Source organism: Gracilinanus agilis, chromosome 2 (assembly GCF_016433145.1).
Source record: "Gracilinanus agilis isolate LMUSP501 chromosome 2, AgileGrace, whole genome shotgun sequence".
In the NCBI taxonomy this organism is placed as follows: domain Eukaryota; kingdom Metazoa; phylum Chordata; class Mammalia; order Didelphimorphia; family Didelphidae; genus Gracilinanus; species Gracilinanus agilis.
Genome location: NC_058131.1, coordinates 519,855,147 through 519,999,325, shown reverse-complemented (window position 1 = coordinate 519,999,325; position 144,179 = coordinate 519,855,147). Strand labels below are relative to the sequence as shown.

General features: G+C 34.4%; 1 protein-coding gene and 1 pseudogene across 2 annotated transcripts; one reads left to right on the top strand and one right to left on the bottom strand.

The window, feature by feature from the left end:
- Window positions 1-47,712: 47,712 nt before the first annotated feature.
- ARHGAP5 (Rho GTPase activating protein 5) lies at window positions 47,713-133,775 on the bottom strand. Of its 2 annotated transcripts, none has more exons than XM_044665063.1 (6): window positions 129,898-133,775; window positions 81,472-81,619; window positions 63,345-63,422; window positions 60,052-60,183; window positions 51,749-51,854; window positions 47,713-49,645 (listed from the first exon to the last, which is right to left on the bottom strand). In XM_044665063.1, exons 1-6 carry the CDS (start codon window positions 133,618-133,620, stop codon window positions 49,315-49,317), a joined length of 4,518 nt encoding a protein of 1,505 aa, XP_044520998.1. In that variant the 5' UTR covers window positions 133,621-133,775; the 3' UTR covers window positions 47,713-49,314. The 2 variants fall into 2 exon arrangements, with proteins under 2 accessions (XP_044520998.1, XP_044520999.1); XM_044665064.1 differs by having other exon boundaries at window positions 81,472-81,616.
- Window positions 95,573-95,674, top strand: LOC123238565 (annotated as a pseudogene).
- Window positions 133,776-144,179: the final 10,404 nt, after the last annotated feature.

Here is a 144,179-nt window from a genome sequence, read left to right as displayed (position 1 = left end):
AATGGATCCCCACAGAGTACACATTGAGGCTGTGATTTCATCTGCTTTCAATTTCATAAAAGTAACTGCAGTGGGATCATGCCCATAAGAATAATAAAATACAGTAATTGCTTTAAAAAAAAGACATCAAATACCAGAAGCAAAAAAAGCAGTGCATACATTACAACTCAGCAGGCAATGCTGACAGTGAGTCAATGAAAATGATATGTAGGAGAGGGTGATCAAGATTAAGCAGCTTTTGGTCAAATCCTTCTAAATTTCAAACCTAGTGCTCCAGCTCACATTTGTTGCATAAACCAAAACCAAAAAAATAAAGTCTCAAATTCAGGAAGACCTGTATCTATGTGACCAAAGTTAGAATCTCTCAGGGCCCCCAGAAAACCCTCTAAAACTATGAAATTACTGACAATTTGTTCATCTGTATGAGTGGATAGAGTTTCCACTTGGAAAGTTCTCTAAATTGTCAAAATCACTTGCTCAGACTGTACAAAAAAGAGAAGATTGAAAATACACTATCTGGAGCCCTCAGTGAAATTTCTTTCCTAAACAAGCACAATTCTTTCCCAAAATTACAGGTGACATTGACAATAACATGCCCTCTTTCAGTAGTGTTATTTAGTAATATTGTTCATGATCAACTCTTTGTAACCCCATTTGGGATTTTCTTGGCAAAGATACTGAAGTGTTTTGCCATTTCCTTCTCTGGTTTATTTTACAGAAAAGGAAACCGAGACAAACAGGATTAAGTCATTTGCCTTGAGTCACACAGCTAGTAAGGGTCTGAGGCTGGATTTGAAGTCATGTCTTCACAGCTTAAGACCAGGCACTCTGTCTACTGTACCTCCTGGAAGTCTTCCTCTTGCAGTTCTTTTACCATTAAAAAGGTTCCTTTACATTTGACAGGAATCTTACATTTTGTGCATCTGCATAAGGCACTCCTCTTGTCTGCAATGTTTTCTCTTCTCATCTGCCTACTAGAATTCCTAGTGTCCTTCAAAGTACATCTGAGGTATAAATCTTCCATGAAACGTCTTTCTTGTTCCATTTAGTTATCTGCACACTTTCTACCTTGAAATTTCAGTATATATACTAACTTGTAGATGCTATTAACCACCACCACCACTCTCCCAAGTAGAATGTAAATTCCTGAAGGGGAAGAATTTCTTTTGTCTTTGTAACCCCAGTCACTACTACAATTTGTGATACAAGATACACTTAACAAAAATATTTGTCAAACTGAATCAAATTGAAAGAATATCCCTCCTCACTCTCCCCTCACCCCAACCCCCTAGTCAGGTCCAAGGAATACTAGAATTTCACTTGGCTAATGAAAAGTTGTAAGGAATTTCCTCACTTCATATGGAGGAACATGGATTTGGAGCTAGAAGGGATTTTACAAATGAGGAAACTGAGCTAGAGAGGTTAAGAGATTTGCCCATGGTTACATGAATAGTGCCTGAAATTTTAACCAGGAAATGATACGGAGCCATTTTCCTGAGAAATAGCATCATTTATTAATGGAGGCATGCAGTCCATTTACAAAGGATGGGTCTTTAGTCTTTCTCTCCCACAAAAGACCCGCAGTAAGGTCTGACTCTTGCTTTTTACATGGTGGTGTATCCTCTTTCAGTTGGGTCCCTTGGACCTCCTCTGGCTGACCCCATTGGTGGATATCTTGAAAGAGGAGGTGGACTTAGAGACTTTATCTTCTCCTTCATTGCTTCATCACAAAAGAGGTGGGTCTTTACCAAATTAGGGAAACAATGACTCACCCTGCTTTCAAATGCCCAAGACCAAGAGTTCTTGACTGCAGATTAGGTCTTTGAACAAAAGACAAAAGATCCTGGACCAGTTAGCAGTCTTAATGACTGGACTATTTCAGCCTGACCTTGGAAGGCCAAGGGGCTTGGGGAAAATAAACAATTTTCCATATAAATATTATTAATAAATAAGACAATTCAATTCAATTCAATGTTTGTTTTCCTGGAAAATTATTAAAGCCATTAGGAAAGGCCTGGAAAGTGTTTTGCTCTGCTCCTAGCCAGCAGGTAAGAGGGAGCAAAAGGAATCCAGTGCTATCTGTTGAACTCCATAACCCCCAAAGACTCTCATAGTGCCACAGTAGAAATTCTGGAGGTATTTGAACCCAGGTCCTCTGACTTGAGAACCAGGGTACTTTACAACACACTTTGCTATCATTCATGTTCAGGCAAAAGCTTTGGAATGTATGTGAGGGAGAGCACTTTTTTCTTGTGTTCATGGGTCTATATAAATATCTAGATGTCTCCGCTTGCCACAGAAAGGTAAGAATAGATCCTTCTATCATCTCCTTTTTTCACCTTTCCCAAGGGAGATGATTTCTTCCAGGAAGGTAATAAGAGTTTAGGGCTAGGCTAGTTACTTTGCTCTCCTCAGAGAGAAGAGGTACTGAGCTAGAATTATATTTATCTTCCCCCTTATGTATTGTTACTCAAGGGGAAATAATTTTTAGCTTCCGGTTACATGGCAAATCACAATTCCTTAATAGGAAAAGAAGAGCCCCAAGCATCTTTCCCATCAAATGCCAATATCACATCTTGCAAATACCCTCCAAAATTATCTAAGATAATTGAAAGCCAAATCAGTGAAAGTATATGTAGGAGAATATAATAGCAGTAGTAGTAAGAGTAACTAATATTTATATAGTGCTTACACTGTGCCAGCCAATGTAGACCCACACCATGCATATACATACACAAACATATTCATTTAGTCATATTGGCAGACCCCGACACCTGTTTTGCTTCCCTCTGCATGGTAATTAACATCTTTCTGTGTGTACATATATACACGTATATGTGTATGTATACATGTATCTCCATATGGAAAGAGATCTACATACATACACAGGTATCCCTTCCACACTGTGGGGATTAGGGATAGGGATTAGGGTCCTGCAATCTAGAAAACCTGTGTAAAAATTTTTGATCCTTCTGAGATGTCACAGGAAAGAATGATGTAAATATGCTTGGCATCCCCAAACCAGCATGTAGAACCGTAAATCTTTTACTACAAATTTAATTTTAAGAAAAACAATTGAGTAGCTCTTTATTTATGTTATTAAATAGTAAAATACATACTGTACAATATTATCCATGATAGGATATACGTTTTATGCATTGATGAGTTACTAAACTTTTCAAGCTCTACATGCCTAGCCTATGTGTTGTCATCTGCTGGTTTTCATATTCTTTTTACAAACTTTAACTTTTTATTTATTTTAAATGTAAAAAGAAATTGTGGATATTTTTGGTATTAAATTATAAAATATATTGATATTATATAATTTGTATATATATTTTGTGCATTTCTAAGTTTCTAAACTTTTCCTCCATTATCTGTTGTTCTTTGTGTGTCATCTGTGGCTTCTGCAAAAACAAAAATTCCCATTTAATGTCTTATTCTAATCCACAATATATCGAAACTGCAATGGGAAAAGTCATGATGTGGAAGGAATACCAGTGTGCCTGTATATAAACACATATGTACATACACACATATCTATACACATGTGTGTGCATGTTTGTGTGTATGTACAAATACCAGGCACTACATGAAGTAAATGAATTCTCCCACTGAGATTGAAGTAATTCGGTTAAGCTCAACTGGCAGAGTCTCAGAACTCACCTCAAGAGAAATTCCACAAAGTATCTAATATAGCAAGTTGGGGAAAGGAATATGAGAAAGAGGGCCAGTTCCTATAAGTGACTACTTCTTCCCAAAGTTGTTCTTTCCCTTCCATGACTTGAAGAGAGTGTAAAATGGAGCATATTCTCTCTTGAAGCTGGAAGCCAGGAGAGCCCAGATACCATTTCTCTCTGTACTCACCAACGGTGCCCTTCGGAAATGTGGAGCTCTGAGTAATAGATCTGTCTCATTGACAGAGTCTCATACCAATGGACTTTAAGGCTGAGATTACATTCATACTTAAGTTTCAGACTTTACAGATCTGGAGCACAGAAAACAACCCCAGGAAGCCTGGTTTAGTGAAAAGAGCATTGGATTTTAGAGTTAGAAGAGCAGAGTTTGAAACCCAGTTCTAACATTTACTACCTATATGACCCTCAGAAAATGTTAGCCTATATATATATATATATATATATATATATATATATATATATATATATATATATATATTCCTAATTCTGACTATACTAAACAATTCAACAGGAGAAAAATAGCCTCACAATGCTCTGTGATACATCTTTTTGTTTTTTCATAATTTGGAGACCTTTGCTTTAAAAATTATCTTTCTGGTCCCCTCTGGATTTGATATCTATTTTTGGCCTCCTATTGCAGAATGCTTTCATTTTGAACTAGCAAATGTTTTTTCATGATTCAGCTAAAAACAGTACAATCATTCAGTCTTATTTTAAGATCTGAGAATTTAGATGAGATTTCCTTCCATTGGGTCAGGATGAACTTGAGAAGTCAAAACAGCAATTCAGAGACTAGCTCGGTGAAGCTGTCAGTCATTTGTGCTTTGACAATTGAACTACTATTTGTAGACCTGGAAGATTTAGGATGCTGATATTCAAACTGAGATATACAGTCTGTAAATACTCCAGCTCCTGAAGTCCAAAGAACTTAAAAAGCAGGTGCTTTAGAAGGTGTGCTGAACTTGGGAGTTATGGGGCCTGAGTTGGAACTCTGACTCTGTTTTTTATGGTTTATATGGTTTTGGGCAAATCACTTAATTTCTTTAGGAACCAGTTTACTCATTTGTAAAAAAAAGAAAAGAAAAAAAGAAAAAAAAACATTGGACTAGAAAACCCTTAAGGTCTTTTTTACAACTGATGCTCTATTGTTGTTCAGTCATTTTAGTCATGTCTAACTCTTTGTCATTTCATTTGGGGTTTTCTTTGAAAAGGTCCTGGAAGGAACTTACGAGAAAGAATGCTATCCACATCCAGAGACAGAACTGTGGAAACAAATGCATTAGAAAAATATATGATCAATCATGTAATGTGATAGGGATATGATTAGGGTTTTGATGTTAAAGGATCACTCTACTGCAAATATGAATAACATGGAGATAGGTTTTGAACAATGATACATGTATAACCCAGTGGAACTGGTTGTTGGCTTCAGGAAGGGGGAGGAAAGAGCAAGGGTTGGGAGGAGGATCATGAATCAGGAACCATGGGAAAAATATTCTAAATAAAAAAAGGAAAAAAAGAAAGAAAGAAAAGATTGGAGTGGCATGCCATTTCCTTCTCCAGCTCATTTTACAGATGAGGAAACAGAGTTAAGTGACTTGCCCAGCATCACACAACTACTTAGTATTAGAATGGAAGAGAGGAAGGTGAGTGGAAAAAAGATACAGGATGCAATGAAAAGGCATCTTGGATGGAATATAAAGAAGAGGGTTCCAAAGGAATGTGGGAACAGGACAAAGAGAGGACTGGTTGGCTGTTTCTTTCAGGGTTAACTGACTGAGAGTTAAATGCCTGCCTGGACTGGCTGGACTTATCTCTCTCTGTTCCTACCTTTTGGTTCCTGATCTGAATTTAATATACAGTTGTATTCCTGAAAAGAAAGCGAGCCTTAACCAAGACTGTCATCTGTCTGTATTCAAGGAGACTTACAGCCTTTTGCCTGTAGGGCCTTGGGTGACTCTGACTTTCAGTCATCCTCCTAATTCAGCAATCTGAACTATATATTGCCTTTACCAAAGACTGTTTTGGAATGGCCATAGTCAGGATAGCTAGTCAGGGTTTTTTGGGGTACAGAGAGGTTAGGGTGTTATTTAGCCACAAGTCACAGAAGACAGATCCATGTAGATCTTTTAGTTGGTGGGAGGAGTAATTAGAGATTTTAGAGTTGGGGATTGCCTTGGCCCCTTCCTGATTCTTTTCCTTGTTTACGTATTATATTAAACCTTTTTGTTAATTTACTACACAAGTCAGATTGTGTTATTGAGATATCCAGGTCTGAATGCAGCTATATTGGCCTATCAAACTTGGACTTTACAACTTAGCGGCTTTTTAAGGTAGCAAACCCACTTCTTTCATTAGGATCTGAGGCTGGATTTGAACTCGGGAAGATGTGTTTTCTTGACTCTAAGGCTAGTACTCTATCTACTGTGTCACCTAGCTGCTCCAAATGCTAGGAATTTGTAAATTGTGCAGGAATAGGTAAAAGTCCAAGTAAATGGAGGCCCCAGGAAACAGAGGTTCTACTATTTCCAACCCCAACTTGCACTAACAAATCAGATCTCTGGAGCATGGGTGCAATATCCCCAGGAATTTAGATTTAGCCCTGAGGAAATAGGAGCTATCTTTCTAAGACTATAGCTCATGTGCCACCATTAGTTATGCTTTTCCCCATGATTATCATTTAATAGCAATTAGTTTAATTTGACCAGCTTTAGAAAGGAGTGTTTGAGGTTATGCAGTGTGAATAACTGGTACAAAACCACCCTCTTTTCCCTCCCCACCAAAAAAAAGTCTGGGATGCACTCTACTACCAATTCATGAAGTTTTCCATAGCTTGGTGTAGTTTTTCTACTGGGTTCTTCATAAAGCCTTAAATATGCTTTCCTCATCTTGCTAGTTTGCCTCCTAATGCAGACTTTGCCATCAGCTGAAGGTATTCTAGGGATGCTACTAGGAAGCTATTGGGAAGATCAGAAACTTGAAATCACTCTAACCCTTCAAAGCTCATGAGGTCCTCCTCTGACCAAGGCTGTGGGGGAGAAGGAAGAGGAGGATGTGGGTGAAGTAGGTGAACGTACTCTCTTCCTTCTCCCCCAAGATGGTTCCTTCTTAGGAATTTAGCTGGAATACAATTTTTTTGGTTCAATGATCACTTGAATTTCCAAATCCAACTGGTTTTCTGACTTTATATAGCCTCTCCACCCTGCCCCCACCAAGTGTAATCAAGTCTCTCAGGTAGCCTAGACTACCTGTCACACTTAAGGATGTGTTCAGCCTTTGTTAAGACAGACCTAGTGAACAATCAAGATATAATCTCACTTGATATATGTAGCAGAGTTAAGTCAGAGTAGGATGATTTCAACCCCACACTTATAGAAATAAGCAAAAATTAGTCAGGAAGGGCTACTCCCTTCTGTATAGTCTCCTTCGTGAAATTTGTTTAAATGAACTGAGAGTCTAAAATAGGTTCTAAGACTTTTTTTTGTATCATGGATCTCTTTGACAGTCTAGTAAAAGCCTATAGACCCTTTCTCAAAATAAAAGATTTAAATGCACAAACAAAATATGTATAAAACCAGTTATTTAATATATTCAAAAATGTGATATGAAGGCTATCATTTAGCCTAAAGACGTATGGAGTGGTCTTTGATGAGGAATCATGAATACCATGTTGTGTATCAATTTATTTTAATTTTTTTATAGTTACAAGTATTAAAATCCTAATTTGCAAAGATGTTGTTGCAATGAAATTAAAGCATCCATAGGTCTTATTACAAGAAAATAGGCTTCTCTGATATAAGCTAACAAAGAATTCTCCAAGATTTGAATTAAACTCCAAGTATAGTGTTTTTTTGGCTGAAATCAATGAGTTAATTTTGGTTGGTTCAACATCTTTGTTAGCTTATATCAGAAAAACCAGTAAACTTCTATATGCTAGGGAAGTACATTTAATTCTGCTCCCATTTCTTGATTTTAAAAATAATAACATGATGATTCACAGTCCAAGTTCTGATGAAGTTGGTGGCTTTTATAACTGCTATTTTGACAAAATTTCTTTCAGGATTCTTGGAAGACTATTCGTTGACAATGTATATCTGCATAAAAAGCAATGAGTAACAACATGAAGAGTTTCTTTTTTCACTAAACCATAGGAACTCCATCTGTGCCAAGATTATAAAGTTTTTCTTTACAAAGTTTTATTGAACAAATAAATTTTTTAACATTTCCAAAATATTGACATCCTCTGTACTTTCCAAAAGGGACACACACATGGACTCCCTGTTCTTCTTTGATACCATATACATTCATATAGGGATCAAAAACAAAGAGTTGACTTTGAAAGATGTCTGTAGGCTTATCGGCTTCCTGTGAAAGGGAAATGTCTAGGCTGTCAATTCCTCAATGTCATGCTTTAAAATATTAAAAGAAATATCACCTATTCTAGAATGTATTGTCATTTGAAAATGGAACCACTTCCAGTTTTTTCCTCTGTTCCTATCTATAAACCTTCTTAACTATTTAATTACACATGGCTTTACTAAAGTTTCTTCAATAATGTGGTGCTTCTTTTGTCTAGCTATTCAGAAAGCAACTTTATAACATGCTTTAGGTAAAAGATTTTTGTCAAATAAAAAGTCCAAGTATCCAGAGTGTTCCAGCTTTTTCAAACTGACCTTTCTTCACTTAAAAAGATCCTATATCTTAATAATGAAGTGGAGGAACTCCATGTGAACTGGAATGACCTCCAGGAACTGGTGCAGAGCTAAAAGAGCAGAAGCAGGAAGACATTGTATGCAAAGACTGATAGACTGCAACACCATTGAATGTAATGGACTTCTTACTAGCAGCAATGCAATGGTGCAGGACAATTCTGAGGGACTTCTGAGAAAGAATGCTATCCACATCCAGAGAAAGAACTGTGGGAGTAGAAACACAGAAGAAAAATAACTGCTTGAACGCATGGGTCAATTGGGATATGATTGGGGATGTTGACTTTAAATGATCACCCCAATGCAAATAGTAATAATATGGAAATGGGTCTCGATCAATGATACATGTAAAAAATCAGTGGAATTGCTTGTTAGTTATGGGAGAGGGGGTGAGAGAAGAAGGAAAGAATATGAATCATATAACCATGAAAAAAACATTCTAAATTAATTAATTAAATGAATAAATAAATACATAAAAGAGATCCCATATCTTGAGATTCTATTCAGGATGAATAGGAAACAGGTGGTCTTTCAGTTTTGCTGGCTTGCTATTTGTTTCCAGATTATTTTTGTGCAAAAATCACTGGGTTTTGTGACCCATCATTTCATTGATGTAAGAGAAACCCTGTAATACATAGCCTTCATTGTACTTACTTTTCTGTGACATTTCAATTTCAATTGGGTCTGTAAAAATAATACAAAGCAAAAAGGAAATGTCTGATAAATTTGTCTTTGAAACTCAGTATTTTATATTTTTTGATGAATTCTCAAAGAAATAAGTAATTTATGTGTTAAGTAAAGTATAAGGTACACAAGAAATTTGTACAACAAGTAAAATAAAGCAGGTTTTAACAATTTATTCAAAGTTTTAACACTTTTAAATGACTTTTAATTCTCCTTTAAAGGCATTTGATTGTTACAGTAGCTTAGAACATTGTTCTTCCTGGAATCTAGCTAATGTTGCAGAGTCTTGTGGTTCTCTGTACCTTACTAAAAATAAAAGTTTTCATTTATGATGTAGCTTGAAATTTTTTTGTGATGTTACTTTTTTAGATGTATGGTATTTTCACAGACTAATTTATATACAAACCTCACTTGTACAACATCCTGTATGTGCATGCCTTTGCTTCATAACACTGAATATGTATAAAAAGGGGAATATAAAGGGAAAAAACAAATATATGAAAGAACCTCTCTGTTCACAGAATTTTCAGAACTGTGCACTACCCACATCACCAAGCAATTTGTTAGCAATAATATGTTACTATTAATAACACTCCCACGGTTATCTTGACCATGAGATGTATTTAAACTTACTTGGTTTATACTTTTAACACACAAGCCTCTGTTTCAAAAAGCTATGCTAGCTTAACAGAGAACCAAGAATTTTCATTTGGACTGCTGACTTTTGCAAAACTTAAGAAAAAATAAAAACAACTCACCTCCTATCACACACTGATCAACAAACAATTATTAGAAACACTGGATAGCAAAATAGATGTCTGGGTCCACCAATGTAAGAATGCACATCATTTGGTGTCTGAATTATTAAAAGGTACTAGCTGCATAAAATAAGTGTCTCTGAATAGGAAAGCTGTAATCATGTACAATCCAACAGCAGGTCTGACTACAATATTTTGGAAGTAATGATGAATACAAATATCCTTTTGAGATAACCACAAGTAAATGTGATATGAAAATATCTCTGATTTCTATTGCTAACAAAGTCAAGCTACTGCTAATATTACGGTGGCATATGGTCTACGTTAATAACTAAAGAAGGAGACAGCTGGGTAGCTCAGTGGGTTGAGAGCCAGACCTAGAGAAGGAAACTCCTAGGTTCAAACCTGGCCTCAGACACTTCCCAGCTGTGTGACCCTGGGCAAGTCATTTAACCCCCATTGCCTAGCCTTTACTGCTCTTTTGCCTTGGAACCAAATACACAGTATTGATTCCAAGATGGAAAGTAAGGGTTTCTAAAAAACTAACAAACAAAAAAAATAACTAAAGAAATCCTTAAATTCAGTTAAAGATTTGTGAAAATAAAGATGTATTTTTTTTCCTATCCAAGGCTTCAAAGACGTACTAAGTTCTATCCATCAGCCCTTGGATTAAGAACCTCTAATATAACACACTCCATATTTGTGAGCAACTATTGGCTTCCCTGGACTCCTTGGCTTTACCATCTTTCCTCAGCTACGATAAATTTATATATTTAGAAATTATTTCTACAGAAAACAGCAATACAGAAAAGGAATTGCTTCCTGTCCTATTACATTTGAAAAGATTAAAGTTAATATACAATAACTATTATATTTTATAAAGTTCATTAATAATAACTAAAGTAAAAAAGCTAGCTAACCCGGCCCCAGTTGTGAGAAAAGAGAGAAGAAAGAGAGGGAGGAGTTACAAAACTACATAAGCAATAACATGAAGATGCAAATTTGGGAGTGTAGGGAAAGGGATGCTGAGAGATGAAAGGAATTCTGGGGAACATAGTTCAAACGGTACAAAATTAGAAAATTAGATATAAACAAGCATACAGAAGTTTTTAGGTTAAAAATTCTGCAAAAGCAAAATTGGCATAATTGTAAAGACTTTTGCAGGAAGCCATGTTGGTCAAGCATGAGTGCCAGTTACCTGGTTGGAACACAGAATGCAGTGAGGGCATTTTGAGCTGGCATAAGACCAGTCAGTTGAGATTGGACTATAAAAGCAAGAGAAATCAGTGTATCACTCTCTCAATCTAGGGAGGTTGGTGGGAGAAGGGTCATCTCAGAATTGTCTCATTAAGTGCCTAAGCTAGGATTAAGTGCCTAAGCTACCGTTAGGGAATTCTGTGTTTACGGGCATCCTACATTATTATTGCCGACATCTATTAATCAACACCAAATACCAGCATAAAGTCAAATGGAAGATCAACTATAAAACTACCTCTTAGTGGAATGAAGAAATCTTCAAGCTTTGAGGCTAGGACGTGGGCCTAGCCAGGCATTGGCCAAAGAGGCTTCAAAATACCACCTTGACCACCATCTCCCTTTAGATCCAATGGAGAAAACCAAGGACTCTGAACCCAAGAGCTTTTATAATAATGATACTTCCAGTGAAGTGCCCACAACCATCATCCTGAGAAGTATCCTTTTTAGAAATGCAGCCTGGTAACTATTCCTGCAGACGCTACAGACAACTCTATTGAAGATCTAGCAAAAAAAGGTTCTTGTCACCGAAGTTCTTGGCCCTGTCAAATGACTGACCATCAGAAACTGTTGACAATACAGACATGCTTTTTTTTTTATTATTATTATGCTTTGCTTTGTTGCACTTTGTAGATATTTCAGTTGATTTTCTCAGATTCTTTAAGTATATCACATCATATCATCTGTAAAGAATGATAGTTTAATTTCCTCCTTGCCAACTTTGATCCCTTTGATTTGTTTTTCTTCTCTAATTGCTACAGCTAGCACTTCTAGTACAATATTATATAGTAGTGTTGATAATAGGCATCCTTGCTTCACTCCTGATCTTATTGGGAAGGCTTCTAACTTATCCCCATTGCAGATACTTGCTGATAGTTTTAAATAAATACTGCTTATTATTGTGAGGAAAGGTTCTTTTATTCCCATACTTTCTAGTGTTCTCAGTAGGAATGGGTGTTGTATTTTGTCAAAGGCTTTTTCTGTATCTATTGAGATAATCATTTGATTTCTATTACTCTGGTTGTTGATGTGGTCAATTATGTAGATTGTTTTCCTAATATTGAATCAGCCTTGTATTCCGGGTATAAATTCCACCTTATCATAGTGAATAATCCTTGTGATAACTTGCTGTAGTCTTTTTGCTAGTATTTTATTTAAGATTTTTGCATCTATGTTCATAAAGGAGATTGAGCCATAGTTTTCTTTCTCTATTTTTTGTCCAACCCTTTCTCTTTGAGAGCACCAGAAATTCTAAAATATGCTTAGTCTGAAATCCTAAGTCAAAATATAGTCATTATTAAAGATATCCAACATTTTAATAGTGCTTTTTCTTTTTAAAATGTTTAAAATCTATGCTCTCTCACTGGAAACTAATAACTCTGTGAAGTAAATTGGACAATTCTTATTATTACCTTAATAATAATGTTATTATTATTTAAATTAACATTTAAAAGTTGAGGGTGAAAAACACAAGGAATTTGAGTAATATTAATAAAACAACCAATAAGAAGCAGAGTTTGAACCTAGGTCTCAACTCTATGCAAATACATGCTTCCTCCTTAAGAATTTTCAAACTACAATTTGTGTTCTGTCCTCTGCAAATACCACTTTCCTAGTTTCCTAGTTTCCTTTTTTGGTTTGGTTTGGTTTTGTATGGAGGTGTGACTTCATCATGAGCTATACACAGATATACAACCCATAGAAAAATGAATTAATGTCATACTTGTGCTATGTAGATTAGTGAGTTAATCTACTATACATACAAACTAATATTTGGACCCCCATCCAATAATATACACACATTCCTTATACACATGGCCACATATTAAGTATAAAGTCATTAAACATATACCAGCCCATCCAGGTGGATACATATACATAGAATCCTAAGTCTTAGTTTACTTATTGTGTCTGGACACATATTAGCACAGTGCTTGGCACAAAGTAAGCATTTAATAAATGTTTATTGCCTGACGAAATGTAAGTGACAGTGTATATATGGTACTGTTCATTTATAATATGTGTATGCACATGCATATATATGTTTATGGTGGGCATATTTATGTATATGTACATTATTTATGGATATGAGGTGGAATGTCAAGTTAAGGAAACAGCTAGTAGATCATTGTGACTGGAATCCAAAGATCCTGATGGGGATTCTTATCTGGAAAGACAGGTGAAAGCCAGCCTTTAGAGATCCCAAGTTTCTCAGTAAATTAGGACATGAGATCCTTAACTGAGAACAGAATAGGGAAGAGGAGAAAGAAGGCTTGGAGGTAAAGGGAGTGAAGTGGTTTTAATTCCCTATTTAGACCACTCATCAATCTATATATCCAACTCCAGTATTCAAATCAGATGACTCTAAGATTTCTCAAACTCGAAATGTCCCAAACAGATTTCATTTTCTTTTTCTGAGATATGGAATATGGCTCTTCTTGTGGAAATTTAGTAACTTTAATGAGGAGACTGGTGGCTCAATTTCTGTTTTCCCCACTTGTTTAAGAACATCAAGGCAGTTCTCCCTGATTATGTCTTAAAATAATACTAATAATATCTGGACTCTCTTTTTATCATGGCTTTTAGATGGTTCAATGATTGTTAGGTTATCTTTCCTGGGTTTATTTTCCAGGGCAGTTGTTTTCTCAAGTGGGATATTTCAGATATTCTTGTATTTTTTCATATTTTTGAATTTGTTTTTATTGTTTACTATTATCTTTTTTATGGAACTATTAGCTTCCATTTGTCCAATTCTAATTTTTAGGGATCCATTTTCCTACTTGAGATTTTGTATTTCCTTTTATAAGGAGCTTTTGTTGGCTTGAGGTTCATAATTTCCTTTTTGAAAAAAAAGAAATTAATAATATAGTTTGCTTTTTCATGACCTACTTTTCCCAGTATTTCCTTCTTTCATCTCCTCTCATACAGAACCAGGTCAGCAAAACTTTTCATCATATCTAAAAAAAAAGTCTGACTATATGTGTAGTATCACATCTACAGCCTCCCAAAGTTTGCAAAGAAGGGTTCTTTCTCATACCTCATCTTTGGGGTCAAATGTAATCAGTTTAACTTCATGGCATTGTTTCAATTGTTTAATTACCATTCCTTCTGCTCACATTATTGTAACTTATTGTGTGTTGTTTTCCTGATTCTGCTTATTTGACTTTGCTTCAGATTATATACATTTTTCCACATACTTCCCTGTATTCATCATATTCATCATTTTTTATAGGACAATAAGAAATTCCATCATATTTATGTCCACAACTGATGGACTCTACTTTATTTCCAGGTCTTTTCAACTGCAAAAAGTGCCTTGGTAAATATTTTTACATATATTAGCCCTTTCATTTTTGTTAATTATCTCCTTAGGGTATATGCCTGGCACTGAAAACTCTAGATCAAAGGGCATATGTACAATATAGTCACTTTCTTTGTATAATTCAAAATTGTAATTCACATCTCCATCAGCAATGAATTAGTGAGTTGACCTTCCTCAAACCCCTCTAAATAGAGACCATTTCCTTGGCTAATCAAATATTCTTTCCTTAAAAAAAATTTATTTTTCATATTTTAACATTCAATCTTTTAATTTTTGAGTTCCAAATTCTCATCCTACTTCAAGTCCCTTCTTCAATCTATTAAGAAGGCAAACAGTATGATATAAATTATACATGTGAGGTTATGCAAAATATATTTTCATATTAGCTGGATTGCAAAAAGAAAGCAAGGAAAAAAGGAAGTGGAAAAAAGTATACTTTAGACTATACAGTCTATTCCTCTCTGGAGGTGGAAAGCCTTTTTCATAATGAGTTCCTTGGAATTGTCTTAGATCATTATATTGATTAGAGTAGCTAAGCTTCACAGTTGTCCAATAATACATATTTCAATAAAACTTACATTCTAAATGAAATGGATGAATATTTATAAAAATATAAATTGCCAAAATTAACAATAGAGGAAATGGACTTTTTAAATAACCATACTTAGAAAAATAAATTGAACCGACAATCAGTTCCCTTACAAAAAATTCCCTGGATCAGATGGATTTACGAACAAATTCTAACACATATTTAAAGAATAATTATTCTAATACCATATTAATTATTTTTTAAACTAGGTAAAAGAGTACTACTAAATTCCTTCTATGCCACAAATACATTGTTGATAACTAAAACAAAGAAAGCAAAAACAGAGAAAGAAAATTATAGAACAGTTTCCTTATTAAATATTGAATCAAAAATTTAAATAAAATACTAAGAGATTATAGTAATAAATCACAAAGATCATACACTGTGAATGGGCTAGAGATATACCTGAAATGGAGGGCTGGTTGAATATTAGGAAACTTAAGAGGCATAATTGATCATATCAATAACAAAAACAAAAATCATTTGATTACAACAGACGCAAAGCTTTTGACAAAATATAACACCCATTTCCATTAAGAATACTAGAAAGTATAGGAACAAATGGAACTTTTGTTAAAATTATAAATAGTATCTATCTAAAACCAAGTATTATCTGTAATAGAGATAAGCCAGAAGTCTCCCCAATAAGATCAGGGGTATAGGAAAGATGCACATGATTGTGATTTTTATTCATTACTATACTAAAAATGCTAGTTATAGCAATAAGGCAAGAAAAAGAAATTGGAGAAATAAAAATAGTCAATGAAGAAACAAAACGATCACACTTTGAACATTATATAATGGTATATATGGAGAACTCTAGAAAATTAACTGGAAACTAGTTGAAATAATTTTAGCAAAGCCATAGATTATAAAATAAATCCAACTAAATCATCAACATTTCTATATATTACCAAGAAAATCCAGTGAGATGAGAGAGAAAATCCATTTAAATAAATGCAAATATTATAAATATTTGGAATCTACCTGCCAAGACACACAGGAACTATATAAAACAATTAAAAAACATACAGGGGCAATTAGATGGCTCAGTGGTTTGGGACCCAGACCTGGAGATTAGAGGTCCTGGGTTCAGATTTGTCCTAAGATACTTCCTAGCTGTTTGACTCCAGGCAAATCACTTAACCCCAAATGCTTGACCATTACTGCTCTTCTACCTTGGAAGTGATACTGTTAATTCTAAAACAGAAGGTAAGGGTTTAAAAAAAACTTTTCATACAAATAAAGACATATCTAAACAAGAGAAATAATAATTGCTCATGGTTAGACAAAGCCAATAAAAAAATTTTACCTAAATTGATTTACATATCCAGTGCTTTACAAATTAAACTGCCAAAGAGTGATTTTATAGAGCTAGAAAATAACAAAATTTATCTGGAAGAACAAAAGGTCAAGAATATCAAGGGAATCAATAGAGGAAAAAAAACAGTGAAAAAAGGGAGCCTAGCATTATCAGATTTCAAGCTATATTACAAAGTCATAATTATTAAAACAATCTGGTACTAGCTAAGAAATGGTGTGGTTGATGAATGGAATAGATTAGGTACACAATATGCAGAAGCAAATAGTCATAGTAATCTATAAACCCAAACTCCAATAAATTCCAAATCCAATAAATCCTCAAACTCCAACTTTTAGAGGTAAGAAATCACTATTTAACAAAATTTCTAAGAAGATTAGAAAGTAGTCTGCCAGCAAAGTAGACACATCTCAAACAGCATACCAAGATATGGTCAAAATGGGTACATGATTTAGACATAAAGGATAATAACATAAGCAAATTAAGGGAACATAGAAAATTTTACCTGTTAGATCTATAGATGAAGGAAAAGTTTGTGACCAAAGACAGAGGATTATGGGAAGAAAAGTGGATAACTTAGATTGTATGAAATTAAAAATATTTTGACCAAGTAAAACCAATTAAGCCAAAATTGTAAAAATCTGAGGAAAATTTTTGTAGTAAATTTTTCTGACAAAGGATTAATTTTTCAAACATACAGGGAAGGGAGTCAAATCTATAAAAGAATAAGAAACATTTCCTAATTCATAAGTTATCAAAGGATATGAATACAAAGTTTTCAGAAGAAAAAATCAAAGCTATCAAAAGTCACATGAAAAATACACTAAATCACTGAGTAAAGAAATGCAAATTAAAGCAAGTTTAAGTACTACCACACACCTATCAAATTGACTGACAGGACAGAAGAGGAAAATGACAAATGCTGGAAGGGATGTGGAAAAATAGGTCCATTAATACACTCTTGGTGAAGTTTTGAACTGGGCCAACCATTTTCTGAAACAATTTAAAACAATGCCCAAAAGTTTATAAAACTATGTCTACCCTTTGATCTGGAAATAACACTACTGGATCTATGTACCAAAGAGAGCACACTAACAAGGCTCTTTATGTACAAAAATATTTAGAGCAGTTCTGGTGGAGGTAAAAAATGGAAATTAAAAGGATTTCCATCAATTGTGGAATGATGGAGCAAGTTATATAATTGAGCAAGTATATAATGATAATGGAATACTATTTTACTATAAGAAATGGCAAGGGAAGATAAAAAACTAGGAAAACATATGAAATAATGCAACTTAAAGTATGTACAACTTGAACATTTTACATAGTAAAAGCAATACTATAATGATAACCAAGTGTAAAAGATATAGATATTCTTATCCATACAGCGAACCAAGACAATTTCAAAGAATTCATGATGAAAATGCTATTTAAAGAACTGGTGACCTCTGAGTACAGACTGAAGCATATTTTTTTTTCACTTTATTTTTTTCCTTTCTTTTCGAAAAACACCTAATAAGGAAATATTTTTTACATGGCTTCACATGTGTTATGGATATCATATTGCTTGCCTTCTCAATTGGTGGGAGAGGGGCTGGAGGAAAAAGAATTTGGAACTCAGAAGTTTTTCAAAACCGTATTTTTAAAAACCCAATTTAAAAAAATTGAGCTTCTTTTTCCACATTTGGGCAAACAATGAATGCATATGGATCCTTCCTATGGTCAGTGTTCTTCCAATTATCTTGTATTTAAGGTATGACTGTAGCACCTGGGACAGCCACCCACATATTGGGACCCAGAGAAAGTTAGTTAATCTATATTCCATTCATTCTGCGAGTCAACATCAGACACCATAACTCGCAAATCTCCAACAATGTGTTTACTTTTGCCATATAACCGGAAACACATTAAGCCCACAATAAACTTCATAAATAATAACAAAAGGAGATCTTGCCATATATACATGGAATATATGCTCCCACAAGTTCCCACATTACCAGTTAGGGAAAGCATATACACACAAAGCAAACACACATGGAATATATATGGTCAAAAAGAAAATGAATCCATGAGGACAAAAATGCCAAATGTACAAGACACCTAAATAGCAAGTAAAAGATCAGGAATTTTTGTGACTATGGCACACATATAATGTAGATTTTGTATGTAAGTAGGACAACTCACATTTCTGACTTTGCAGAGCTATCAGCATTCATCTCCATTCTCTATTGCTTTATTTCTCTGCTTGGTATTTCTGCTGATGTCAACAAGCTGCCTTCTTTTACTGTATTCTGTTCTCTGCTACTAGGATGCAGTTGTGAGAAAGCCTCTCCTTGACAAAGAAAGCCTTGAAGTTTTTAGTGTATTATTGGTTCTATGAGTCACTATACCTAGTCAAGCAGCCGATAAAAGTCAGGAAGTGATCCTCAAATTGATTGTCTATGCTTTTTTTAATTAAAAAAATTTTTTTAATGAAAATCATTTATTTAATTAATTTAGAACATGATTCATATTCTTTCCCTCCCCACCCCCTGGAGCCAACAAGCAATTCTACTGGGTTTTACATGTATCATTGTTCAAAACCTATTTCCCTATTATTACTATTTGCAGTAGAGTGATCATTTAAAGACAACATCCCCAATCATATCCCCTTTGAATCATGTGATCAGTCCTGTGTTTCTACTCCCACAGTTCTTTCTCTGGATGTGGATAGCATTCTTTCTCATAAGTCCCTCAGAAATGTCCTGGATCATTGCATTGCTGCTAATAGAGATAACTGTCTATACTTTTGATGGCTCCTATTGTCCAGTGATAATTCAAAGTCCATTGCCCCAAGCAAATTCTTGATTTAAGAGATTCCTTATAACTTTAGTTAAAGACCTAATTGTAGACCTACAAAACTTATTTCAGGGACTCCTCCTCCCTAGCCCTTCCAGTTCTCCATAGGAACCTTATGGAGACTAAAACTATAAATTCCATTTCACTCCCAAGATCTTCGATGGAAATACCATTGAATTTACAGAGGTGAGAGAGAGAGAGAGAGAGGAAGAGACAGACAATAGAAACAGAGAGAGAGAACAAGTACAATAACTATATCATATTCCTCATAATGAGTTTTGGGGAATGAAAGAGGAAATAAGCCTCTTGGGGTATTTAACACATGCCCAAACAGTAGTTGATCTTCCCTTCCTCCCCCTCAAATCCGTCTAGGAATTCTAAAATTTTTACAAAATGTTATTGAATTTACAAAATTCCATGAATGTGACCAAAATGCTCAATTCCAAAGGAATCTTGCTTCTATTATTTCTAATACTTTGAGGAAGGGGCCAGTTCTTTTGGAAGAACTTTCGATACCACAGAACTTTGTTTTTAATCCTGGAGATAAGGCACCAATGGAGTTTTAATGGAGTGCAAGGGTGATATGTCTGACCTGTTCTTTAAATCAGTCTGGCAACTGGGTGGAAGATAAATTGGAGTGGGGAAAGATAAAGCAAGGAAATGAATGAGGATGCAATAGACTAGATGAAAACTAATAAGGGCCTGAGCTAAGGTGGTAAAGAGAAGAAACGGTTGGATATGAGACATATAATGAAGATAGAAGTGAAAAGATTAAATAATTGTCTAGATGTGGTAAGAGAGATGAGCGAAGGTTAGGTGATGAGGAAAAGACAAAGCCTGAACCTAAGAAACTGAGGGAATGTTATAGAATTACCTTCTGTAGAAAAATGAAAGTCTATTAGAGGAATAAATAAGTTTTGGGAGAAAGTTAATGAATTTTCTTTTAGATACACTGAGTTTAAAGATGCCTATAGGGTGTTCAATTTGACATGACTAATAGACTGAGGGTGAGGTGAAACCAAGGATGAGAAGAGAACCCACACCTGGATATATAAATCTGGAAGTTATCTGCAAAGAGATAATAAATAAGCTCATAGGAGCTGAGTCATGAAAAGAGTAGGTTAGTGTCTTGGGGGTACATCCATAGTTTGGGTCATGATAAAGATGATGAGTCAATAAAGGAGATATAAGAGAGAAGAGAAAGGTAAGAGAAGTATTGAGAGAGTTGTGTCATGAAAACTCAGAGGGGATAGACAAAGTAGACAACAGTGGCAAGAGATCAAAAGGATGAGTCCTAAGAAAAGATTGTCAGTTAGCAATCAAGAGATCACCAGTAACCTTAGGAGAGCAGATTCAGCTTAGTATTGAAATGAGAAACCAGACTGCAAAAGATGCAAAAAGAGGAAGTGGAAGCATTGAGAGTAGAAGTCTTTCTAGTAATTTGGCCAAAAAAGAAGGAAAAGTACAGGGCAATAGATATAGGAAATATTAGAGTGTAAGGGAAGTTTTTTTGTTTTGTTCTTCAGGATGTAGAACACTTGGGCATGTTTGAAATTAGTAGAGAAATAACTAGTAAATAGGGAGAGATTGAAGATGGAAGTGGAATGATGGAAATTACAATCTCCTGGAGAAGACGAGAGAGGATGAGATCAAGGAAACATGTACATGAATTAGCTCTGGAAAGGAGAATGGCTACTTTATTATCAGAGACCTGAGAAATGAAGGAGAGTCATCAAAGGGGTTTTAGATGAAGAGAAGGTAGGAAGAAGGAGTTCACAGCAAGTAGTTATTATAGTCTTGTTGAAGGGAACAATGAAATGTGGAAAATTTGAGAGAAAAGAAAAGTTTTGAAATCACTTCAATGGAGATTAAGAAAGGAAATCAATTAGGGAGGAATAAAAACAATGCCTTGATACTGTAAAGGCTTAGATCAGGATGGAAAACATAAATTTGCAGATAGTACCAGATAGTACAGTTGTGAGATTTCCTCTGGCTTTCTACAGCAGCACAATTCTCCTATAGCAGCCTGGAGAGGGATAAGCAAATCACCAGTAAAGCTATCAATTTTAAAATTAAAACCTTCACTTAAATAAAGGCTGTAATTCATAGTTTTGATTGATATGAATTATTATGGAACCAGGTGGTTTCAAGTCAATGAACAAGGGACCATCTAGATTCTAGGTTGTCATTCCTTTCTCTATAAAACAAATAATACTGCTTTCAATGACATTTACTATAAGCAGCTTCCAATATATGTTTTTCCTGTGAATCTATGACTCTCTCCATGGCTTCAGATTACTCTACCTGAAAGGGAAGAGTCTGTTAACAAAATAAAATGAATTTCTGATTCAAGAGGGAGGCATTCATTATTCTCAATATAATAATATGATGCTGACACTTTTAAAATGTGCCTTTGTCATTAGAATACATGAACTAGCACAGTCATGAACGTTAGTAGAAGTCCAAACTGTAAAGACTTAGTGATGACAGAAGTAGGCTGGAACAGAAAAGATGAGTGCAGGGAAAGGTAAAATTTTAAAACAAAAATTGTGGCAACTGAGAGATTTTATTTTTGCATACAAACTGTGTAAAGGGAATCCCCTCCCCCTCTGGGGTTATGGACTTATTTCCTACATCCCATTTGCTGGCCTGCAGTGTGTGCCTGGACCTTATGTGAACACATGGGTGATGCATGCAAGAGGATAAAGAAAGGGGGTTTGGGGGCATGTAGACTCTCGATTCCCTAGACGGTGGTGTGGGAGGCTGGCTGAGAGTCATGCGGGTGAAGTCATGTGGTTACAGAATTTAGATTAGAAAATAGGCTTTAAACCTCTACCTGTTTTCTTTACTTCAAATGATAATTAATAAACTCTATAGAAACTAAAAACCTGGAGTTTGTAATTTAATTATAATAAAACTGAATGCATGACAAAATTCCAGAGATTCAGGAATGAAAACATTTATAAACTTATTCTTTGTGACCTCAGTTTCCACACATTTAACAAAGATATAAATAGTATAAAATGATAGAAAAAGAGAAAACTCCAGAGCTAGAATCATCTGGATTAAGATCTTACCTTTGACCCATTGACTATGTAAACCAGTAAAAGTCATTTAACTTCTCAGTGTCCATAGAAAACTCTCTAAAGCTGCAAGTTACAGAACTCTTACTGTTTTTCTTTAGCAAAGGGTTATTGGGTGCTTCTTACACCCATAAAATCACAGGCCTAGACAAAATAGAAATAAAAAAAACCCCAGGGAAAACAGAGGAAAACCATAAAAAATAATTTAAGTTTTAATCACTGGTAAACTGACTTAATACTAAATGGGATCCAAAAGCATTTTCATTAACTTTCCTCCTCCTTCTAAACATTTCTTTTAAAAAATTGAAGTTTAGAAGCAGAGCCAAGATGGCAGAAGAGAGGAAGCGCTGGAGGCTCTCTCAACATTCTCCTCCACAACTTTAAAATAACATGTCAAATCAAATTCTAGAGTGGCATAGCCAAGAAAAGATAAAAAGAAACATTTTCCTAGACAAAGACAAGTTAGGAGATCAGAAGGAAAGGTCTGTGACACCAAGGTAGGAATGGGCTTGGAATCCCCATGGATGAAACACCAGCTGTGGACCATAGAGGAGGGGGCAGCAGCAGAAGCTTTGGGAACTTTCAAACCAGATATGATAAGGAGATCAGGAAACTGATCACAAAGAGATTACAAGAAATCTCCGGGCTAGCACTGAGTACAGGACAGGGTGTTGTTTAGCTGTTCCATTGCCTATACACATTTCAAGGACACAATTCCAGGGTGGAGACTAGTGCTTACTGTACCAATCTCAGAGGAGCAGTATTGCTTCTAGTCACAAGGGAGGGCTGATCACATCTCCTCTCGGATCACACCACCTTGGAAGCACTGAAAATTTTCAAAATGCCAGAACTAGTCTGAAAACAATAGCACAAAGAAGCCTGAAGCTTGGGGAAATACCTTTACCCAGCCACACATTGGGAAGAGAGCCCAACTTTAACATAATGTTCAAAGTCAAGAAATATGGTAATGAGCAAAAAACAACAAAAAAAGAACCTAATAAAAATCTACTAAGGTGTCAGACATGATCAAGACACAAATCCAGAAGAAGATACCAATGCCAAAACAACTACAAGTAGAGCCATCCCATCCCACCAAAAAGAAGAATGTGAATTAGACCCAATCCCAAAAAGAATTCCTGGAAGATATAAAGAAATTAAAAGTCAAATAAGAGTGATAGAGGAAAAACTGGGGAAAGAAATGAGAGTGATGCAAGAAAATTATGAAAAGACAATAACTTGGCAAAAGAGAGACAAAATAAAACTGAAGAAAATAGTACTTAAAAAAAGAGTTGGCCAGATGGAAAAAGAGATATAAAATTTCATTGGAGAAAATACTCTCTTTAAAAGCAAAATTAGATAAATGGAAAAAAGAGATACAAATACTTAAAAATTAGAATTGAGCAAGTGTAAGCTCATGACTTTAGGTGACTTCCAGAAACCATGAAACAAAATCAAAAGAATGAAATAGAAGAAAATGTGAAGTACCTCATTGGAAAAAAAAAACTAACTGACCTGGAAAATAGAGAAAAGAGAGATAATTTAAGAATTATTTGACTACCTAGATGATAGAAAAAAGAGCCTAAATATCATATTTCAAGAAATTAAAGAGGAAAATGCCTCAATATCCTAAAAACAGAGAATAAAATATAAATTAAAAAATATGCCAAGATCATCTCCTTAAAGAGATACCCAAATATAAACTTCCAGGAAAATTATAACCAAATTCCTGAGTTCCTAGGTCAAAAAGAAAATATTTCAAGCATCCAGAAATAAACCAGGAAAATCATATTTAGCAACTACCATGTTGAGGAGTATAGATCAGCATCTCAGATCATACACTCAGATGAGCTCAAAATGGGTACATGATTTTGATATGAAGGATGATATCAGAAGCAAATTAGGATAGCATAAAACAATTTTACCTGTTGGATATATAGAAGGGAAGAGTTTGTGAGTAAACAAGAGATAGAGAGGATCATTGGAAATGAAATGGACAATTTTGATAATGTGAAATTTTAAAATTTTTGGACAAAAAAAACCCCCAATTCAGCTAAAATTAGAAGGCAGGAAATGAGAATGGGGAGAATTTTCCAGCAATTTTCTTTGATAAAGGCATCTTCTCAATTATATAGGGAACTGAGTAAAATTCATAAAAATAAGAGCCATTTCCCAATTAATAGTCAAAGGATATGAATAACCTCAGAAGAAGAAATCAAGTCTAACAAAAGTCATATAATAATGACATCATTATTGAATTGGTGATGTTTTTCATTTGGGGTTCTCTTGGCAAAGATACTGGAGTGGTTTGCCATTTCCTTCTCCAACTCACATTACAGAAGATGAAACCGAAGCAAACAATGCTAAGTAATTTGCCAAGAATAACAAGGTTAGTAAAAATTTGAGGCTGGATTTGAACTTGGGTCTTCCTGAATCCAGGTCTAGTGCTCTGTCCACTGTGCCATCTTCAAAAATATAAATGAAAACAACTCTGACGTTCCATCTCAGATCTATCAGATTGGGATTAAAAAGGAAAATGTTAAATGTTGGAGGGGATGTAGAAAAATGCATACATTATTACACTTTTGGTGGAGCTGTGAACTTGCTCAACATTCTCAAGAACAATTTGGAACTCTGCCCAAAGAGCTATAAAACTGTGCATACTCTTTAACCCAGCAATAACACTAGTGAGTCTATATCCCAAAGAGATGAAAGAAAAGGGCAAAGGACCTATATGTATAAAAATATTTAGAGCAGCTCTTTTTGTGGAAGTAAAGAAATGGAAATTGGGGAGATGCCCATCAATTGAGGAATGGTGAAACAAGTCGTGGTATATGTTTGTGATGGAATACTATTGTGTATAAGAAATGGCATGGGGGATGGTTTCTGAAAAACTTGGCAAGACATGTGAATTTATGCAAAATGAAACAAGCAGAACCAGAAAATTGTACATAGTAACAGTAATATTATAATGATAACAAATATAAAGACTTGACTACTTTGATCAATGCAATGATCCAAGACAATTCCGAAGGACTTATGATGAAAGGCGCTATCTACCTCCAGAGAGAGACCCCATCAATTCTGAGTACAGATTGACACATACCTTTTCCATTTCATGTTTCTTGCTTTTTATTGTTGTTGTAAAGTAGCTAATATGGAAGTGTTTTGCATGAAAAAGGATGCCTTTTTTCATATCTATCAATATCACAACTATATCTTGCTATATTCAAAAACACCTCTCCAATTAAGCTTTCAAAGAAAGACCATTAAGCAAAAACACTCAACAAAGTAAACAAACCTGAAAACTTCAATATTTTGCACCCATAGTGTCCTGACCAGAGCATGGAGGAGTGGGGTTATTTCATACTTTGTTCTTTGGAACTAAGATTAATCATTGTCATGAAGAGGAAGTTGCTAGCACAATATCCAGAAGTTAGAAAGCACCAAGTTCAAAACTGACCTCAGAAACTTATTAGCAGTGTGACCCTGAGCAAGTCCCTCTTTTGCCTCAGTTTCCTCCTCTTCAAAATTTTGATAATAATATCATGTACCTCCCAAGGTTGTTGGAAGCTTAAAATTATACAATAATTGTAATTAATGTTTTATGATCTTTTCCCCTAAGGGCACTTAATTCTGCTATTCATCCCATTTTATCTGCTGATTAATGGCAATACTGGCCCATAGTACCATCATGGACAAAGAGTTGTTAAACTTTCACTGTATTTCCTTGCTTGAATTATGATATAAAGTGAGTTAATCATTTTTAAACTGTCAGAAACATTATCAACAAATGAGCATAACAGAATATATTTATATTATGTAACACTTATAGAGCAAAAATAAAGAGAAAATGGTTATTAGAGACCTAGAAATTTCATGTGGAGATAAAGTGTGATGAATAAGTGTGGTGATAAATCTTGGTAAAGATTTAATTATTACAAGTGAGAGAGATTGTCACAGAATGAAATTTTAAAAGTGGGTTTGAATGGAGAGTGTTACAGGATAACTAGATGGAATGACTACAATGACCTATAAATCTCAGGTCAGCTTCTATATTTGAAAGAATTATGGATCTCAAACTTGAAGGTTGGCTTCATTTCCCTTTTAGGATCTTCAGCAGGTAGGAGGATGGCTTTCTCTAATGTTCTTGACTCAAGCCCTCATTCCCATATTAACCATCAGGATACATCTCAGTTCCATTTAACCAATTAATGTCAATTAGTCCTTATTAAAAAGATTCTTAGTACAAAGATATAGAAGGAACAGAAGTACAAATATTTCCTTTCTCCTATCACCTAGGAGAACATTATCCTTTATACTACCTTAGCCACCGGAGACAGCTAGATCAAATTTAAGTTTCTACATAGACTTCACCCTACCAAGTTAAGTTCCAAACGCACCTTGGCCAATGGCCAGACAAGTCCATTTCCTCTGCTACTGTTAAGAAGATTGCTTGGGACTTTATTCTTCATCATCTTGTTTTTGCCAAATCCCAGCATGGATGCTAGTTCTCAGATTTCTGGTGCTTTATTCTCCTGACCTGTTGAAGCTCAGTTATAGATTTCTCTAATGCTTCTTCACCTGAAAGCAGAAAGAGAGCATACAAAAGAGACAGAAGCCACTGTAGAGCCATGTGTTCTCAGCTTCATGCCACATATATATAAGAGGGCTTGAGGACTCTTCTCTACCAAATGACCCACTGAAGCTTGTCTTCCTTTTTTTTGAACACCAGCCAAGAAGACCCAGACCCGGGCACTCACTTTATATCTTTGTAAATCTTGAATGCTCCCCATTCCAGCTTTAGAGAAAATCAATAAGGCTCCTCTTTATCACAGAACCAGTGATATAAAAATCCATATAGGGATTACATGAGATGAATATCCTCATCAGTCCACATTACAATTAATAAGAGGTTTTAGGGGCCTTTGGACACATGAAATTAAAACATATAATTGTCTAAATGTTTTTGTTGAAAAATATATTGAAACAGATTAAGAGAAAATACATTAAAAGATAAGAAAATTAGAAAGGATAATAAGTGATGAACAGGAGTCAAATGCAAAAACTCTTGAAAAAGAAGAGTTGGTTGAGTTTCATTCAGAAAGAAATAATAAGGGCCAGGGAAGAAGAGATATTATCAAAAAGATAAAAAAAACAATTGGAAAAGAAAGAAAAGACTATCACTATTTCCTGAGAAAGTTCAAAAACTATAAGAGGCAATATCAAAGGTGATAAGATTATAGATTTAGAACTGGAAGGGAAGGGACAACAGTCAACCAGGCCAACCTTCTCATTTTACATAGAAGGAAACTTCTAGAGGCTAGAAGTTAAGTGATTTATCCATGGTCAAACTGATAGAAAATGGCAATAGTAAGTGGCAGAGGCAGGATTTGAAGCCAAGTCTCCCTGAGACCATCTTCAGCAAGCTATCGACTAACAGTACTATACTGTCTCTCTGAGGCAAGTATTTATCCCTGTAATGGAAGATGTCCGGCAGGCTCCAAATGGAAGAGAGATTCCTTATAAATGGTGAGGTCTCCCAGATGATTCTTATAGATAACACATTAATTATATCAACCCTGTATTAATACAAATACTCCTAAATAAAATTCATTGCCTAGTCCTTATTACTCTTCTGCCTTAGAACCAATTGGTTCTAAGACAGAAAGTAAGAGTTTAAAAATAGTTCTTTTACTGATATCACTTCTACAACACCTTAGTGCATCCTTCCTCCTCCCCCTCCCAGAAATCTATTCCTTAAAAAAGTTTTTTTTTAAAAAAATACAAAGAAAAAAGGTCAATAAAATGAATCAACACATTGGAAAAATCTGACACTATTTGTAATGTTCTGGATCTGTGGACCTTGATCCTAGCAAAAGAATGAGTATATTCTCATCTCTCCTTAGGGGTAATACTTGTTCATTATATATAGTTTTCCTGGATCTGCTTACTTTACATTATTTAAGTCTTTCCATTCTTCACTTTAATCATTGTTTGATATTTCTTACAACATAGTAATAGTCAGTTACCTTCACAGAGCAGAATTGTAGTCATTTTCCAAATGGTAAGCATCTTTGTTTCTAATTTTTTGCTATTGCAAAAAATGTTGCTTTAATTTGATATGTATGCAGCCTTTCTTTTTTCAATGACTTTTTGGGATGTATGCCTAGCAGTGTAATCTCTGGGTCAAAGGCTATGGACATATTACTTTATTCCCATAATTCAAAATTGCTTTTAAGAATGTTTGTTCCAAATCATACCTCTACCAACAATAGATTATAACTACCTTTCTACAACCCTTCCAAAGTGACCATTCCCATTTTCAGGAGGTCATTTTTGACAATTTTTTGAGACTGAAGCAAAATCTGTCATAGTGGTTTTCATTTCTCTTATTATTGAGAGCATAGCACATTTTTTTCCATATGGTTAACAGTGTATAATTCTTTTGATAGCTGTTTGCTCATATCTTTTAACCTCTTCTATTTGGGGGAATGGCTTTTGGTCTTTATTTTGCCTTTTGTAATTGCCTCAAAACCTTGTTTAGTTAAGAATTCATCTTTTACTGAGAACTGGGAAAAGTATACGATATGACTCTTTTCTAATTTTTCCACAATATTATTAAAGACCTCCATCTTCTCCTGGAAATAAAGGCCTACTTTAAAAAAAATTATGTGCTTCTGGTAATGCTAAATAAATACCCATAATGGAATCCTAAAATCTGTGAAAAATTGTCCAAAAAATGTGCATCAGGTGTGAGATAAAGACAAATAGATGTTATCAGTAGGATATGTGCTCTTCAAAGACAAGGACTGTCTTTCATGTCATATTTCCATCTTCAACATTCTAATATGTACCTTGTTTCTCTAGAAGCATATTGAATTAAGATATATTACAAGTAGGTGGGATTGTCATGTAGCAAAGGTAGTATATAACAGTCTCTGTGCTCCATTGTTACCCACCTGACATCAAGAGAGCTAAAGGAAATATGCTAACTGGACAATGTATAGAAATACAATTATTTAGGGAAAGACATGGATTTGAATTTTATTAATAGGCTGTGATCTATATCCACTGGTGGGAAGTATTCAAATCTATGAGATCACAGATTCATTGAAGAATCAGTTAAATGTTCCTGGAAGGCTACTAAGTAAATTGCATGTTTAAAAGAAATCACAAACTACTGCAGAGGATGTGGGAACCTATATTTCAAATTTCAAAAATGCACTTAATTCCTTTCCTCCCCAATACACACACACACAAACTACCTAATATAGCATCACCTACCTGTTCTTTTTCACACTTAATTTCTACATCTAATTAGAAGAGTTACCTAATAGGAATGGTTAAAAATGTGCCTTTGTAAGCATACATTTTTTCTCCAAAAGAGTATTACTTTTCAATTTCTTTTGAGGTAGGGAGTTCTTTAGTGACTTTGCTTCTTTAATTCTCTGAATAGTTTCTTACCGAGTTCTAAAATTAGACCTATAATAAGATCTTAATATATATGCATATGTCTATGCATATATATATATATATTTGTACCACCTTCTTTACTAATGTATAGAATAGCCCATTGTAAATTTCAAACTTTTTTATTATAATCCATATTAAGGAAGCTTTCTGGAATGCTGCTGACTGTTGGAAATGGAAAAAGCACTTGCTTATGAATAAAAATAACTGATTTCTCCCCTAAACTCTATTACTCTTTAGATGTGCAACCTTGGAAAATATATGTATCCTTTTTTGAGCTCCATCTGACAATTAGGCATATTAATATATTCTACCTCTGAGTGACTATAAATTTAAATAATGGGTATAAAATTATAAAATGCCATATAAATCTAAGGAATTATTATTACTTTTAAATGTAAAGAAAAAAACATAAATCTTTGAAGATAACAAAAACACAATGGAGTCAAGGTATTTTCTTGCTCAATTGGGACGTTGACAATGTAAATAAGGTAGCTATCAATATTGACCAAACTTTCAGAAATGTCAATTTAAGGATTATTTTAAGAAAAAAAATCTTAATGAAGGTGAGGGTTACTCCCTAGGATAGCTCTAGTACATATATCTTATTCAAATTTTGGAATAGATGCTTCAGAAGATCTAAAAATCCTACTCGAAACATATCAATTTCCAAGAAATTCTTCTGCAGGAGATGCAGCTAAGCCACTGAAATCTAGAACACAATCAGTTCAAAGAAAAACCAAAAACAATCTAGAATTATTGATAAAGCCTCACTGGTAAGCAATTCATGCTTTGAGTGACTTAACTAGTTTATAATTTCTCATTTCCATCACTATGTGCAGGTAAGGGAGTATAATTCAGGCTGAAAGTTTCTACCAAGACATCATATATGGACACAGAGCAATGTATGGTCCACTATCTCAGAACAACCCCACATTTAGAAAGGCTTTTCATGAGTAGAAAAAGAACTGGTCAATAGGTGATTATTTTCTCAGCCACAGTAGCACAAACGCATGGTAAAAAGTGTACTTTATATCAGAATAAGGGGCACTCACAAAGGTAAAATTATTGAAGTAGTGGAGCACAGTTTTACTTAGAATGAATTGGTTAGTCTACAAGGAATCATCTGGAAATACCCCAGGATCATACATATACACATACAGAGGGTTCTGAAGTTCAGAGAAGCACAGTGATTTCCCCATAGGCCCAAAGCAACAGAGCTAGAATTTTAACTCAGGTCCAGTGATTCTCAAGTCAATTCTTTTCCCACTATGCCATATTGCCTATTGTTTTATTTTGTAAAGAAACATGTATTTTGCAGGAAGAAAGCCCAGGATGACATAAGGGTTTTTGCAAGATAAAAACTTCTTTAGGGGAGTTAAGATTTGTGAAAATCATGATTATGGAAAGGCTACAATACTTCCGCTTTATTTCTTTTCAATGTTTCACTCTATTCTTCAATCATATTCATATTTCTTCTTAATGTTAAGGTTTAGCAGAATATTATACCCTGGCAATAAAACAAGCTCATTTTTGTCATGGCTAAAACATCTACTGAATCAAAGAAAGTTTGAAATGAACTATAAATGGATCAAATAATCACCAAGGATCTTCAGTAGCAGTTTTACCAGACAGTCCCCTCAATAATTATTCAACTTGAGCCTCCCTTTAATGGGAAGGATATTCCAGAGTTCAGACTCATAATAAGGGCAGGAAAATAGATACTAAAGAAATGACCAATCATAGGAAAACTCCTAATATGAGGAAGATATACTATTGGATAAGAAAATTCCAAAACATATTTCAAAAGAAAACAATTCTGTGATAATCTCAGAAAATACAGAATAGCCACAAAGATTATGAAAATGGAAAGCTTACTAAAAGAGCCAAAGGAAGAGAGAAATTTAATAAATGGCCTAAAACATAGGCTGGGAAAGCAGTGTATATCAAGGGGGGGAAATGGAGCAAGAACTAAAAATAGTATTGTTACAAGAATATTAAAAGTCAAAACAAAAACAACCAGAAGATATGAAGGAAACAGGCATTAAAAACAAACAAACAAAAAAAAAACCTTACCTTCTGTCTTAGATGATAAGTAGTGATTCTAAGGCAGAACAGTAAGGGCTAGGCAGTTGGGGTTAAGTGACTTGCCCAGGGTCACACAGCTAATTAGTTTCTTAAGTCTGATTTAAATACAGGTACTTCCAACTCCAGTTCTGGTGCTCTGTCCATTGGGTTATCTAGGTCCCCCAAAATAGGCATTTATAAAGTACCTATTACGTACCAGGTACTATGCTTAATATTCTACAACTATTTTTTCATTTGGTCTTCATAATTTCTTTACAGCTGAAGAAATTGTGGTACACAGCAGTTAAGTGACTTCCTCAGCAGGTTTACTTAGCTAGTAATTGCCATAAGGTCATATTGGAACTCGGTTCTTCTAGACTCCAAGCCTGGGTTTCTACCCATTGAGCCACCTACTTGACTAGTAATCTACTATCAAAAAACAACAGATCTGGTAAATAGGATAAAGAGAGGAAAACTAAGAATTACTATGCTTCTAGAAGAGCATAAGATAGGAAAATCTGAATATATTATTTTAAGAAATGTTTATGTAAAATTTTGTTAAAGTATTAGAATCAGGGTACAAAGTATAGGTTGCTGGATCTTTCAGGTGGCAGTTATAGAGAACAGTAATAATATCCCCCAGAAATGAGATGGCCATAATCAAATTTTAAAAAAAGATCTCAAGTGGTTAAGAAATCATGTACCGTAGACTCCCAATAAGAACCATATAGGACTATTCACTAACTACAGGAAAGAAAGGACTATAGAAATAATAAAGAAACAAAGGAAAGTTATTTACGGCCAAAAATTTACCTAGTTTATAAAACTGATCTCAATCTTGAAGGAAGCAAAAAGAACTTTTAACAAAGATTATTTACTAGAATTCCTGTTGAGGGAAAAAAAAAAAGCTGATCAGAGACTTCAAAGGGAAATGCAATAGACAAAAGAAACTTAAGGCAAACACATTTGAAGAACCTAAAGAGTCTGATAATCAAATAACTCCCTCTAGGAAGTTGGGATAAGAGACTGCCATCTATTCAAATCTGACTATAAAGAAGGAACACAGAGAAGTTATAACTTTAAATATGAGGGAAGGGTATGTTTGTTTTTAGGAAGAAAATGTTCCAAGAAAAGATGGGGCTGAACTATTTATCATAGTTGGAGTATGAGAAGAAAAGATCTTTCCAGCTTAGTGAAGAGTGTGGGAAGTCTGAATCTCAAAAATGTGTCTTTATTTGGGCTGGGCAAGGAAAGTGAAATTAGTAGATTTACAGTAAGTTGGGGACTGGACTAGAGCAGCAGAAGGCATTGATAAGAGGGGAGAGTCTGGGATGAAAGAACTTCATGGGACGAGGGATGGACAAAAGAAACATTTTAACAGTATTTGATGAAAGGAAAACAAATTTAACAATCATAACTGAATATGAAAAATTTACCCATACACTAAAACCATGGAAGATGGATTTGGAAGCAAGATCCAATGATTTTGTATTTGAAAAAATATATACCTAATAAATAAATATACATAAAGTGAGACCCAGGAGAATTTATTATTCCTCCCAAGAATTCACAAAAACAGAAGCAGTAATCCTACTCTCAGGCAAGAAAACAATTAAAAGTTCATGGAGATAAGTAGAAAACCTATTTTATGTTTAAAGATACTATAGATGATTAAACATCATTATAGAATATATGTATCTACACTAAGTGACATAACAAAGTACTTAAAGGAAAAGTTAAATGAATTATAGGAACATCTAAATAAAAAGCAAATATTTATGGGAAAATTCAATGAGTCTTTAGACAAACTGAACAACAATTTTTGAAAAACCAGAAAGGTAGAAATCGGAGCAGAATTTTAGAAAAAAAGACATAATAGACTTTTGGTGATTAATGAATGGGAATTTCAAAGAGAACACCTATTTTTTTTAGCAATGTGGTGAAAATTATTGATCACCAGAAACACCAATAAAAGAAACAATCTCCAAGCCAAAAAGAAATAGATTTATTGAGACAGGGCAAGTCTCACAATAAAGCTGGATTCTGGTCAAGACCAAAGACCCAGAGCTTTAGGAGATGGTCTCTTTTATGCCCAGAAGGCTTGTCACAACTTATACACTCAAGAGCAAGCATGCCTATGCTTGAGCAGCAAGGATTCTTACTAGTCAGCAAGAATAATATATAAAAAATAGAAGTGATGTCCAAGATACAAGGGTGGGGTGACTTGATACTAAATTCAAGGCTACCCTCCATTAGGAAATCATTAGACATCAGTCATGTGATTAATGCTAAAAAGAAAAAATCAATCATGTGATTAATGCTCGGAGAAAAAGTTTACAAGTTTAAGGCCATATTCACTGAATAAAATACTACTAAAATCTTATGGGATATAATAATATTAACTTATGTTAACATTGATTAACTATACTAGAATCACAAGTTTGATTAAGTCTAGACTAATAAAAATAATCATAAAATGGGGTAGGGTATTTCTTACTCACAGCAAAGCACAGTAACTTAAAAAAATCTCCATCTTATGGTATAAATAAATCCTAATTAAGTGCACAGATATATCAGTTATGGACCTAATTGCAATAAAAATGTAATCAATAAGGAAAATTTGAACTAAAGACAAACTTAAATGGAGACTAAATACCTTAATCTTAAAAGTAAATGTAAGTGGAGACTTCCGGTTAAGATGGCGGCAGAGTAAGGAGCAGCTGCTCGATCTCTCCTGACTGAAGCACACAGGACTCCTCAAGGGGAAATAAAAACGAGTCCAGAAGAACAAAGGAACCCCACAACAGGGCGCAGCATTGAAGGTATGCAGAATCGGGGCATTTCCATGCTATAAAGGGGTGAAACAGCTCTCACTAAAACGCGAGAGGAAGAAGCCCCTCCCCCACTCCCCCACCCCCCACACCTCGCAGAACGCCAATGTACAAGTGGGAAAACAGGACTGAGGCAACCAGATAATCACTGGCAGCCCCGGAGTCTGTACCTGTGTGCTGCAAGATGAGGGACCCCAGGTGGCTGGGGGCGGGCAAGGACTTTCCCTGAGCATCCACGTGGGTGAAGGCACTGCCTCCGGCCAGGACGAAGGCCTCTAAAACACAGCCTTTCCCAAGCACTGAAGGCATCGCCTCAGGTGCGAATAAAGATCTCCAGCCCACAGACTTTCACTACCTTCTGGGGGGGTGAAGGCAGTGCCCTAAGAGCATCAGCCCAGGCAAAGGCAGTGCCCTAGGCTTGAATAAAGATCTCCAGCCCAGGCTTGGACCTCCAGTGAGGACCCAGTGCAGACCAGAGCTCGGCTGTGGAAGCAGCCCCAAAGACTGCTGAAGGAACCTCGGGCAGAGGGGCAGACCGGGAACTACCAGGAGGCCTGACCCGGAGGACAAGGAGACCGGAGCCCGGAGCTTGTAAGGCTCAGGCAGACCCTGAGTGCAAAGACAAAGCTGAAAAGGGGCGGGGCTAACAATGGCCAGCAATAAGGAAGTCCAGAAGAAAAAGACCATCAAGAGAAACTCTGGAACACTAGACAACTTCTACACAGAGAAAATCCAGACAACAGAGGAGGGAAAACAAAAATCCACACCTCCCCAAAAAGATGAAAGCTGGTCACAAGCTATGGAAGAGTTTAAAAATGAAATGCTGAGGAAGATGGAAGAAATCTGGCAAGAAAATAACAGTTTAAAAGGCAGAATTTCACAATTGGAAAGTGAGACAAGACAACTGAAGACCAAAAATGACCATATTGAAAAGGAAAACCAAAAAATTATAGCCGAAAACCAAAACATTAAAGCCGAAAACCAAAACATTAGAGCCGAAAACCAAAACATTAAAGCCCAAAACCAAAACATTAAAGCCGAAAACCAGTCCTTAAAGGCTAGAATCGAACATTTAGAAACCAATGATCTCTCAAGACAACAAGAACAAATAAAACAAAGTCAAAAGACTGATAAAATAGAAGGAAACATGAAATATCTCAATGAGAGAGTGACAGACCAAGAAAATCGGTCTAGAAAAGACAACTTGAGAATCATTGGTATTCTAGAAAAGGCAGAAATTAATAGAAACTTGGACTCCATACTTAAAGAAATTATTCAGCAAAATTGCCCTGAAGTTCTACAACAAGAGGGCAATATAGACATTGAAAGGATCCATAGAACACCCTCTACACTGGACCCAGAAAAGTCAACACCCAGAAATATAATAGCGAAATTGAAGAGCTTTCAAGTTAAAGAAAAAATCTTACAAGAAGCCAGAAAGAGACAATTCAAATATCAAGGAGCACCAATAAGTATCACACAGGATCTGGCAGCCTCCACACTAAAAGACCAAAAGGCTTGGAATACAATATTCAGAAAGGCAAGAGAGCTGGGCCTTCAGCCACGAATCAACTACCCAGCGAAACTAACCATATACTTTCAGGGGAAAGTATGGGCATTCAACAAAATTGAAGAATTCCAAGGTTTTGCACAAAAGAGACCGGGACTAAATGGAAAGTCTGACACTCAACCACAAATATCAAGAGAAAGATGAAAAGGTAAATAAGAAACAGAGGGAAAAGAAAGAAAACTCATAGTCTTTTAAGCTTGACTCTTTAAGGGCATAAATAAAATCTAATTATCTGTATTACTAGGTGGAGAAATGCTATGTATAATTCTCTGTAGTGAACTCTATACACTATTATAATATTCACTATTATAGCAATCAGAAGAATAATTCATAGGGAGAGGACAGGATACTAAATGGTCTAAGAAGACATGGGGGGTGGGAAAGAGGGGAGGAATAGTAGGGGACACCAAGAAAAATCCGAGTAAATAAGAAAAATAAGATATTCTATTACACACAAAGAGGGCGTGGGAAGGGGAGGGGATGAACAATATCATAAGAAGGAGAGGAAGAGAGCATAATCAAACCTTACTCTCAGTGTAATCAACCCGGAGAAAGAAGAGTAGCCTTATTATCCATCTGGATAAAAAACTCTAACCCTACTGAGAAAGTCAGAAGGGATAAACCAAAGGGAGCAGGGGAGTGGGGAGACCAAAAAAGGGAGGGGAGAAGAAGGGGGAGGGAATTCATTTGGTCTTTAAAAAAAACAAAAAGAGGGGAACAACAAGGGAGGGGGAAGAAAGGGAAGTCAATCAAGGGAGGGGATAAGGGATACTGGCTCAAAGCAAACCACTGGTGTAAAATAGTGTAATAAGAAGGAGTGGGTCTAGGGGAGGATACAAAAATGTCAGTGAATACACAACTAACAATTGTAACTCTGAATGTGAACGGGATGAACTCACTCATAAAACGGAAGCAAATAGCTGAGTGGATCAGAAACCAAAATCCTACCATAGGTTGTCTACAAGAAACACATATGAGGCGGGTAGACACACACAAGTTCAAGGTTAAGGGTATGAGCAAAATCTTTTGGGCATCAAATGAGAAAAAGAAGGCAGGAGTGGCTATCATGATCTCTGACAAAGCCAAAGTAAAAATAGATATGATTAAAAAAGACAGGGAAGGTCATTACATCCTGATTAAAGGCAGTATAAACAATGAGGAAATAACACTGCTCAATATATATGCACCAAGTGGTATAGCATCCAAATTCATAAAGGAGAAATTGACAGAGCTCAAGAAGGAAATAGATAGTAAAACCATAATAGTGGGAGATCTAAATATTCCTCTTTCAGATCTAGATAAATCAAACCAAAAAATAAATAAGAAAGAGGTAAGAGAGATGAATGAAGTCCTAGAAAAATTAGATTTAATTGATATGTGGAGAAAAATAAATAGGGACAAAAAGGAATACACCTTCTTTTCAGCTGCACATGGTACATTTACAAAGATTGACCATGTAATAGGGCATAGAATCATGGCAAACAAATGCAAAAGAGCAGATATAATAAATGTAACCTTCTCAGATCATAATGCGATAAAAATAATAATCAGTAAGGGCACCTGGACAGGTGAGTCAAAAACCAATTGGAAATTAAACAATATGATTCTCCAAAACCAAACTGTCAAAGAAGAAATCATAGAAACAATCAACAATTTCATTGAAGAGAATGACAATGATGAGACATCCTACCAAACTTTGTGGGATACAGCCAAGGCAGTACTCAGGGGGAAATTTATATCCTTGAGTGCATATATTAACAAATTAAGGAGGGCAGAGATTAATGAATTGGGCATGCAACTCAAAAAATTAGAAAGCGAACAAATAAAAAACCCTCAGATGAAAACTAAATTAGAAATACTAAAAATTAAGGGAGAAATTAGTAAAATTGAAAGTAAAAGAACTATTGAATTAATAAATAAGACTAGAAGCTGGTATTTTGAAAAAACAGATAAAATAGACAAAGTACTAGTCAATCTAATAAGAAAAAGGAAAGAAGAAAGCCAAATTGACAGTATTAGAGATGAAAAGGGAGACCTCACCTATAATGAAGGGGAAATTAAGGCAATCATTAAGAACTATTTCGCCCAATTATATGGCAACAAATATAATAATTTAGGAGATATGGATGAATATTTACAAAAATATAAATTGCCTAGATTAACAGCAGAAGAAATAGAATACCTAAATAATCCCATATCAGAAATTGAAATTGAACAAGCCATTAAAGAACTCCCTAAGAAAAAATCACCAGGACCTGATGGATTCACAAGTGAATTCTATCAGACATTCAAAGAGCAACTAATCCCAATACTATACAAATTATTTGATATGATAAGCAAAGAAGGAGTCCTACCAAATTCCTTTTATGACACAAATATGGTACTGATTCCAAAGCCAGGTAGACCAAAAACAGAGAAAGAAAACTATAGACCAATCTCCCTAATGAACATAGATGCAAAAATCTTAAATAGAATATTAGCAAAGAGACTCCAGCAAGTAATTAAGAAGGTCATCCACCATGATCAGGTGGGATTTATACCAGGAATGCAAGGTTGGTTCAACATTAGGAAAACCATCCACATAATTGACCATATCAACAGTCTAACAAACAAAAACCACATGATTATCTCAATAGATGCTGAAAAAGCCTTTAACAAAATACAGCATCCATTCCTATTGAAAACACTGAAAAGTATAGGAATAGAAGGACCTTTCCTAAAAATAATAAACAATATATACCTAAAACCATCAACAAGCATTATATGCAATGGGGATAAATTAGAAGCCTTCCCAATAAGATCAGGAGTGAAACAAGGATGCCCATTATCACCTCTATTTTTCAACATAGTACTAGAAACACTAGCAATAGCAATTAGAGAAGAAAAAGAAATTGAAGGTATCAAAATAGGCAATGAGGAGACTAAGCTATCACTCTTTGCAGATGATATGATGGTATACTTAAAAAATCCTAGAGAATCAACTAAGAGGCTGGTAGGAATAATCAACAACTTTAGCAAAGTTGCAGGATACAAAATAAATGCACATAAATCATCAGCATTTCTATACATTTCCAACACATTAGAACAGCAAGAGGTAGAAAGAGAAACACCATTTAAAATCACCCTAGACAATATAAAATACTTGGGAATCAATCTAACAAAATAAACACAGCTATTATATGAAAACAACTACAAAACACTTTCCAAACAAATAAAACTGGACCTCAACAATTGGAAAGCCATTAACTGTTCATGGGTAGGACGAGCTAACATAATAAAAATGAACATCCTACCCAAATTAATTTACCTATTTAGTGCCATACCTATCAAATTACCAAAAAACTTCTTTACTTAAAGACCTAGAGTTTGGTAAATGATTGTTTTCTCAATCAGAATATCTGGAAATATTGGTTTCTGGTCAGAAGCTTGGGTGGGTTATGATGTCCTGAGTTTCTTCAGTTGGTAGCTGTCCACCTGCTTCATGACCAGGATCTAAGAGTAGATACTCTCAGTATTCATTCTGTGGCCTGAAATCTAACAACTCAGAAAATGAACCATTTGCAATTTGTTAGGAAAACATTAAAGTTTTATAGACGAGGAGAAGAAATTGAACATGAATTATATGGAAAGGATTTGTGGGATATTATTTCTTAGAACTAAGGTGCTAAAAGTCTCAGAACAGATCCCAGAAGATAAGGGTTGATTTCTTCATATCTGTTGGAAGTTCTGCTTAATTTCTGGGGAAACGGAAATGTCTTGTGTTTGAGATTCCTTGAAGTCTGGCATTATGCTAAACTTTATGGCCAGCAGATGCTTTTGAGGACCATGATTACCCCTGCCTACACTTGTAATAATGTCTTTTCCCCTAAGTATCATAAATTTGAAGTTGATTTAGAGCAGGAGTTCTTGACCTTACATCTAAAGATCTCCAAAGCATCCATAGATGGGGGAATTTTTTCTATTTATTTTTACTAATTTCTAATTGAAATTTAGCATTTCTTTCGATTATGAATGTAGGAAATGAACTACAGTAGTATTCAGAGTATCTATGATTTTGGCACCATGGAAATCACAAATCTTTTCATATTACATTGCAGTTGTTACAGGTGTCTTTAAATACCATTTTGCTCATCACTACACTGAAATAACTGTAGTTATTAGACTTGCTTCCAGATACAGCACAACATATTTTTAAAAGTAGTATTTTGATAATGATCTCAATATAATACAATATATTTTAATCTTAGGTATTTTATGCATTTAAAACATTACTCATAGGGTCCATAAGTTTTTTTAAAAAAATATTGCCAAATAGATGGATTTTTAAAAATAAAATGTTAACTTCTGATTTAGAATGGTTTTTTTTAGGTCAAGAATATAACTTAAAATTAAATGACTTTCACAAAGCAAAAAAAAAAAAAAGTAAATGTAAGTGGATCAAAGAACAATTTTTTAAAAAAAATTGTCAGGCAATAAACATGTATTAAGTGCTTCCTATGCTAATGTGCCCATACACAATAAACTAAGAGTTAGGATTCTATGTATATGTATCCACCTGGTTGAGTTGGTATGTTTAATAATTTTATAATTAATATGTGGCCATGTGTATAAGCAATGCGCATATTATTGGATGGGGTTCCAAATATTAGTGTGGATGTATAGTAGGGTAACTCACTTATGCACATAGCACAATTATGACATGAATGCATTTTTCTATGAGTTGCATATCTGTGTATAGTTCACTATGCAGTCATACCTACTGTACTCCATACAAGCCAATTCACCAATAAAGCCAGAAATGAGAAAACAAAACAAAAGCAAAAAAGGAAACTATGATTAACTAGGAAAGTGGTATTTGCAGAGGACAGAACACAAATTGTAATTTGAGAGTTCTTGAGGAAGTATGTATTGGCAAAGAGTTGAGACCTAGGTTCAAACTCTGCTTCTCATTGGTTGTTTTATTAATATTATTTAAATTCCTTGTGTTTTTCATCCTTCGCTTTTAAATGGTGTAATAATAATTGCCCAATTTAGTCCACAGGGTTATTAGTTTCCAGTGAGAGAACATAGATTTTAAACATTTTAAAAAGAAAAGGCACTATTAAAATGTTGGGTGTCTTTAATAGTGACTATATTTTTACTTAAGATTACAGAGTAAGTATATTTTAGAATTTCTGGTGCTATCAAAGAAAAGGGATTGGACAAAAAATAGAGAAAGAAAACTATAGGCCAATCCCTTTATGAACAGAGATGCAAAAATCTTAAATAAAATACTAGCAAAAAGACTATAGCAAATTATCACAGGGATTGAATATTAGGAAAACCATTTGCATAATTGACCACATCAACAACCAAAGTAATAGAAATCAAATGATTATCTCAATAGATGCAGAAAAAGCCTTTGACAAAATACAACACCCATTCCTATTGAAAACACTAGAAAGCATAGAAATAAAAGGACCTTTCCTCAAAATAATAAGAAGTATTAATTTAAAACTATCAGCAAGGTGGAGTTGTGAATTAATCTAACCATTCTGGATGGCAATTTGAAACTATGGTCAAAGGGCTTTAAAAGACTGTCAGCCTTTTGGTTCAGCCATACCGCTGCTGGGTTTATACCTCAAAGAGAACATAAGGAAAAAGACTTCTAAAAAAATTTATAGCTGCGCTCTTTGTGGTGGGAAAAAAAATTGGAAAATGAGGAGATGCCCTTCGATTAGGGAATGGCTGAACAAATTGTGGTATCTGTTGGTGATGGAATACTATTGTGCTAAAAGGAATAATAAACTGGAGGAATTCCATGTGAACTGGAACGACCTCCAGGAACTGATGCTGAGTGAAAGGAACAGAACCAGGACTGATACATTGTGGCACAATTGAATGTAATGGACTTCTCTACTAGCAGCAATGCAATGATCCAGGACAATGATTAGGGACCTATGAGAAAGACCACTATCCACACCCAGAGAAAGAACTGTAGGAGCAGAAACACAGAAGAAAACAAATGCCTGATCACATGGGTCGATGGGGACATGACTGGGGATGTAGACTCTTAAGAGATCACCCTAAATGCAAATATTAATGATATGGAAATAGGTCTTGATCAATGACATACATAAAACTCAGTGGAATTCCTCACTGGCTATGTGATGGATGGAGAGGAATGGAAAGAACACGAATCATGTAACCATGAAAAAATATTATAAATCAATTAAATAAAAATTGTCAATTAAAAAATAAATGACATTACATACAAATATAAAATATATTAATATAAACAATATTATTCAATTGTATTATGTAATATATTATTAAATATTTAAAATAAATCAATTAAAACACAATAAAACAAAAACATAAAAATATATTACACAAATTTCCAGGATGTCATAATGGGAAGATTTCACTCAAAGAAAACATTTCTAGGACTAGATGAATTTACAAGTAAATCTACATAAAAATCTACCTATTTATAGATTAATTCCTATGCAAGACTTCGTACAAAACATCCTTTATGTTGTATTACTAAAAAGCACAAGGGGAAAAAGGTGTTTCCTTAATATGATTTTTAAAACAATTATCTGTAAAGAAGAAACAAATAAAATTTTTGTGTGATTGGTATAAAGCAGATAATCCAAGGACTGAAAAAGCTTATTAGTTCTGGGACATGGGTTCACATATTGCTTCTGAAACTATCTGAATTCTGAACTGTGGAATGTATTTGTTTGACTTTGGGCAAATCACTTAATCTCATTTATTTCTTCATCTGTAAAATAAGGGTGGGATGGAATATTATGCTAAACACTATTATATATTATACTCCACTCTCTATATATTAATATTATGTATAATATGTTGAAGATTTCCCCCAACTCTAGATCTGTCCCAATTGTATTAAATGGTCTTTCAACATGTCTTTTAGATCCAAAATTTATGAATCTTAAATTTTTCAGCATTACACCAGAAGTGAGATGGCTTCATAGGAGAATCTGCCACTCCCAAACCCTTTCAAAATGTGTTGACATCTAAATTCTTAGGCAAATTTTAGTCACTGAATTTCTAATCTCTGCCTTTACAGTGACAGAATGACTAGAAGTGCTAGCCCAGGTTACTGGCCAAAACAAATTATACCTATCTAAGCAAAGAGCCATCTAATGCCACTATCATGACACCCTGGAAGAAATCTTCATTTAATTAACTCATGCATCATCTCTAAAAGATGACTGCTGTTGTATTCTTTTATTTATTGAACATCTATTATATGGGGGTTACAAAAAATACCACTCTTAAAGGGCTTATAATTGAATTTACTATAAAAGAGAAATGAGAAACCAAAGTCAAGGAATATTCATTCATTGATAAGAGTTCAACAGGATTAAATCTGCCTCTCACCAGTCATTACTACTAGTTGCAAAGTTTGAATGATTATAGGACATCTTAACTTGGCATACTTATTTAAGTGGATATCATCCTTTGACAAAGAGATAAAAGTTGAGGGGAAGAATGGAAAAAACAATTATCTTATTACTGTTTACATTTACTATGTGCTAAGCATTGGATTAAAGACAACTAGAGAGGTGGTTGAATTAAAGATACAGGCATATTTGTAGGGAGCAGGGAAAGAACAAGTAGATAGGGAGAGATGGAGAAATCAAGAGTGAAGATAATCTGCTGGAGAATATAGATGTTAACACATAGAAGTTTTGTCATTGAAAGGAAAAGCCCATCTCTATCTTAGACAGAAGTGAAGACGTGAGATGTGAGATGAGGGAAGAGGAAGCCTTTGGCACATTTTGGGGGTGGAGTGATTAAGGGTTGAGGTCCTGAGTTAGAAAGGTAGGAGCTTAAGACTTAAGGAGGGTTAAAAAGATTTCAGACAGCAACTGGTATGAGGCTAGCAAATCAATTAGGAAGATATAAAAATATTGTTTGGGTAAAGAGAGCCAAAGGTAACATTGGGAGAATATGCTTGAGGCAAGGTCCAAAAGCTGAACCCTTAACAAGCTGCAGAGGCTTGCTAGGGCAGAAAAGCCAGTGTTTTTATATCATTTTAAAGTTTACAAAGCATTTTACATAGTCTCATCTGTTCACCAGCCAGTCATTAAGAGGGTAATGGGAAGGAGGGAAAGAATTTACCTCAACTCATCATCTAACAGTTACTTTCAGTTGTTCTTGTCAACCAAGTCAGTTCCCTCTAAACTCAATACCTGGGACAAAGTCTGAGCCATTTCATCCCAGTTACAACTCTACGAACACATGACAGAGAAAGCAGACAAGGACTTGTTCTTTAAATTCTCATGAGGCTTTTGTAGAAAAGGGAGCAGAATCAATAATGGAGGATGTAAATTCTTATACTCCAAGTAATGATAAAGTTTATATAAAAGTGCTAGCATAAAAGATCAGCTTGAGGAAGAAGAAACACTCATGGTTTTGGATCCCCATTGACTGAAGATCTTCCTGCAGAAGAGTGAATGATCCCTTGTTGGGAACAGGGTAGAAAGGATTCTTGCTTCATGGTGGGCTAGACTAGATAGCCTCTAAGGTCACTTCGAAATCTTTGATCTTCTCATCAGTAAAAAACAGATCTTGATGAGGACCAAAATGATCTATTCTTAATTCTTGGCTTGTCCTTCATAATGTCTTGACTAGCCACATCTCTGCCAGATAAGAATAAAATCATCAATTTGTCTTTTTAATACCTTTCACAGCTACATATACTCTGAAGACTAACAAATAACTTGACAATAGTAGTGATATTGACAATAGTTGGGTGAATGGCGACCAGGTTAGTATTTTCTCTTATCAAGTTCAGCAAGTCCATTTTTTAAGGCTGTGACAGTATTTTAAACAAAATCCCCATATAGCCTTGTCATTAATAAAATCACACAGAATTTTTTATTTGGGAACTGAAACAGTTTTGTCCAATCCTGACCCCAACCCTCCCAGGGATTGATAGGAATAAGGTCTATCAACAGTTGAAGCTATTAAGGTGAAGGCCGAGATTATAGAGATACTGTGATTAAAGGATAGTTATGAAGCTAATGTAAGGTAAGAGGGCGGGCCTCCTTCCTTAAGTGATAATGTGTGAAAAGTAAACTTAGAACTGTTGTGAATTTAATTAGCTTTAAAAATGTTTTCTTTTGTAGAGGTCCCCCTAAAATAAGGATGAAGTGAAGTATTTGATGCATTTCTCATAGTTAAGTTTTTAAAAATCTAGCATAGCCCCCCAAATTACAATAAAAGTAAATAGAAAATATTGTACAAAACTTAATGTTTTCCACCAAGCTCTCCTTCCACCCCAAACCCAATTCACAAAAAAAAATTAAGACTTAAGATTTACAATTCAGAGAAAGAACGAGAAAAAAAAAAACAAAAAACAAAAAAAACCCCTGAAGACTACATGTTCTAGTCTCAAAATAGGCTTGAGCTGTACTGAGATATTCTTGTGAGCCATTAAAAGTCACGTCAAATCAAAGAAATCTTCTATCCAGTGATCACCTAGGCTTCAGAGGTCATTGTTTTAATATCTTGTTTCTAATAAATGGTCTTCAACCCAACTTTTAATTAACCAGACAATGGAAGAAGCAGCTGACCTCCACTGGTTACATACTATCAATGCTATTAACTTTCACTTTTCTATAAATAGACAAGATTCAGTTAAAAAATATCCTGAGTAGAATTTTTACTTGAGAAATAGAAGTTAATTCTTAAGCAACAAAATGGTGAAGAGCCACTAGAACTAAAAATTATACACAGAAAGCATCGTAATGTTTTATTCATAGCATTCTTTATACAGAATAAGCTTCACTGATATTTAATTCACTGCAGCATCCTGTTGGTGGTGAAGCACAAGATTACATTAATTAAAAACAAAGAAACAAAGCGCTTTTGACTTTTAAAAATTATATATATATATATATTTATATCCAGTTGACAAATAGCATCACAATTATTACTGTATAAAAAAACTAAAATCACTATGGAAGCTAAGGCCTAGGTTCTTTTTTCCAATTGTTTCCTTTTGTTTATAGTTTAGAGATATTAGAAATTATATTCCAGTACCTCAAAAAGAAAAGAAAGTCCACATTATTTACATACAGGATGGAAAATAAAAGTTGCTTTTCACCTAAATCAGACTGCTGTCATCTACAGTATTTACATTATAAATGTTCAAAAGTACTAAGAAATACCATTTAAAACCAAAATCCACTGTACCTGGACTTTAATTTTTAAAGGAATTTTATTTCTAAAAAAGAAATTAATTTATAAATTATATTAAAGGCATATAATTTGATTCCCAAATGGATAGATCTACTGAATGCATAAATCAAGAGTAGCAATATGCCTTTATTACATCTCTAATCTAGACAGGGCTCTTTAAGCCCAACAGTTTAACAATTAGATATAAGAAGCATAAATGAAAATAATGGCAATTCATATATCACTTAATTTATTAGTTAGGATTTCTTAAAATGTTATTGTTAAAAGCCCATTGTGCCACTCCTTCCCCACAATTTGGATACTGATAAAATCTATAAGATTGTTTAGTTCCTTCTTTTAATTTTCTAAAGTCTCATACACATGTAATCATATGCCCCTTGCCTTCCAGATGTTTTATAGGAAAGCAAATATTTAAAATACTTTTTCAATATTTAAAACATAAAACTAAGCTCTGGACAAAAACAATTCAAATAATTCAGTCAGGTATTATTTTAAATAATTAGTTTCCAACTAATGTTAGATAGAGAAACCTGCTAACTGGGTCAACTGTAGGAGTATTCAGACAGACTCGCTGTGTTATGTCTATGATATAAAGAAAAGAAAAAAATATCAATTTTGAGAAGTTGTATTATGTAGTTAATGTGGAAAATGGTAAATGCTGGTTGTAACATAACAAAAATGGTACTGTGTACAGATGAAATTTAAATGATCAGAATTGACTATATATACTAGTTTAGCAAAAAACAGAAATATTGTAAATGTAAAGTGAGATTCACATCACAGTAAGAAAGTTATACCAGACTGAATATGAAGATAATGGAGAGTTGAAAATTTTTCCTTTCAGCCTACTTCCAAAAGAAATAGTCAGGCTTTTTTCCTGTACATAGTTTGATGCTTTGTCTATACCATATATAGTAGAAAAATAAATTCTTTAGCAACCTAGAAACAGTTTATAAAACTCTTAAAGTTTAATTTTCTTTGCTAGACATGCCAATGTTAAACTGACAGCTATAAATTAAAGCTATAGACAACAGGTTTAAGTAATATAGAACAAGTTAAGAATACTACATTTACCGGACAGTTTTTTAAAATTATTGTACTTTCTCAATTCCTGTGTGCTTTGCAATAGGAATAATAGGGCTTTTGTTTTCTTAGAAAAGATAACTTGCAAGAATATAACACATAAGATAATTTATAATATACATGTACTTCAACAGCAGCCTGGTTCACGTCAACATCTTGATCCAGAATGATTAATCCAAGTTAAAATTAGAAGTACAATACCTAGGACATAACAGTTGGGAAAGGCAATTTTTATTTTAGGAAAAGGGAGCAAATCAAACTCATAAGAATCTTAAATCTCAAAATCATCTATTTACTATAATACATAGGACGATCTTAAAATCTCATTATGAGTGAAGATTACAACAATGACCAAATAATTTTTCCTTAACCACAAAAAAACGTACCCTAGCAGCTGAAAAATCAAAATTTCCCCTTCCAGACAAAAATGGCATAGTTTGTTCATAGAACTCTTGAGAAAAGCCCAACAAAAAAGTTTATAGCCGCCTAATTCAGAAATTTTAACCATAATTTATCGCTTTGTAAGTTGCATTATCACTAATAAAATGTTTAAAATGAAAAAAAGCAGCAATGTTTTACAGCAAAACTGGTACCAACATCAAAGAAAAAAGTATAAAAATGGTGCAAAAGTAATTTTGAAATTTTAGTACATCATACCACAGAAAAGAATAAGAATACAAGTTTGTAATTTTATATATACACTCCAAAGAGGCAGTCAGTACCCAAAGTATTTATTGCTATATTAGCAATGAATTTTGTATATATTTAAAGGGCCACATAAAAATAGATTTTAAAGAACAGATTAAATTCATGTCCTAGATTAAAACATTGTTTGGTTTAAAGAATTTTACTACAACAAAATTTTTATGCATATGTATGAAAAGTTATATAACCTTATATGAAAATGGCATGGGGTATTTTCTACACACTAAATGTATTCCCCAAGAGGGAAAAAATTAAAATATCTAAAATATATTAGATTAAGTTTATAAGACCATCAATGATCTTTTGAACATGCATTTGTTTACAGAATTAATAGTATACAAAATGTTTATCTCATTAATGGAACATAAGGAAATAAGTAGATGACATCAGGTTTTTTTTTGCACAACATTCGAAATTCACTTTTGCCACAAGTATGTCCTTGGTATTGTGCTACAAAAAATGAGAACTAAATTTAATCTACCCCTCATCAAATTGTCCACAGGTTTACTCAGAGGATTGAAGGGGCAGGAGTGTAATATATTTTCAACAGTGCATTTTTTTCATTCTTTCCAACATCATACCAAGTATGGTGTAAGTAGCTTGATGTGATAAAATAACTATAGCTGGGCTTTTAGTATCTACACAGAATGTTTGAATGTAAATCAAGTTGCCCAAATAACAACAACAACAAAAAAAAAAACAGCCATAAAGCAGGCTGAAAAGCACTGAATGTTTCATAAATGTGAGTTTTTAAATCATTTAATTTCTATAGAAAAATTTTATTCACAATATATTGAGGCAGAAATTGCCAAAGGAATGATATAGTGATTGCAATAAGATTACATGCAGCAGCAGTAGCTTTGTACTTTATAGTTATTTTTGCTTAAAAAAATTAAACCTCTCCAGTCATGCTTATCACATAGTCTTGATCTGCAGTGGGAATGAACAAGAAATATGATACAGTTCTAAGAGAAAGATGTTCCCTCAGTCTGAACATGAATTATTTGTCAGAAATATGAAATACACACTATTGTACCCTGAAACATGCATGTCTAGCGTTGCTATTTTTTTTTTTTTGTCCAATGCCAGGCTGCCTGTAATCATCTTCTACTTATATAATACCAAGAGGATCTGCTTGTAACTGTGGTTGTATTAGCTGAGGTTGCAATGGTGGTGGTAACTGAAGTGGCACCATTGGCTCCACCAAATGTCCAGTATTTGAAAGTGGTGGCTGAGGCGCCACAGAGTTAGCAGTTTCTACAACTTCTCCATTGTAAAAGAAAAACTGACACTGTTGAATGAAAGTTTCTACAACAGACTGATGGATTTTAGTGGTGGACAGAAACTCTCGATTTTCAAAATCAGGTCTCATCAAAGTTGGCCAGAAACAGATGGATAAGTTGTCTGCTGTCATGAGGTTGATTTTATTTTGCTGACTAACCCTGTAAAAAAAAAGAAAAACATATATGCATTTACATATGAATAAAAAACCAAGAATTTATACCAAGAAATAACCTTAGAAATAATATAATCCCATTAGAACCCAAGCTGCAAATTTAAAGCAACTCCTCTCTGAGGCTCCTTTCTAATAAAGAGTGCCAGCAAACAACCAATTCCTATTTCTTTTTAAACCCTTAAACCTTTAAACCCTACAATGGAGAAACACATCATAGAATAAATATTAAGTATTGGTTCCAAGCAGAAGAGACATAAGGACTAGGCAAGTGGTATTAAGTGACTTGCCCAGGGTCACACAGGAATTATCCGATACAGATTTAAAGCCAGGAACTTGATTCCAGGCCTGGCTCTTGATTCACAGAGTCACCTAGTTGCCCCAATACCTATGTTTTCTATGGGGGTTTTTTGTATCTCAAGAACAGTGCCTGGCCAAAAACAAACAAAAAACCTTAATTTTTTCAAAAAAGAAGTTCCCAGGATAGGTTTCCTTTGTTCAGTGTTGTTCCTTGAAAAAAATAATTTATAAATGGAAGCAGTTTTTAAATTTTACTTTTATCAGAAGAATAACCTCAAAGTAAAGAGACAAATTGTAACTTAGGTTGCTTCTTACACTGACACTGAAGAATATCAGAATTAAAGATCAAAATCTTTTGAGTATTTTGAGTTCCCAATCATTAATACAACTAATATCTTAGTTGTTATGTACAACTAGTGAGCATTCTTCCCATAATAATTCTTTATATGTTATCAACTTGCAGTTAAGATGATAATATATAATTTTGGCATTTTTATGTCCTCTCCCCAACTCCAACATCAAAGCTCCGTTCACTACACATTCATTCATTTTCTCTCTCTCTCTTATATGTGCTTGTATGTGTGTGCGTATATATATATATATATATATACGCACACACACACACATATATAATCACAGGATCTTAAAATTATCTTAGTGTTTATTTAACTCAGCCTCCTAATTATATGGATGAAGGTTACAAGACTCAAAATTTAAGTACCTTGGTCCAAGGTCATACAACTAATTAGTTTCAGAAGTAGGTCTAGAACTCAAGCTTCTTAACTTTTAGTTTCTCATAAACTTAATCAATCTTTCAGTTTTATCTGCAATTTATGAAATTCTGTCTCTCAGTACAGCACCAAAGAAACATTGTGTTTAAATATATTTGATTTTCAATTATTTATATTAAAGGAGGTAAGCCACAATATTAATACTAAATCAAAAGAAGTCAATACTTTTTCTCCTCATAAAGCTACTTTTCAAATCATGGCTTTCTTAGGCTGAAATTACAATACTACATCTCCCACATGTATTCCAACAGATCTTTTGAGAACTGATTCAAAAATGTCTTGGGTAACAAAAAGAAATAAGAACAACACAAAAAACAACTTGCTAAGAAAAATCCACTAATGCAGGGGTCTGCAACCTTTTTGGCCACGAGAGCCATAAACGCCAGAAATAATCCACTGGGGGCAGCTCGTAGCACAGTGGATTGAGAGCCGTACAGTGCTCACAGTGCACGCTCCTGTAACAGCGCCTGAAAAAAAAATTACTTTATGGCTCCCGCAGAAAGAGCCATATCTGGCCCTCAAAAGAGCCAGATATGGCTCGAGAGTCATACGTTGCTGACCCCTGCACTAATGGAATCTATGATTCAACATGGAAAAAAAAGTATACTTGTGTCTACTTTTTAAAAAGACAAAAGTAGAGGCAGTATAGAGCAAAGAAAGAACATGAGGGCACTAGGTTCTAACAGTAATAAATATTACAGGGCAAATTACAAACTCTCTGGTTAGTCTGCTTATCTGTAAATGAAGGATTTTCTCTAAGCTTCTTTCCAGTTCTAAAATTCTATGATCTGATAAAACAGTGATAAACATAACCTGAAATCAAGCAGTACTAGAATTTGTTACTTTATAATTAAAAACAAGGTAAAACTTTACCTATTTTGTAGTACATGCCACCTTAAATTAACTTTTGTATCTATTTATCATTATGGCCACTAATATTCCAATAATATTATATGCATTATATGTAGCATTAAAATTACCGAGATACACAAATAATATACCTGTTTAGATGTGTTATTACATATCTGAATACATCATAGTTAACAGGATGGAATTTCTTCAAAATCTCTTTCAATGCATTAAGTCGTTCTGTCTTATCCAGGATTTCTGTAAAAATAAAGTAATTGTATTTTGGGAGAAAAAAATGTAAAATATGTCTCTTAAAGGCCTTGACAATACTAATATAACTACTGTAAAATTCAGCTAATTTAGTGGTTACATTATGTAATTATTACATAATGTTGTGTCTATTCTAATACAGAGACAAAAGGTAATGAAATGATTTTAAAATAAAGAAAATTAAGTCCCATACAACATCCTAAAAAAATAATTATAACAGAATCTACTGGGTACCAGTAACAATTTTCAATATTCCTATTTTAAAAGGAAAGCAAAGTTACCACTAAAGTTCAAAACACTTCTCCAGGACAAACTGGACATTGTCATCATTATCTCAAACACCTGGATATTACTGTCAAAAGTGTCAAGCTATGAACAGATATGTTATAAAACTATATATAATAATTTATCTAATTTGTTCATAGTCAAATTATTACTGATGTTTTAAGGGTTAAAATAAACCCCAAAAATATTGTTATTTTAATGGATCCATGATCTCATAAGTAGATATTCCTTTCATTGGTGGAAGCTGCAATATACTCACACTTTATCCTGTGTGATTCTTGTCCATGTTACCTCAATAAGTGATTAAGATCATGGAAGTGTTCCTTACATTTTAGTTGTTAGTACTCTCATTGATGTCTCCCTCCTAAAATGATCTTATATTTATTTATCTAATTTCAGCCTGAACCCTTTCCCCAGCCTGAAAGAAGAATGTAACCTTCTTGAGGGTAGGGACTGTTCTTCACTTTTGTTTCTGTATCCCCAGAGACCTACAAGTAAGTAGACACTTAACACATTCATTGAAATGAATTGAAGGCAATGAGCCAGAAGCCTTTTAGGTCTTTTAAGATTTCATGGAAACCAATACAATGCTCAGGCCTATCCATTTATTTTTATATTCTAGCCCTAAGTAAATGACTGGCCAAACTCATTTTCCAGGTGGAAAATTTTCCAGGTTATTTAACATGTTTCTTATAACCCCCCTTTTTAAAGCCTTATATATGTTGTAGTCTATTTACACCTGTGTACCTCTTCGATGCCCTTGTTATTATTCAATTGTGCCCACCTCTTCACAATTGTGCCCACCTATGGAACCAGGTATTCTAATCACTGTACCCCTAAGATGCTCCTGCATTGTCCTTAGGGTAACTTAAAATTTTGAATCTTCTGAGAATATAGTGTTTCATGCAGCCTGACAGTATTCTATGGAAAATACTGGTGTTTAAAAACACAAACTTCTGTAGCAGTGAGAGTTGTGAAACCAAAATCTCCCCAAAACAATAATCATCAAATGTACTCTTCTATTTAATTCTGTGCCTTCTTACAGTTTACCATTCAAGATCTATGCAGCCTCAGATGAGGAGTGAGACTTCCTTTAACTGAAAGCCTTCTATCTCCTGCTTTGAGTGTCCCCTGAAGGAAGAGGTAATAAAGGCCAATTCAACTTCCCTATTCCTCCACCCCTTTCATACACTACACATCCTAGTAAATGTGATCCAAATCTAATCCCTATCCTCTTACCTCTTGATTTCTTATTCCTAACACTTTTAACTCTCCTATACGTAAGCCCCAACCAAACTAGAATGCTTGTTTGATGGTCAACAAATTTCCCTTCATCTTAAACATTTTATTCTCCCACTCTTTTCACCTTCTAACATGAGAAGGAAGGACACAGTTGCAGAGATCCCAGCCCCATCCAACTTTCGAGCCTGTGAAACCTTCCCTGTCCACCTCCCTGGGGCTCCTCCTTTGCTTTCTAGATACAAACCTCCCCTAGAGGACCCACTCTGAGTCTCAGGGAGGGTCTCCCCTGCTGCACCATGACCCACCCTTCCAGTAGACCATCAAGGCCTGCCTGCAATAACCCCCACCCCCATCAGAGAGTTTTAGCAAATGCACACATGCTGGTTTGCTGAAGGGAAGGAAATTCCAAGACTCCATCCCATCCAAGACTTGGGGGGAGGCAAGAGGCCCCCTGGCTATGCTGCCCTCACCTAGAAGACTTCAGGTCAGGCTGAATGCAGCTAGAACAGAATCATTGGTAAAGCAATTCTTGCAAGCCCAGACTTGACCTGAACCCATATCAGGATTAGTTGCCTCAAAGGATGATTATATTTTTTTAAAAAGGGAAGCTCGTCTTATTCTAGAACCCTGTTTAAGCTGCCTATCCTCCTCCCAATCAAATGGTGGCAGGACTTATTGGTCCAAGAATCTCTTCCACCTGGCTACTCTTAAAGAGAGCTGCCTGAGGGAGTCAACAACATTCTGAAAAGTAGACCTTTCTCCATACAGTATCCATTGGGGGGGGGGGGGAGGAAGAAGAAGAGCACTTGGTTGAGGGGCATAGCACATGGTCTCTAAAAGACTTGCCATCACAGTTCTATATAATTCCAGGTCAGAGCTCCCATTTATCTTTAACATGTTCAGTATCTGGCTCACAAATTTTCTTTCCTCCATAATTCATTCATACCAACCACTCAGTTCCTCAACCTTCACTTTTCATAATCTATTCTTCCCACTCCACCTCCAGACACACTCAAAAACAGCCATAGCCTTACTCTTACCATCATCCAACAAATGTACCATTCTCCATTTTTAAGACCAAAATCCCCCTTTGTTCCCTTGGTCATCCCTACTCTATCATTTATCTCCAGTCTCTCCATATCTATTGGTTTTTTTCTTACTGACTACAGAAACGTCCATGTCTCATCCCCCCAAAAAGACCAAAAAAAACCCCTCTCGCTTGATCTTTCTATCCCCACAAAGTATTGTATTTTGTCTCCTCTACCTTTTGTGGGTAAACTCTTTGAAAAGGGAATCCACAAGTGCCTCCACTTTTTCTCCTCTCATTCTCTTCTTAACCCCCAATCTGTCTTCTGACTTTATGATTCCATTGAAATCGCTCTCTCGAAAGTTAGCACTAATCTTTTAAGTACCAAATCCAAAGGCTTCTTCTCAATCCTCATTTTTCTTGACCTAGCTACAGTTTTTGACACAGTTAATCACCTTGTTCTTAATATTCATTTGTTCTGGGTTTTCAGGACACCAATGGGTTCCCCCCTCCTACTTCACTATTGTTTCCCAGTATCTTCTGCTAAATCTTTATCCTTCTAATGGGATGTATATTACATACAATTGTTCTGAACCCTTTTCTTTTCTCCATCTATACTACTTCACTCCATAATTTCATTAAATACTATGATTTAACTATCATTTCTAGAATTATGACTCTCTAATCTACCTAACCTCTCTGGTGACCTCTAAATTCACATCTCCAAATGCCTTTCGGACACCTTCAACTGAATGACCAGTAGATAGCTCAAACTGAACATGTTGAAAATGGAACTCATTTCCTTTCCTCTTAAATCTGCCCTATATTCAATTTCCCAATTAGTATCAAGAGTACCACCTCTATCCAGTCCACTAGGTTTGCAAATTCATGTTTCAATATCTTCCACTCCATATCTAATCTAGTGTCAAGGTCTTTCTTTTATTTTTGCAACATAGCTCAAATATGTCTCCTTTTCTCTCATTACTCTTACCACCTCCCTGATATAGACCTTCATCATCTCACTCCTGAATTACTCCAATATCCTAAAGGCAAATCTGCCGGTCTCAAGTCTCTTCCCAATTCCAATACATTCTCCACTCAGCCACCAAAGTGATTTTCTTAATGTGCAAGTGCAATCCATCACCTTCCTACTCAGTAAACTCTGGTGGCTCATCTCTTGGATCAAAAATGCAAAATTCTGTTCGGCTTCCAAAACCCTTCATAATCTAGATCTTCTTGCCCTCATTTTTCCAGGCTTCTTAAACTTTGCTCCGTGCCATGTTTATTTCTTAAACTGAACAAGACTTGCTGAACCTTTTCTCTGTTATTCCATTAATAAAACATTTCATCTCTTAGCTCAGGGCATTTTCTTTGGCTGTCTCAAAGGCCTGGAATGCTCTCTCTACTCATTTATGCCTCTTGGCTTCTCTGGCTTCCTTTTAAGCCCCAACTAAAATTCCATTGTCTATAGGAAACCTTCCTTAACCCTCTTAATCTGAGTACCTTCCTTCTTCTAAATTTAACTATTATATATAACTCGTTTCTACATATTATTTGCTTGTTTTCTTCCTCCATTAGACCATGTGTTCCATGAAGGCAGGAACTATCCTTTGCTTTTTGTACCATCAGTAGTTAGCACACTCCCTAGTATATAGTAGATTCTTAATAAATGTCTTTTGACTAACAAATTAACTTAATAAAGAGCTATTCTACAGGCATTTCATAATACTGGAAATATGTATTCTTCATCTAGTTGCTTTTTTCTGAATGAACTACTAGCCTTTTTTAAAGGCTATAGATATCACTGAAGAGAATCTCTGAGCTTCAGATCCCCAAAAAATTAGTATAATGCCATCTTCAGAAAGGTGCATTTTTTCTTGTAGTTCTATACTTTATATATACCCAGCAAAGGTGAGTGTGTGTGTGAGTGTGTGAGTGTGTGTGTGTGTGTGTGTGTGTGTGTGTATTCTTTCCTAAAAGCCTATGTCTTTTGGAATGTCATATTCTTTTATTTTTTTTGTTCTTTTATAGCAGAGGCTGTTGAATATGTGTGACCCTGGATTATGGCTCCTTAATACTTGGATTTTTTCACTGTGGCTATTAATAGCATTGTTAATTTTGACCTGGGAGCACTGGATAGTGGCTATAATGTTTCTTGGAGTATTCATCTTGAAGTCTTTTATAGTTAAGGGATTGACGGATCCTTTCTATTTCCATTTTGCTCTTGCTTCTAAGATCTAGGGAATTTTTCTTTAAGATTTCTTAAAATATTTCTAGCCTTTTTGACTACGGTGTTCAGGAAGGGCAATGGTATTTAAATTTTCTCCCTTTAATCTCTTGACTGTTCACTTGTGTTTACTTTTTAATTTTTATTTTCAATCCTTTATTTGAACTTCAAAGTTTCTATGCAGCTTTGGACTTTTCATCAGGAATGTTTCAAGTCCTTTATTATATGCAAGTTTATTTATACCTTTGTAGGACTATACCATTTTTGCTGGGTAAGTTATCCTTGGTTATAAGCCTAAACCTATCTTTTGCCTTCTGTAATGTATTCCAAGCTCTTTGTTTCTTACAATACTGGCTGTTAAATCTTGTGTGACCTTGACTGTAGTTCTGCTTTCTTAGTACTTATAAATTTTTTTCCCCTTAACACTGTTAGTATTTTTTCTTTGACCTAGATGCTTTGCATTTTGGTTATGATGTTTCTAAGTATTTTTGTTTGGGCATTTTTCTGGAGGTATACAGTAGATTATTTCTGTTTTTACTTTGCCTTTTGGTTTTAATAGATATTGGGAACTTTCTTTGATGATTTCTTAAAATATGCCATCTAAAGTTCTTTTCTGGTTGTAGCTTGCAGGTATTCCATTGATTCTTAGCTCCTCAATCCATTCTTATATTTTAAATTTTTTTAATGTTAAATTAATGCTTTACTATTTATTTTAGTTTCATGGTATATAATTTATGCTTGGTTTATTCTAATTTTATTACTTGGATAAAATTTTGTACCTCTGATGCTATTAGATCTCCTTCCAAGTCTTTCTTCTCTCATTTGGTTCTTTTCTTTTTCATTTCTCTCCTCTAATTCTCACACTTTATAGTATTTTATTTATTCATTTTTATAATAAATAATATTTATAACATTGATTATTTATTCATTTGTAGTAATATTATTTTATTATTATTATTTTTTAAATCTTCCTTCATTTCTTCATGGAATTCTAAAATCTGGTCAAGCTGTCTTTTTCTTTGCTTGTAGGCATTTGGGAATTATTCTCCTTATCTGGGGTTGCATTTCGGACCTCCCTGTCAACTATAATATGTCAATCTTTTTTTGTTTATTCATTTTTGCAAGCCTCACTTGCCAGATTGGTAATCTGTGTTAGAACCAAACTCTGCACACTTGTGGCAAGACTTTCAAGGCTTTGTATAATCCTAGTTTTTGCTACATTTTCTAGGTACTATATGCTAAGTTTAAGAATTATAGGTGTTTTTGGAGAGATGGAACTCCAAATTTTATGCATGCTCTGTAAGATCTAATCAAATACATGGTCTGATCACTGTACTCCTACACTATTCACCTTCTAGAGCCAGATTTAGGTCTAAGCATCAAAGGCAGACTATAAGTAGAACTCTACTAGATGATATCTAGTACAACCTCTTCCTGGTTTTGAGGCTAAGCTCACTTTTTGGTCCTGCTCTGGGATCATTATCATAATGCTATAATGCTATTCTGAGTCTGATGCTAAAACCATAACCTGCTATCTGGGTGAAGTGGACAGTATTGTAGTCCTCTTCTTAGTTATGAGTCTATAATCCTCTCTCCAGAGCCAGCTCAATAGCACAAAGGCCTTATTCTTAGTCCAAAATCTGGGTCTGAGATCTTAATCTAACCCTTTTCCACAGTTTCAAGTCAAGTCCTACTTGCCGATGGGTTGAATTTGTGATCTTAAGCTGGAAAAATGACTCACTGTGGTTTTTTTCTCTGACTTTATCATCATTATTCAGAATGCCATTCATTACATCTTCTTGGAATAGCTATAGGGGACCTGGGCTGTATTGTAATTGTCCTACTCTGCTACATCTTGGCTGTTCTGCAAAAAATTATTCTTTTCCCCAGAAATCAGTCAAGAAAAGTTATGAGATCCCAACAATTTTCATGAGACATTTTGTTCACTGACACCAGTATTTAAAACACTGATAAAGTAAATTAAATACACCAGTATTTAAAACACTGATAAAGTAAATTAAAAGTTTATTAAAAAGAGGAAAGAAGATAATAAAAGTATATTTTAGAAGTAAGGTTCATTAGGTATTAACACTATATGCCTAAAATACATATATTTTCATGTTCCAGATATATCATTACTACTAAACTTAATTAAACATCTACAGTATCAGATGAAGTTTAATAATGTTCTAGCTATCAATTGATCCCACAAATCAAACAGATTTCAACAGTGTCTTTGATGATTAGGGATTATATCATGAAAATAGTCTTTAATATTCAGCTTTGAAAATGTTACAAAATCAAGTATTTCTGAATATAGAATAAGTCCTTTCACAATTAAGAAAACTGTTTTGTTTTTCACTAACCAGTTGGTCACACAATCCACTAAAACTATAAAGCTTTGTTGCCACACATACCTACCTAAGTATGTATCTATGTGTATATTTTTGCTGACCAATTTCATTAGCTATATTATTTATACAATGACAGAACTCAGTGTCTTCCTGATATAGAAGGAAAAAATGAATATCAATATATGATGGCTAAATGATATCTGATATGTTTTCAGTTAAAACACTGATAAAGTAAATTAAAAGTTTATTAAGAAGAGGAAAGGAGGTAATAAAAGTATATTTTAGAAGTAAGGCTCATTAGGTATTAACACTATATGCCTAAAATACATATATTTTCATGTTACAGATATATCATTACTACTAAACTTAATTAAATATCTACAGTATTAGATGAAGTTTAATAATGTTCTAGTTATCAATTGATCCCACAAATCAAACAGATTTCAACAGAAGAAATCAAGTAGGATTAAAATGTTTTCTAACACATATAAGTTTAATGATTCTCAGAGCTTCATCATTATCATATGCTTTACATAAAAATTATCTGAATTATTGGAATCATTGGAAGTAGCTCTCCAGATGCAAACTGTCTAGAAAACAGAGACAAAAATATTTATAATGTTTCCATTTAGAAAGTCGAATCAAGTCAAAATATCACTATCACTTAAAACTTTCATATGCAGACACTTCTTCCTTTACATAAGTTTGACTTTATGTAAAGAATTCTGAAAGAATCCACCTCCTCCCTCAAAATATGTTAATTTTACTATACAGTACCTATGTTCTTTCTTTCTCCTACTGCTCAGCATTCCATGGCCATCACTTCTATTAAAAAAAGAAAAAGTCCTAAAAGGAACCTCCCCTAAAAAAGATCCTTCCAAGTGAAAGCAGAATGGAGGCCTGGAGAGATCACCATCACCACCACCACTACTAATGATAGGGGTTAGCTTGAGAGCTCCAGTGTGAGAGAGGAGACCTATGCCCTGGCTCCTGTATCTACTAATTGGTTATCTAAAATAATTCACAAAAGGTACAAAGTTTATTACTTACTTGATGCTTCTAATAACTCTGGATGAAGAGAATATGGAATTAAAGGATCTGGTAAGTCAGCAAAGAAAGCTTTAAGAGCTCCAGCAACAGCATTTACTGTCACATCCATTGACACTAGATTAATATTATGATCTACAAAAGAAAAATGAAATTACAATTTAACAACTTTAAGTACTATGAAAAGAAAATGCTTTTGAAAATTTGTTTTAAAAACTACTCAAATAGGCATAAGCTATCAATAAACATTCAAGTATGCCCCCCACTTCAAGCTGAGTCTTGCTTGTCACTTATCTCTTTAAAAACTTTTCTTAAATTAAAAAAACCCAACCTTTTTGTCATTTATCCTATAATTCCTACTGAATAGGTGTTAAAAAGATCTATATGAATGACAGTTACAACTGAAATTTTTATAACATACATCAGTACTTTTCTTCTGCATTAATGAAATGATTGCCAGACAGCCTATCAACAAATATGACAAAAATGTATGTACTTATTTCTGTACTCTTATCATTCATTTGTTAGTAAAGAATATTTGGATAGAGAAAGGATTTAAGGGGGAAAAAAGCATAAGCTACCAAAATGCTAAATATTTCTACAAGTGTGTTCAGATTTTATATGAAATTTATATTTTATTATATAATTACATAATTTTATATTCCATTCATACATTTAAATTGAAGTGATTAAAAACTAAATTAAATTAATCAAAACCTCAAAACCATTCTCAGTGGACTGAAACAAGGCATAGAGATTGGGTTGGCTTGGGGATGGGAGGGTAAGGAGTATTCTGGGTTCAAATCTGACCTCAGACACTTCCTACCTGTGGGATCCCAGGCAAGTCACTGAATAACTGAAAAATGCTAGTAAAGTTACAATTCAATATACCTGAGAAATCATTAACATAAAGATATTTAAGTATTTAACAAACAAGTTCTAAAGGATCAAAAGATGCTGGTTACAAAACCTGTCCTCTTGGTTAACCTAAATAGAAACTAACATATGGACACTAACTTTGATATCTATTTTAAAGTCATTTAAAAAAAAAAAAAAAGAATGAACTTTGCTAATGGATAATAACTTCTCTAGTTTTAACACGAAAAAAGGATTGTCTTTCTAATTTCTTATGAATTAATGAAATGATAGGCAGCATGTTGTAATGACTTTGAAGTCAGAAGAACTAATTTCAAGTCCTGTATCTAACCCATTATTAGCCACTGTAAATCCCAAGAAGTCACTTAACCTCTTGGTGCTCCAGGCACTTTTAAATTGCAAACAAGGTAAAGGTATGAATTTGGTAGAAGAAATTCCTCACAGAACTTTTGAGTACTAATGAAATCACAAGTTTGCTGTTCTTTCTCTCCATAACTACCCCTACTACTCACTCCACCTCCACCAACAAAGAATTAATAAAATAAATGTGAAAAGTCTGATATTCGGTTTTCCTGGGTTTTTTTTTAAAGACCTACATCATATATAAATTAACATCTTTTGTTTATAACAAATCACTACTAACCAATACATTCCCATGTTGTTTGTTTTAGCACTACATTTTAATCAACTGATTGAAGTCCTTGTTCTAATTTCCTACATTGCAATCTGAAATATCTAATTTCTAAATTCATTCTTGTAACCTCAGAGTAAAAAATGTTTCCCTAATATAGTGAACCTATCCATTTTATCTCTGAATCATAAAACTTAAAAATTGGAAGCACTCTTAGAGAACAGTCTAGAACAAGAATAATTGTAACAATGGACCCAACAACAATTATACAGCCTTTAATTATAAAATCTAACATTTACACAGCAGTTTAAATAGATAATCTCATTTAAAACTGATGACAATCCTTTAAGGTAAGACCCAGAGTGAGGGAAATATTCTCCACCAAAATATTCAATGTTTTTATGGCTCTAATTATTAGGACATTTCCCCTTACATTAAAACTAAATTTGTCTTTGTATCTTCTAACCATTTATTGCTCCTGCTTCTGTTCTACATAACCATACAACAAATAAAAGTCTATTCCAGTTTACACACACACGGTACCTTCAAATTCTTACGGTTGCCCTCCACTAAATGTACTCCAGCTTATTGAAGACCTTTTAAATTCTGTTACCCAGAACTAAACATAAGACTTAGGAATAGGCTGACTAAGGAAGAATAATCCCCAACCTAGTTCTAGATGCTATGGTATTTCCCAAGAAAGACTAAAACGACACTTTTAATAGCCATATTGCATTGTTCACAAATAATACATAATCTTAGAACTAGAATTGGAAGGAACTTGAGGAAACTAAGGTTTGAAGGCTTTCCCAAAAGAATTTTGACTTTTCCAAGAATTGGATTTCAAACACAGGTTCTTTTGATTCCTAATTCAGCACTTCTTCTATCATACCACATTACCATACTGAATTAGCAGTGCTTCTGCAGACAAAATGCTACCTCTTCAGGCTCTTCTCCATTTTGTACTTGTGAAGCTGACCTAACCTTAAACCTATTAAATCTACTCTTCAGTGATCACTAATCTGTGAAGCTGTTTTTGGATCCTGATTTCTGTCATCCAATGTGTTAGCCAGCTATCTTAGTATTCGATTATTTGACAATTTCATAGGTAAGGCAAGATCTTTATCCAAATTATCCATCTCAAAGATAGCTATAAAATAAATTTGTCTGATAGTATTAGGATCTTTAATTTCTAGTCATAATTCACTCTTTGTATATATGTGTAGAGGCATCTGAGGCTGCAGACTTGATTTCTGTGTCCTTCCCTGGGTTTTGTCCCTCCTGATCCAATGGATACTCTATATAACAGTTAGCCTGATGGATATAAGTAGGCAGTTTTTCCTTCCCTTCCTTTTCAGTTTCTTTATTAGACTTAGTTAGCTATTATTATATTTTTAATGCTGTAGAGAAAAAAAATTCTTTTAAGTCCTGATTAGGCATATTCCATTTCTGGCCAAGAGTTTACTATTCTATTACTTTAAAACTAAAGAAGCCCTCCTTTTCTCTTTCCTTATTTCTTGGTTAGAAACCAAATGTATTTATATGGACCTAAAGTATCTATATTTCCCCCCTGGAAAATAATCTTTACTTGACTCATCTGCATTTTCTAACTATCTTATTGCCTCCATCCTCTTAATTCTTAATTAAATTCCATAGTCTTTTTTTTTTTAGACCTCACCGTTTAATCTCTTGGCTTACTGGACTGAACAATTAACTTACACAAACCATTAAATACTTATAACCAAAAGAACACAATTACATTTTATTATATATAGTAGTTTATCATTACCTTGATCAAACTGCTTTTGAATGTTGTCTTGATCAGTTTTGTTCCCACTAACACGATAGAGACCTTCAGTACAAAGTCCTTGGACAAAAACAAACAAACAAAAAATTTAGGATAATCACATTTAAATATATATAAGTTTATCTAAATAAAAGCAGCATTAAAGATTTTGAAGCTGTGGCAAACTATACAAAATATTTTTACATGAAAGTTGCTAAATCAATAACTTGAATTTTAATTAGGATGCATATAGATTTAGTATTTGTCAAGAGTAAAATGAAATTTTAAAATCTGAAATTTACTTAGAAAAATTTAACTGTATTTGGTATTGGGCAAAACTCAACTAGACTACAAATTCAACAAAGGCAGGGATATTTTCTTAAACTTTTTTATTTCTTGCTGTACTTGGGTTACTAATTTTTGTACTGTATACTCTTAATAATTTTATGGTTAAAGTGAATTCATAATTCTAACATCTTTTAAAAGCTTTTATTTCAAACAATTCTACTGATCATTAAACATAAGTGTCATAGAACTTAGTTTAATGATGCTGGAGCTAATTTTCAGAAGCAATCTTATTTTAAATGTGGAAGAAAAAATGAAAAACTGCTACTGGCATCTCTCCCAGAGTATAAGTTCTGAAAAATTTCCCTTACATTATTTTTCTCAGGTTTTCTCACTAACTGTGTCCTGTCTGCAGGTATAGTCTACTTTATGGAATAAATGTGTTCTTGAAAAGCAGACTAAGTAAGTAAATATTTGTGAAATGAATCACTTCCTTATGATTCCCATTATGCAAATGGAGAGTCCTTAAGATTTAATTATACTTACATATAGAATTAAATAAATTGGTTAAATCATTTTATTGAAACTTTACCTTCCATTTTAGGATCAATACTATGAATTAATTCCAGGGCAGAAGAGTGGTAATGGCTAGGAAATGGGGTCAAGTGACTTGCCCAGGATCACACAACTAGGACATGCCTGAGGTCATATTAGAACCCAGGAACTCCCATCCCTACTGATTTTGAATTCACTAAACCACCTACCTGCCTCTGACTAAATCATTTATAAGGAAAATGGTAATTTCATGACAAAACCCAGCATAAGTTAATATATTTTCTGAAGGACACTGCACTGGGTTGAAAAAAACTGATTTTAATTTTTAAAAAAGTTTTAAAATTTAAAGACTCCTCCACCCACATACCAAACTTTATGTAGAAAAGAAGTTTCTTCATTTATATACAGGAGAATAATATGAAACTTTTTTAATCTGCCAATCCTCTTAGGGAAAGATACAAAACCTAAGACATGAAAATGTTGATTAGCGTTTTTTTTCTTAAACTTTTCTGAATTGCAAGGAGTTCTAACACTGACCCTTTTACTTCCATATCCTGAAGCCATAGAACTTAGTAAGCATCAAAAAGTGTGATATGGCTGAAAAACAAACATCAAAGTCAACCTCTGACTTAGGTTTAATAGAAATCTAAAGTGATAATCCTGTAGAACTCTGCACTGCTAAAACCATAGTAGAAGTTACCCTAGTATTTCATGGAACATTATTAATTAGAATGTATTCAAATGTACCTATGTATATATGTATGGATATAAGTATCCAAACCAAAATGAATTTCAGAGTGAACCAGTATGATGAGAGAACTAAAAAACAAATCAAGAGAATGTGAAAGGACTATAAGCGTTAAGCTTTCAGGGCTTTTAATGAATCCTACTTTTATTAAAAAAACAAAAATAAAAAAACATGATCTTTCCATTATCTTTGTGTATCATATCTCCAATCCGCAGGGTTATGTAGAACTCATATACCATTCCAATGTTGTCTCTCCTGTTTTATTCATTTTTTACTCCCTACTTTCCATTTCTATGATGTTAAAGTTTCAAAACTTATATTTCAGAGCTTCAACTGGCTTTAAAAGTCTACATTATCTGTTCTTGTGTTATTTTTGTCTTGCTGAATCTTCCTTGTAAGACTGAAATTAAATTTCAATTCACAACTATTCAAAACATTTTTTTTTAGTACCAGAGAACTGGAAAAATAGATTCCATCAATAAAAGAACAGCTAAACAAATGGTATCATACATGAAACTAATGGAATGTTACTATGCTGTAATTCTGTATAATTATCATTTTTTAATAGAAAGAGGCATGGGGAAAAAATAAGCAGGAAAACAATACATATAATGACTAAAACAATGTAAATGGAAAGAACAAAATACATCTCCTCTTATTTCTTTGCATAAATGTTAGTATTTTACTTTTTGAATATTGCATATTATCAGAACCTACTGATTTCATAGATTGTTCATGTTTTCTTTTTTCTTGTTTTAGCAATATTAGTTTGCATGACAGGATGTTAAGAATAATATCCAAATTTTCTCTTTGATTTATTGTATGGCATTCTTTTCCTTCTGTCCTATGAAGTTTTGTATCAGGCCTTTAATCATGTCACACAAATGGGGATATAGTATGGAGATGTCTGGCTGGGTTTCTATTGCAGGTAAAAGACTCTGAGGAAAACAATTAAACCTGAGTCTATAGGTAAGTACTTTCTGCTCTACTTGGTTTTATACTACTTTATTCCTCCCCTCTGGTACTTGCAATGGCTACAGTTGCCTGATTTTTTTACCCAATGAATGATGTGAGAATTAAGATTAGGTTTCTATCAAAAGAGAAAAGCAAAGAAAACTATATCAAGTCAAATCCTGAAAGGTATTCCTGTCGTTCTGGATGTAGGACAGACAGTATGGATGGGAAAGTGTATTCATCATGATGTCTATTTTTTTTTTCAAGAGACTTACTCTTGTTAGGAAGTTTTCTTGACCCACAATTTTAGTTCTTTATTATATTTCTTGTTTTGAGGTGGTAGAGCAAGATGTTATGCTAACAAATGACCTCTCTGATATTTTGTTACGAATTCCCAATTCTTTTATTTTAAAAAGTAAAACAAAGGCTCAGATGGGTTGAATGAGATGCCCTTGTACAATGCAAGGTTTTAGTGCAGTGTCTGGAGATTAAAATCTAACCTTTAACATACGCAAAATAGTACTACAGATCATAAACCAGAAGCAGTATGAAACGTATTTCCTTCTAAATATTCTAAAGCAGAATTACTGAAGCAATTGATTGGAAAGAATCAAACACAATAAATTTGAGCAGTAGGAACAATCCATCATTCAAGAAATACAGTATCAGAAAAGAAGATTCATTCCATAAGATACTTTGTCAGGCACTTGATTATCAATAGCAAAGGGATGAATTCCCAAGGGGTCAGATTAAAGGAGCTAACAGTAAGAAAATACTAAATAAATGATGCAAGGTAATAATGCATTTGGCTCAGATAAAAAAAAATGATGGAACCAAAATAAAAAAACCTAGAGCTGGCAAGGTGTCATGATGCACATTCCAACCTTTTCTATTCAGTTTCTTCTACTTTCCAAGGCTTGGTCTTACTAAGCTTTGACAGTAATCACAAACCAAATAATACTTCCTTGGTCTCCTTTTCACCTTTTCCCTCCCAGTAACAAATGCCATAGTCTCTGAAAAACAAAAATTGCATACTGTGGAAAGAAAAAAATAGAAAATATACCTGGTATAGCTAAATGACCCAAAGAAAGTAATTTGGGTAGCTCATTTATATTAGATTCATGGAGACTTGGAAAAGTACTAAGATGAGATGGCATGAACAGCTTGCGTTGAGAAATAATAGCAGAACCATAACTGATGAGATTATTAATTTATCACAGCATTTAAACTTAAACCCTATATCTAAGAGTCTTGAGGCAGAAAGACTAGAAAGAGAAAAATAAAATTATGTCTGAGTCATGTGTTTCTCTGAAGGATAAAGTTGGGGAAGGGAGAATGATTTAAAAAAAGAAAAAGATTTCTGCAAAGGCTCTAGCTCCTTTAAGAAGGTAAATATAAAAAGTAACAGCACTTGGGAATAGCTTCTAGCAGCTACAGTCCCAGAGATCATGGATTACACCTGCTGAATACCCTTGTCCTCTATCTGTTGAAATTCCTTCAAAAGGATACAAAAGCCTTCATTCTATATTTGAGAAAAAAGGTCTTACATGAAATAATGATATTATGTAACTCAACTAGCATCAGTAAATTAACACTAAGCAATCAGGAAACCTTTTGATTATTTAGTTGTATTAGACTTTTCATGACTCCATTTCGGGTTTTCTTGGCAGAAGTAGTAGACTGGTTTGGCATTTCCTTCTCCACAGAAAACATTAACAACTGATATTAAATACTTTCCTAGTTTAATGAAGAAGGAATGGTGAAGTATACAATAGATTGATTAATCTGAAGCAGAAATAAATTGACAGAAGATGAAAAGAGAGACTAGGGATGAAATAAATATATTTTAAATGCTTCACAATTTTGCCTAGGGTCAGTTCCTTTACCTTCAATTGAGTAGAAGCAAACAGAAGCTATAGTTAGAATAGATTAGGATATTTTCTGTGGTTTAGCTCTGTTTTCCCTGATGTTTATGTGTGTAAAAATATTATACTTATATATATCTATACACACACATACATACATATATATATTACACACGCATTATGTAAATGTCATTCAGCCATCTTTCAGTTGTTATTCAGTTATATTCAACTCTTTGTAACCCTATTTGGGGTTTTCTTGGAAAAGACACTGGAGTGATTTGCCATTTCCTCTCTTAGTTCATTTTATAGTTGAGGAAACTGAGGCAAATAGGATTTAGTATCTTGCCCAGGATCACACAGTGTCTGAGGCCAGATTTTAAACTCAGAAAGAGGAGTCATTCTGATTCCAAGCCTGGCACTCTATTCATTGTGCCACCTAGCTGCCCTATATTATATATATATATATATACATATACATGCATGATATATATTATACATATGTATTAAATTTTAACATTATATAATTATTTTAACTAATTTATATAGACTTTTAAGATATTATAAAGGTACTTCATTTGTATAGGACTCCTCAAATCAGAAACCTTGCTCTACCAACACAAACTGGTGTGTTATTTAAATAAGTTCTGGGGTTCCATTTAGAGGTATTTGGGCCTCATTTGAGCCTTAAGATATGTAGATATATGACAAACTTCCTGTGAATGTTTAGGGGACTTTGGAAACTACATTTCCCATGATTCCTCTTGTAAAATGGAGGCAGACAGGAAGTGTGATGACATAAGAGAATGATATAAAAATTCCTGGGGATCATTGGACTTGCTCTTTTTCATATGAGGCAGCCAGGTGGGCAGAAGCTAAATGGCGGGCGGTTTGAAATAGCTCTCAGCCAGGCGTGCGGTCTTATATATTTTACCAACATGGCCATGGTAATTAAAATATTACTTTTCCTCTTAATATCAGCGTTTATCATTTTTAATTGTTACACTGGTGACTGCTCTGCAAACTAGTCTCACAGCACTACTTGAAGCACTGAGAAGTTAAATGGTTTTTTCAGGGTCACAAAGTCAGAAGGTGTTACAGGTAGGGCTTGAACATAAGAAAACTTGACTCTGAACTCAAGTTTTTTAGCTACCACACCACATTTTGTTAAAATTAAATTTTTGTTGAAGGGAAGCAGATGAGATAAAATATATCTTTGTTAAACAAATTAGACATTGCTATGCAACTAATTTGAAAAGTAAAAAAAATACTATTTAAAAACCCATAGTATGCACTTTTAAAAGGCATAACAGTGTTAAAGATAAATTAAACACGCAAATAAAAGAAACTGCTAGAAAAACATGAAATTGAAAAGATTCATTCATTAAATTACATAAAGTCTATTTCCCCTAATGAATCTATATAAAATATCTCTAGATAAATGTTTGATGGCTCTGAAACTTAAGAAAGCAAATCATTGAGGTTTGTTCCACTGGCTAAATATACCTCCTTTTATACATACACTGCTGTACTAGTTCAAAAAATTGGGAGACAAATTTACAGAGGCTAACACAATAACAGCATTCCACTTAGAATTTGGGGGCTAACTTATTTTACCAATTCTTTAGAACTGATTCTTCATTTTATCCAATATTTCCCCACTCCAAAGTATATTAAAGCTATTACCTTCCCAAATCTTTCCTCCTTTATCTTTCCTACTGACTATAGAGACCAGTAATTTCCCACAGCTACTTTTTCCTCATTTGTCAGCCTATTAAGAGGCAGAGATGAAGAAATAGAGCATTTAAGACATGGAACGATATTTTAGTTTTGTTCACTGAAGGTTTTTTATCTTTTCTTCAATTACATGTAAAAAGTTTCCAATACTTAAAAAAAAATGAGTCTCAAATTCTCTCCCTCCCTCCTTCCTAACACTCTTCACTAAAATGGTAAGTAATCTCATATAAATTTTAAATATGAAATCATATAAAATATTAATGGTGGAAGCAAACGAAAAATTAATAAAGTGAAAAAAGTTTGTTTTGATCTGAATTCAAACTCCATCAGTTCTATCTGTGGAAGCAAATGGCATTTTTCATTGTATTGCTGAGAACTGCTATTGAGACTTGTTCATTGTACAGTATTCCTGTCACCAAGCACGTTCATGTAAGTATCTCCAGGTTTTTCTGAGCTCCTCCTACTTGTCATTTCTTATGGCACAATAGTATTCAATTAAAAACTCTGATCTTTTCATAAGGGCAGTTTGAAAGTCCTCTATTTCATTAAATTCCTGTTTTTTTATGTTGAAGGATTATGCTCAGTTTTGCTAGGTAAGTAATTCTTGGTTGAAGTCCTAGGTCCTTTGCCCTCTGGAATATCACTTCCAGATCCTCTGGTCCTTTACTGTGGAAGCTGCTAAATCTTGTGTTATCCTCAATATGGCTTCATGATACATGGATTGTTTCTTTAGGCTGCTTGACCTGGAGGAGTTCTAGAATTGGCTATAATATTCTTGGGGGGGGGGGTTATCCTTTTTGGATCTCTTTCAAGAGATGATTACTCGGGGCAGCTGGGTAGCTCAGTGGATTGAGAGTCAGGCCTAGAGACGGGAGGTCCTAGGTTCAAATCCGGCCTCAGACACTTCCCAGCTGTGTGACCCTGGGCAAGTCACTTGACCCCCATTGCCCACCCTTACCAGTCTTCCACCTAGGAGCTCTAGAACATCAGGGCAGTTTTCCTTGCTAATTTCTTGAAATATGATATCTAAACTCTTTTTTAAAAAATTAGGCTTTAAAGTAGTCCAATAATTTTTAGATTAACTCTCCTGGAATTATTTTTCCAGGTCAGTTGTTTTTCCAATGAGATATCTCACATGTCCTTCTATTTTTTCATTCTTTTAAACTTATTTGATTGTTTCTTGATGACTCATAGAGTTGTTAGCTTCAACTCGCCCAATTCTAATTTTTAAGGTATGATTTTTGAGTGAGGCTTTTGATGCAACAATACTAACTTTCTCTATTTTCTTCCAAATCACCAAAATAACTTTCTATGTTGAGGTTCCTTTTTGTTGCTTACTCATTTTTTCCAGCCTTTTTCCTTTTCTTTTAATTTATAAAAGTTAAAGTTGGTCTCTCTAACTATGGTGAGGTGAGGACTGGTCCAAGCTTCAGTTTCTTTATGCAACCGTTTTCAAAGATAGCTCTGGTGATCTATGTTTTCAGTTCATCCAAGGTAGTATGATGTAAGGATAGGGATGTTTAATACTCTTTTAGCCTGTGCTCTGGTCTGTAATCACAAGTACTCTTTTCTGCCTTGAAACTGTGACCAAGATACCCTGATCTCCTGTTGACACAAACACTGGTGTGTGCTAGTGCTCCTCCTCACCCCACGGTTGTTACCTATGACTGTGATGTGGATTTCCAAAGGTAATGCAATGAGAGTTTTGCACCCAGAGTCAGCAAAGGGACCTCTGTAATCTGAACAGTTATCTGACTCCCCTTACCATTTGTGTTTGAGAGCTCCAGAAGCCTTTGCTGCTGATTGAGCTGCCACCAAGGTCTGTTGCCATGGCGAGGACTGTCTCAGTGTGCTCCTTTGGGTTCTAATTCTTCCCGAGGGCAATAGACCTTTCATTCTGGTCTTCTAGGTTGTTTTGGGCTAAAAAAGTATTTCATTCTGTCTTTTTGTAGGTTATACTGCTCCAGAATTAATTTTGAGGCATTATGTAATATTTTTTTGGAGGGTAATTTGGCAGAGATCAGGTAAGTCTTGTGTATCTTTTCTTAGCTCTGCCTTCCCCTAACTCTGGGTCTTAAATGTTGATATTATGAAAAGCAGTTGCTAAATTAAGACATCATTTCTAACATTTCTTTAGAAACTATGTATTCCTAATATTCAAATGTTGGGAAGAAAACTACCTGGAGAAATTTTTTATTTTAAGGCCTTAAAATTCTTACTTTATCCAATAGGCCAACCAAAGAGGGAAGTAAAAAAGATGAAGCTTTAAGAATTTTTACAGAAGGAAAAAAAAATAACACATAAGGATGAGCTATTTAAAAAAGTTAGAATACACCATTTCAAAATATATTAGACAGGGGGGCAGCTGGGTAGCTCAGTGGAGAGTCAGGCCTAGAGACAGGAGGTCCTAGGTTCAAACCCGGCCTCAGCCACTTCCCAGCTGTGTGACCCTGGGCAAGTCATTCGACCCCCATTGCCCACCCTTACCACTCTTCCACCTATGAGACAATACACCAAAGTACAAGGGTTAAAAAAAAAAAATATATATATATATAAATTGGACCACAAAATCATGTGTAAACTCCAAAATTAAAGGCAAGGTCTTAACCTGAAGTCAGTTATCATTCTCTTCTCTCTGAATCTTCTCTCTTTTCCAGTCTAAATTCCCCTAATTCCTCTAATCTTTAAAGGGAAGAAAGGTTCTTCCATCATCCTTACTCCTATCTTCTGAACAGTTTCCAGGAATAACCTTTATAAGGAATGGATTNAAGCTTTAAGAATTTTTACAGAAGGAAAAAAAAATAACACATAAGGATGAGCTATTTAAAAAAGTTAGAATACACCATTTCAAAATATATTAGACAGGGGGGCAGCTGGGTAGCTCAGTGGAGAGTCAGGCCTAGAGACAGGAGGTCCTAGGTTCAAACCCGGCCTCAGCCACTTCCCAGCTGTGTGACCCTGGGCAAGTCATTCGACCCCCATTGCCCACCCTTACCACTCTTCCACCTATGAGACAATACACCAAAGTACAAGGGTTAAAAAAAAAAAAATATATATATATATATATATATTAGACATCAGACTTCTTAATTTTAGGATATATTTTGGTTATAATAAAGTAAATTTTAAAAATCAAAACTTAAATTAAATTTGTGATGATATAGAAAATTTATATTCTTCACTATTCTTACAAACCTTCAGGTAACACATACCTGGCAAGGACCTCTCTGATATTTTAAGGACTAATACAGTAGTATTTTAAGGACTAATACAGTAGTATTTTAAGGACTAATACAGTAGTATTAGCCATAGGAAAGTTAGTCAGAAAAGATACCATATATAATACCTGTTACTACCTTAGATTTATGCAACTACTGAAGTGCTACTTACAATTCAACTCTGTTTAACTTAAAATGAAGAATGTCCTGCAGAAATATGGTTGCCAAAATATGGCCTTTTATTTTATCTTTGGATGTTAGTCATTCACAACTGTCAATTATATAGTCTCTACATAATAAGTGTTCTAAAAATACATTTGTTTGTTTGCACCATACAAACTGACAAATTAAGGTATAAGAATTAATTTTCTCTTTTGAGTCTACTGTAAAAATAACTCGTCTTATGTTTAAAACAATATATGTTTTGCTTTTTGAAATACAAAATTAAGTATAGCAATACCAGAATTAATGTTAATGAAACCACTCTGCTAAACTGCATGTTTTAGTCAATATCAATCTCAGAAACACCAATAAAGCTAAAAATTTAATCCTAAACCATTGAGGAAATGGTTTTAAATCAGAACATTTGATTCCTCTAAGAAACAGAAAAGAATTTGAGGAGCAAAAAAAATTAAAAAAGAAATGTTGCTAAAATTTTTTTTAAAAAGAAAATTAAATAGAAATTTTAAATGAATTTTAAACCTTAGTTGTGCCAGAATTCCACAATTATTATCCACCATTCCATAAATGTTATGATGATAGGAATTTACTACATGCACCTGAATACAAATAAATATATTGGTGTGGATTCTTTGACAAATAACTTCGATTCTAGAATGTCAAAACTCTTGAAAAGTTTTTTTTAGTCATCTATTTTTCTGGTCACTGGCTTTCAAAATATCTCTTTTGCTGACTAGGCAACAACTGAGTTGAAAATCCTAACTATAAAGAACATTTTTTCCTTAATGTGAAAAATTAAATGTTTTGATTTGTTGTGATCACAAATTCTTGTGATTATATGTGTGTGTGTGTGTGTGTGTGTGTGTGTGTGTGTATAAACCCATCTCTCTCCATATGAAAACATCCCATTTTCTTCTAATTCATTTTTACATTCTACAACTGTAGGCTATTTTTAGACTATATTTGATTATTTGTAACCCATATACTTTTCCCCAAGTTGGAGGAATGAGAAAGAGGAAAAACTAGGGGCAAGATCACTTACAAAAGATGTGGAGGGAAAAATAAAACCAAAGAAAAAGTATTTGTCCTCTAGACTGGTGATTTCATTAGAGTAAGGTGAGGAACCTTCTATCTGAATGAGTATTCTATCAATACAAGTCTGCAACTACCTTATGATTTACAGACTTAAGAGAGTAAAGAAAGACATTGTGATGCTTACTGAATCACATAAGCCAGTATATGTGACAAGCAAGATCTGAACTCAAGTCTTCCTGTTTAGAGTCAAGCAAGATCTGAACTCAAGTTTTCCTGTTTAGAGTCAAGTCAGTTCTATATCTTTAAAACAGTTATATCAAATTCAAATAGAACTAGATCTCTAAAGTCTGTCTATAATCTTAGAAAAATACAAATTAACATTACCCATATTGTACTGTATTTTTACTTATTTTGTTAAATATTTCCCAGATGAATTTTAACCTGGTTCAGAGGCATACTTTGGAATTCTGCAAGATGCTTGCAACATGCAAAATCATACTTTCTCTCAACACAAGTTGATAAAATTATTAAAACAAAAACACAGTAACTCAAAGATTGGATATGTTTCCAAACACAGATCCTCCGACTGTACTTATTCATCAGTAAAGTATTTAACTGTATTTCCTCTTTCACATGTCCATTCCCAAAACAGACTAAGGAAAGATTATTACATGTCTTTCTTACAAAAGATTTTATAGGGGGAAGGGTAGTCAAAAGTCCTTTCATCAAAGGGCTACAATTCTACTAATGATATGCATACTGTAGATGATAATTATTTGTTGAATAAGTTAGCAGAATTTCAATGAGAGATAATTGTCCTCCAGGTTTAATTCCTTTACTCATTTCCTATAGAGGAGCCCAAACAATTAGCATCGATTTGGAATTACATTCCTATACCTTTCTTAATCTTCGTCATTTTCCTTCTCCAAACTCAAGCTATCAATTCCAATCACCAATTATCTCCCCCCTCCAAAAAAAATTTCCTACTTTGAAACCTAATCCTACAGCTATAATAAAGCAAAAGACTGCTAATGAATATTCCATGCTTAAGAAAGGTGAAAGGGAGGAACAATTTAGTATTTCTAGAGTTGAAGTGCACTCCTTTTTTCAACTATGTTTTACACCCATTCTCAATAAGCTAGCACAGAAAGTTTTCTTCTTTCTCATGACTTGAGATGTTCCAATTAATCAAGTTTTCTGGTCAAGAGAAAGTCTATTTACATACCATACAGGAATTATCCATTTGCAAAAAACATGCTAACATTTAGTGCTAATGGTCATTTAAAAAGTGAATGAAATATTAATGTTTCAAAAAGTGCTTCATTTTCCTTCTAGTTAAGTTTACTACATATATCTACCCATAAAGACAACTGTATAATTAAATCTCTTTTCCACTTTTCATTTTACAAAGACGTTTCCACATATACACATAGTTCAAACATTCTGGACTTGTACAAATGATTCTGAAGAAAGCTACTTTCTTACAAATGAAGTATAAAAATTAAGAAATTTCGAGGCTAAAACAAATTATCCTAACTTACCAGATTACTGTGTATGGCATATACTGGTAAAAAGTTTTAAAGCTCAGTTTTGTTAAAATCAGTAAATATAGAGTCCAAAAGGAAACAGATAAAATTTCAATAGTTATATAATAAGATGTAGGAGATTTTTGTCTTGACTTTCTTCATCTGAAAAGTAGGATTAAAAACGGTGTATGTGGCCTGTTTCATAGTGCTGTTTTAAAAATGAGAAAATTTATATAAACTAATTTTTTAAATTTAAGAGTATTATAATTATTCTGACCCCAGTCTATAGAGAGTACTGGGATATACTTGGAAGGGTAAAAGATCAAAGATAATAACCTTCTTCTTCAGATCATAGACTTAGAGCTAAAATGGAGGTCATCTAGTATAACCTGCAAAGACACACTTTTACATAACAGGAAACTAAGTAATTCATCCAGGGCTACAAAGTAATAAAGGCAAGATTTTAAGTATTCCTGATTCCAAGTAGAGTATTATAGTCACTAAAAACTCAATATATAATAGCTCTCCCTCATCCCTGGTTTCACTTACATAAACAAATACTCACAAACACACACACAGGCCCAACCGTACTATTAGACTAACTCTCATATTATCTTTAAAAGTAAATAAAAAGTAATATTTCCAATTACATAAAAGGGAAAATGTGACTAGAACTATCATTAAAAATTTACTTCATGTTAAATTTTGTTATAATGTGTAGATTCCAAAAAGGGGTATCAGACTCATTGCTAAGAATGGCTAGATTGGGATATATATTCTGCTAAATACATTTGAAGATATTTTGCAAAGATTAAATTATTTAAATACAAAAACAGATGGCTAAAATTCTCTTACAAAATTTAAATATTAACTGCAGAATTTTCCCCATTTAAAAACATTATTAGAGCTAATATGGAACTTAAAACTTAAACATCACCTAGTCCAAACCCCTCATTAATGTTTATGTATATGTATACAAGCACACGCACATATGTACACATACAGAAATAGAGCCACAGAGGGGAAATGACTCGGCCAAACTCACAAAAAGTGGTAAAGCCAGGTCAAGCATCCAAGACTTCCAATTTCTAGTTGAGTGTTTTTTCCTACTAGATAGGAAAAGTTAACTAGATAAAAAAGCTAAGTAAGAGCTCACTAAACTCACTTCCACCGATTTTTTGGTTCTAATTATGGATCCAAAACAATGTTGTAACAAACTGCTGCCTTAAAATAAAACAATAAAAGGTAGCCTTCATCAATCTTTTTATTATCTGGCTGCTCAATAATTCTCAGAATATATAACAGAATTTTTATTAGTTTATTGTATATTATTTTTCTATATTCCTGCCTTTCCCTGAAAAAACGTAGGTATGTTATTTATGGTTTTTATGAGAAGAAACTATATCTGAAAATAAATATAAAATATCTGAAAAATCATTTGGAAATGACAGAGATAACATTAAGAGGAGAGATGGCAAAGGGCTCAAAAGTTTTCAGATCAGTAAAGAGGAAAATTGTGTTTATTATGAGACAGTATCAAATCGATAGTATCATTTTAACCTTAACCTATTTTAGTTTTGCTGCAAAATAATACAGGCTCTTTTAAAAAGTTATATTGTTAAATGTTGAATCATAATGTCACTCTTTTAGTGAGAGCATGCCTTAGGGAAAATTATGAGTACCTGAGCTGAGGTCAGATAGAAAAAGTTAACATGCTTTCAATTTTAAAAGAGAGTGAAAAAGAGGAGGCTCAATGAAACAAAAAAGGGTAAGACCTAGAAATAAACAGTGGGGAGCTTTCCTGAAGCTGACTGGGAAAAGGGAGACATAAGGTTAGAACAATTTGAAAGCCAGTTGGGGCCACCTTGCTCTGGTAAATACAAATATAAATGTTTAAGTGGTAGCTAGCACTTGATCTCTACATTTTAAGCAAGAGAAAACAGACAAGGACAAAAAGATAGGGACAACTTGTAGAGAGAATAAGACAACGAAAATAATTAAACAACGAGCTTTATTATAGACTAGAAATCCCTTTTGAACCACAGAGCAATAGTGCTCTTCTCAGCATCAACATGACACAATGCATAAACCTTTGCACCCTTGATTTTATATTTATAAAGTTATACATATAAGAACACACATTCCATAACTAGTTGGTCCAAGTAAGGATGAGATTTAGCTAACTTTTGACCATCTGAATGTACCAAGGTTCATCTCCCTAGGCCTGAGTAGCTCCATGCCAATGGAGAACAAAAAATATCTGCTCCTGATTACAACACTTCAGTCCCATATACTTAAGGAGGTTCTGTTACTGAGAGGTTTCCTCCTAAACATCTGTGTTTTGGGGGCTTAGGGAATGACAATTAATGAAGTGAAAAGAAAGCTGGCCTGATACAATTCATATCCTCACAGATCATGACAAACAACTCTCCTAGAATCTGTATTTGCATAGGAACTGTGAGGCCCTTTATATTTACATATAGTCCAATGGTTCAATATACAGTGAAGTCTTCTACAAAGTTCAAGAATATAAAAAGCAAGCACAAATTTCACAATATAGTGTAAATAATTATATTAACATTGCTATATAGTTAATCTGTTTTGGGGGGGGCTTCCTATACAGATATATATTTCTTGTAATTACATCTGATATATGATCAAAGCTCAGATTGAGCTATTTCGCCCAACCAGTAGAGTTGGAATGTAGAGGAGAGAGGATGGAAGCAAGAAATAAATCAAAAGAATCCTAAAAAGTGTTGAGAACTTCAGTTATGTTGACAGCTACAGGAGATCAGGGAAGGGTCAAAGATGGTTGCAAGTTAATAAAACTTGGATATTTGGAGAATATAAGTACTCTTGACAGAAAGGAATAAGGGGAAATTCTACATAAAATTTCCTGAGAAATTAACTTGGAAACCATAAGGTTAGGTTTGAAGAACTAGAAAAATTTTCAAGGAGAAATGTCCAGAAGAGCCAGGAGGGCTAGATATGTTTTTGAAGTCATCTGTAAAAAAGCAATGCACATACTCAAAGAAGTCAAAAGGGCCCACCACCAAGGTATTGGGAGGAGGGAGTGGGGGAGACCACCCAGAAGACAGATGTTCAATACTCAGCAGAATAATTTACTATATATAATTTACTCCAAGAAAAAGAGATAGAGAAGGAAAAGTAATGCATGGGAGAAATAACAATGGAAAGCAATATCAGGGTAGCAAAGAGATGAAAAAATACATGAGAAGAAGGAGAGGACAACATTATCAAAAGCTTTAGCATTGTCAAACAGGATAAACCCAGAGAAAGACTATCAGATTTAGCAATTGAGAAATTATTGATACCTTGGAAAAGTTAGTAAAGTCGTGGATTTTCCAGTCCACAAAGGCAGATTTCAAAGGGCTTAGAAGTGAGTGGGTTATAATAAAGTAGGGGTAGATAATTTATAAAGTGTAAGTATCTATCTGCAAAACAGTTCAGGTTGAGTTTGAAAACTTGATAATATAACACATCAATAATAAGGATCATTATTTACAAACAATAATTATTGATGTTATGAAAGTTCAGGAAGACCAATTAGCTTGAACTAAAGCCCTACCAAAGAGGAGAAAACATATATTGTTTATGTATATCAACAGGCATCAAAGTGTAGACACAGAATCCCTGTGAGAGGATCCCTGGGAGAGAATCCCTGCAACCTTTTCAGGAGTCTCATATGTTCAAAACTATTTTTAGAATAATACTGAAATGTTTTAGTTTCCAAAACAGTAAATATCTTCAGATGTAACCCACATAAACAAAAGCACTTTGGGGAACCTTCACTAACTTTTAAGAGTAAAAGGGGATCCAGATATCAAAAAATTTGAGAATTTCTGACTTTTATGATGATATAACTACTAGTATATGAATTCATTAACATTATTATAATACATTCAACAAAAATTAGGTGTAAATCATTTCAATGACTCCCAAATGACATTTCTGTAAGTTATACAATTGAGTTGTATTATAAATCAAGTTATAAAATCTACTGAAGAATTGAATTTATTTATTGTTGTCTTTGAGAGTAATTCTTTTTAAACCAAACTAAGCAAGCACTCTAAGCTTAATGTTTAAAAAATCAACTTAGCCATATGAAAAACATATTAAAGTATTAATGACCATTTCCCACTTGAGAAATTGTAGAGTAACCATTTCCACAACACTCAATCACAAAACTAAACAACTGATTTTTTAAAAATCCAAACCACTACTGTTCAGATCCCTCTAGAAGAGAAGAAATAATATGAGTATAGCAAGGAGAGGGCCATATTAAAAGGACAAGTAGATGTTTATTCTTTAGAAAGTCTTAGTGTATAAGGCAATGATATTCCCTAGTTTCTGACTGAAGTTATATGTGGTGTGGGTATAGTGGTAATGGTTCTAATTTCCAGGTACTTCTCCACATACAATAGAAAGACTAGGTCACAAAGAATCCTCATAATTCCTACCCAAAACTTTGTAGCTTTATGTAATCTTAAAAGAAAAAAAAAACAAACTTTTTGAAACACAAACACATGCAAAAAAAAGGGTGAGGCGGCCTCAGCCACTTCCCAGCTGTGTGACCCTGGGCAAGTCACTTGACCCCCATTGCCCACCCTTACCAATCTTCCACCTATGAGACAATACACCGAAGTACAAGGGTTTAAAAAAAAAAAAAAAAAAAAAAAAAAAAAAAAAAAAAGGGTGAGGGAAGTCATATACAAAATAAGAGCAGAAGAGGATCACATATTAAACTATGAATATTATCTATCTTTTGAAAACAAATACAATGAATTCAATATATTATGCTGAAAATTATCTCTGCTCGTCTTTGTTTCTTCCTGAACTTCCTTAAGTTCTGTAAATTTTTAAAAAATATTTCAATGACTATCTTTTCTTTCTTTTTAACCTGAATAAAGCATTACTTTCCATAATTCAATGCAGAGGCCAAAACTGAGGGAGGAGAGGACTGATTATTAGCATAACTAATTTGTTAGAATCAACTGACTAACTTTAAAATCATTTAAGTTTCAAACCATTTAGTTCAAGACACATAAAACTCCCCCAAAACAAAATAAACACATAAAACACTAATACTAATAGGTGATTATTATTACAAGCTTTAAATACACTTGTGGGTGGGAAAATATGGTATTAAGGATAAAGAGGCAGTCTCAAATCACAAAGACTTGATTTCCTCTGGCACATACTAGATGTGACTAAGTCACAACCTCCCCCATAGGATCATCTAGGGCCATAAGTTGCAGAGTAGTTTTGGATCTACATTAGTAGAGGGAATTTCTTACTGAAAGTTCCCTACACTAATCAAATTATAGTTCCTGAAACCACAATAATAATGTCGTCTCCCTCCACATCAAAATATTAATTATAAAAAGGCACAATCCAATTAGGAAGATATTTAAGAGCTTTACATTTGCCCCAAAGTACAACTAAAATTATAGCAATCCGGGACATGTGAATATATAAAATGCTACAAACAAGGTAGGAGCCTCTCATACTTCTCTAAAAAATATATATATAAAAAGAAAAATGAGTCTAAGGAAAATCTACTTACATCAAGAAGTTAAAAGTCATCAGAAAGTGACATAAAAATCTATACTTGCTTCTGTGAACACTTCAAGTTTTCCATTCAAAATACAAAATACCTCTTGATTAAGCAAATGGCAGCATAATCTTAAGACTTTGGAGACTCTATTTTTAATTCCAGGATAAAATATGTCAAATATCTTCAATATTTAATTCAGCTGTTTGCTACTATGTTAAAAATTTAAACTCTAAAACTACAATATGAACACAAATATCTTTAAAATATCATCTAGAAATAATTTTTAAAAATACTTTGGGGATTCAATTCTAATAGAAACACACACACACATATATTTATATACAACTTTTAAAATGTAATCTGATTATAAAGGCACTCATTTAATTTTAACCTAGCAAAAAACAATATTAAAAAACAGTCATATTATTCTTATAGTGACATTTCTAACCTACCTGTATCTTCAATAAATTCCACACATTTTTCAACGAATAGTGGTATAGGCTTCTCAGGTGAAACCAGATCCTGTAGGGGCATCCCAAAGTAATTACTTTCCCAATTCCTACGGGTTGGTGGATTGAAAGGCTTAGTTTTCTTTTTCTGCTATAATAAAACATATTAAAGTTACAATACTATTAACATCAGGCCATTCAAAAATAATGCTGTTAGTATTAAGCAATATTATTTTTTTTGGTCAAAAGAGAAATATAACAGTCTAGCTATGTGACTATATAATATCAGTAAATAGAAGTTATTTGTGGATTTCTATGGCACTTTATTTTTGTAAGGTGCTTTGAAACTAAAGTTGACTTCATACCCAGAAAGAATTGGTAATATACATTCTTATCCCATTTTTTTTAAACCCTTACCTTCTGCCTTGGAATCAATACTGCATATTGGTTCCAAGGCAGAAGAGCAGTAAGGGCTAGGCAATGGGGGTTAAGTGACTTGTCCAGGGTCACACAGCTGGGATGTATCTGAGGTCACATTTGAACCTAGGACCTCCCATCTCTAGGCCTGGCTCTAACTTCACTGAGCTACCCAGCTGCCTCCTTGTATCCCATTTTTATAAGAAAATGGAGGCAAAGTAGATTAAAATACATTGCAGAGAGGAAATGTAACAATATCAATTGATATCAATTCATGTAAAGATCCACAATCATCAAAAAGGAAAACCAACACATTAAATTAGGTAATCTAAAAGCTGAGTGTTGATACCAATACTCTTGGGAAGTCACTTCTAGTATTAATTATTGGGACCAAACCCATGTAAAATAGCTAATGCTTAAAAAAACTTATTTTGAGAAACTGGGACATTTCTACTAAAATCAACATCTTCTAATCAAGGTAAAGAGGAACAAACAATATATACTTTTTCATATAATAGTTCCATGAAAATAGTTTAAATCTTTTTATTATTCAAATATTACATACAGAATTGTGAATAATTAAAATCCAAAACTGTTACAAAGGCTGAATTAGCACATGAAGCTCTTTCTTTCCCCTGTTTTATCTTTATTTTTAAATTTTTTTCCATATTTACATTTTCTTTCTCTCCCCTTTTCCTTCTCCCCTCCCAGAACTGACAAGCAATTCTACTGGGTTGTACAAATGTTGTCACTTGATAACTATTTCCATATTATTCATTTTTGCTATAGAGCAATTTTTTAAAAGCCTAAACCCCAAATTACATACCCATATATACATTGTACATGAAGTTCCAATACACTCTTCCCCATATTATATACAAAAAAGTGAAATGGTATAAGTCAGTGGTTCCCAAATTTTTTTGGCCTATTGCCCACTTTCCAGAAAAAATATTACTTAGCCCCCTGGAAATTAATTTTTTTAAATTTGTAATAGCAATTAATAGGAAAGATAAATGCACCTGTGGCCATCACAGCTCCCCTGGATTGCTGTAGCACCCACCAGGGGGCAGTGGTGCCCACTTTGGAAATCACTGGTATTAGTCATGATAAAATGCAAATTTATTCTATATATACTCTAGGGTACCAAATATTTTATAACTGGATTTGAGAAGCAAAGGTACACACATCTAATTATGGACATAAACTGAACCTAGGGTATTTAGAGTATTACAGTCTGATATAAAACTACATGGCACAGTGTATAGAACACTGGGCTTGGAGTCAAGGAGATCTGAGTTCAAATGTGACCTGAGACATTTACTACCTATGTGACCCTGGACAAACCACTGAACCGTGTTTGTCTCAGATTATTCATATGTAAAATGATCAAATTGCAAAACATTATCCAAGAAACCTGTTCCCCCACCACTAACAAAAGTGAGTCATGAAGTCAGACATAATTGAAACTACTGAACTACTGAAACACAAAACTGCCTACAAAATTTTGTCTAATAATGCCAGCAACTAAGCTTCTAGTAAATTCTTTTTTTTAACCCTTATCTTCCACCTTAGAATCAATACTATGTACTAGTTCCAAGGCAGAAGAGTAAACTTATACAAGAACACTGAAATTTAGTGACTATACAGTTGAAAGTCTTCATCAACAATTGCATTTAAGGTAATTCTTTAAAATTGTCCCAAACACATTAAAAGACACAGAGATAACCAGATATTAGATGATTTTTATATGAAACTATGAGTCTTCATTTCACAACACTGCTTCTTTAAAAAAAAATAGAAGAAAAACTCAACACATTACTTTTCAGACTGTCTTGTTTCCTTCTAAACTTCTATTCTCTTCTGTGCATTTTAGAAAATGTTTTAATGATTCTCTTTTGGGGAGGGTATCATTACTGTTAACACTTTCTTCTCCTTCCTAATCCTGAAATTTTTTTTTCTTTTAACAAAGAAGCAGTCAAGTAGAATGAATCCAAACAGTAGCCAAGTCCAAAAAAAAAAAATAATATATATATATATATATATATATATATATGTGTGTGTGTGTGTGTGTGTGTGTGTGTGTGTGTCTCTGCAAGCATGTTTATCATGTCTGTCAAGAGGTGGTTAATATTCTTCACCAACAGTGCATTTGATAGAGTGTACATAAAGATTTGAGTTCGAATATGGCCTCAGACACTTTTTAGTTATATGACACTTACTTTGTTTGCCTTGGTTTCCTCAACTATAAAATGGGGATAGCACCTATTTCCCAATCAAATGAGATTTGTAAAAAGTACTTAATACAATGCACATATTAGCTGCTTTGTAAATTAATTCTTCACATCTTACAAGATAGTCAAGTATCACCTTCTAGAGGAAGCCTTTCTTTATCACAACAGTGAGTGACTTGCCTCCCTAACAATTTAACTGCTTTGTTAATCATTCTGTATATACTTATAGGTATGTCCTGTTTAACAGAATAAAAACTCTAAGTGAGTGGGGTCTATTTAATCTTTGCCTCTGTATTCCCAGCCCAGTATGTGACATATAAGAGCTGCTTAACAAATAAAAGCTTGATTGAATATTACTTTTTCTCCATAGTGTCATGAGTCCATTAGTTTCACTGTTTTAATTATTTTTTTTGCCAATAAGAGAAGAAAGGAGAGGCGAGAGAAAAAGCTAAATGGGAAGGACCCAGGGCAGATACTATGGGTATATATTCATTAGGGTGGGAAATAGATGATCATTCTACAACAGACATTTTAGAAGGAGTGGCTTGATAAGCAAGAGAACCTTAAAAGAATAGCAAAATGAAAACCTTAGGAGGTATACACAGAAAGAGATGGTCAACAGTATCAATCAATATGAGTGAAGACCAACACTCAGGAAAGGTCAAAGGATTTAGGAATAAGAAAGCAGTTTCAGTGTAGAAACAAAGTCAGATTAGGAATTGGTTAAGATAAAATAGTGAAGAGACTATATGGACAGAAAGCCTTTTCTAAAAAGGGAGCTATAGAATAGCAGTTCAAAAGTATGGCAGGGTCATGTGAGGGGAAAATGAATTAAGAATGGGAAAAGGATCCTGGACCTGTGTGAAAGCAAAAAGGAAGGGGTCAGGGGGCAAGATGTTTAAAAGTAGGGAGAAGGAATAACAAAAAGGACAATCTTCTAGAACAGTGATTCCCAAAGTGGGAAACCACCCCCTGGTGGGTGCTGCAGCAATCCAGGGGAGGTGGTGATGGCCACAGGTGCATTTGGGGGTGGTGAATAACTGTAAGGAGGCGGTGATAGTATGTGACAGGGGGCACTAAGTAATATTTTTTCTGGAAAGAGGGCGGTAGGCCAAAAAAGTTCAGGAACCACTGTTCTAGAAGAATGAGGTATCAAAGGCAAATGGAAGGGTTGAATTGACAAGGACTATCCTACCCCAAAACTGGACTAAGAGAGGGAAGGATGGAGGATGGTGCTGATATAAAGTGAGAAAAGAGAGCCTTAACATTTTCTTAAAGTATTAGATAAGGCGCCCTGCAAAGAAAATGGGGGAAGTGGTAGTGTACCCTGAGAAAAGAAGATTTGTAATAGTTGCTAGAATAATGATTCTCTAATTTTTTGGTCTTAAGACTCCTTTATACTTTGTCGGGTTTTTTTTTTTTTAATCCTTACCTTCTGTTTTAGATTTAAAACTACGTATCAGTTCCAAGGCAGAAAAGTGGTTAACAAATACTGGGATGAAATGGCTTACCCAGAGTCAAACAGCTAAGAAGCATCTGAGGCCACTTTTGAACTCAGGACCTCCCATCTCTGACCTCATTCTCTATCCACGGAGCCACCTAATTGCCCCTTCCTTTATACACTTAAAAAGTCCTTTGGAATGTCCCAAAGAGCTCTTATTTATGTGGATTATAGCTATTTATATGAGAAAAATACATATATCAAAATTTGTATGAAATTAAATATTAAAAGTTTGACTTTTTACATCCTTAGAGGCCTCAAACAACACTTTAAAAACTATTTTGCAAGAAAACAGATTAGGGAAGAATGTAAGGACCAGAATTCAGCAGTATGGATCCAGCTGAGATTAAATAACACTAATTTGTAGAGAACTCAAAGCTGTGCAGCTTCCTGAATTGACATTGAGTACCATGAGATGACGGTTATCAAAGGTTGGAATTTGAAACGGCAGAAATAAAACTTTGTGGCAAGGGATTCAAGGATCATAATGTATAGTTAAACAGATTAACTGAATAAGTTCAGAGTTTAGTTTTGAAGAGAGGAAATGAAGGCCAGAGAAGGGGTACTGACCTGAGAAAATAAAAAAAGTAAAGGGAAAGAAGACTGCAATGAGAAGATATTTAGACGTCAGGTACAGAAAAAACTGAAACAAGAGTTATGATAAGATGAAGAAGTTATGAATTGGGGTGGTGGAATATTGTGGATGATGATGAAATCAAGGTTATTATTATTCCTAAAGAAGAGTAAAGGTATAGATTTCAAAGGATTTGAGTAGTCCTCCCATGAGGAAATTCCTTCAAAATATTTTTTGGGAAATTTACTTTTTTCCCCGAATCTTTAAAAAAAGATGAAAAAAATCAAGAAATCAGGGACAAGTATAGTGATTCCCCCATGAAAATTGAAGATTTAACAATCAACATAAAGATGTAACTAATTCAAATCCACAACTGCCAAGTTGAAAGGAAGCACAGGAAACAGTGAAACTTGGAATTACAAGTTAAGATCTTCATTTCTGGAAACCGGGATAGGAGAATGTAGGAACAGTTATAATCTAAGAAGTCAGTGTTGTTTAAAAGTGTTGCCATGTGTTATGTATATATGTATCACATACACATGTGTGTGTACATTTAGCCCTATTTGATGCTAACATCTTGCATTGCAATGATGCTAGCTAACATTCTTGCAAATAAAATACTCATATAGTAAACTTTATATATATCCTATGAGTGGTGTTCCAAAAAATAAAAAAAAGTTTTGTAAGCAAAATAAGACCCATATTGGCAAATTCAACACATGGTTCTGTAAAGTGCTACTAAGTACTTGCCAAAAGATCTGAATGTTATATGGATAATAGCTATTCAAATATTAAAATTTTCCAATATAATGTTTGTTGGCATTTTCTGATGTTTGAATATTTTCTATAAGCTACTATTCTTTGTAAATACTACTAAACTTAATATCTCTTATTTTAATAGACAAAATTTTCGATGTTCATAAATAAAGGATTAAGAATTTTAGAAATACTTTAAGAAGAAAAATGAGTCAGTGTGTTTGGATATGTTTTAAGTTATCATCACAATACAATGGTTTGTAACGTGATAAGCCATGCATATATGTGTGTAAATATACATGCATACTTTCTTTAAAAAAAGAAAATCTCTGAAGCTCTTAGTATAAGTCTATTTCAGAAAAACACTTCACTGTTTATTATGGCCATTCATTAATATTTAAAAACACAAAATATGAAAACACAGAATAACTGATAATTGCAGGAATTAATAAACATTCCTGGTAATTATCATTTGTTGATCTTGGATGCCAAAAAGTAACATATGCTGAGAATTTGCCAAGCTGAGAATTGAGGGGGTTGATTAAATAAGAAAAGTATCTAGATAAGACACCAACATGTGCATTCAAATACCCAAATGAGGACAGGGTTTGCAGTAAAGAAGAAAGTAAGGTAGGTTTACTGGAGCTTCTACAGGAAGCCCTTTCCTCTCAACCCTAAGTGGCTTTCCTCTAAATTATTTCTTATTATTCTCTATGTAGCTTATTTGTTTGCCTGTTGTCTTCTCCATTAGATTGAGTTTCTTGACAGCAATGGGATTGTCATTTGCTTCTTTTTATATTCCTAGATTGTGTGACTGACACATAGGCACTCAATGTTTATTTGACAAGAAGGTAAAATGACCTGAGAGGCACATAAATAATAGCCACAAAGGTCTGGATATGATTATTTATTTGGATAACATGAATCATAAAGTAAAGGTAGTTGAATGAAAGTGAAGGGGAAAGATCAGGAAGAAATAACATAGTATGCTTACTTCTTGCTCTTAGTCCATCCAATGTTTTAGGGGACATGAAGAAAGGAAAGTAAAAAACAGTATCTTTGAGGAAGAATAAATTTAAGAAAATTTAAGAAAAAAATCAATTTAAATTCCAAAATATGTTGAAAAGACAGAAGGAGCATAAAGAGGTCCAATATGCAAAGTTTGTTAAAGAGAGAACAGGCATTCCACAGGGCAGTAGGAGAGCAGAACTAAATAGGAGAGCTCTGGAAGGATAGATCCAAAATGGCATAGTGTGAAGAAGCAGGGAGTAAAGTCTCAGAGAATTTGGATCTGGGTTGTCTAGAGACTTACAAGGCACTAAAATGTAAATCTTTTTTAGTAGCAATGATGAAGTTAATTTGATTACAATTTCCTAAGGGGAAAAAAAGCAGAAATACATGGGAAGAAGGATGTATGGATGACAGAAGGGTAGATGGTAAGATCCCTGTGCCAGCTAGGCCATAATATCATGGTGAAATAGCCAGATGAGATAAAATTCTTTATGGAACTGAAGTAGTTTGCCTTATTCATCTTTTATTCAACAGCCTGGGGAACTTTTGCCCCAAGATAAGACCCTAAGCTAGATCTTCTATGAAAATGACCTAAATTTGAATTCCCATTTATCTATTCACTCTCTCCAACTCAACCCTAATCTTTCCATCTTTATTTCCCATCCTGTCCTCCCTCATCTGAATGGAAAGAAAAAGACAAAAACATTTTTCCTTTGTTAGAAAATATTTTTCCCTTTACATGCATTCAGTTGGGAAAAGTTTCCTATTCTAATGGTAAGAAAAAAGGATTGAGGAAAAATGACTTATTTCAAAGAGATGTTTTAGAAAAAATACATGGTTCTTTCCAAGATGGAAAAAATGGACTTCTGGGTTAAAATGGCTGCAGAATAGAAGCAGTGTGCTTAATCTCTCCTAACCCACCTACACATGACTCCTCAAAAGGACACAAAAACCAAATCCAGATGAACGACAGGGCTCCACAATTGGGCACAGCATTGAAGGTATTGAATGGGATCCGGGCATTTCCACTCTATAAGGGGGTGAAAAAGCTCTCACTAAAACATGAGCTGATCAACCCCACCCCCCCACACACACACCACCTACAGGGCCAAAGCCAGCACACAAGAGTTAGAGCAAGTTTGGGGCATTCACTAAGTTCTTGGCAGCTCCTGTTAAAGGATCCTTGGACAGAGGAGCAAGCAAGGGGACCACAAGGAGGCTTGACCCTGAGAACAGCTAGACTTGAGACCCCAGGAGCCTAAAGAACACAGACCGTGGGCACGAGGATAAAGCTGAGAGGACCACATGGCACAGTGACTCAGGCAAAAACTGCTCCATGGCTCGATAGACAGAGCCTGCCTCCCTCACCCAGACTTCTGACTGAGAAAGAAAAACGGCATAATAATAATGGCAAGCCATATACAAGAACCTCCAAAGAGAAAGATCAAGAAGAAAGTTTTAACACTCGATAACTTTTACACAGAAAAAATCCAGACAACAGAGCAAACAGCAGAGAACAAACAAGTAATCACATCCAAAACCTTCCCCCCAAAAATAAAAATTGGTCACAAGCTCTTGAAGAGTTCAAATCTGAGATCATGAGAAAGATGGAAGATATTTGGCAAGAAAAGTGGAAAATAGTTCAAAAGGAAATTAACAGGTTAAAAGACAGAAACTCCCAATTGGAGAAAGATGCCCAAAAACCAAAATGGAGAAAATGGAAGAAAGCAATCAAATGAGGAGGGTCCCATATTTATACAGGGATACCTCAAAGAACAACACTGCCCCAAGTGTTTTAATATCATTTTGAAATGGCAACCAAACTTCATAACGGGGTGAAAAATGTACACAAAACACTTTCTTAGGTCTAAACAATCAAGAAAATAAATCAAACACTTATTTGTAGTAGATTTTCTCAGTGGAAACAATTATACACACTGAAAATTTAACAACTGAGCTGTGCAGGCCTCAGTATCTCTTAATTAGTGTCTTTAATGATGCTATTTAAGCGAAGGTTTCCTTCATTTATTCTAGGCTAGAAATACAAACAGTGCTCAACTTATGAACAGGATATGATCCAACAGTTGGTTGGTTGGCTGGTTGACATCAAGAATCCATTTCTTCTTAGAAATATAATATATTTCTGAGGATTTCAAGGGTAACATACATAATCTACTAGTTCATAATGAAGCTAAAACACTATACACAAGAAATTTATAAAACATTAACATGATGCTATATCCAGTGTGTAGCACATAATTTGAACACTTTAAATTCTGGGCAGAATATGGAATACATCTTGAAAACCATAACACGGTATTGTTCCTTCTATGTTAAAATCAAAGCAAAATAAATTACAGGAATTACTTTAGTTCAAAGAATTATTCTTTACATAGTACTAGTTATAGAATTTTTTAAAAAAGTTGTTATTTTCCATCTTAGAACTAATACTATGCAATGGCTGGAAGGCAGAAGAGCAATAAGGGATAGACAATAGGGGTTAAATGAATTGCCTAGAGTCACACAGTTGGTGTCCAAGGAAACAGTTAAACCCAGGGCACCTCCTGTCTCTAGGCCTGTCTCTCAATTCACTAAGCCTCTTAGCTGCCTCTGTAATCATACAGTTTTAACTAAATTCTAATCAATTTCACTATTTTAAACAGTAACATAAAACCTTACACCAGTCTAAGTGCCTACAGCAGACCTAGCATAATTGCTGAGTAAATCATTCTTAAATTAAATCTAAAACCTTTTCAAATAACTTAGGGGAAAAAAATTAAGTAGCAAGAGTGGTAATGCCTTGCCAAAGGAGGTGGCAGTCAATGCTAGTTAAGACACAACCTTTACTTTTGATTGGAAAGTTATATTCTACAAAATGAATGTGCTTACAATAAACATACTTAAACCTCAGCCTCTCAAAATATCTTACAAGGTACTCTTGCTGCCAGAAAAGATGGGAGGAATGAATGAAATGGGTCCATATAATTTTTGTAAACATACAGATTATTCTCAAAATTTAGTTACCTTTTTTCCCAAAATTTTAAGGATTCACAACTACATCAGTATTTCTTCAACCACTAAAAATCACAAAGATCTCTAAAATGGTGGAAATGATTGATCCCCATAACAATCCTGTGTGATATTTTTTTATTATTCTCAATTATAAGGAAAAAGAGAGAGTGACTTGCTCAAGGTCACATAGCTAGCAGCATTGAAGAACTCGGTACTTCCTGACTCCAGATCTAGCCCTCTTAAACACAGTAGACAAATCACTATGAGCTTTACTGTGACTTGCACAACCTCTCTTCTTCTCCCAACCCTCATTTCTCTCCTGTACTCTAGTATCCTACCAACATTCTACTATATTTTTTCCATCAAGATGTCCCCACTTCAAACATGTTCAAAATATAATTTTTTTCTCTGTCAAACCTATACCACTTTTCTCAATTTTCTAATTTTGCTGAAGACATTCACTATCTTTTCAAATCATTAAGATTCAAAAGAATCATTCTAAATGCTTCCCTCTTTCTTACCAACCTCATACTTATCAGCTGTCAATTTTAGTCAATTCCAACTTCACAACTTTTCTCACACCCATAAAAAAGTGCTCAAGTTCTGGTTTTTATCAGTTCTTGCCTGGACTATAGCAATAGTCCAATACCTCTCTGCTTCCAGGTCTTCCTCTCCAATCCATCCCTCCAATACTGCCAAAATGATGTTCCTAAAGCAAAGATCTGGTAATGTCACTTTTCTTTTCATAAAGCACTTTTAGTAGCTCTCTATTGTCTCTTGTATAACATTTAAATTTCTCTGTCTAGCATTTAAAACCCTTCACAATGTAGCTCTAACCTATCTTTCAAATGGCAACCCTCACCTTATATATTCTATGTTCTAGTCAAATTGACCTCATTTTCTTTCTTTTTTTTTTTTTTTTAATATTTTCTGTCTTAGAATCAAAACCAAACATGGGTTCCAAAGCAGAAGAGCCATTAGGGGCAGGCAACTGGGGTTAAGTAACTTGCAGGGTCATACATCTAGGGAATGTCAGAGACCAAATTTGAACCCAGGCTCTCCCATCTTCAGGCCTGGCTCTCTACCCATTGAGCCACCTAACTGCCCACTTTCTAGTCTTCATATAGGACAGTGATGGCAAATCTAAGGCACAGTTGCCAAAGGTGGCACAGAGAGCACTCTCTTAGGCACTTAGTCACCCTCAGAGTTCATTACTAGAAAGGCAGAGGGACTCAAGCGGAGCTGCTTCCCTCCCCTTCTCCACCATGCCTGATGACCTTTTTTCACATCAACTGCCCCTCTGTCCAGCAGTCCAATAGGAGTACATAGGGAGTTAAGGTCGACAGCTCACAGGCAGTAGAGCTAGAGGGAAGCAGAGCACTCAGGCCACACACATACCCTTCTCTCACTGAGGATATTCCTCATTTCACCTGCCCCTCCACCCAGCAGCCCAATGGGAGAGCTTTCTTCTTCCCCTAAGTGGGGTGAGGATAGGGGGACACTCCCAGTATGTGGTAGGGGGGAGGGGCAGGGCACTTGGTTTGGGGTGGTGGGGCCCAGTCCAGTCCTCCATCTCTAAAAGTTTTGCTATTACTGATATAGAGCATTCAATCTCTCTTCTCCATGCTTTGAACAGGCAGTCTGTGTCCCCTTTCCCATGGGCTTCAATGAAGGCTCAGCTCAAATGACACTGAATAGAAAGGACTTTTCTTGATCATTTCCAGTAAATATGTACTCTCTACCCTCAATTCCCAATTATTTCTCCCCAGTAGAATGTTGTTTCTTATGGGAAAGAACTTTAAAATTTCTGTCCTTATATCGTACAGCATCTGGCACATAGAAGGCACTTAAGAAATATTACCTGAACTGAAAAAGTTAATAAATTGGTCATCAATCCTTTAAGTTGTTTTCAGGGTGGTTTTTTTTTCCTACTGTAAATCATGTTACAATAAATACCTCTGAACAAATTGCTCATTTTAAAAAAAAATAATAACTTAGGATTCAGGCCAAATACTGATATTTTAAGGAAAACATCTGGCCTATAATATGTTCAATCCTTAATACATATTCCATTACTTATAACATTCAAATATTCAATAAAGGATTTGATTTGAGTCATTTAATATTAAGATGAAGTAAATTTTCTCTAATCCTCAAACATCTTCAAAAACTATGCACACCAAAAATGTTGCTTGTCTTGAATGTCTAGAATATACTTTGAACACAAAATAAGGCTTAAAAAAGGAAAGAAAAAAAAAAAAAGGACTTGCCAACCCTGAGCGCATGCAGCACACTTCCCCCACTGCCCACCATATTGACAGCAAGGTAACATTAGCTAACTCAAGGACTTGCAACAAACAGCAATTCCTCTTTCCAATGCCATAGAGATCTATGCTCAAGTCTGTGGAAGCTTAGTGGCCTTATTGGAAAGCATTATGGCAGCTTTCTGTGTAGATTTCTGCAGAGGAATTCTACTTCTCCCAGACTCTTGGAGATACAAATTCTAAACAACAGAAATCATCTCCAGATGCAGTGGCAGAACTCTGAACTTCTGGGCTAGAGAATTAAGGAATAAAGGTGAACAACTAGAGAGAATAAGGAGATAATGACAGAAAGACCTTAAGAAGAAAACTCCTAATGAAGATTTATAGCAGGCGATTTGTTTATGCTACCCTACTCATTTGTATTCACTCCATATATCCAAACAGTTGCTAAATCTTTGTCTACCTCCATATCTCTCCTTTTCTCTCTACTCAAATCGCCACACACTACTCTCCTAGAACATTGCAATAATGCAGGGGTCGGCAAACTTTTTGGCTGTGAGAGCCATAAACGCCACATTTTTTAAAATGTAATTTTGTGAGAGCCGTACAGTGCTCACAGTGCGCGCTCCTGAAACAGCGCCTACAAAAAATCGACTTTATGGCTTCTGCAGAAAGAGCCATATCTGGCCTCAAAAGAGCCAGATATGGCTCAAGAGCCATCTATAAGTTGCCGACCCCTGCAATAATCTAATAAGTTTCCTTGCCTCAAGATTGTCTACTCCAACTGAATCTCCACTCTACTGCCAAAGCAAATTTCTATAGGTCTGACTTTGTCACTCTCCTCTACTTGAAAAACTTAAGCGCCTCTCTATTCTCACCAGAATAAAATATGAAGACCTTTAATTGGCATTTTAAGCTCTTCATTACTTAGTCATTTTTCTATCTTTCCAATCTTCTTAGTCTTTATTCTCCTTCATATAATCTAAGATGCAGACACTACCTTTCATGCTATTCCTATTCAATACTCCATTTCTCAAATCCATGACTTTATATAGGCTGCCTTCCAGTCCCCTCCAAATCCCCAGGGCTCCTCTTCTTCTTCCCTCCTTGACTCTTAAGTTTCCGTAGCTTAATTTAAGTCTCAGCTAAAATTAAACCTGCCTTTTCAGTCCCACAGTTCCGAGTGTTTTCCCCTCTGAGATTACTTCCTACCTGTTCTGTGCATAGCTTATATATACCTAGGTTTTTTTTTTTCTTACAAGTTCTCATGATAACCTATTTTATTTTATCTTGTGTTTGAACTATATATGTTTAATAACTGCTTTTTGAGTGACTGATACACAGGGAGGAACTCTGTGCAAAAAAGGCCTTAAAGACTGTAGTCAGACAGTTGACTAATTCATCTGTAGTCTGCAAAATGAATAAAGCACCCATCCTGGAATCAAGAAGGTAATAACAAATTCAAATCTAGGCTCTGACTACCTGAGGCAGCCTAAACTGCTAATATCTTTAACTTCTACAAACTTTCTTTTGTAATTTCTATCCACTGTTTCAAATTCTGCCTTCTGAGGGCCAAAGCAAAACAAGTCTAATCTTTGTACATGACAGCCTTTCAATATTTAAAGAAAGTTATCATATCTACCTCTCTATGCATACCCCCAAAATGTCTTCTAAAGAACAAACAGTCCCAAGGTCCTTCAAACTATCCTTATTATAGAAAGCAAGGCATCAAAGTCCACTTACCAACCTGAATGACTTCTTGGATTTTTTAAGTCTTTTTTTTTAAAGTTTTTGCCAATATATGGCACATAAAACACCAAAGATATGCTCTTGACCAAGACAGAGTTCACATGAACCAGTATCATCCATATTTTATATCGTCTATTTTCCAAAATATTTTCTCTACAACACCCCCCCCCAACTCAGAAAACCGTTTGTTAAAAGAACAATAGCACTTCAGCAAAACCTAATACAATAAGGTAAGAGTATAAGTTGTTCCACATATAAATAGTCTCCTGTCTCTGCAAAGAAGGGGAGTTAGGTGCATTCTCTTCTTTGGGGTCAATTGTGGTCATTATTATGTTGAAGAAAAATACTGATACTAATACCTTATTTTAACAATTTTTATTGAATTAACATTATTCAATATCCAAGTCAGAGAGATTCTGTCCAAACTAACAGTCTCCCAGCCTCACCCAATCCCCAAAGACTATCATCCATTTTTTCCCACTCACTTAAATTCTATTCAGCTTTTAAGGATCACTTTGATTCCTATCTTCTCCATGAAGCCTTCTGGCCTAACTCAGCTCTCATTTATCCCTTCAGAATTACTAGAGCAATCGCTTCTCGGTCTTTTGGCTAAGATCAAGTGTAGTATCAGAATTACCAGAGCAGATGTAGCTGTAGCATAAAATTAAAAAAAATTGTATTGGTACCTTGTTTTTACCTCACCTTTATTTCCCAAATATGAGATTCCCTAGTTCCTTACCCAATAAGTAAACCCTTTTAACAAAAACTTTCTCAAGGAAAAAAAGCAGTTCAACAAAACATCTACTTAGTCCATATAATAATTTTCTATACCATTAGATTTAAAGTATCACTAGGCTAGTTCTGTGCTCCCAAGTAGCTTTGTCTTTGGTGGAGCAGAGTGAGCCACAGGAATGTAATAAGCATAAATGGATTTCAATATGGATTATATCATTATCTTTGTCCCCAAGTTTTCCAAACTGTTCTTTTCCTGTAGAAGGTATCACCATTCTTCCACTTCAAAGTTATCTATCACTCACTTCCACAGGGCATTATAATGAATAGATAATCAGAAGCCAACTGTTGTCATTCTACCTCTATTACATGTTTCATTTGTCTCCTTCTCTGATTTCACACTATTGCAATTGCAAACCTGATTTTCTTAAAGTGCAGTTATCTTCTACTCATACTCCAGGGCCTTCCTATTTTTCCTGATATCAATTATAAAATCTACTTAGCATTTGAAGCCCTTCTCCAACCTGGCCCTACCATAAGCACTTCTAGACTTATACATATACTTCTGCCTACATTTTATGCTTTTTGATTGATTATTGAAGGAACTTCCAAGGTAACAAGAGATTAAGATACTTGGTTTCAACATCTGTAAACTTAAGTGAATTATTGGAAGATTAAGATACATATTTGAAAAATATTTAAGATATGAAAGATGGTGGAATAACATTTATAGAATTCTAGATTCAAGTTCTAGAAAACTTTATTTTACAAATTCCACAAAAACCAAAACCATCTAAGACATAAACTCCAAAAGATTACATATGCCAACATTTTCTCCATTCAAGATTTTGGTCAATGTCTCTTGACAAAGTCACTGAACTTAAGGAGATTATGCATTTTTCTTTTACAAAAAGTGCATATCCCATGTTTGCTGACTTTTTCTGTAATGGCAAAATGTCTATCAGCAATATTCTATGTAGCAGAACTTTTCCAAAAATAAACACATTTGAAGACACTTTTTAAAGATATCTTATATTTTAATATCTTGACTTCATAACATATGCACCTAATTCCAGATACTATTTTTTCATCAATACAATGTAATATTGCATTATTTGGGGGGATACAATACTACACTGGGGATTCATAACAAACTTGTAATCCACTAATAACCCCAATCTTTCTTCAAGGAATTGTTTTCTAACAATATATTCACCTATATAAGTAACTTTTTTTTTTGAACCAGGTATTAGAGCTTTCTCTCTTACTTTATCTTCTTAGCTTAAGCTCACTGTTCTGGTCTAGTGAAATCTTTAATACTGTCCCAATTATGTAACTATAAATAAAGCTATGCTTCCAAGATTTGATGTGCAAATTTGATAAGCAGGCTTTTTTGGTTCTCTTCAAATCCCTAATAAAATTTACAAAATAAAGATAGATGTTATATACATACCATTTAATTTTTCAAAGCATTTTACACACATTATGTCATTTGATCCTCACAACCATTCCATGAACAGTGTTATTAATAGCTGAGCTCAGGTTAAGGTACCCCCAGTAGTGGGTGTCTACAGCAGGGTTCAAATGTAGTTTTTTTTTTAATATTAAAGTCCAGTGTGCTTTCCATCACTCCACAAAACAGAAACAACATACCTTGGAACATTCCATTACTGAAAACTTTCTCAGCACAGATATCAATCAATAAGCCCTTATTTACTAAGTAGCAAGCACTGGAAAATTTGTACCTTAGATAGGCAAACGCAAAACATATACAAAATGGAGAACCCTGGGGAAGAAGACAGGCCCAAAAAGGAATTCATGCAAAAGAGAACTCTTGAGGAAACTAGGGAGCCTAAGAAGTAAAAGTAGGAAGAGCATACACTCTAGGCACAGGAGACAGCTAGTGTAAAAGGTATAGAAACAGGAGATGAAATGTCGCATATGAGGAACAAAAATGCTAGTATAGCTGGACCAAAGAGTACATATAACAAAAGAATGTATAACTAGGCTAGAAAGATAGATTACAACCAAATTGTGAAGGACTTTAATTGCCAAAGAAGGGTGGCATGACTAGACTTGCATTTTTGGAAAATCATTTGAGATTCTACATGAAAAATAGATTAGAACAGGAAGAAACTTGAGCTAGGGAAATCAATTAAGAGCTTATTGCAATAGAGGTGATAAGAGCCTACATATTAGGATACTGACTATGAGAGTATAAAGAAGGGGGAAGAGAATAAGCAATTATAGAGTACTACTATTTGCTAGGCAATGTGCCAAGTGCTTTCTACAAATATTTTTTCATCTTCACAACAACCCCACAAAGTGGGTGCTATTATTATCTCCATTTTACATTTAAGTAAACTGGCAAACAAGTGAAGTGATTTGCCCAAGATCACACGGCTGGTCAGTGTCCTATGGCTGCATTTTAACTCAGCTTTTCCAGTCTCCAGGACCAATACTCCATTCACTGTCACCCCAACCCCTCTGCAGCTGCTTTTAGGGAACAGATGCTAAGTATTAAGAAAGTAAAACAGATGAGATTCAGCAACTGATTGAACAAGTGGGATTAGTGAGACTGAGTAGTTGAGGATGACATCAAGGATTCACATTAGAATGATTGAAAGAATGGTGAAAAACTTAAGAGAAATAGGAAAATTTGGAAGAAAGGCAGCAGATTTGGTAAAGATAATGAGTTCTGATTTGATAGGTAATTGGTGATAACAAACTGGAGCTCAAGAGAGATTATGACAATTCACAGATTTGGGAATCATATGGAGCAATGATAATCAAACCAATGGGAACTGATAAGTTCACCAAGTCAGAATATAAAGAGAAAAGGAAAACTGGGACAGAAGCCTTGGGGTATACTCACAATTGGGGATAGATATGAAAGATGATAATATAGCAAAGGAGAAAGAGGAGTAATCAGACTTGTAGGGAAAAAGATAACAGTATCACAAAAGCCCAGGGGCTAAAAGTACCTAGAAGAAGATGGCTATCAACAGTACAAATGATAAAGATTAGTCAAGAAGGATTAGAGAAAAACTATTTTGCTTTTATCTTTATTAATTGATCCTAGCACAGTTCATGGCACATAGTGAGCCATTAATTTTCACAAGTTCCATGAGTCAATAAATGGTGATAGACAACACAAAAGAATGCACTAAGAGAGTAACATTATACAGGACTGAAAAAAAAGTGACAATTCTGCTATATTTGGAGACAAGTAGGTAGAATCACTGAAGATGGAGCACTGGTCATAGGAATTCAGAAGATCTTAATTCAAATCCAACTTGGGCACTCATAAATTAGGTGACTCTAATCAAGTCATTTTAGACTTCTACTCATTTTCTGCACCGATTAAAAGGGAAATAATAATTGTATCTATCTCAGAGTTATTGTGAAAATCAAATAAGATAACAGAATGGTTTGCAAATCTTTAATTACTAAATGAGTGCTTTTAAGAATGACTCTTTTCTGTCCTCCTTCTCTGCTAGACAAGTATTATCTAGAGCAGTGATAGCAAACCTTTTAGAGACTGCATGCCAAGATCCAGCCCAGAGACTGAGTGCTCCAACCCCTCACAGTAGATAGGGGAGGGAGAAAGTGCTCCCACTAGGCTACTGGGCAGAGGGACAGGTGAAGTGAGAAATGCCCTCAGTGGTGTAGTGAGGTAGAGAAGGGGAAGGGAGCAGCTCCACCAGAGGTCCTCTGCCTTTCTAGTAACTAACTCTGGTGGGTAATGACGGGAGCCCACAGAAAGTGGGCTCTTTGGCACATGTGCCATAGGTTCACCAACATAGACCTAGATTATTATGATAGCTCTGTATTTAGGTAAAGATATTGAAAAGCTATGAAAGGAAGGCCACCAGGGGACAAATATACTTCAGTGCCTTGAGAAAATGCCATATGAGGATTTAGCAAACTAGGGGAATTCTGCTTGGTGTTGAAATTTGAGAAAATGGCAAAAGACACCAAGTGTTCCACAAGTTTTTCTATATAAGTAGAATGAAATATGTCCTATTAGAGTTCAGAAGAAAGCAGGAATAGGTGGAAGCAACAAGAAAGCAAATTTAGTTTTAATTAGATACTTCCAATCCTGTATTACCTTTCCCATTTGTAAGAACTGCTCAACTAACAATGGTTCAGTAAGCACATAAGTTATTCAGTATCCTGTTTGAGCAAGAAAATAAACTCATTAAAATTATCCTGAATATTTAAAAATACATTTTTCTCATTACACTTTTTACATGAACTAGTCATTTTCCTAAGCAGTTTGAAAGGTCACTGAGGACAAAAGACAATGTTATATATTCTAATAGACATTCAAATATTTGAGCTTCTTCTATCTTTAATGAAATAGTAATAACATAAAGAAGTGAAATGGCTAAATGGTGAGAGGTGGTAGTAATATGAATGTAGGCAGAAAATATTTATACTGGCTATTCTTTTGGTTGCAAAAAACTGGAAACTGAAGGGATACCTATCTACTGGGGAATGACTGAACAAGTGATTAAATATGATTGTAATAGAATACTATCTTGCCATAAGAAATGATGGGGGATGGAGGGGGAAGTCACAAAAAATCTGAAAGGATTTATATGAATTAATGCAAAGTGAAGTGGGCAGAATCAAGAGAAAGTGTTGTATACCATAATAGCAATAAAGTACTATGGAAACGTAATATTAATTTGTACTTTTTTTTGGCACCCAAAAACAACTTTTTGACAAAGATAAAAAGTTTGCTCTTAAGACTGAAGCTTCAAATTTGCTTCTCCTAGCTTTGCTGAAGCTGAGTGCAAACAAGTTCTCTGCTTATATGTAAAGAAGCCTCTTGGATGGTAAAGGAATTAAATGAAATAAGCAGAGCCATGTGGGGAAAAGTGCATATTCCCTGCATGACCATTCTAAAACTGGCTACTCCTGGCATCCCAAAGACCCACCTCTAGTCCAGATTGAGGTCAGAGTCCTCCAATCAAAGAGGTTTGGGAAAGGGATGTCACAAAGAGCATACACTGTGAGACATAGAAAAGAAGGAATGAGAGATTTTCTAAGGGTCTGGACATGCAAATGCTTTGTAAAGCAGCTTGGCACACACATGGAACTGTATGGGCCCCATTCTGGAATGGGAAGAATGCTTTAAAAGGGACACAGATTGCATGGAATCCGTTGATCTCTGGACATGGAGGAGAGCAGAGGGTTACTTCCTGTGGCCACTTTGTATCAGGCTGAGGAGGGTAGCTGAGGTTTTCCTGACAGATGTTGGAGGTTTCTGGTATCAAGAAACCTTCTGTGTTCCTGGGAGCAGTGACATCGTTTCCCATCCAGACTATCTTCTGTGTGTGAGCTGCAAGGACTCAAAATCTCTATCCTAAAGACAAGCCAGACCGCCTTGGCTCAGGCCTTTGGCCTCTAGCCATCCTATCTGACAAAACTGTATGCTATATCTATTTAATAGTGGACCAGCTAGTCAGGATTTAGATAGCTATTTATTTTTGGTAGAGAGCTAGCGTAGTTAGTGTAGCCAAACTCTGTGGGGACCGAAGAGACCATTGCAGGTCAGGCTGAGAGGGAGGAGATAAGAATTTATTAGATCTAGGGACTCTGTCTCCCTGGACCACTTACCCATCCTGTGTTTTGAGAAATAAACCAAGTTCTTTGTTTATTCCATCGAGTCAATCGAGAGAGCAGTCAGATCGTGTTGCCACCATCATACTAATAGTGAGGCCTAACACTTGGGCCTACAGCCTATGGTTGACTACTATTGGGTTCAACACTGGTCCAACCCTCAAACCCAAAACTAGTGACTTTTTATCAGGTCCCCTACTCACTTATTTCAACTGGCAAAAAAGAGAAGAAATTGCTCTCTTCCTTTGGAATTGCTGACTGAGGAGGCATGAGGGTTCAGGGCTAACTCAGCCAACCTCAGGGAAAGGGTGACTAAGAGAGACTACATGTGGCCAATGCTTTTAACTTCTCTAGCACTATGTTTATTATTTAATAAATAATCATAAATTAATATATGGTCTCTAGAGATTTTTAACAGTACAATGATCAACTGTGAATGACTCAACTATTATTAGCAGTGTAAGGATCTAAGACAACTGCAAGGGACTTGTGACAAAAAAAAGACTATCAATTGCTACAGAAGAAACTGATGGGAGTCTGAATGCATATTAAAGCATGATATTTTTCACTTTATGTATAAATGTTATCTGTCTTCTTTTACAACACAATGAACATGGAAATATATACTGAATAACAATACACATACAACCTATATCATATTACCTGCACTCTAGGGGAAGGAAGGAAGGGTGGAAAGGAGAAAGAGAACATGAATCACAAAATGTCAGAAAACAATTATTTAAAATTTTGTCGACATTTAATTTGGAAAAAAGTGTTAAATTAATAAAAAGTGAATGTGGGCAAAACTGAAGAAAATTTCACAGGAAGAAAATTAGAAAATGAAAAAGTAACTTGCCTAAACTCAAACAGAAACTGAATGCTGCTAGAATTTGACTCTAGATCTTGACTCTAGAATCTGACTAATTAGATCCAGCACTTTTAAAGAAATCTATTTATTTAGAGGAGTTCTTAACTTCAGAAGCAATATTATACACTTTGTAATTAGAATTCCAAACTAGTCAGGCCATTTAAGAAAATAAATGCTAAGAATGTATGTCATAATAAATAGTCAAAGGATATGTAAGGGGGAAAATAAGAAACTAGGGTTTTGCAACATTGCAAACTTAGCAAGAGGCATGGGTTTGCAAAAGGGTCTGGTCACACACACGGAACTGAAAGAGAGTTCCAGAATTTGAGGAAGATATAAAATTGAGGACCAAAGACTACCATCTATTTTTCCTGTTTGGCTACGAGAGTGGAGAATCAACTTCCCATGGCAGTTAATTTATGCCTGTAGGAGGCAGCTTGTCTTTCCTGGTACCCAGAGGTCCTGTACTTCAACTAGTGAGAAGTTTCCTGACATCCTGTCCATCCCCGTTTCCAGTTACCATCTCCCAGATATCTTGTGAGCTCCTGATTACTGATTCTTGAGAGGTTTCCTGACTGAGTGTGAGTGATACCCAGACCCTGAAAAACTCTGTCTTTGGACCAGAGGCCTACAGTCATCTTGGCCTCTGAAGAATTACATCAAGATTACAACATCCCTATTCTAACGAACTTTTACCTAGACTATCTTTAATTTGAGGACCAGTGAGCTCAATTTAGATAGTTAGTCTGGGTTTTTTAGAGAGATCAGAGTAGTAAAGTGTAGCTTGAAGAATTTGGAAGACGGTTTCAGGAGAGGCCCGTAGAACAGAGGGAGGAATACCTAGATTTCAGAGTTAGGAACTTCTTCTTTCCTGGTCCTCCATGATTTCCTTTTGATTTTACTGGTTTAAAAAGAAAGTAAGATAGCATCATGGCCTAAGAGTGACTCTCAGACTTACTCAGACCTGGAGAGTGGATTTCCTCTGAATATTAACAACAACAACTCTACAAACCCCATTGAGTCATTCTACTACTGGGTCTATATCCCAAAGAGATAATAAAAAGGGGGAAAGAACCTGCTAGTACAAAAATATGTATAGCTGCTTTTTTGTGATGGCAAAGAATTGGAAATTATGGGATGTCCATCAATTGGGGAATGGCTGAACAAATTATGGTACATGTTGGTAATGGAATACTATTTAGAAATAATAAACAAGATGATTTCAGAAAAAGCTTGAAAGATCTGTGGGAACTGATACAGAGTGAAATAAGTATAACTGGGAGAACATTACACAGTAACAGTAATACTAGACAATGATTATCTGTGAAAACTTGACTTGTAGCAATCCAGGTATACATTAATTGTGATATTATTTTAAGAAGTATTCAAAAAAAAACTTAACTCTTATAGGGCTAATGATTGATCTCTGTAATCTTGAGTCAAATTGCCAAATCCCTAGCCCTTCCCTAAGGCTACACCCCAGAAGAGAGTCAGTTATCTCAGTCTCCTTACTTTTCCTTCAATGATCAATTAACATAGGTATCAAACATCAGTAGATGCCTTAGGCCATATCAGATCTGGATCCTGATCTTAGCTCTACTTATTGTTTTAGGTTTTGGCAGTTTGCATTTTATGATGATTACCTCATAATGTTAATGTATCAGGCCACCAGCCTCTCCCCTTCCCCCCATACTGTTGTAACCCCAATAAAAGTGACAAGACATCAGTTGGCAAGAGAGCTCTTGACCATCAGAGCTCCTAACCATGAAGCTCTTGACCATCAGAGCTTACTTGCTGTCTGTCTACCTTATGCCAAAACTTTCTGTGTCTGTGTATCTTTATTCTCGCCTTATGTTCTCTTTCCATTAATCCTTAACCCGTAACCCATTTTCACTCAGTCCTTGGTTCCCCTTTCTAAGTGTCCAACCCACTAGGAATCTTCGTGAAGCTGCTGGACGGCTTCATGACTCCTCTCAGCAATGTAATTATCTGGGACAATATTGAAAGACTTATGATGGGGAATGTCATCCACCTCCAGAGAAAGAACTGTTGGAGCTGTCTTTCACATTAGTGTATTTATGTTTTTATTTTGTGACTTTTGTTATGTATGAGTTTGCTCTTAAAACAATGACCAACATGGAACTGTGTTTTTCATGACAATAAAAAATTAAAAAAAAAAGGATGTCATATACTCATTCTTGTAGAAGGTCCTCACTATTCTTATAGAACATAATGCAGTAATGTGTTCTAATGATGTGTGTAAGAAGCAGCATAAAAGATACCAAAAAATATAAAATGACTACTTACATAATTGTACTTTAAGATTTGAAAAGTGCTTTACAGATTACCTCACTTGATATTCACTTAATTCTTTGAAGTCAGTGCTATTATCCCCAATTTACAGATAAGGAAACTGTAGCTAAGCAAAGTTGGAAGACTTGCCCAGGATCACACAATTAGTTACTCTCTTGGAAATGATTTCAAACTTTCTGACTCAGAGTAAATACTTTACTGGGTCAGTCATATAGAAGGGTGAGTGATAATAGATGGACAGTCAAAGTGCTTTAATATTACTCATAAAATATTTTGAGACCTATAGGAGCAGTTCTTAAGCTACGATTTTTTAACTTAAAAATGGTCTTTTGATAACTATTTCAATATAACTGATTTCCTTTGAAATCCACTATTTTAGTTTTATGCTTTTAAAAACAAAACTTGAGATGGAATATTAAAGCTGTCCATGACACAAAAAAGTTTAAGAAACCACTGTCTCAGAGGTAGGTAGGTAGGTGGCAGTAGGTGGCTCAGTGGATTGAGAGCCAGGTCCAGAGATGGGAAGCCATGGGTTCAAATCTGGCTTCAGACACTTTCTAGCTGGGTGTCTTTGGGCAAATCACTTAATTCCAAGTGTCTAGCCCTTACCATTCTTATGCCTTGGAACAAATATACAGTTACGGATTCTAAGACAGAAGGTATGGGTTAAAAACACACACACACACACACACACACACACACACACACACACAAACATTGTCTGAGGAAAGTCTCCAATATGATGGACAGATGCTCTTTGGAGGATCTACATTAGGACATTACAAAAGAATAACAGGATAAAAAGACTGAATTATGATCTGGAAAACTCAGAGTAACATCAAAATATCAAAGTACAGGGGGCAGCTGGGTGGCTCAGTGGATTGAGAGCCAGAACTAGTGTTGGGAAGTCCTAGGTTCAAATTTGACCTCAGACACTTCCTAGCTGTGTGACCCTGGGCAAGTCACTTAACCCCCATCGCCTAGCCCTTACAACTCTTCTGCCTTTGAGCCAATAGGGAAGGTAAGGATGTGTGTGTGTGTGTGTGTGTGTGTGTGTGTGTGTGTATGTACAATTTGGTTAAAGAGATACACTGCTTTAAAAAATCTCAAGAGTGAGAAATATAAACATTCAAATTCTACATCAAAATTAGAAAGTGAGCACAACAGTGGAAAATGAAATACCATATAAACCATTACTGCAAACTCATCTTTCCATGTTTGTTTTGGTAGCCAATTTGTAGAACTTGGAGTGGGCTAGTTAGTTAGTATTTTGAGAAAGATGAGGTTAGGTGGGCTTAAAAGAAAAGGTTATTGTTAGAAAGAACATTATAGTCATTTAAAACCAGGTCTTTTTGTAACAGAAGGACAGAAAAACTATAAAAGCTATAAAATTGTTAACACATTTGTTGGAGTAAATTTGTTTTGTACTGCAGACATCAACCAGAACATGGAAACAAATTTGTAGAGAACTCTTTCTTATGGATGTTCACTTACAATAACAGCAATTCCGTATAGCCAATTTCAACTTTTGTCAATTACACAAAAGAATCTGGGGGGAAAAGAAATAAAGTTCTACCCTAGAGTCTCATTGTGGCAGGAACATGACTCTAGAGACTTTAAGGCCATCTTAATGAAGCTAAGCTGAAGCAGGGGGGTCCTATACCAGGCTGGAAATGCTTTAAGTAATGGTTTTGCTACAAAGACTGAGTTTGGCATTCCTCATTACCAAGGGCTTTTCTATTCAAACTATTTAATAGACTGACTTTTTTTTTCATTGGAAAAATAATTGTGACCCTAATTTATATATTTTAGATTGCCTTAAAGCAATAAAGACATATAATCTGATTCCCCTGATTTTAACAATTGGTCAATCTTTGAAGCTCATTTATGCTCTGATACTAAACTCTCTATACATAACTATTCCCTTGGCTTATTAATGATGGATATGCATGTACTGCATCATGCTTTTTATTATTTAAAAAGTTGGCACACATATTGTCAGTTTGCACCAGCCATAGAAGTGGGTCTTGAGCTGTACTTGAGCACTTTCCTAATTTATTAATGTTCCGTTAATTACTACTAGGAACACCCAGAAACCTAAAGGTTTCTAATAACTGGACAGGAAGAAATGATACATTATTCCCATATGTATTTTTTGCCCAATAAAGAATTAATTTCCTCTGTTAACAGCTTATCTACAATGAGAATGCTTATGAGCACAGTAGTACACATGTACACATAGGCTTCCAATGCATACATACAGCCAACTGTCAGACTCCTATCATCCAGATAAAAATCTCTATCAGTTCAACCCAGAAGGTTCATCATTAGGTAATGGATTTTTAAAAAAACCATAGCAGCCTATGAAAGCATAAGCTACTATAGCATCAAGTGGGCACTGATCTGCTTGGGTTGAAAGAAATACACACATGGGTGAAGACAGGTCACAACAAATTTTGCTAAGCATCAATCAGTCATTTTTCTTTTTTGGAGCTCCTCAAAAGCTGAATTCCTAATGCATGATCTTACAATAGTATAGTGAAATACAAAGATAATCTATTAGTGTTTCAATATTTCTAACTATTTTCTCCCTTTTCCAAACATCCAGAAAGGAAAAAAAAATCTCTTCAGCTTTTTCTATCTTTTGCTACCCTAGCACAAATCTTGCTACTACTGCTTAATTTTCCTCTTTCCCTAAAACTTCCAAGTGGAAACTTTTTAAATCCTGGAATTCAAAGATACCTGATGATTCTGACATCTAGGTATCTTCCATCTAGGTCTGACCTTGTCCAGTGCTTTTCTTTCATTTTATATCCTTGCTTGGAATCTCAACTCTAATTTTCACTATCTCCAAAACATAAAACATGACTGGAATAAGAATGAGCATAGTTAAGACTTAGGGAGTAGCAAAGGCCTGTAGTTCTAGCTCATAATGAACTCATTCCTGAATAGACATTCTTATAAAGCTGTGGTGAGGGCAGGGGAAATGGGATCATTACACATGAGGAAAAACCTGCCTTTCCTATTGAGCAGGCAGAAACATGTCCAGTGTATTCTCTGTAGCCCTCACAGGAATTTCCTTACAGGCAACTTCTACTGCATTATAACAATTATTTGGCCAAGCCAACCAAAACAAGGAATGAGATTTCACGTTTCAGAGGTAATTCTATTTAAAAAAAAAAAACTAGTTTATAAACCTAATGACACTTATATGAAAACTATGGAAGACTTAAAATAGTTTTAAAACAATTTAGTAACCTCTTAAACATTAAAACCACACCTTGAAGTTTAGTTGCCAATTATATATCCAATTATAACTGAGTAAAGAAATAAATGAGATAAATGTGAAAGTGAAGACATCACAGGACTAACGTGGCATACCTGGTGTCAGGGAAAGACTCCTAAGAATTGGGAATACATAAAGGTTTACTTAGTTCAGTAAAAGATTCCAGAGAGAAAATGGTCCTTCTGAAAAGGCCAGATGTAATTAATAACTAACATCCTCAGAAAGAATGGCACTAACTTGTAAGAACACCTCATACCTCAAACCAAGGCAAGCCAAAGAAACTGGGGGGTTAGGGGAGGCCATAAGAAAAATAGAAAAGATACAAAGAACCAAACACTATATGATATGGTTTTCTGCTTGCTAAGAATGAGTATTTTTCTTAAGAGGTCAAGCAACAGAAAAAAATTATAAGAATATTTTAAGTCATGGAATGTTGGTTAGAAATCAACTTTATATTTAACATTTACAAAGCATTTTCCTCAACAACTCTATGAAGTAAATATTCTAAGTATCATTAGTTTTCATTGTACATATGAGAAAACTGAGGTTCAAGTGATTTGCCTGCAATCTCATAGCTAAATGTCAGAGATAGAATTCAAAAGGAAATTTCCTGACTCCAAATATAGCAATCTGTATCATCATGCAAAACAGGACCCAAAGGCCATGTTCAATTCCTTCATTTAATGTTAAAAAATTGAAGGATTCTCCAGAGTTCACATTGCTAGTCAGATCTAAAGGCAGGAATAGGACTTCTATTTCCCCCTCCCATGCATATACCTCCTTATCCATAAACATAATCATTACAGACTTAAAATGACAAGAGGCTACATTATGTTCAGTCTACTTTTAGGATTTCCCTTTCATTAAAAATGGCCAAAGTACTTTAGTTTTGTTACTTATAAGACATGCTTCTGCCGTGTGGTAAATTACTTTATACGCAACAATTCTGTCTGATTAAATGAACTATAATGAAAGTTAGATTATTCTTAATCTGACAAGAAGAAAATGGCTCTATATTCCTAGAGGTAACATTTATGAATTCTTTAACTACAAGACTAAATAAAACATAAAGCTAATCTCCCTGTAATAACTATATAGGGCTAAAGAAAAAGCTAACACACCTAATACAAAAGAGGGAATACCTATCACAGTTTAGTAGAACCAAATCTCTAGCTACAACTAAAGAGGAAAATATAACTTGAGGGTACAGTATGTTTAAGTATAAGCACAGTATTTGTATTATGGCTATTTTCTGAAAGGCATTTTTAAAACCAAACCTGTGACTTCATCCCAATGAAGAAACTGCTTATGTCAATATAGATTAAGTTTTGCAACTTGAGTCTTAGAAAATCACCTGAATGCTGAGAGGTTAAATTACCTGACAAGTTACAAAGCAAGTATATGGTTAATAACAATCATTTATTAAGTAGCAAGAAAGGCATAGTTTTCCCTGATAATCAGCACCCATCTTGCCTTTATTTAAATTCAGTTAATCTGTACTTTCAAAAGAACAATGAGAACAACACAGCAAATATGGACAGATTAAAAAAAAAAACACAAACCAAAAATAAAACTCCAAAACAATTAAAAACTAGGGAATTAAAACTTTGAATAGAGGACTTCAAAAGGAAAAATGCTGAAGAGAAAGCATGTTATACAACACTACTGCAGCCTTTAAAAATAAGATGAGCTACTACTATTTAATAGAATATAATAGATACAAAAATTTTTCATAGCTGTAAGAAAATAAAATTAATTTATTGGTATGTCAATAAAAGGGGGTTCAACTAAATAAACATAAAAGTTCAACTAACCCATGAGCATCATTAAATAACTACTAAGTGCTAAGGTGCCATGGATATAAATACAAATGAAGTAATGCCTACTGTTAAATATGAGCGCCTTTAAACATGTGATTTAAAATATCATTTTACTCTTATATTTAGTATAATTTTTACTTGGGTCTTAGTACTAATTTCCCCCCTACTCTCCTCTAACATTGCCTCCACTTTAGTGCAAGCCTGCTGGTAGAAATACCTAACTCAAGTCTCTCCCCTTTCTATTGAGCCATTAAAGTGACTTTCCTAAAATTCAAGTCTGATCATGTCATACCCTTAACTCAATAAACCGACTGGCTTTCTATTACCTTCGAGAGCAAATACAAAATGTTCTATTTGACATTCAAAGACTGTCATAACCAAGCCCCCTTCTTACCTTTCCAATCTTCTTTACACCTCAATTCCCCAACACATACTCTTCAGTCTAGTGACACTGGCCTCCTAAAGGTTCTATAAATAAGACACTCTTAACTCTGGACTCCTGCATTCTCTCTGGCTAACTCCTTTATCTAGAATACTCTCCTTCCTCCACTCCAACCACTGATACCCCCTCTCCTCCACAGGTTCCTTTAGTCTCACCTAAAATTTCATCTCCTATAAGAAGTCTTCCCTTAACCCTTATTAATTCTAGCATCTTCCCTCAGTTAATTATTTACTACTTGTCTTGTATATAAACTTACTTTGTACATATTTATTTAAGTCCTGTCCCATTCCCCGTTGGCCTGTAGGCTCCTTAAGGGCAGGGACTGACTTCTGCCTTTTTTGTATCCCAAGTACTTAACACAGTGGCTAACAAAGTGTTTAATGGATTAAAAAAATTCATCAAACTCATAAAAAGTATGACTGCATAGAACTATGCTTTTTAGCAATGTTTATTCTTCAATGTGAAAAACATTTAACAAATTGATTTGCTATTAATTATCGACAAGTTCCTGTTTAAGAAATACAAATTAGTAATGGAATATTATTGTGCTATAAGAAATGATAAGCAAGAAATTTTCAGAAAAATCTGGAAAGATTAATGGGAACTGATGCAGAGTGAAATAAGCAGAACTGGGAGAACATTGTACACAATAATAGCAATACTGAACAATATTATCTGTGAAAACTTGACTACTCTCTGCAATGCAATGATCTGGGACAATCCAGAAAGACTTATGACAAGGAATGCACCTCCAGAGAAAGAACTGTTGGAGTCATATTTTACAATCAGTGTTTTGGGGGTTTTGGTTATGTAGGAGTTTGCTCTTACAACAATGACCAATATGGAAGTATGTTTTGCATGACAATAAAAATGAAAAAAAAAAAAAAAAAACACCCTAAATCAGCAAAAGGTACCCTGGCAAAACTTCCCAAGTGAAAGAGCCTCATTGGCTGCCATACCACCAAATGCATTACAGAATTTTTTAAAAAGTGAGGACAGAGATTCAGTACAACTACCATATATTTTTTCAATTGAGTAAGTATTAAGCACTAAGGCACCACAGTCGATGCACTGATAAGGAATAAGAGCAGTATCTCTCATTTATATAGTACTAATAAGGTTACAAAATAAGTTTATATGTGTGTGTTTACACCACACAGAAATAAGTTTTACATATTATCTAATTTGACTCTTTAAGCTGTAGTAGCAATATTCCTATTTCCATTCATAGATGAAAAATTGAAAACTTAAGGTCTAGAGTCCAGGGTCTGAACCTTAACTCTGCTATCTACTTATCTTGTGCAAGTCACTCAACCTCTCTTAATCTTCAGCTTTGTTATCTATAAAATGAAGGGGTTGAACCAGATGTAGCTTTAACAGGTGTAGCTCTGAACTATATATGCAGAGTTTTTTTTTTTTAAACCCTTGTACTTCGGTGTATTGTCTCATAGGTGGAAGATTGGTAAGGGTGGGCAATGGGGGTCAAGTGACTTGCCCAGGGTCACACAGCTGGGAAGTGGCTGAGGCCGGGTTTGAACCTAGGACCTCCTGTCTCTAGGCCTGACTCTCACTCCACTGAGCTACCCAGCTGCCCCCTATATGCAGAGTTTTAAGATGAAGCTCTAAATTCTTCCATCTTTTGTATTTTCTCAAAAGTGAAAAAGCTAGTTCTGGATGGAACTGAAATGAACTCAGGCCATAACCAAAGCACATATTCAACTTACTATTTAGATTCTTAAGACATAAATGTTGCTCCTTTTGGAAGAACTTAAATTGAATAAGGAGGATAAGACAAATGCACAAATAACAAAAAAGTATATATTTGATATGTAGTCTCAAGGAAGAACAGCTTATTGGGGTGAAAAGGGAAATAAGAAAAGAAAAATAAGGAAGGCATACGAAGAAATGTATTTGATTTAGTCCTTGTATTATGATTTAGGTCTGATCAGCAGAAGGCAGAGAATAACTTTTACTCTAATGTAAGCTTTACGCTTTAAACCATCAAGGATATTTACACCAATAACTTTCTGTGCAACATGGTATGATAGTAAAGGAATCAGAATTGGAGTCAGAAATCCTAAGTTTTAGATTTAACTCATTCATTCACAAACAACATTTATGACTTTTAAATTTCTCAATTTCTAACCTTTAAAATAACAGAGTTGGATTCAGGTCTATCTGAATGCACTCTATGGTTCTACATTGTTCAGTATCCTTTCAGTTGTATCCAACACTTTTTTTACTCCATTTGGGAGTTTCTTGGCAAAGATACTGGAGTGATTTCCTTCTCCAGCCCTTTTTTTTTTTTACAAATGAGGAAACTGAGGCCAATAGGGCCAAGTGACTTGTTCAGAGGTCACACAGTGTCTGAAAGTACATTTGTTCTAAGGAAGAAGATTCTGTCACTGCACCACTCAGCTGCCTGGTTCTACATATAACTTTTGACAAGCTAGGCAAAATTTAACAAATCAAACAATAAGCATGTATTAAAATACCTACTAGGTATAAAGTGCAACACTGTGTTCTGGAAATAAGAGGGTAAAAGTGTGGTCTTTGTCCTTAAAGAGTTTATAATACTTTAGGAGACTTGAAACACACACACATATAAAACAAATAAAAGACAGAGTGGAAGAAGGGAGTAGGCTGCAGTAGGTGAGGTCTGCAAAATTTTAAAAGAAACTAGAGATTCTAAGAGGAAAAGGTGAAATGACAGTACAATCCAGACATGAGAGAAGATCTGAGCAAAGGCATCCAGGCAGGGTATTCAATATGAAGTGAGAATAATAACAAGAAAGGCAGTTTGGCTAAAATGTCAAGCACGTCCAAGAGTAGGGTAATAAGCTTGGAACCAGGTTGTAAAGGGCTTTAAATGTCAGGTGTCTGTACTAAAGCAGCACATCAGTGGGAAACAAAAAATGGCCTTCTCTATAGCTCTTAGATAAAGATTTGGCCATTACTTTAATTAAGAAAGGTTGACTGTGCAGATTTTGGGGGCAGCAGCAGGTTGATATCCTTTGGGAAAGATCTGTAGTAATTTCCAATTCATTTTTCTTATTTGTAACTTTAAGAGTTGAAGTTCATTATCCTATGAGTGGAATTTTGTTTATTTCTACCTGATTGTTCCTCTTGGTTAAAGAATGTCCATACTTCTTTACTAAAAGTGGAGGTTAGTTCCAAGATTAAACCAGTTTACAAGCCAACATGGTACAGTGGAAAGAGTCGAGAGGCTCTGGATTCAAATGCTACCCTGATCTCTTAATATCGATGTGATTGGGAAAGTTATAACTTCTCATCTGTAAAAGGAAGTCTACAAACCTTTTAAGGTCCCCTTCCAGCTCTAAATCTAAGATTCTATTCAATACTTCAACCTGTCAAATGGTGGATTTTCTGTCTTTGTTGTTACTTATACAAACACATATGGTTCCTACATATATGTGCATATCCACATACTCACAATCTTACTTGGTCCTAATAGCTATTGATATTATCCATTTTGCAGATAAAAAAGTGAGACTAAGTTTAAGAGATACGCCCACAATCACATTCCTTGGTGTTACAAGTGGATTTCATATCCAAATCTTTCTTACCCATGTAACATTCCTTCCATTACAGTATACTCCTCAATGGGACAAGAAAAATAGTTTCTAATTCAAAAATTGCAGAAAATTGACAATGTGTTTTTCTATATAGTTAAAAATAATCATTTATATGTTATGATGTGAGAAAAGAAATATTTGTCTTTCTTTTAGGTGGATGGCCTAGATATTTTCTGTATATATCTACAAGCTACAATAAATAAAATGAACATGATGCTGTATTACTTTAAGCAAAGCAACTTCAATTACATGTTTTTCAACTGTTTCAATTGCTACTTAAATGATCAAAGCATTATGAATTATAAAAAAAGAAATTTTAACATTTTGAAAAGCCTTGGTTTTTTTAATGTTCACTTAGTAACTGAACTAGACCAATTTTATAATCTAAAACTATGAGCAGTGTTCATATTGTCTACTCAAAACAACTTGCTTAGCACAGTGCCTAGCATAGCAAGACTTAAAAAATATTCATTTTCCCTTTACCCTTCTCCCAGTAGTTTAAGATTCATTAACTGAAGGACGCATCATGGTGTAGCATTAAAAAAAATGGTATTTGGAAAGTGAGAATAATATCATTTGAAAAATAAAAATATTTCTACAAAAATAAATTACTTAAAAACTACCAAAAATAATCTACCTAGATAAATACTATATTTCTGAGGATATGTAGACATAGAAAAATAAATATCAACCTTTTCTTCCACTTTCTTCCACTTCCTTCATAAAAACTGATATTTGGACTGAATAATTAAGTGGTTATGGAGGTTACAAAAGAAAAAAGACTCTCAAGAGGCTGGTCATGACAAAAACATCTTAGTAATAATAACTTCACCATTAATTTTAGTAGTTTAGAATGCACATGGTACATCTGATGGTATTTCTCTTTTGCCTTTGGATACACTAGAAAATTACTTAAGAGTATATAATTTTCAAAAATCTGCTATAATTTGAAATCGGTGCTTTTTCCCATGTGACTACATCTCTAGTTGCATGATATAAACAATCAAATGGGAAAACAGGATTTGATTTGTAAAATTTGCTTTAAAACTAATTCTTTAGTTTTAGACACTTTAACAAAGTGTCTACTAAGTAGTACTACCTGTAAATCTAATAAAAGAACCTGAGTAATATAGCAAATGTTGATGAAATTAAAAAGTGATTTATTATCTTTCCTCTAGTTTAAGAGAATGGTTAAAACAAACACAAACAATCGCATCTAATTCTCAAAGCACTTTAGATTATAATTTGTACTATATTTGTCTCTATAAATACTACCCACTCTGAAACATAAGCCCAGTAAATTTAGAGTATCTATAAATTACTTATTATTTGCCAAGGGAAGAAAATTCCAGATTATTCACTATCTTCCCCTCCTCCTTTAGAAAAATGAATGAGGAAGTTAAAAAAAAGTTTTCTTACTGCTTCATGTTCAATACTACCATTCTAAATTACTTTCAGAAATGAGAAAGCAACCATGTTGCTAAAATATTTAAAAGAAAAATGCTGTCTTTTTGTTAACACATAAAAATTAGAAACTAAGTAGACAGATGTCCATCAACTAAGGAGTGGCTCAATAAATAGGGGTATATCACTGTGCTCTAAGAAAAGATATGTGATGAATAAAGAGAAGCATGTTAAGATCTATATGAAATGATGCAGACTGAAGAAAAGAACACACAAAGGAAATAGAACGATGCAAAAAGAAACTACTACATTCCAAAAAAAAAGAAAAAAAAATCAAAAGAAAATGTAACAAGATTACAACAATCAAGCAGGACTTGGATGAAGATATATCAGAAAACACTCCCAACCCTCCCCCCCCTTTCAGGGAGGTAAATCCACAGAGTTATATACAATGAAAAAATTTTTGGACTTTTTCATCATTATCTATTAGTTGTGCTGATGTTTTTTCTTCTCTAAAAAATATTATTTGTCATATGAGATCAATCTATAGGAAGGGAGGGGGAATGATACTTGAGATAATAAGGTTGATATAAGAAACAGAAAATCTCAATTAAAACTTATTTTAAAAAGTAACAGTCTTGTAAATTGAATCATTTTCATATTGACCTACCACGATATATCTGAGGTTACGGTATTTTCAATTTGAAGCTGAAAGGAACTTTAATGATTTTTTAAGCCAAGGCCCTCATTTTAAAGGTGAAAAACCTTAGGGCCAAAGAAGGTCTACGTGATAAGGGTGAAATTTGAATCGAAGTTATATGACTCCATACACTTTGGCTGAGATGGCAGAGGGAAAAAATTAGTTTGTTTTTGTTTTTTTAGGGTATTTGATATCAAAGATATATAGGGACTTAACATCAGTAAGTAAAGCTTAGGGTCAAGAGCTATCCAAAATAAGTAGACAAAGGACAATTCTCAAAAGAAAAGAATTGGAAAGTATTAAGTACCCTAATTAAAAACTGTTTCACCAATAAGAGAAACTCAAATCAAAATGACTTTGAAGTTTTATTTCTCATCCAGAAAGTTGACAAAGGCAAAAAAAGAATGAAAATAGAGTATGTGGATGGGGTTGTAAAAATGCAAGCATACTAATATATAGTTGGTGGTATCCATTATCCTGGAAAGCAAAATGACTAAAATGACCCATTAAAGGGCTCATTAGTAGGTGATTCCTAATCAAAGGAGATAGAAGGAAAAGAAAAAAAATTTAAGAGTCTGATATATACTAAAATATTCACCACTGGAAAAAAAAGCAACAAAGCAAACACCCATCAAAGGGAAAATAGCTAAATAAATTGTAGTACATTAATATAATGGATCGTTACTGAGCTGTAACATAATCATGAACATAAGAAATTCATAGGAACATGAGTGCACTTTAAAAAAAAAAAACTCATAAAAGGCTAAAGTAAGCCGTCTCAGTGGAAAAAATAGACACAATGATTAAAACAAGGAAAATATAAAGAACAAAAAATCTGAAACTTAACTGATTCAATTAAAATGACCAAGCCTGGATGGAGACATCTAGGTCGGACAGTGGACAGAATGCCAGGCCTGGAGTCAAGAAGACTTCTCTTCCTGAGTTCAAATCTGGCCTCAGAAACTAACTAGCTTATCTGTGTGACTGGGCAAGTCCCTTTATCCTATTTGCTTCAGTTTCCTCATCTGTAAAATGAGGTGGAAAAGGGAATGGCAAATCATTTCATTATCTTTGCAAAAAAAACTCCAGTCACAAAGAGTCAGACACAACTGAAAAATTACCAAACAAGAAGACTGGAAAAATTGGAAAAATGAATTTTCCTCCTCTCTAGAAGGAGGAGACTACAGGTATAGCATAATCCATCTACTGTCAAGACACAGATAATTTATTAAATGATTTTCCTAGAGGCCAGTTAAATTCTCTATTACAACAGATAGCTTGCTATGTAAGGAGACAAAGGATGATATTATAAAATGAAGATATTCCCCTTCAGATTGTTCCAAATCATCAAAAATTAGAGAAAAGTCTATTAAAACAACTCTGAGGTTATGTGTCACACTCATCAAATGGGCAAAATTGAAAAAAAATTTAGAGGAACTACAGGAAAACAAGCATATTAATGCACTGTTAGTGTATCTGTGAATTAGTCAAACCATTCCTGGAGAGCTATTTGAAACTATGTCCAAAAAGTCACTACACTTTGGATATATTCAATGACAACTGTAAGGCCTAAACTGAACCAAAGAGATCAAAGAAAGAGAAAAAGGATGCACATGTACAAAAAATATTTATAGCATCTCTTTTTATGGTAATAAAGAACTTAAAAAGGGAAATTCATAACATTAGGAATGGTTAAAGAAAGTATTCCATATAAATAGAATACTATTATGTTAACAGAAATTATAAAAGGGATGGTTTTTCAGAATCAGTTCTCAAACTATGAAGCATATGTATGAACCAATGCAGAACTGACCTAGGAAAATGTTTTATATAACAACAGCAACATTGTAAAGACAACTTTGAAGGATTCCAGAAGACCTACAATGAACCATACTATCCATTTCCTGAAAAAGAGATGACAGACTTAGAGTGCAAATTGAGACATGTTTTCTGGACATAGCTAATGTGGGAATATGCTTTATATGACTATAAATGTTTTTACAAGAGTTTTGTTTCTTTTTTTTTTTCATGTGTGTGAGAGAGATGTCAGGAGGACATAAAAGAGAAAATAGACTTTTGTTAATTTTTTTCCATTTTTATTCAGTCCATCCCTTGCCTCTCCACACAATAAGAGGCATCATCCAGAAAAACATATAGGTTCTCTCTTTCATGGTTCCGTTTTTCAGTTCATTCTCTGGAGAAGAACATTTACAAGTTATTTTTCAAACATTAAATGGATAGCTATATATAACCTTCTCTTGGTACTAATCATTTCACTCTTCATTATCTCATGTTTGTTCATTTTTTAAATAAAATCAAAAAGATATGAAAACCAACAAAAGTTTTTTTAAATAGATATATACTGCTACTTCACTATACCTTTTTATCTAATCTATTCCTTCTGAATAAGGTCTGATTCTTCCCAAAAAGATGACAACTCTTCAATCTAAAGCAGTGGTTCCCAAACTTTTTTGGCCTACCTCACCCCTTTCAAGAAAAAGTATTACTTTGCCCCCTGGAAATTAATTTTTTTAAATTTTAATAGCAATTAATAGGAAAGACAAATGCACCTGTGGCCATCACCATACCCCTGGATCAGTGTAGCACCCACCAGGGGGCAGTAGCGCCCACTTTGGGAATCACTGATAAAAGTAATCAAGTGAAGAGCAGAAGAGAAGATAAGATTGGGTGAATTTTAACTTAACTTATCCTATCTAGTGCATAAGAACTAGGGGACTCTAATGAAGCTTAAGAGAATCTTTCTTTTGACTATTTGATAACAGCATCTAACATTTTTGTAGTACTTCAAGATTTGCAAAATGCTTCATAAATATCTCCTTTTCTCCTCACAATCATGGAAAATGGGTCTTAATACAACCATCTTACAGATGAGGAACTGAGGCAGAAGAAATGAAATAACTTGCCCAGGACCACACAGGCAAGTGTCTGAGGCAGAATTTTTTTCCCCTGTCTCCAAATACAGCCCTTTATCTATCATGCAACCTAGGTTTGTAAACACAATAGGTTATAGATTTATGAAACAAACTACCTCAAAGGTTGGTACAACTTAAATGAACGAAGCATTAAGATTAGGGTGTCAACAATACATAAAGCAATTTTTATACCTAACACCAGGAAAATCATTATACACTTGCCATTAACACATCCTATGTACCGAGACAGAAAACAGAGGGTTGGATAGAATTCATCTATTAATTTGGCAATATATTGGGCTCCCTAATTCAAATCTTCTCCTTTTCCAATTTGAACTCCACAAAAATTGCTAGATTAACTTCCCTAAAACACTAGTTTTATCATACCAGGAAGCAACAGATATCTACTGCCCACTGAATAGATAGTCACCTCCTATTAACATAATAAAGTGAGATGGTCTTTGGACAGCCAGGGTGAAAATAATGTACATAATGACTGTTCCTCCACCACAACCACAATCACAGCATTTTGCACACATTCTCAATATTTTTCAAGTATCCAGGCAAAGGTAGTCGAGATTGGAATGACCAGAACTAGTGAAAAAAGTACTGGAGCCAAGAGTCTAGGAATTATGGAGTCTAAGCTACTAGAAGTATAAGAAGCTTAACCTTACTTAAAAAGCAAAAGAGAGGCACTGAGGCACTGATGCTTTTCTAAATACAAATGTTAAGGCCGGATCTATCCCTAGAGCAGTATCTTTTACACAGAAAACAGTTAATGTATGTTCAAATTAAATAGATTAAGGGGGGGACAGTAGAAAATAAAGTGGAGGCAAGGCTATTGCGATACTTCAGTTAGAGATAATGACAACCTACACAGAAATTACAGCAATGGGAAGAAAAAATATTACAATGAGAAATCTTGCAATTGATATAAGCTAGGGAGATGCTGACATCCAAGTTAAAATCAGTTTGGACATAGAGTTAAAATGACTAGAGTTCAAAAGGAAGAAACAAATAATCAGATTAGCAGAGGGGTAAGTCTTTGACATGAATATTAAAGTTCCTAAAGATAATGACAGAATAGGAGGTGCAGAGTAAAACCAGAAATCAGTTATTAAAATCATTTTTTAAAAGTTGAGAGCAACAACCCTAAGTTTTTTTGCCTCACACTCAGAAAACTGGCAGAGATGATAAAAGATAGAAAGTCAGTATTGGAGGCATTGTGGAAGATAGGCACACTTAGGCTGTTGTCTATCATCATTGATAATATTGCAAAACAATACAAACATTCTGGAAAGCTGGAATTATGTAAAAAAAAGAAATAAAACATCCATATCCTTTATCCCAAGAGATTCTGGTATAGGAACATAACCCAAGGAGTTAACTGATAAAAACACCAAAATACACACCAAAAATATTTAACACATACCTTCTGTGGTAACAAAGAACTCAAAACAAAGCAGATGCCCACTGATTGGGGAATGACTTTGGTTGATTTAGGCTCACAGCTCAGGTTAAAGCAAATAACTGGATTTGGAATTTCTAGAAGATTGGTACTCACAAAACTGATATAATCATAAGTTTTAGCATTATGTGACACAGGAAGCAAATAAAATAATGCATCTACACACACTATGGCAATACAGAGACAGAGGTTTGTCCCTACATGCAAGAAACTCATTCCAGTCTGAGAATGAGAGAGATGTTAAGGAGGAAACATGCTCAAAATTTGGGGTTCAGTTGGCAAGATGATATACTTTGAGAATGGACTTGGCTGAGAACAGATAATCAGTGCTACATGTAGATGAGATATTCCTAATCAGACTAGGTCTAGGTGAAGCTAGAATAAGCGGAATTTCTTTATCAAGACCAGGAACTGATGGTAGTATCTAACAGTAACTGAGACAGCAAAAGGAGAATGACTCCAGGCCCTTGCATTGCAGCAGGTCAAGAGTCCATCCAATCAAAAACAATAAATGTTACCCACCTGAAAACAGTGAAAAAGTACCAAGTTATCTATTTTCCTCTAAATGTTTTTATGGGCATTAGGATCATTTACCCTAAGTGACCCCAAATTGGAGTCCTATAACAATTATAAAAGGACATCAAACTATAATATTAAACAATAATATCAAACATTATAAAGTTTATCATTATCATAGTGGCATAGGAATATAATGTAATTATCATGTACAAAATGATGAATATGACAAATACAGAGATCATGAAAAGATTTATGTCAGCACAGTGAAATAAGAAGAGAGAAGAAAACAATATACACAATGATTACAATGTAAATGGAAAGAATTACAAAACAATCAAAAGTGAATGCTGAAAAATAACAAATGTCATCAAATTAGCCTCTCTATTATCTTGTTTGCACAAAGAGAATAAAAAAAGAATGACATTCTTCATAGCACTTTCCATATTGGCCAAATATTTAGGAACATAAAATCAAGGAAACAATTTAAAATTATTGCTATTATTTCTCATAACATCTATACCATTCATTTGATAATCACATAGCATTTTTACTTTCATTAACTTTTCATATATACCCTAACCATACTGCAAAATCCTAAAGATCAGGGACAAAATCTTTAACTTTACTGTATCCTCTGATAAATCTAGGACAGTAGAAGTGTTTTGTAAAGAAAGAGAACTTATAAACATAAAGTTTAAAAAATTTTAGCCAGTGTTTTACATCAAATTGGGTTAGATCTATCAAAAGGCAAGCAGGAAAGAGAGGAAAATTATTAGAAAAAAAGATTATCTGCCATGGAAAGATTAACAAAAAGTGAGTTCAATTCAAAACTATGAAATAAGCACCTACTATGCAAAGCAAAGTGACCCAGTAGATAAAGCTTTGGACTTTGGGAAGCAAGAGTTGATTTAAATCTTGTCACAGCACTTACTGGGTATGTGACTTAGCAAATCATAATCTCCATGAGTCTGAGTTTTTTCATCTATAAAATAGAGATATTACTTAATTCACAAAATTATTGTGAGGATCAAATGATATAATGCATAGAAATGTGCTTCATAAACCTAAAGTGGATACAGAAATGTCATCTACTAAATAATTATTAATATGCATATAACACAAGATACTATGTTTACCAAACTGGATCAAACTATTAGATAATTAAGACTAGCTCCATCTAAAGATGTAACACAGAAAACACTCTCCCCTTTTGCTTGCTTCCTTTGGCTAAAGAGAACAATTTTGATTGTAGGAATTAACAATAAAACAATTGTCATAGCACAACTAAAGGCATTATTCGTAAGGGTCTTTTTCATATAAAGTTAGATCTAAACAATTGGAAAAGTGTTAATTGTTCAATGGTAAGTCAAGCCAATATAATAAAAATGACAACTCTACCTACATTAATTTAGTTATTCAGTGCCACACCAAACTACTAAAAAGATTGCTTCACTGAGTTAGGAAAAATAACAAAATTCATCTGGAAGGACAGAAGAAAGAATATAAGGGGAACCAATGGGAAAAAAAATGTGAAGGAAGGTGGCTTACTCATATCCTATCTCAAATTGTATTATAAAGTAGCAACCATAAAAATGATCTTGTATAGACCAAGAAATAAATATAGTGAAGGATAAATGGAATAAATTAGGTACACAATACACAGTATTAAAAAACTACTATAATCTAGTGCTTGAAAAACCCAAAGATCCAAGCTTTAAGGACAAGAACTCACTATTTGCCAAAAACTGCTGAGAAAACAGTAAGGCAGAAACTAGGTTAGAGGCCAACATCTCATACCATGTACCAAGATATGGTCAAAATGAGTACATAATTTAGATATAAGGGGTGATATTGTAAGTAAATTAAGGGAACATGGATCTATCAGATCTATGGATAAGCCAAGAATTTATGACCAAAAAAGAGATAGAGAGCATTACAGGATTTAAAAATGGACAATTGTGATTACATTAAATTTAAAAATTTTTGCACAAACAAAACCAATGCAACCAAAATTAGGAAGAAAACGGAAAACTGGGAAAAATTCTTATACCAAGTATCTCTGACAAGAGCCTCATTTCTCAAATATATATATAAAGCTGAGTCAAATTTGTAAGAATACAAATCATTCATATTCATAAATGGTCAAAGAACATGAAGAGGTGGTTTTTGGAAGAAGAAATCAAAACTATCTATAGTCATATAAAGAAATGCCCTGAATTACTATTAATTAGAGAAATAAAAATTAAAACAACTCTTTGAGATACTTCTTCACAACTATCAGATTGATTAATATGACAGAATAGGAAGATGATGAATGTTGGAGGGGATGTGGGAAAACTGGGACGCTAACGCTTCCTTAGTTAAGTTGTGAATTTGTCCAGCTATTCTGGAGAACAATTTAGAATCAAGCACAAAGGGTTATATGACTGTTCACACTCTTTGACCCAGCAACCAAAGAGATTAAAAAGGAGGTTGGGAGGAGGCATATATTTGTGCAAAAATATTTAATAGCAGCTCTTTTTGTGGTGACAAAAAAAATGGAAATTATGGGGATGTCTATCCACTAGGGAATAATTGAGCAAGTTGTGGTATTTAATTGTAATGAAATATTACAATTCTCTTAAGAAATGATGAACATGATTTCAGAAAACCTGGAAAGACTTATATGAACTGATACAAAGTGAAGTAAGCAGAAGTAGGAGGACATTGTACACAGGAAAAGCAATGTTGTATCAACAACCAACTGTGAATGACTCAACTATTCTCAACAATACAATGATCCAAGAAAACTCCAGACTCAAAGTGAAAAATGCTATTCACAGCGAAAGAAAGAACTGATGGAGTCTGAATGCAAATCAAAGCACAGCATTTTTCACTTTGTTTTCTTCATAGGCATTTGTGTCTTCTACAACATGACCAATATGGAAATACTTTGCATATTATTACATGTAAAAATCTGTATCAAACTGCCTTCTCTCTCAGGAAGAGGAGAAAAGTGGGAGGGAGGGAAGGAATTAGGAACTCAAAATTTTTCAAAACAAATGTTAAAAATTGTTTTTAAATGTAATTGGGGGAAGAGATAATAAGGAAAAAGACATATACAAAAATATTTACAGAGATACTCTTTGTGGTGGCAAAAAATTGGAAAATGAGGGGATGCCCTTCGATTAGGGGATGGTTAAACAAATTGTGGTAGAGGAATTCCACGTGAACTGGAACGACCTCTAGGAATTGAAGCAGAGAGAAAGGAGCAGAACCAGGAGAACCTCATATACAGAGACTGATACACTGTGGTACAATCCAATGTAATGAACTCCTTTACTAGCAGCAATGCAATGATCCAGGACAATTCTGAGAGACTTATGAGAAAGAACTATCCACATGCAGAGAAAGAACTGTGGGAACAGAAACACAGAAAAAAATCAATTGCTTGTAGGGGATATAGAGCACTCTAGCACACATATTAATAATATGGAAATAGGTCTTGATGAATGACATGTAAAAAAACAGTGGAATTGCTCATTGGCTACAGGAGGGGGGTAGGAGGAAGGGCAAGAAGGAACATAAATCATGGAATCATGGAAAAATTCATAATTAATTAATTAAACTTAATTTTAGAAATAAATGTAATTGGGGGATTCCTAAATTTAAAAAAATTTAAATAAATGCTAAAGAGGACTCTTTTACACTATCAGCACATAAAAAATAACTACCATTTAGCCATCAATGTCCTAATTCCTTACTCTATCTTTAACCTCTTTTATTTAAATCATTTAATACCAACATCTGTGCTATTCTTCCTTCCTTTTTTGAGAAGGTTGGGGAAGGTCTTAATCTGTTATCATTTCATCCATATTAGTCAGCTCCCTATGTGGAAAATCTCACATCTTAATAGACTTGACAGTTGGTTGACTGAGGTCATGGAGAAGAATACATAGGCAATAAAGTTTAAAGTGTAAGTACTGGCACAATGGATAGAGTGCCATGCTTGGAATCAGGAAGACCCATCTACCTGAATTCAAATCTAGCCTTAGATACTTACTAGCTGGGTGACTCTAAGCAAACCACTTAACCCTGTTTGCCTCACTTTATTCATCTGTAAAAATGAGCTGGGGAAAGAAATGGCAAACCACTTCAGCATCTTTGCCAAGAAAACTTCAAAAGGGGGTCATAAAAAGTCAGACATGACTGAAATGACTAAACAAGAAATATATTTTAGATATATAAATATATGCAAAAATATGTCAGGAGAATATGCTAAACACTAGGCTCTTGGAAGAGATCTTTTGAAGCTCTTATATGCTTTCATGACTAGGAAGGTGAGGTAGCCTGAAAGCACAAAAAAAGCACAAGTTTTGCAGTTTAAAGACCTGATTATAAAGCTTGTCTCTGCTACTTACTACCACAGGGAAGTCCAGCTCTCTATAAAATGAGGGGACTGAAGAGTAAAGAAAGTGTACACTAGATACATAGTAACTATAACATAGTAAAAAAAGACTACTATATAAGTGGGAGCCAAATTCAGTTCAAAGACAATGGATGAATATGATTTAACATAAAGTACCACCTACTTTTTGTAGACAATTGGCAAATAACCACAGTGTAGTCATAGCTAAAATCACTAACAATCATCATCACAATCACGCCATTAAGCTATTTTCAGGAATCATAGTTTGTGTAAAGTCTGGGATCCACAAGCACAGATTGGCTGCTATCTACAGGACTGGAAAAAACATCTTGTATCAATGAAATTACAAATTCAAGAGTATTTGGATATCCTATGATTTACTGGCTCTAGTCTAATGTGATATTGGAAATTTGGGGTTCCTTGAGTTTTAATATCGAGGTCTCTGGTGTAAACTTCCTGTGGACGTGTAGAGGACTTGAAAACTACATTTCCCATGATTCCTCTTGTGTGATACAGGTGGGCAGGAAGTGTGATTACATAGACAAAGGTATAAAGTCTCAGAACTTGATTGGGACTCTCTCTTTCCTACTAAGCAGCGAGAGTGAAGGTATAGTGGGCGTTTTGAATTAGATCTTAGCAGGCATGTGGCTTTCTTAATTTACCAATATGGATTACAATAAACCATTAATATTTTTTAATATATCCATCTATATCAATTTTATTCATAACACTAATTTCTTGAGCCTGATATTCAAGGCTATAACCTATCTTAACTCATGTCCACATTTTATGATTATCAAGAATCTTCTGAGCATCTCTCATACACATCAGGTTCATTCAGCCTTTGAAACTTTCCCTACTTATTTCACTTAACAAGAATATCTTCTGTCTCTTACTAACAACTCAAACTCTATATATTAAGGCTGAGTCAAATCTCCTAGGAGGTATACATTTCCTTAATTACTCTACAATGTCCTTTCCTCTGAATTTGCTTACTGTCTATATAGAAGCTGATACTTATACTAGTATAAATTTGCTTTTATGGGCAAATTACAAATAAACTAGTAGATGACCAGCTTCAGTAATATGGAACATTAACAACCTTCTCTAGCACTAGTATCTCATTTAAGTCTTTGTGTTCTAGCTAACTATCAGAGCTGTGTTAAGTATTTATACAAACAATTCACTCCTAAGGGTGATGGAACCCTAATCAATAGCAAACTAATCATAGAAGTATAGAGCTAATTTTTTCATGGGGCTACTTCAGGAACTCAAAGGGAAGAAAACATAGCATTTCTTAAAAACTTTTAGCCCAACTTAAATAAGTTCAAAGTTACTGTCCCACTGATTACCCTATTGATCTATTGAAATAACTGAGATAAATTTACAGGCCATATCAATCCATTACCTCCCCAAATGTATACATTATATTTGAGCTCAGCATTGTTCTATAGAGACCTTTGGTCTGAGATCTTCCTCATCCGGTTACAGTTGGAAAGAGATGATAAACTGGACCGAAGGGAGTGAAGGAGTAAAAAGTCATGTTTAACTAAATCTTAAACTAAGTTAAGGAATCTCTAGGAGAAGTTCTTTCCTGCTCCCCTTCCAAAGGCTGTCTTTCATTTTTGTCCTTGAGGTAGCCACACAACCCAATTCTACAGCCAACTTTTGGGGTGTGTCTTATGACTTTGAGGTCACCATATCTGAAGTCTATTTTAAGCAATTAGGTAGCAGAGTGGATATAGAGTACTGAATACTGAGTCAGGAAGTCCTGAGTTCAAATCTAAGCTCACACAATAGCTGTGTGACCCTGAACAAATCATTACATCTTTACCTGCTTCAGTGTTCTCAAGTGGAAAAAAAGGATAATTATACTACTTGCTTCTCAGATATACTGTGAGGTCCAAATGAGATATTTGTAAAACACTTAGCACACTGCCCTACATATAGTAGGCACTTAAAAAAATGCTTGTTTCCTTCCTTCCTTTTCAGCATATCTCTAGGCAGACTCGTCCTTCTACCTTTTGATGTTTTCTGTAAAGCTTGCTTTTAAATTTTTATAGACCAAATGTCTGCCCAACAATTACCTTCCATCTATAATATATCATTGCTATGGAACTACTGCATATGTTATTGAAACCAATAACATGCTTAGTAGAGGTATGGCTATATATTGCCTTAGTATTCTCTAGTCATGATATATCTCAATCTTGCAAAGAGACTTTGCTTTTCAAGAGAAGAAATCAAAGATTTCATCATTTAAAATCCCTCTGATATAGTACTGGGCACATAACATTAACAGTCAACATGTGTTTAATGAATTCAATTATAATATCAATTATTTTCTCCAAACTATCTATGTCTAATTTATCTAGACCATTTTCCTTGGCAAGTTTAGCTTCCACAGTTTTCTCTGCAGCATTCACTCTAATTTATAGATAAAATACCATGTATTCACACATGGAATACCAGCTGGATAAGCAGAAAGCTTTCTACAGGTAAATATTATTTTTAAAAAATAGATTCCAATGTGTCAACATATACACTTCATCACATTTCAACATTTTAAATGAATAAAATTTGATATAAGAATCATAAAGGTTTTCTGTACTATCTTGACTTTTTCTCCACTAAAATTATACCATCTTGATTTAATAGCATTAGAATATTGAATGTAGACTTGAACTCAAATTAAGATGCATCAAAATAAACATTTTTATAAGTGTAACTACAAAATAACTTTAGTCTACAAAGTCTTTTTTGCTTTTGCTGCACTGGTCCTGGGATCATGAGTTTGAGGACCACCAACATAGCTCTCCCTATTAAACAAAAATATTTACCCAAGAAAAGTCATTCCTGCCATTTCTCTTTCACAGCTCAAATACTATCAAATACTAATATCAGAAAAAAAGGCAAACAGAAGTAGATCTAAGTAACACCAGGACAGGAAAATAAGTCAGAAAGGGTGGTAATAGAAATAGCAAAAAAGCAACATTCAAAGTACTCCTGGTGAGTTGGATTACAATTTCAGTCAAAATACAAGTGAGAAAAGAATTAAAGATGAAAGAAAAATGTAAATAATTGAAACATGAATAGCCTAACATTTATCTCCACAAATGTCCAATATCATTACATCTCAGAAAAAAAGTCTTTATCCACAGCCCTCATATGCCTTGTAAGCTAGGATTAAAAACAAACAAACCAAGGTAAAGGATATGAGAAAGATGAGAACATGGGGGTAAATTACTAAACTGAGAGTGTAGTTGTTTGGGAATGATAGGAGCTAATGGGCTAGATTGGTTAAATTATGGCTTAAATTGGGGTAAAGTGGTCAGACAGAGCATAGTGATGATGGTTGAGAATGAATAAAGTGACCTGAGCATTTTATAGGGGAGAAAAAAGTCAAGGTCAAATCAATTTTTCAAAAGAGAACTTGTTAATGCTCCGAATTTTAAGATAATTGCCATATATAAGGATATTTACCAAGTATTAGTATAAAGTTAAGAAAATAAAAACTGAAAATGGAAGAAAGATGTCATTTGTTTATAGGAATGTTCATATATACATCCCAAATATCTGCACTTTTAAATTAATCAGGTTTGATAAACAGCAGATAGTTTTGGCAAACATTTTTATTCAGATTTTAATACAACTGCTCAGACATTACCATCATAAGAATTTTTTTAGAGTTCATCAACTTAACAAATTCTTTAAGAACTCTTTTTCACTCTCTGTCCCTTGTGTAAATATTCTCTCAAGCCAAAAGAAAGTAGGACAAAACAAAAATAAAAACCAAATTATGGAAAATAAAATTTAATAAAATTCAAATTATGACCTCCAGTATTCATACCACATATTGTCAGGCTCCTAATGTTTACTACCACTGTATGAATCATCCTTTTGTACTAAATGTAGAATGTATAAAAAATCTTATAGGACTAAACATTTTTAACTTTTCAGGGGATCCACAGCATATCCTACATCTAACATACTGCCTGAAAAAAGGGGACAAGTAAAACTGAGACAAGTAAAAACAACTCCATGTGTATTAGCATTCTAAAATAATTATGGCAACAGGAAAGGATAAATTATGAGGTCACCAATCAGCATGCAACATTAAAAGGCCGTAGCCCCTACAGAAAGTTAAAGTTAAAAGGTATATCCACAAATTCCAGCTTCAAAATATATTTAAAGGTTCTATTCATTAACATAAATATCTAGCATAAAATCGAAATAAGTGAAAAATACAAAATTCAGTTCAGTAAACATATTGGTAATCAATGTGTAGAAAGCACTATATACTATGAGAGAGAAAGAGAGACAGAAGAGATATGTTCTCACTTGAGGCTAGCAAGAGAATTACCTAAACTGTCTCTTACTTGGAGCCCTAAAGATTTACTAAGGTAAAAAAAATTCTACCCACCTGGAATGTGAGGGGTGGCAGAGAGAGACAGAAAATCAAATCAAATTCCCATTCAAATAAAAGAAATAAACCACTATTAATTCCCATAAAGGGAATTAAATAATAACTCATCCAATTAAAACATTCAAGAGAATACAATTGTTCAAGTGTGGAAAGGATTGAAAAAAGTTGTTCACTAAACATCTGATACATAATAGTAAGACTTTGAATGAACACATGCCACACTATCAATAAATTGGGGTAATTTATCAAATCCAGTACCTTTTTAAAATTGCATACATTTATCTAAAATAAAAACTTGGACAACACAAAATCTTAAAACGTGGTTAAAAAAAAACAAAACAAAACCTTGAGTTTTTAAAGACACTTACCTTTTTATCTTCCTTTACTTTGTGTGTTTTCTTCTTCAATTTTTTATCATCCAATTCCTGATCTGAAGTAATAGCGGGATTATCAATGCCACCTTTCCAGGTTTCCACAGGAGAAAGGAGTGGATCTTCCTCACTTCCACGATGCCTTCCTTTTCTTTTTGTTTTAGAAGTGGTAAAAGCCTCATCATCACTTGCATCTGAATGTGTTCTCCTATAGTAAGATTTGGCTTTGCTGAATAACGTCTTTGACTTGTATTTATATTTTGAAGGCCTCCGTTCCCCATGACTTTTTGATGTTCTATCAGAAAATCCATTTTCCTCATCTCCCTGGGTATTATTTACAAATGAGTTTCTAATTTTAATAATACGATTCTGACTATCATCTGGGACAACATAGATCTCATCAGGATAACCTTTATGTTTAAAAATGGTGTCAATAGGTTCTGCGTAGTTATCTGAGGAATCCATATCTTCAGGATGTGCTAAAGGAACTCTAGAGGCTTGTTTTCTTGGATTTTTACCAATTCCAGCTTCAATTGTCTTTAAGAGGTTTGGATCCAATTTCTTTACATTTGTCTTGGGTACAACTGGTTTGGGTTTTATTGGAGGAGGCACTTTATGATTTCGTTCATGATCGTGACAATTTGGGGTACTATGAATTGGGTATTCATTTCCTTCCAAATCTAATCGATACTTGGATCGGTCACTAGGTGTTGGAAGCAACTGAACATCATCCCCAATTGGGCTATATGGTGGTGGTGCTTCAGTATCATCTTCTGAATCGATATAGCCAGTATAGGAAAAAGAACACTCTCTGGGAGATGGAAGAAAAACATCCTCATTATGATGTGTTGACTCTCTGGTATTATCAGACAAGTAGGAATTTTCTATCATATTTTTTTTCTCTAAAACATCACTAAAGAACAATGTAAAAACCTCAGTTTGCCGATGATATTGAGATAAAGAATACAGTGCTGTAAATTTAGCAGTGATCTCAGTTGCTATATGTTCTCCTTCAGTCATTAACTCTTTGATAGCTTCATTCTCAAAAAAATCTGCCTGGCTGTCAGTAACTGCCACCAACTGTACCGGAATAGTATCCTGAACTTCTGAAAGAAATGCTCGGAGCATTCCCATGGATGCTTTCCTTTTGGCAGAGTAAACTAATATATATCCATGGACCAGTTCATCTTTCCTTACCCCAATTGAAGAATGATAAGACAGTATCGTAATCTGTATTCGTCTTCTTTTTTCACCAATAATTTTATCAAGCATTAAAGAGTTACTTTGTCCAGCCTGAGCAGCACTACAAGCATGAGAGTCAAGAAATGGTGAAAGAATAAGATCCACACTAAATGGATCACCACACATGGCACACATGACAATTCTCAGGTCAGCTTCAGCTATATCTTTGTTGGTGGGAACAGGGCTTACAACATCTAAATTGCGTTTAACTGATTCCAATACTCCCCTTAGAGCTTGTTTTATTTGAGTTTCATTAAATTTACGAGGGTATGTACCAGTGGGTACATCTACAAAAGGGCACTGTAGTTTGTTTGCCAACTGTTGCCCTTGATGTCTGAGAATAGGTAAATTTTTGCTAACACTGTCCCTCTGATTAGCTAATATTAATGTAAATGGAAGATTGGCCATATATTTATCTCTCCTAATCTGTGATGCTTCGGTTCTTATTTTTCCAATGAAGTCCCCAATAAAATTAAGTGATTCAATAGAGTTAAATACACAGAAGCATCCATGTGGCTTAAAGGCAGCATTCCATAACTGACTAGAAAGATAAGGCAATTTGGAATCAACTGATCGAAGATCTAGTTCATATATTTTTCCATCTAAGGCATACTCATCATCAGTAGACTGTGTCCTTATCTCATTTGCTAATTCTTGTGCAAGGCCATCCTTTCCCAAAATGAAAAGATTAACTTTATCTATGTTGGCACTATCATGGTACAATCTTAATCGACTATGATCCAGTTGTAAAAGACTATTAGCAAGTAGTTGCTCTACTTTAATGTCCATGCAGTTCTGACCACTAAGACAGGTTTCTTTAGTGGGATGATAAACAAACCCTATATGCTTAAGCAGAAGGGACTCTCGATCAGGGGCAAGTTTCTGTAAAGCCTTATATCTGGGTTCTTCACTTAAAACTGTGTGAATTTCACTCATTTTATCTGAACTGGGTGTTGCATTAAGATCGAGATCATAAAAAAGTTCAGAATGTTCAAAAAGCATTTCCTGAAACTCTTCTTTGGCTTTTTCAACTATTTCTCGCTGATGCCTACTATATACCTCTTTGCTATCAGCCTCAGTGATATATTTAAAGGCTTCATCCTCCATTACAAAACACATAACTTCTTCCCAGGGTTGTCCAGGTGAAATAAACTGAATTTTTTCCAGAGTTTTCTTGAATTTTTCCTTCATTTCTACCCTCCTCTTTTCAGAAATTAGGTGCTGTACATGATTCTGGTAGACTTTTTCTGCTTCCAAAGTGCTAAGGAGATCAAATGGAATCCGTCTATCATTCACTTTGTCTATGTGGTCAGTTTCATCCCAAGGTGTTTTCTCCAGCACTACAAAACACAATGGGAATTCTGTTCGTGTCTCCATTAATTTTAGGGCTTCTGACCAGGTCAAGTGTTCAATCTCTTCAAGATTTGGTAGAAGAGTGTTAAAAGCTCTAGGTAGTGTATTGATGTATTCCTCTCTTCTTTTTCTTATATGTTCTTGCTTGAGTTGCTCTATGTGTTTTGAAAATGTATTTCTGGCCTTTCGTGTTCCCTCCAAGTTTATATATTCTTCATAATCAGGATGATTTTTTAATTTATTACTAACAGTTTTCCAAGTTGCATGATAATCTCTCACAGTTTGCACAAGTTTTTCAAATTTATCTGTTGCTGTGACAACAAGTTGTCTCTGTGTTTTATAAGCATCCAGATAGGGAATAATTTTAGGTTTGCCACGGGTTTTATCCAACATTTGTACCAGTGCAGTGAAACATGTCTCAACGTTGACATTAAAACGTGCTGAAGTTTCTACCACAATGAGATTCTTTTTGTTTGAAGCAAATGCCTGAACCTCTCGAAGATAATGATCTACACATTCATCACATTTAGTTGCTGCTATTAGTATAGGTTTTTTTGATTTTGACAACTGTATGTATAGATTATTCACAAACTTAAGTTGATCATCAAACTTCCTATTGCATCCCTGACTTACATCAATGCATAATAAAAACCCATCTACACTGAGTTTCCCTTCAGGCATTTGTTTCTGATCAAAGTCTTGCTCTAAGCCTAATTGATCAGTGCAAATGTACATCAGTTTTTCTGCTGACTGCAATTTGGATGCAGCTGCACGTTTTATATATGGTTGCAAATTCGTACTCCGATGAGGCAAGAAAGTCTGATCATCAATGAACTCAGTCTGTTCAATGACATGGATTTTGCATTCTATTCCATCTTCACCACTTTGTGTTACGTCACCCCAATACAAAAAGTGATCATTGTTGACTACTCTTCCTCCAAAGTCAATTGTACTAAGCACAGACGTATGCTCAGAGTAATATTCATCTGCTTTGGAACGCACAAATCTATTGCACAAACATGACTTTCCAACACCACAGTTACCTTTGTCCTTTTCAGTCCCAGATAATCCTACTACACTGATAGCATAGGATGGAGGACGAGGTTCTTTGTTTTTTGCCATCATGAGGCTCTTTTCATCCTTCTACGTTCGCCAAGGTAACCAGATGTATTTCTCATTCTGAAAGCATTCCACGAAAATACAGATCTTCAATTTCAGAACTATATTGTATTTTCCTCATTTCTGTGCAGAAAGCAGATCTTCATGATTATATGGATCATCTTCCTGAAGAAAAGAAAAAAAAGTCAATTCTTAAAAGTAATTTACAACATAAAATCTAAGTGCTCAAAACAAAGCAAATCCTCAATTCCGCTGCAACAGTATTATCTGACAAATTCTTTGCATTCTGTATGACAGGGAGCCTAATAAAAGAGAAGGGGCTCTCGACTTGGAAAATGAGTGTTCAAATCCTGGTTCAGCTACTTATGACCTTAATATGACCTTAAATCAGGATAACCAAGCAGTTACCACTTAATGTGCGGGTACTGTTGAGAAGAACTTTGATCTAGGTTTTAGAGGAAATACTGGCCCTTTTATTATAGAGTGCCAGTTTGATGAAGCTCTTTTACTTTAATATGACCTTACTTTTACATTAATATGACCTTAAATATATCCCAAACTCTCTGGGCTTCAATATTCTCATCTGTAAAATAGGTATATTGTCACATAAACTACTTCAGAAGTCTATATTAAAAATCAAATGAGAGGGAAGCTAGGTGGCTAAGTGGATAGAGAGCCATTCCTAGAGAGAAAAGGTCCTGGGTTAAAATCTAACTTCTGATACTTCCTAGCTGTGTGACCCTGGACAAGTCACTTAACCCTGACTGCCTAGCCCTTACCACTATTCTGCTTTGGAACTAATACACAGTTATTGATTCTAAGACAGAAGGCAAGGTGTGTTTTTTTTTAAGTCAAATGAGAAACTGTTTCTGAAATCACAGAATCTTATTGAAGAGTATTATTACTATCAGTTACTAAACTGGTGGCTCAAATAAGTTGATCTTAAAGAAAATTTAAAAATTGTACTCTCAAAAAACACGAAATTTTCTTGATGTTATTTGCATAAGCAAAAATAATATAAAATCCTGACTGCAAATTTCCTTGACCCTTATGATTTACAAGGTAATAGCCCCTCTTCTCCTATTTTTTTGCTTTCTTGTTTAAATAACTTAAATGATCATGAAAACCCCTTAATAGCCAATGTAAGACAAAAAATGCTGGGTCAGATGTCAGAAGACCTAGGTATGAATTTTGGTGTTTTTTTTTTCCTGCCACTTATTAGCTATGTAGCCTTGAGTAAGCCACTTCTTGGGCCTCAATTTTCTCATATGTAAAATTTTAAGACTAGATAAATCTAAGATCCCTTCCAGTTCTAAATCTACAATCCCATGACCAATTTGCCTATTAGTAAAAGAGCTTCATCAAACTGGCCAACTCTATAAAAACCTAGATCAAAGTTCTTCTCAACAGTACCTGCACATTAAGTGGCAACTGCTTGGTTATCCTGATTAAAAAAAATCATATTTGACAAAGCTATGAGATTAAGAAAAGAACTAGAAGATACCTAGTTCCATATCAATTAACATAAGACAAGAAGTATTATTGAATTTTTCTTTTCTTTTCTAAAGAAAGCATGTTATTTTATCAAGTCAATACTGGGAAATTTCATTTTCTAAAATTCTACAAAATATAATTGTTTAAATGGCAAATACAGTTACATTATACAAAAAGGGTTTATTTCTAGTAACATTCCACCTACCTAGTTATCAAACTTCTTGAAATCTCAACTACCTAGAAAACAACCAAAATTTTCAAGCCCAACATAAGTTGTTACAAAGTTCATATTCCCTAATCCACTCAAATTGAATAGCACAACTACAGCTTGCCTTACTTAGGGATTCTGGTTTAATAAACTTAGCTTTCCTAAGTGACAGTAGCATATTAGAAACAATTAAATGTGAGTAGGTTGCAAAAAGAACATATACTGATAAAAGTGAAAATTAACAGTTGGATAGCAAGGTGATATTAAAAGACATACAAATCAAAAGATTAGAAATTTAAAAGTGTGGATTCATTGTGTATATTGGAGAAAATAGCACCACTCATATACATAGGTGAATAGTCCCTGAGGATGTTATAGTACGGTATAATTCTATAAAAGATGCCTATTCAAATGAAGGGGAAATGTAGCTTGGATTTTGAAGAAATTATTTTAACTATTCCAATGTAAAACATCAGAAAAACAGAGGAAATAACTTTCAATTCATCTTAATGCAATTTTACTAACTATTTCTATACAACAGTTTTATAAAGGATCTGGGACAGTGGTTCCCAAACTTTTTTGGCCTACCGCCCCCTTTCCAGAAAAAATATTACTTAGCTCCCGGAAATTATTTTTTTTTATTTTAATAGCAATTAATAAAAAGATAAATGCACCCGTGGCCATCACCGCCCCCCTCCCTAGATCACTGCAACACCCACCAGGGGATGGCCACTTTGGGAATCACTGATCTGGGGGAAAAAATTTTACACTTATTAAGAACTAGAAAATGCAATTAATAGCAACAAAAGTTTTCTTTTCCCTCTTATGATTTAATAACAATGTTATTTTAAAAAGCAGACATCAAAGGCAACACTTTATCTTGTACTTCTAAAATACTGCACTAAAACAATGTTGTCCAAACAATGTTCCAAACATCCTTGATGTTCTATGTAATATAAATGGGGATCCTATGAAAAAATTACTAAGGTATTCATTTATTTTTCTTTAAAATGGTAAACATGAAATTAAATAGATATCAATGGTACTTATGTGCAGAAATTTTGGGGAGTATGGATAAGGCTTAATTACCTAAAATTTCCCAACTCCCCTTTTATGCTGAGATCAGTATTTATGTTGCAAGCCCAGAATGTTCTAAGGTAAAAATATTTTGGGTGATGTTATACCAATAAATATAAGAAACTATATACAAATATCCTAAATGTTTAAAGATGTCAGCTAAATATTATGCATAGGTAGTTATATGACAATTTGTCTTAATGTGGTATCTAAGAGTAGGTTGTTGATTTTTTTTAAGCTTCTCTCCTTATATTTAAATTTTCTCTTATATATTCTGGAGCCCAAAAAAGTCTCATATTGAATGAGACAGAAATTTAACAAATTAAAAGAATATCATGACAAAGTTCAACCACATTCAAAATAGTCGACAAAGATAACATTTAAAAATAATTAAACAGGGGGCAGCTGGGTAGCTCAGTGGAGTGAGAGTCAGGCCTGGAGACAGGAGGTCCTAGGTTCAAACCCGGCCTCAGCCACTTCCCAGCTGTGTGACCCTGGGCAAGTCACTTGACCCCCATTGCCCACCCTTACCAATCTTCCACCTATGAGACAATACACCGAAGTACAAGGGTTTAAAAAAAAAAGTTTAAAAAAAAATAATTAAACAGGTCAAGGTTAGTAATGCAAAATAATATTCTTATGTTCATTTGTTTTGGTTAAGGGAATAATTTTCAAAAAGGTTGAATACAACCTGAAATATAGCCTCAACTGAAAGTATCTTGGGACATCTTAATAATAACAGCTAGCATTATGTAATGCCTGCTACGTGCCAGGCACTGTGCTAAGTACTTTACAAATATCTCATTACTTTAAAATAGTCAATTTTTGCAATTTAAAATATGAAGTCAGGGAATTTATATTTCCAAAGCCTAAATAACAGAATATAAAGAGATGCAACTAAGAAGTTAAAGGTTCTCACCACTGACAAAATATTTTTATTTGCAAATCTTCAATTCAGAAGAACTCAGTAGACCCAAGTCCAAATCCAAACTTGGCTATATAGTGAAAATTTAACCAAATAAAATTATCTAGAATAAATCAAGGCTATGGTTTGATATATCTCCAGGTTGCTAATTCCAATGAAATATATCTATTATTACTTGACGTATAAGAGAAATAGTGAACATTTTACAGTTTATTTTAAAATGTTTACATATAGGTGAAAATTAAATAATTCAACATTAGACTATAAGAATAATACTGTTTTATATATATATATATATATACTTTCCTAATGAGACAATGAATTAAGGCTTGTACCACAATAATAGTCAGAAGATTGAAAGACTAGCTCAAATACTATTTCCAAAAAAACTATTATTCTGATAATCACCTCAGCTGGTAATGATTTTCTCCACCATTATGGATTTCCTAAAGAACTTTCTACTTTCCTCTAAGTATTGAATTATAAATTTAAAACCTAATAATGTGCCATACCCCACTACTAAACTCCCTAAGACAATCTAATCAAATTTTACCTAGCACAGTGCTCTGAGCACAACATATAATAAATATATGCAGAACTAAAGTGGCATCTCCTCCACCCCAAACCTAGGAATTTACCACTAAATCCTAGCCTTGAGATGAAATCACAAAACTGAAAAACAGAGATCCATTTCATATGTTTAAAGCTACCTTCTTGGGCCACTGGATGGCTCAGTGGATTGACAGCCAAGCAGAGAGGTCCTGGGTTCAAATCTGGCCTCAGACACTTCCCAGCTGTGTGACCCTGGGCAAGTCACTTCACCCCCTATTACCTAGCCCTTACCATTCTTTTGCCTTGGAAACAATACACAGTATTGATTCTAAGACAGAAGGTAAGGGTTTTAAAAAATTAGCATATTGCTTCACAGAATGGAATTTTGCCCTACTATGCAATGAATCTTATAGAAATGAGGAAGAAGGCAATTGGGTCAACAGATATGGTTTTAGCATGTCGTAAGAGATTCCATGTTTTAGGAAAAAGCCTTTATGATTAAAAAATGAACAATTAATAAAATATATTAAAGTCTCAAAAAATAAAGCTAACTTCTTAATTTTAAACACGTCAAAATCCACATAACTTATTAAAGTGTTTAGTTAAGACTAGAAAAATCACACTGCCCTCTGACTTTAGAATCAAATTTACTATCACTAAAAGAATATGTAATTGTTACATGTCCATTCGAATCTAATGGAATATTGAAAAAATGAGGAGCATCTTGACAAGCTTTAGAATGAGTTTCACTGATGTAAAACAAATGCTCCTACTCGAGATTTAAATTGTAATCTTTGTGATCTACTGCTTTTGAGACCTTACTCTGAAAAATCTTTCAAAAAAAGGCTTTCTACTGCAAACCCTTTCTACTGCAAAATAAGCATATTTTCTCTTATTGGTGGTGGAGGAAAAAAAGAAAAACAGCTCATTTCACAGAAATTATTCTCAACAAGGAATAAAGAAGTGAGAGGCATGTGGCATAGTGGATTGGGCACTAGACTTGGAATGAGGAAAATAGAAGTTCTAGTACTACCTCAGATGCTCACCAACAGTGTAACCCTGGGAAAATGACTTTACCTCTGTGCCTCAGTTTCCTCATCTATAAAATAAGAGCTAGACTCAAATGGTCTTTTGAGGACCATTATAATTCTGAATCTATGGCTTTGTGATCCTAAATATCTAAGAAACACCTATTATAGTTTAAGAGACAAGTCAAATTCATGTAGCAGGTATCAGAGAATAGAGGGATTTGGTAGGGATTTCAAGGAAGCTGGATACAGACTGAATCTTGGGCACTCAAGGTATATAGATAGGCAGAAGGGAGATGTAGTAAATTGCATTAGGAAAAGCCCAGAGACCAATAATGAGTTGTATGAAATATAGTAAAGAAAATCAACTGAATAGTTGGGAGGCAACTACGTGACATAGCGTACTGAGTACCAGACCTAGAGTCAGAAAGACACCAGACCTAGAGTCAGAAAAACAATCTCCCAAGTTCAATCTGGCCTCAAATAATTCCTAGTTGTACAATCATGGGCAAGTCACTTAACCCTGTTTGCCTCGGTTTCCTCCTCTATAAATAAGCTAGAGACACCTTTGCCAAGAAAACCCTAAAAGAGGTCATGAAGAGTTGGGCACAACTGAAACAATGAACAACAAGAAGAAAAAGATTCAACTTGAAGGATAAACCAATATTATAGACCCATAAAAGTCACACAGAAGAGCATGGAATGTAGAAGGCAAAAGATTCTTAAACAGAATGGCATGGTCAGAAAGTTGCTATCAGAAGGTTATGTTAGTCTTACAGGATATATGTTGAATAAATTGAAAAGAGAGAAACTAGATACAGGAAGGGAGAGCAGAAACTAGAACAGCAGTAAAGACAAAGTTAAAAGTAATAAAAATGATAATGACTGGCATTTGTCTAGCACATGACTATTTACAAATTGCGTGCTATGCTTTCTCATATGATCTTCACAAGAAATCTGTGACTTAATATAAGAATTATCCATACTTTAAAAATGAAGCAACAGAAGCTTGAGAGACAGTCACAGAACTAAATGGATGAATAGGGACAAAGATCCTTTGAATCCAGATTAAGGCTTACCTAGTGAAGGTGTTGGCCTGTGCTTTGGAACAAACTAAATATTTTAAAAAGTGAAATTAATGGAGGTCTAAGCTAGGAGGAAGCTAGGTATAGGTGGAGAGAAAGGGTTGGATTTGAGAAAGGCTGCAAGTTATGAAAAACTAGACTTGGCAATTAATAGGATATGAGAAGTGAAGAAGGTTGAGTCAGAAATAATTTACAGTTTCAAAACTAAGTGGGGCAGGGTAGACTAGTCTTAAAAGAAATGGAAAGTTTAGAGGTAAAGGGTTAAATGTAAGGAATTCCATTTAAGATATTAATGGAATATTTAGTTAAAGATGCCCAGAGAACTGTTGGTAATGTGAGATGAAAATTCCAGAGAGAGGTTAAAACTAGTTTTCTAGATCTAAAAGTTATTTGCAAAGAGAGAATAACTGAAGCTGTGAGTGTCAATAAAATTAGCCAGGGAGAAAATAGAGAGAAATAGGACCCAGGTCAGGACCTTGGTGGGCCTAAAGGACAGGAACAGGATAATGAGCAAAGGAGTCTGGGGAACTCTCAAAAGGTTAGCAAGAGTAGCCAAAAGAAGTCAAAGGAGACTAGTGTTCAGTAGAAGAGGATGGTCAACATTGTTAAAGGGTACAGAGGGTCAAGTACAATAAAAGTAGAGAAAATTCAAATTATTCTCTGTTTTTTTTCAAACCTTACCTTCCATCTTGGAATTAATACTATGTCTCGGTTCCATAGCAGAAAAGTAGTAAGGGCTAAGCAATGGTGGTTAAGTGACTGGCCCAGGATCACACAGCTAGAAGTGTCTGAGACCAAATTTGAACCTAGGACTTCCCAATAAACTATTCCCAACAGTATTAGTTAAACTGCCCACTGACACCTCTTCTATTGCCATCCTAAAGTCTCATGAAAATCTTTGTTGTAATTCAACTTTTCTGTTTATGCTTTATCTCCAAGTAGATTACAAGGTCCTAGAGAAAAGTATTCACAGATTACAGCACCTAAAATAGTACCATTCATGTACTAAGGACATAGATGAGAGATGATCAAGTATGTATTCCTTCAATTCAAAAATGAACTAATAAAAATTGAGCTAGAGAAAAGTTTAAACTTCCAAAAATATTTGTATGTATGCTGATGGTTAAGTTCATAAAATTTTAATTTATTGCATGGACTATTTTAAAATAAAAGATTTGAAAACTTGGTGGCTAACTACAAAAAGCATACTTGAATTTTAAAGATTACTGATCAACAAAATCACATTCTGAGTGAGGAAAAATATAAGCAGCTCCATAGTCCAAAACTCTTGTTTTACAAATAAGGAAACTGAGTCTCAGATTATAACTTGCCCACAATATTCAGCTGCAGAGCTAATATTCAAACTTGAACTTTGTCTCCAAAAACTTTCGATTGCACCACCTCAACTTTCCCATGTATTACATCCAAACCCCTAAGATACATGATAATCAGCATTGAACTGATTTAGATAACCAGTTTAGTATGTGGCAAATATGAATGGAATGATAAAAACCAATCTAAAAATTACAAATTACTTAAAACATCCAAAATATTGCAGACTTGATAATAGAAATGACTTATCCCTTATTTACCTGTGTTTCTATGGCTAGGTATAGACACATGCATATACATATAGTGTATGTATGGCATTAAGGAATGTCTAAATCAAAAATATCAATAAACTGGCCACCCAATGCTGAATTTTTTTCTCCTGAGGAACCCATGAAACAGATAAAAACTACAAAATAGACTTCAGTCCAATACTGTTCCCTTTCTTGACAAAATTACAAAAGCAAAATAGCAGAAAAGAGGGCAGAGGGTACCCACATTTCTCGAACCACCTATATACACATGTGTATATATACTTATGTATAAGATGTCTGTTTACATTTAATAACATATATATGTATGTATGCATCTGTCTGGGATTTTTTTACATTCCTCTTCCAGTATAAGGGAAAATTCCTGAGGATGCTGGCTATTTTGGGTTTTTGCCTTTGTATCTCTCCCCAACACCTAGCACAGAACCTTGAACAAAGCAGATGCTAAATACTGACTGGATGGAAAACCTCCAGATAGTTAAACAGATCCTTTTAGAAGAACTTATGAAAAGAAATGGACAAGAATCAGAGGCAACATGACCCAGTGGAAAGAATGCTAGATCTGAGGTCAAGTCCCAACTTTGACACATAGCAGCTAGCAGCTCATGTTGCAAAAGTGTGACAGGCCTGGAATCAGGAAGAACTGAGTTTGGATCTGAACTTAGATCCATACTAGCTATGTGAACCTGGGCAAGACACTTAACATCTATTTGTCTCAGTTTCCTCAACTGTAAAACAGGGAAAGTCTGACATCTCATAAGGTTATTATGAGGATCAAATGAGATATATTTTTTTAAATGCTTACCACAGTCCTGGCACACTATAGGTGCTATATAAATGTTTATTCCCTTTCCCCTCTTCTATCTATGTAACCTTGTTTTTTAAAGCCCTTACCTTCCATCTCAGAATCACTACTAAGAGTGGTAAAGACTATGCAATGGAGTTTAAGTGACTTGTCCAGGGTCTCACCGCCAGGAAGTATCTGAAGAACTCCTAGCCCTGGGACTGGCTCTCCATCCACTGAGTCATCTAGCTGCTCCCCCTACCTAATCTTCTCTTTTGTAAAATTTTTGAAGAGGTTGCACTAGATAACCTCTAAGGTCCCTTCCAGTTCTATTTCTATGAATATGATTAGAAGACAAATGAGTTTCCAGTTTTACTTCTATGAGAATGATTAGAAGACAAGGGTTTCGATCTCAATTAGTAGATGGAGTATCCAGATCCAAAGTAGCAAAGTAAAGTTACAAAATGCTTCTCCATTTTACCAAAGAATTCACCATTGTATTATTCCTTTAAAAGTAGTTTCACTTAGATCTTTTAAATGTGATTTAAAAAGAAAAAATTTAGGTATCAAACTATTATATTATGCAAATATGCCAATATTATAATTTTAAACTACCATTTAAGCATAATTGGCTATCTCAAATTCTTCAAGAATTATGAATGTTTATTTTACTACCATGTACCTTAATGGAGGTAAGAAGTGACAAAATTAGATTCTGCAAGAAAGAGTTCCTAATATTTCTAAAAAGTGAGTCATTAACTCAAATTGAACTTCTAAATTGGAATAATATTGAAATTGACACTAAGTTGGTATTTGCATAGAAATTTTAAGTAACTGATAAGATTTAGTATAAGGCAGCTCATTTCCAAACCATTAAAGAGCTTTAACCCCTTTAATAAGAAAATTAATTTCAACCGTTGTGTGGTCACAATTATAAACAGGAAATTAACATGTGTTTTAAGTGAGATATCTATAAACAATATTTTAAATCATGTCTTTTCACACTGCCCTAATCTCTATACTTACTACATTCTCCCATATCCTATACGTTTTCTGGGTACCTGTCCTATTCCCTGCATTAGATTTTTGAGCTATCATTTGATTTTTTCTTTATCTTTGCATACATCCAATAAGTGCTCAGTACAATGCCAGGTAAAAAAGTAGATACACTTCCTGTTAAAATGAATACTATTCAATATAAATTTTAAGATTACATATGGTAACTTTGGACTACTCTACTAGTCAGTAAGAAGTTTCATAAAGAAGCTTAGAAAATATCTATTTTCAACATTATCTTTTAGATAAGAAAACTGAAGCCCAGGTCTTATAAGTAATTTACTTATTTATTTAGATATTTAACAAGTTAATGGCTCATAACAACCCAGTTCTATTCCAAGAACTATAAGTCAAGTGATTAAGCATCTTAAGTATATCATATTAAGTATTATACATTAAGATTTCTCAAATTTAACACAAAAACCTAATAGGATGATTTTTGTAAATTGAAAATCACTTTCAACTTCAAATATGAATGTAAATAAAATAATCTCCATTTTAACCAATTCAATCATTCTTGACCTTCACTTACAAGATAAAAAGCAAAGAATTAAATTTAGAGTGAAACAGGATGTACCAGTACTATCTGTGAAACTTTTTTTTTTTAAGATTTGAGTTCAAAACATTTGGGATAAACAGTATGAAAGAATTAGGATTCTATCTTTACACTACAATCCTTTTTAAAATGCCATACATATTCTTAGTTGAAAAGGAACCAAGACTATCCTCCAATATATAACATTTCAGATGAAAGA

Bases quoted from the DNA above. Each gene is read 5' to 3' on its own strand.
- ARHGAP5 (XM_044665063.1), bottom strand. From the start codon at position 133,620: ATGATGGCAAAAAACAAAGAACCTCGTCCTCCATCCTATGCTATCAGT. The intron at 81,620-129,897 runs GTAAGTGTCTTT...GTTTTATTATAG, and splicing joins AAGTAAAGGAAGATAAAAAG to CAGAAAAAGAAAACTAAGCC. The intron at 63,423-81,471 runs GTAGGTTAGAAA...TTTTTGTCCAAG, and splicing joins GGAATTTATTGAAGATACAG to GACTTTGTACTGAAGGTCTC.